The following is a 107220-nucleotide window of genomic DNA, read 5'->3' on the forward strand; positions in this document are numbered from 1 at the left end:
ATCAGTGCCTGCGACAGCGTCGGGGGCAAAGCCCCCCCCATCCCATGCCTCATTGAAGGCTCGCACTAACAGGGGGCCCACCAGATCCGCATACTGTTTATAAAATTCCACCGGGAACCCGTCCGGCCCCGGGGCCTTACCTGACTGCATTTGTCCAATCCCCCTGACTAGCTCCTCCAACTCTATCGGTGCCCCCAGCCCCTCTACCAGCTCCTCTTGAACCCTTGGGAAACATAGCCTGTTCATGAAGCTCTCCATCCCCTCTCTCCCCATCGGAGGTTCCGACCGGTACAGTTCCTCGTAGAAGTCCCTAAAGACCCCATTTACTTCTGTCCCCTTCTGCACTACATTCCCACCCCTATCCGTCACTCCACCAATTTCCCTAGCCGCATCCCGCCTACGGAGCTGATGCGCCAACATCCTGCTCGCCTTCTCCCCATACTCATATACCGCGCCCTGCGCCCTCCTCCACTGTGTCTCCGCCTTTCTGGTGGTCAACAAGTAAAATTTGGCCTGCAAACTATGCCGTTCCCCCAGCAACCCCTCCTCCGGTGCCTCCGCGTATCTCCTGTCCACATCCAGGAGCTCCCCCACCAGTCTCTCCCTCCTTTCCCTATGGGCCCGGATGGAGATCAGCTCCCCCCTGGATCACTGCTTTCAGAGCCTCCCAGACCAACCCCACCCGGACCTCCCCTGTGTCATTGGTATCAAGATACCCCTCAATACTTCTCCGGACCCTCCTACACACCTCCTCATCAGCCAGCATCCCCAGATCCAGGCACCAGAGCGGGCGCTGGTCCCGCGCCTCCCCCATCTCCAGAGCAACCCAGTGCGGAGCATGGTCTGAAATCGCTATGGCCGAATACTCGGCATCCTGCACCCTCGGGATCAATCCCCTGCTCAGGACGAAAAAGTCTATTCGTGAATAAACCCTATGGACATGGGAGAAAAAGGAATACTCCCGCGCTCTCGGTCTCCCAAACCTCCAGGGATCCACCCCTCCCATCTGGCCCATGAATCCCCTCAGTACTTTGGCCGCCGCCGGTCTCCTACCCGTCCTTGAACTGGACCGGTCCAGTTTGGGATCCAGCACTGTGTTAAAGTCTCCCCCCCATGATCAGGCCCCCTGCCTCCAGGTCCGGGATGCGGCCCAACAAGCGCCTCATGAAGCCGGCATCATCCCAATTCGGGGCATATACATTAACCAGCACGACCTTCTCTCCCTGCAGCCTAACCCTTCACCATAATATATCTGCCCTCCTTGTCCGACACCACCTCAGCCGCCTCGAACGCCACCCTCTTCCGCACCAGAATCGCCACCCCCCGGTTCTTCGCATCCAATCCTGAGTGAAAAACCTGCCCCACCCACCCCTTCCTCAGACGAACCTGGTCCGCCACCTTCAAGTGGGTCTCCTGGAGCATAGCCACGTCCGCCTTCAGCCCCTTCAGATGAGAAAATACCCTAGTTCTCTTAACCGGCCCATTCAGCCCCCTCACGTTCCAGGTAATCAGCCGGATCAGAGGGCAACCTGCCCCTCTCCCCCGCCGGCTAGCCATAGCTTATCGACTGCTCGCCCCAGGCCAGCTCACCCCGCCCGACCCGTTCCCCACGGCGATAACTCTACCCCCCCGGCCCACACCAGCTCCTTCCTGACCATTCCAGCAGCAACCCGGTATCCCCCCCCCACTCCCTCCCCCCCCCCAGGCTAGGACCCCTCCTAGCCGCGACGCACCCTCCATAGTACTTCCGTGAGTCAGCTGACTTCTGCTGACCCCGGCAGCTCCCGCCAAAACCTATCCCCTCCCGGCATGAGGTCATCCCCCTCTTGCCACACCTCCTTGGCACCGCTTCAGCGCGGGAAAGAAAACCAGTAGAGGCCACGCCCCCACCGCCAACTCCACCCCCCTGCCCCGCAGCGCGGGAAACCAGAGGAAAGCCCGCGCTTTCACACTGCCACACCCCACCCTTCTAACGCAGTTCCCCAAAATCCAGTTTCACCCCAACCCCCAGCCCCGTACAGAAGAGAACATATAAAACACATACCCCCAACGTTCCCCACATTCCCCACACCCATGCCCAACAGACAGACCCACCCGGAAACAGAGCAAAAAGAAAACCAGCATAAAAAAAACACTTGTCAAAGTTAAAGAACAGCAACAGCGAAAACAGCAACGGCCATAGTGTGTCCCCAGGCCCTAGTTCAAGTCCAGCTTCTCCGCCCGTACAAAGGCCCACGCCTCCTCCGGGGACTCGAAGTAACGGTGCCGGTCCTTATATGTCACCCACAGACGCGCAGGCTGCAGCATTCCAAATCTGACCTGCTTGGCATGCAGCACCGCCTTCGTCCGGTTGAACCCAGCCTGCCACTTAGCCACCTCCGCACTCCAGTCCTGGTAGATTCTCACTACCGAATTCTCCCACTTGCTGCTCCTCTCTTTCTTGGCCCAGTGCAGCACACACTCCCGGTCACTAAATCAATGGAACCGCACCAGCACCGCCCTCGGGGGCTCATTTGCCTTAGGCCTCCTGGCCAGCACTCTGTGAGCTCCCTCAAGCTCCAGGGGCAAATAGAAGGACCCCGCTCCCATCAATGAGCTCAACATCGTGGTCACATACGCCGGGAGATCCGACCCCTCCAGCCCCTCCGCCAAGCCCAGGATCCTCAAATTCTTTCGCCTCGTGCGAACGTCCAGCTCCTCCAAGCGGTCTTGCCACTTTTTGTGAAGTGCCTCGTGCAACTCCACTTTCCCCACGAGGACCTCCTCCTCCCGCTCAGCAACTCCCGAATGGACACCTCCTGGGCCGCCTGGGTCCCAAGCAGCTTGTTGGTCGTCGCATTCAGGGAGTCCAGCAGCTCAGCCTTCAGCTCCGCAAAACAGCGCAGAAGAGAGGCTTGCTGCTCCTGCGCCCACTTCCACCAGTCCTCGGGTGTTCCGCCGGCCGCCATTTTGTCCTTCTTCCCCCGCTTTTCTTGGGGAGCTGCTGCAGCTTTTTCCTTTGCCCCACTCCGGGTGAGCACCATAAATTATGGGGAATGCTCCTCTAGACACCTTCCCCCACCGGGATTCGTCGAAACAGCGCCGTTTGGGGCCCTCAAATCGGCCCAAAGGTCCTTAAATAGCGGGAGCTGCCGAATGTGCGGCTTAGCTCCGCATAGCCGCAACTGGAAGTCTCGTCTTTCGGCACTTGTGAAACTGGAGCACCCGGAGGAAACCCACGCAGACACGGGGAGAACGTGCAGACTCCGCACAGACAGTGATCCAAGCCGGGAATCGAACCCGGGTCCCTGGCGCTGCAAAGCCATAGTGCTAACCACTGTGCTACCGTGCCACCCCGATTAGGGTTGGGCAACAAACGCTGGCGTACTAGTAACACTTACATCCCATAAATGAATGATCGAATAAATAATCTTGAGCCTGGTAACACAATATCCAGCAGAGAGTCTTCCTAACACACACAGCTCTTAAAACATTAACTGGACTGAAAAGCTGAGCGCTAATGAATGAGACACCAGTTGGTTTCCCGGTTCTTGGGGAGGGGGCAGGGAGGGAGGATGTAGTTTCCCCTACCCATTATTCACAGTAGAATTGTAAGAGTTATGATCGCGCTATAACAAGCGCATAATAAAATCTTCGAGTCAGGTCCCCACACTTTTGAGAAGGTTGTTTATTCTGATAAATCAACAAGAGTAATCTGTGCCCTGTTAAATTGCAATGAAAGCTCTTAAAGGGAGTGGCAGTGGAGATAGGGAATCCATTGGTTATAATATTCCAAAATTCCCTGGATGTGGGAAAGGTTCCAATGCCCATAATCAAAAAGAGAGGGAGGCAGAAAGTAGGAAACTATAGACCAGTTATATTTTAACATCTGTCATTTGGAAATTGTCAGAATCCATTATGAACAGGAGATTTGGAAAGTCAAAGCGCAATCCATCAGAGCATGGTTTTATGAAAGGTAAATCGTGTTTGACCATTTTGCTGGTGTTCTTCAAAGATGTAACAAGCCAAGTGGATAATAGGGATCCAACTATTTACAATATATATTAATGACTTGGATGTAGGGATAGAAGGTACCACAGCCAAATTTGCAGATGACACTAAAATAGGTGGGATAGTAAGTTGAAATGAGGAAATAAAAAATTTACAAATGGATACAATTAGGTTAGGTGAGTGGGTTAGCAGGTAGCAGGTGGAGTTTAACGTGGATAAGTGAGGTTATCCATTTTGGTCAGAAAAATGGAAAGACAACCTATTATCTAAACGCAGAGAAACCTCAGAGTGCTTCGGTGCAGAGGGATCTGGGGTGACATTGTGCATGAAGTGCAGATAACTAGCGCACAGATTAACTAGCAGTAGGTAATAAGGAAGGCAAATGGAATTTTGGCCTTTATAGATAAAGGTATAAAAAGGTAGTGAAGTGTTGCTATAACTGTATAAGGCATTGGTGAGACCATACATAGAGAACAGTTTTGCTCGCCTTATTTGAGGAGGGATGTAGTGGCATTGGAGGCAGTTCTGAGGAAGTTCATTAGATTCCAAAGATGAGGGATTTGTCTTATGAAGAGAGATTGAGCAGTTTAGTCCGATACTCTCTCGAGTTATGAAGAATAAGGGGAGATGTAATTGAGGTATATAAGATGATAAAAAGCATTGACAAAGTAGATGTAGAGCGGATGCTCCTTCTTGTGGGGCAATCTAGAACGAGAGGTCAGTTTGAGGATAAGGGTTGGCAGATTTAAAACTGAGAGGAGAAATTACTTCTCTCCAAGGGTTATGAATCTGTGTAATTAACTACCCCAGAATGTGGTGGATGCTGGGATATTGAGTAAATTTAAGGAGACAGACAGATTTTTAATTGGTAATGGGTTGAAGGGTTATGGAGAATGAGTGAGAAAGTGGAGATGAGGCCGAGAGCAGATCAGCCATGATCATATTGAATGGTGGAGTGGGCTCGAGGGGCTGAATGGCCTACTGTTAGTGCTTGACACAACTCCACTGTTTAGACATCTTGGGTTCTTGTAGCCTATCTGTGGCATGAGAAAATATTCAGCTGGTCCTAACCACCAGTTGTCTAACCTCAATACTAAACATTTGTTAGTAAAGCAACAGGTTACTAAAAAAAAACAAACGGAAGAGAGTGCCGCAAAGCACATAAAAAGTGGAAATCCTTCATTAGAATTGAAAATTGGAGGGCAGTATGGGGCGCAGTGGTTAGCACTAGGACTGCGGTGCTGAGGACCTGGGTTCGAATCCCGGCCCTGGGTCACTGTCCGTGTGGAGTTTGCACATTCTCCCCGTGTCTGCGTGTGCTTCACCCCCACAACCCAAAGATGTGCTGGTTCGGTGGATTGGCCATGCTAAATTGCCCCTTAATTGGAAAAAAAAAATAATTGGGTACACTAAATTTATTTTAAAAAAGAATTGAAAATTGGGAGAAATAGAATGCTTTTATATGGCTAAACAAAATTAAGAGGTGAGCCATCAAGAACTACTTATGCTAATGTCAAAGAGAAACAAACAGTTAACAGGCCTGTGAACAGATTGCTTAAAAAAGTGTGAATTAGATATACAGACCCATTAAGTAGTGAAGGTATTTGGAAGAAAAGAGGGAAGTGGGGGCAGCACGGTGGCCTAGTGGTTAGCACAGCTGCCTCACGGCACTGAGGTCCCAGGTTCGATCCCGGCTCTGGGTCACTGTCCGTGTGGAGTTTGCACATTCTCCCCGTGTCTGCGTGGGTTTCACCCCCACAACCCAAAGATGTGCAGAGTAGGTAGATTGGCCACGCTAAATTGCCCCTTAATTGGAAAAAATAATTGGGTAATCTAAATTTATAAAAAGAAAAGAAAAGAGGGAAGTGAAAACAGTTCTGTAATGGATGGGGGGGGGGGGGGGGAACAGGCAGAAAAATTAAGGCTTGGGCAGCACAGTGGTTAGCACTGCTGCCTCACGACACCAAGGTCCCAGGTTTGATCCCGGCTCTGGGTCACTGTCATGTGGAGTTCGCACATTCTCCCCGTGTTTGCGTGGGTCTCACCCCCACAAGATGCACAGGATAGATGGATTGGCCACACTAAATTGCTCAATTGGAAAAAAAATTAGGTCCTCTAAATTTTTTTTTTTTTAAATGAAGGCAACAAGGTCTAAAATTATTAAAAAGTCTGTGCCAAAACCAAGAGCTGCAGAATATCCAGAAAAGAAGTGAAATCACATACTGAATTTTGCACTGAGCTTGGATGGAACCACGTAGAGCGAAGGACCATGACATCAAAGTGAGAACGGAAGGAGAAATTGCAGAAGGAACAGCTCAGTGAATCTGTATTTGGTATCACCAATACAACGGGGATTGCACAGTAAGCAGTGAATACAGTGAACAAAACTGGAGGAGAAAAATAGGTAAATTACTGTCTCAACCCAGGAGCAGTTGTTGGAGCCTGGACATTATTAATGGTAATAAGACGGATGCACTGTTTCCATGAACCATAAAAGGTGCAAAACACATACCTGAATCAATGTGCTCACAGCAGCAACATTCTCCAAAGGCATGCTGCTATTTTTTTGAATGTGTCCCGGTGGCTGAAGCAGAGATAACAACTTAAGATGGGGTTTCCCAGCAGCATGGTAGCGCAGTGGTTAGCACTGCTGCCTCACGGCACCGAGGTCCCGGGTTCGATCCCAGCCATGGGTCACTGTCCATATGGAGTTTGCACATTCTCCCCGTGTTTGCATGGGTTTCGACCCCACAAACCTAAGATGTGCAGGGTAGGTGGACTGGCCACGCTAAATTGCCCCTTAGTTGGAAAAAAATGAATTGGGTACTCTTTTTTTAAAAAAAAATAATTTAAGAGTACCCAATTCATTTTTTCCAATTAAGTTGTGCCATACTGCTGCCCATGAATTGGGTACTCTAAATTCATTTTTAAAAAAATATGGTGTGTCCCTGAAACAGGGATGCCAATCATCAAAAGGTACATCCGATTAATTTTTAATTTTGTCCATGCTGAAGTGCAAATATACAAAAGGGCTATTTACTGATGAGTGTCAAAACTGATACTCTCTAGTGGAAGAAAGCACGTATTGCAGTAAGCTGCAGATTTCAGCATTCAGTACACTGGAAGGTTACAGCACATTTGATGTCTTAAAAATGGAAATCTTCCTGATTTTGGGGGAGGAGGTTGATGATAGCAATCAAGAGAAACACCGACCTCCTGTTTTTAAACTAGCTAACCCAGGGACAGATGACTCAGCAAGCGCTACCAACTGAACTTGGAACTTCCAGGGAAAAGCAGAGATGATAAAACTTGAAATAAACACAGAACAGGTAGAGACAGGCAGCAAGTCAGTTAGCCATTGTTGAAGAAGAGACAGATTAGAATTAGTCAGGTCTCTGATCAGAACTGCTGCAGGTTTCTAGCATTTTGGGGGTGGATTTGGGAGTATGCAGCGCGACTACATGCGACTCCTGACACGTGTTCAGAGCGAAAGACAAATAGTTACAGAGTGAAAGACAAATAGTTACTGAGCTAATGTCAATTCTGAAGTCATCAATGGCACTGGAAGATAAAAGGTTTCAACACATGTTTATGACCAGGTATTGCTGTTCATTATCGTATTGCTGTTCATTATCAAACGATGTGCATTCCACTGAACATTGTATAACATATTTTTTATAATTTTAGAGTACCCAATTCATTTTTTCCAATTAAGGGGCAATTTAGTATGACCAATCCACCTAGCCTGCACATCTTTGGGTTGTGAGGGCTAAATCCACACAGACACGGGGCGAATGTGCAAACTCCACACGGACAGTGACCCAGAGCCGGGATCGAACCTGGGACTTCGGTGCCGTGAGGTAGCAGGGCTAACCACTGCGTCACCATGCTGCCCTAACATTCTATAGCACGAGGTAAAGTGGCCTGATAACGCAAGACAATTTAATAATTTAAACTCAAGTGTCTGAGACAGAGTGCATCAGGGAAACAAAAACAAAAAAACAATGTAATTTGGACCTTTTGACTTTTATTCAGTGTGATTTACATTTCAAAAGGGAAAATGATTACCAAATGGAAGCATTGATGTTTATTATTTAAAGGTCCAATTCAATCTTGTGCACAGCTCATGTAACTTTGAAGAAGCCTTTCTCCTATGCTGGAGATGAAAGATCCTACACCGTGTTTTATGAAGCCCGGCATGCTTCTTTTTGTTTAATGTTCCACTTGGTGCTCTCGGTGGAATTTAAATTTTCCCTAAACTCTACATCATCAGTTGTTGCTCCCTCAAGATCTTCTGCAGTCTTGGGTTTGCTTTCTTGAACGGGCGTGTCCATTTTCAGTTCAGATGCAATGCTTTCTGCTGCAACATGCATTTCCTCATCGAATAGATCCGCTGCAACTCTTTCAGCTTCCTCAATGAGTTGTGACATTGCTTTGTTTCCTTCAGGGAGTGTCAGCACGAGTCCGCCATCGATTAGCCCCCCCTGACACTGTTCATCATTCTTTTTTCCCTCAATCCCACCACCTGTTGATTCTACCCCTTCGTCCCCTTTTCTCCCATGCTGCTCTTGCTTTGCGAGTACATATACTTCATCTTGTTCTTTGATTTCATCTTCTCTTTCCCAGTCTGTCTCGCCCTTGCAACCATCAGCATTGTTCATTTTCGGCTCTCTGCCTGAGAAACTCTTCTGTCGTGTCACTATACTTTTAAACAGTTGCTCCAACAAGTCAAATGGCCCCCTTTCCTTCCCACCAGTTTCTTGTCCACTTTCAGTCCGTGTTTCCTCCCCTTCTAGGTGTGCATTCCCATCCATTACTGTTTTCTGCTCCCTCATGTCTAAATGCAGACATGTTTCATTCCTTTTTTTATTGTCCCTTTGAGATAGGTCTTCTCTTGGATTTACTTTTTCTTTGATATTCTCTCCCTCTCTTGTTCCGCTGTCCCCTCCTTCATTTACTTTATTCATAGATACTTGTAGCTGTGCATCCATCTTCACAAGACTTTCATCTTCCAACTCTTCCTTATCTCTTTGACTCTGAGCTTCAGCCACAAGTACCTCCTTTCCATGCTCTTCATCCTTGTCCAGCCACATGTCCTGTTTCAGGTTTCCAGAATCGCCATCTTTCACAAGGTTTGAAACGGTTTCCTTCACGCATTGAAACGGTTTGATGATCTCCTCTCCCTCTTGACCACTCTCCGCCCATTTAACCGGAGCGCTCTCAATTCCACCAACCAGTTCCTCTCCTCCACATTCGGTTTCTTCAGCCTCATTATCCATTTCCATGTTTTTGTCACTAATTTCTGAAGCTAACATTTCTCTATTCTTCTCTTTAGTTACCTCCCAACTGGACTCTCCAGTGGCCATTTTGTGGTCTTGTGTCAAACTCATTTTAAGATCCTCTGTCATGGTTCTCCAGGCTGCCAGAGGTTTCTCTCGGACTGTCCCCACGTTTCCACACATTTCCGTCATTATTTCTTTCTCCTCTTCAAGTCGCTTTCTTGCTTCCCTTTCCACTCGGTTACTCAAATATTCTTCAGTGGATACTTCCTCTCCTGTTCCAGGCTCATTTCTCTCACTTTTCTTTTCATTAATTTCCCATTTGTGTCCAGTTTCCGCTGAAGTAACGTCACTTACCTCCAACATTAGCTTGTTCTGTTCTTTCTCCTTGCAGTTGGTAGATTCTGTGTCTTTTTTTTCACTCCCCAATTCCAACTGTTCTAAAGCTTCACTTCCACAGCCTTCCATAACTGTATTTGATTGGTCTCTCTCGGTCACATAACGGTGAATGTGATTCACTTTTTCTCCAACCGTTATATCTTCATTATCCTCAATCAGACCAGTAGATCCGTCCACACATGTATCAATTGCACACTGTTGTGTGAATAGGTTCATCCTTCCCAATTGATAGATATCTCCAATGGAAGATGCAATTGTTTTCATTTTTAGCAGCCTGTTGGATTTGGTTTCAAAGCTGTTTGCTGAATGTTTCACCTCTGCATCTTGAAAGGTTGCTGAGCCCTGAAGTTTCTCCAGACTGCGCTTCTCCTCTTCGTCAGACTTCAACTTCATTATCTTGGCATCCCTATTCTCCTGATATTTGAAGTTGCTCTGAATATCTTCATCCATATTCTCAGTGGCAACTGTTTCAGTGTCCTAAGGAAAAACAACAAAATGAGTTAGCTTGCAACTGAAATTATAGGTGCAGCAGGGAAGGCCAATTGCACATATTTCACATTTGTTTCTGAATGGACAAGCAGTCACCAGTTTGGTTACTTGCCCCTATTTGGTAGCCAGGAGGCAGATGGTAAGAAGGGGCAAACCTAATGACTAGTAGTCCCACAGTCTGTGCTGTCCCTCAGAGGAATATCAAAGAGCACTATTCTCACAATAGAGGGCCATTGAACATTTGACATTCCCCCTTTGCAGTTTAGGTCATTGCAATACCCAACGACAGCTATGACAACATAGCTGCCAGACTGGGGCAGGTGGTGAGGGAACCAACAAGAGGAAAAAAAAAAACTTTCCCTCACCAATCTACCAGTTGCAGATGCATTGGTCCATGACAGCACAGATAGGAGTGACCAGCACAGTCCATGTGAAGATGAAGTCCAGACTTCACACTGAGCATACCGTTAATTGTGTTGTGTGGCCTGAGGAGGTGCTGGGTGAGTGGTGGAGGAAGAGAGAGTGTTAGGGGCATTGCCCTTGGCACCCAAAAGTTGCAAGAGCAATTTTTCCATTATTCAAATGCAATTTGCCCAAGGTCCTGGCTGTACGTACTGCAACTGAACTTTGCTTTACGAATCCTTACCTGGCCGTTCTCTCTCTCCTCTAACTGCCCCATCATGCAATTAATCTCCTGCTGCAATAAATGCTTGGCAACTTTCTCCGTCTCCAGTTCCTGTTCATGGAATTGAGAAAACAGCAATCACTCAACTGCTTTCACGTCAAGCAGATTCCATTTTGATTTAAAATGCACTGTTTTTGGACTCAAGGTGATGGTGCACATCAGGTGGCTCTCCTCCCAATCGGACCCAAAGTAGCAAATTTTCCAGGATTCTTGGTTCAAAAAGCCACCCAAAACTCCTAAAAACCCAAAAAGGCATTAGTAGCGAAGAAGCAGAAGAGAAGATGCCAGCAAGCAGTCGATCAAAGGGCCAGCGAGGAGGCCGAAGCGGCGGCAAGCGGCAGGAGCAATGAGCAGACAGACCAGTCGACACATGTGACGAGGCAGAGGCCCTGGTGAAACAAGACAGGAGATAACTGGCGACCCGAACAGAGGAACATGAACAGGCAGCGACGGTCCCACCACACCGGGGGGGGGGGGGGCGATAGCCGCCCTCCAGCGCACAATAGTCTGCCTGGGAAAGCAGGTGGAAGCCCAGGAGAGGACGATCCTGGACCTGGAAAAGTCGGCTACCTAGCAGAGTGATAGGATCCGAGACCGAGGTGAAGAGGTTGGTGACTGCCCAAGGGAACCTGAGGGGAAAGGCAGAGGACCAGGAAAACAGGTCCAGGCGACAGAACGTCTGTATTGTGGGTCTGCCAGAATGGGTGGAGAGAAAGGACCCAACGGCCTACACCGCCTAAATGCTGGGCAACTTGGTCGGGAGGAACAGCTTCCCAAACTCCCCAGAACTCGACAGGGCACACAAGTCGCTCTAGCCAAAACTCGTGGGAGCAGCCAAGAGTGATCATTGCAAAGCTGCACTGGTACCAGGAAAGATCCTGAGGTGGGCCTGACAGATAAAGTTGTGCTTGTGGGAAGGACACAGAATACGGGTTTATCAGGTGCTCTACAAGAGCGGGATGAGGTTTGGCATGTTGTTCCCAGCCAAACTCTGGGTAACTTATAAAGGGAAAGAACATTTTCGGCACCCCGGCGGTGGCCGAGGAGTTCGTAAAAACCAACAGTCTAGAGAAGGAACAGATGCAGCAACGGTGAGGGCAGGGGGGGAAAAGCGGTGGAAGAAGAGACGGAGACCAAGATCTGCTGTATGGACTTTGCTGCCTCGTTCTCCGACTAACGTAGGAGGACAGAGAGAGGGAAGTGAGGAAGGGAACGGAGATGAGCAGACAGAACAGAGACGGGGCGAGACCAGCCCAGGGAGGGGAGCCACCGTACCAGCAGGGAGGGGGGGCTAGCACGGGAAGACAAACTGTAAAGGGGGCTGCAGCACACCTCTCAGGGGAGAGGAAGGGGAGGGGGGGGGACCTCACAGAACAGAAAAAGGGCAGAAGGATAGGAAAGGGTTGGCAGCGAGACAAACACAGGCTTCAGCAGGTATGGAGCAGGTCGAGGAATCAAAGTGACGCCGCAAGTAGCCACTTTGGAGGGTGACGTCAGAGTGTAGGGGACGCACCCACATGGCGTACGCACAGTTGGCAGCCATGTTGGGTGCCCCCTGGGCAAAGGGAAACCCCGAAGCGCAGGGCCCCGACCTCATGGCGAGAACGGCAACCACAGCCATTTTGGATGGCCCCCCAACAAAGGGAAACCCCGGAATGCAGGTAAGTATGGTTGATCCCGCGTCATCAGATGGGGGGGCCCAGAAACCCCCCGCCAGGATAGTCACCCGGAACGCAAGAGGACTTAATGGCCCAGTGAAAAGATCCAGAGTCTTCACTCACCTGAGAAGCCTGAAGGCCGACATAGTCTACCGACAGGAGATGACAGCTAGTAAGGAAGGGCTGGGTGGGACAGACGTACCGTTCACGCTACGGGATGAGGGCTAGGGGAGTAGCCATACTGATGAAAATCGGTGCTTCCAGGAATTACGAGCGGAGTACTCCGCGACAGTCATCTGCGTCCACACTCCACACTCTGTGGATGCGAGGTTCGAGACAGGCTGTGCCCAGCACCCCACATCGAGGTTGTGCACAGACCTCCAGACTTAGGAACAGCTTCTTCCCCACAGCTACAAGATTCCTCAACGACTCTCCCTTGGACTGATCTGTTTCCTGTAAGAACACCATTCATAACGCCCTATGCTGCTCTTGCTTGGCGCCTTGTTCCTCACTGAAACCGATCACTGTTTGTCGATGTACCATTTGTCAATGTACTTTGTTGATTATTCTTTTTGTCTACTATGTACGTACTGTGTACGTTCCCTTGGCCGCAGGAAAATACTTTTCACTGTACTTCGGTACGTGACAACAAATCAAATCAAAATCCTAGCCGACAAGGCCATCTGCCAGAAAATATCGCAGGCCATAGGCGACTACATGACTAACAATCGAAACGGGGAAGTCTCATCTTTCACGCCCTGGGAGGCACTGAAGGCTGTGATCCAAGGGGAAATTGTAGCCTACAAGGCACGTAGAGATAGGGAAGAGAGGGAGGCCAGGCAACACCTGATCGACTCCATCTTTGAGGTAGACAGAAAGTACTCCAAGGCCCCGACCATAGAGCTGCTGGTGGAGAGGAAAAAGCTGCAAATGGACTTCAACCTTCTGTCCACCAGGAAAGCAGCGTACCAACTCCGCCAGACACGGGGGACCTTTTACGAACACGGAGACAAGGCTGGCCACCTGCTGGCTCACCAGCTGATAAAAGCAGGCAGCCACATGGGAAATGGGAAATAGTGCTATAAAAGGATGGCAGAGGCAGACTGGCAACAGAGCCAAAAGAAGTCAATCAAGCATTTGAGGCCTTCTACCGAGGTCTAGACACCTCCGAACTGCCCTAACGGGGATGAAACATTTCCTCGACGGACTGGAAATGCCAGTTGTGGGTGAGGTCAGACAGGGGGAGCTGGAAGCCCCAATAGACCTGGGAGAAATCATGGAGAGCATCAGCTCCATGCAGGCGGGGAAGGCACCAGGCCCCGACGGGTTCCCGACGGTTTTCTACCAAAAATTTGCACCAGTCCTGGCCCCACATCAAAGAGAAATGTTCGCAGACTCGTTGGCAAGGGGCACTTTGCCTTCTACGCTAGCACAGGCCACAATTGCATTGATACCCAAAAACAACGTCCCAACGGAATGTGGATCATATAGACCCATTTCGCTGCTGAACGTGGATGCAAAAATACTCGCAAAAGGTCCTGGCCAAAAGGCTGGAGAACACCATACCGGAGGTGGTCGCTGAAGACCAACCGGGCTTTGCCAAGGGTAGGCAACTCACTGCGAACATTAGACAGCTGATGAATGTAATAATGACCCCCTCCCCCACTGGGCGAGAACACCAGAGGTGATCGTTGTCCTGAACGCAGAAAAGGCCTTTGACAGAGTCGAATGGAACCACCGCCTCGAGGTACTGGAATGGTTTGGGCTAGGACCGGGATTCACCGCCTGGTCACCCAGGGCTCCTGTACACCGTTCCCAAGGCGAGTGTCCGAACTAACACCGCTAGCTCTGAGTACTTCCAGCTTCAGGCACAAGGCAGGGATGCCCACTGTCCCTGCTCCTGTTTGCGTTAGCAATCGAACCCCTGGCGATGGCCCTGCAGGGTATGAAAAACTGGAAGAGCATCCAGAGAGGAGACAAAGAGCACAGAGTTTCGCTCTATCCTGATGACGTGCTCCTGTACGTCTCAAAGCCACAGGAAGGACTGAAAGTTATCGTGCGGATCCTAAAAGAGTTCAGAACCTTCTCCGGTTACAAACTCAACGTGGGCAAAAGTAAGACATTCCCAGTGAACCCAAACAGGGGAGGGACAGAGCTGGAGGAGCTCCCGTTAAAAATAGCCCAAAACAAGATTCCGATACCTGGGGATCCAAATAGCCAGAGACTGGTTACAGATCCATAGACCACAAATGGAACCTGACCAACCTGGTGGAGGAAGTCAAAAAGAACCTTCAGGAGGTGTGGCTCACTCCCACTCTCCCTGGCAGGGAGAATGCAGACGATCAAAATGAACGTGCTGCCGAGGTTCCTCTTCCTGTTTAGGTGCATACCGATCTTCATCCCCAAGGCCTTCTTCCAGAACCTATATAGCTTAATTATGGTTTTTGTGTGTTGTGCATGCGTGTGCGCGCGCGCGGGGCAAGAATCTAAGAATCCCCAAATCAACACTGCAAAGGAGGACATTTAAGCACAAAGAGACAGTAGTTTACCCCAGGGCCCTGGAGACTACATGATTAGAGGACCTGATGACCACGATAGTAAGTAGGGGGGGCTCTGTGGGAAAATATACGGAGTTACTGGACAGAGCCCGAACACCACTGGACGAGACCAGACAAAAATGGGAGGACGAACTGGGGACAGAGGTAGGATGGAGACTCTGGAGCAAAGCACGGAGCAGGGTGAACTCCACCTCCTCCTGCACAAGGCTAAGCCTAATGCAGCTCAATGTGGTGCACAGAGCGCACCTGGCCAGAACCCAAATGAACAGGTTCTTCCCGGAGGTGGAGGATAAATGTGAACGGTGCCAGAGGGGCCCGGCCAACACACCCACATGTTCTGGGCTTGTCCCAAGGTTGCTGGGTTTCTGGACAGCCTTCTCCGAGGCAATGTCCAAGGTTGTGGGGGTGAGGGTGAAGCCATGCCCAATAGTGGCAATCTTCGGGGTATCGGAGCAGCAGGAGTTACACATGGGGAAGGGGGCGAAGGCCCTCGCTTTCGCTTCCCGAATCGCACGCCGGAGAATCCTGCTCGGCTGGCGATCGACAGCACCACCCACAGCTGCAGACTGGCTCGCTGACCTCTCGGAATTTCTCCACCTGGAGAAGATTAAGTATGCTATCCGAGGGTCGGAGGAAGGCTTCCTAACTGCATGGGGGCAATTTGTTGGCCTGTTCCAAAACCTGCTTGGAGACCAACAACAACCAGTAGAGGGAGAACTGGAAGGATTAGAGAGGGGAGAAACCCCCCCCCCCCCCCCCCCCCCCCCCAAAGACAAGGAGGAACGCCAGGGACACACAACCCGGAGGGGAAGGAGGCAGAGAGTCAGAGACAGGCAAAGAGGGACAACACCGGGGGGGGGGCTTACTCATCCACAAAAAAAAACCATGGCTGAAGCCGACAAAGAGAGAAGAGAAGAGAAGGAAGGGAGGGGGAAGGGGGAGCAAGGGGAAAGGGGAGCAAGGGGGAGCACCCCCCTCCCCCAGATCGATCAGGGAGGATAGCAAGAGGGGTGGGCGTAGGACACGCTGAACTAGACGGCAGCAACCTGTAAATAAAGTAACACAAGACAAAAGCCTTTTTTGTTACACTGTACAATAAATAAAACACAAACTTCAATGTACATAATGTCGAAAATGACAATAAAAAGATTTTATTTTTTTTTAAATGCACTGTTTTTCTGTACTCGGTTAAGTATAGAAGCCAGTTAAATACAGATGCCATTGCTTGGAAAGGAGAGGTTTAGTTTATTTTTTGCATCTAACACTTCAGGTCACATAGGGTAAAGGTCATTCTATATTGTCCCAATTATGGGCTTTAACACCCATCTTCTGCAGAGCACCTGTACACCTCCAGTGATATCTCCTATGTCATCCTGTGCCCAATCTTGGCAATGGATTGGACACAGTTTCTCGATGTGAAATAATAGCATAAAACACTGGGTCAGAATGCAAATAAATAAGTTAATTCATTAATGTTAAAAAGGACTCCAAGCTCAAATGGAGAACATTAACATGAAGCTGTACAGCGAGAGGGCAAGTTTATAGGAATTCTAGGTTAGGACTGGGGGCGTATAATAACTTTATTAATGAGCTGTGCAGAAAGGAGGGGATCCCATTCCAGGCCTTTAGCCATTACTGGTACCTTCTAAGTATTGTTATCGTCTTGAAGATAATTTGACTCGATAGAACTCCTTTAAATTGCAAATAAATTTGAAAAATAGTGGCACACTTAATTATACCCGGTGTAGTTGTGTGTTTTTTCTATGGAGTTCTGCCAGCTCCTCCTCTGTGCTCTCTAGCATGTCCCTCAGCCGCTCCACCTCATACACAAGTAAAGTCTTCTCCGTTTCCAAATGGTCAATCGAGTGAACTGCATCTATGTACTTCTCTTCAAGGTCTTCTAGGATGTCCTAAACAAGAGCCAATATGAAACAACTGTATTCCTTAGTGAGGTTTGTATACACAGAAAATAATGTTCAATGACCAGCTGCCCATATGTACAACATACTGGTATGACAGGTGCAGAATTATAATTTGTGACCGTTAACATGTAAAAACATACATCACTTAGCTCAATGGAGTTAAAAAGTCTCAACAGATTCTCACAGAGTAACTGATTCTGCAAGAGCAGTGGGCAATGCGGTAGCAGTGGTTAGCACAGTTGCTTCACAGCTCCAGGGTCCCAGGTTCGATTCCTGGCTGGGTCACTGTCTGTACAGAGTCTGCACGTTCTCCCAGTGTGTGCGTGGGTTTCCTCCGGGTGCTCCGGTTTCCTCCCACAGTCCAAAGATGTGCGGGTTAGGTGGATTGGTCATGCTAAATTGTCCTTAGTGTCCAAAAAGGTTAGGTGGGGTTACTGGGACAGAGTAGATACGTGGGCTTCAGTAGGGTGCTCCAGCCACCACCACAGCCCTTACACGCACCCAACATTGCATACAATCTTATATTAGAAACAGTACCGTGTTACCCAGCCCCACCGCCGCATTCCACCAAAGCTTAACTGTCCTTTAATTCGCGTCCAGCTTTTCTTGTTTGACGAACGACCACACCTCGTCCGGCGTCTCAAAACAGTGATGCCGTTCCTTGTACATGACCCATAGCCTCGCTGGGTGTAGCATCCCAAATTTCACGCCCTTGTTGAAGAGGGCGCCTTCACCCGGTTGAATCCAGCACGCCTCTTGGTCAGCTCCGCACCCAGGTCCTGGTAGATGCTTATCACGCTGTTCTCCCACCTGCTGCTCCGTTCTGTTTTTGCCTACCGCAAGACAAGTTCCTTGCCCGAGAAGCGATGAAATTTCACCACCATGACCCTCGGCAGTTCATCCGCCTTGGGCTTCCTTGCGAGGGCTCTGTGCGCCCCATCCCGCTCCAGGGGTCGAGGGAATATCCCCGTCCCCATCAGCGTCTCCAGCATCTTGGACACAAATGCTCCCGCATCCAACCCCTCCACACCTTCGGGGAGGCCCACAATTCTCAGGTTCTGTCTCCTGGACCCGTTTTCTAGGTCCTCCAGCCTCTCCTGCCACTTCTTGCGGAGGTCATCCTGCGCCTCCGCCTTAAGGGCCAATACAACAAACTTGTCCTCATGGTCGGATAGCTTTTTCTCCTTCTCCTTAATCGCTTTCTCTTGTGTTGCCTGAGTTGCGATCATTTGGTCTATTGATGACTTCAGAGTGTCCTTTTTAAGATCAGCAAAGCAGGTTCTAAGGAACTCCTGTTGCTCCTGTGCCCACTGCGCCCATGAACCCTGGTCTATACCGGCTGCCATGCCGTGCCTCGGCACCCACTCCGCACGCTTCCGTCTGTTGGGACTTAAACGCTTCAGCCGGCCACTCCTGGCCCAGCTATCCATACAACAGAGGGAATCCTTTTGGCCGTGTTCACTTCACTAATCTGCCCCAAAATGTCTGTGGAAACTCCTGAAAAAGGTCCGAGAGTCGGTTCCAGACGGGAGCTGCCGAATGCATGGCCTACTCCTCCATGGCCGCCACCGAAAGTCTCGTCACCACTTCTTCAATGGCCTTGGTGAGATCATTTCACAGTTGTTCCCTCTGCTTCTAGAATTCAGCTTTCATAAAGGCCCTCAGGCCTTTAAGCTCGCCCTTCCCCCGTCTGCCTGCTGGAAAAGGCTTTTGTCTTTGCTGCAGCTCCAGCCAAATCTTTCACTGTTTCTGCCGGGTCAGGTAACCAAGAAATATACCATTCCTGGGGGAAAGTACTCCTCCAACATTCACCTACGTCTTTTCATCAGAATTCCACCTCGTATTGATTAAAAAAGCTCTTTTCTGTAACCTTGGGCAGGAGCTGCCTTGTGCGTGACCACTTACTCCATAGTCCACACCGGAAGCTCACAGAATTAGAGTTGAATGTAAAGATTTGGTGTTGCTGGTGGGTATCAGAAATGTTCCGCATGAAATAGCACTGATCAAGGTTGAAGAATGTTCTTTCGGGGAGGGTGGGAAGAGAGAGAAGGTAAGGGGCTGGAGAGGGTAAAGGGCCTATTTTTGGAGGGTCGGTTTGCTGACTGGAAGGAGCTGAGGGAGAAAGCAGACGTTGGTGGGGTGGATATGTTTTTTTACTCAAAAGATATTTTACTCCGAACACATTCAACAAAATAACACAAGTCTACAGTTTGTACATTTTCCTCCTTTTAATCCCGTCTCCCCCGGCAACAAACAGCTCCTCGAATATAGCGAGGGACAGCCTCTCCCAAACCTCAAAACCTTCCTCTGACCCCACCTTAAGGCAAATCTGATTTTCTCCAACTTGAGGAATTTGTACAGATCCCCCCCAGCCATGCCACAACCCCCGGTGGCATAACTGACGTCCAATTCAAAAGTACCCACTGCCAGACAATCAAGGCGAAGGCCACAACATCGGCCCCCTTCCCCTCCAGCACCTCTCTGGCACATCCAACACCCAAAAGAGGTTTCACTTCAACCCCTACAATCCTCAACAGAGTGCCGAACACCAGGGCTGGATATGTCTAGGTACTTTCAGGTGCGCGACTGGGTCCAGCAAGCTTTTTTGACATTCCCAGGGGTGCTGCCATCCACCTTGCTGGAATGGATTCTGTCCTGTACGGGGTCAGAGGAGGGCATGGTATATAATTGTTGGTGTAGGGTCGGATCATGGGGGAAAAGAGCAGGTTTTGGGGGAAAGGAGGTGAAGGCTAGGTGGGAGCAGTGCTCAAGAAGGCCTGCGAACCATGCGCACATGTTCTGGTCCTGTCCCAAACTGGTGGGTTTCTGGGGTCTTTTTCTTTTATAAATTTAGAATGCTCAATTACGTTTTTTCCAATTAAGGGGCAATTTAGCATGGCCAATCCACCTACCCTGCACACATTTTGGGTTGTGGGGGTGAAACCCACGCAAACACGGGGAGAATGTGCAAACTCCACAGGGACAGTGACCCAGAGCCGGGATCGAACCCTGGTACTCGGCGCCATGAGGCAGCAGGGCTAACCACTGCATCACCGTACCACCCCTGGGGGTCTTTTTCAATAGCGATATTCGGGGTGTCAGACCAACCGGAATTGAGGACTGGGTTGATGGTGGATGCTGTGACCTTTGCCTCATTGTTGGCTCGGCGGCAGATCCTGCTGCGTTGGAGGCAGGTGACTTCTCCCAGTGCCGCAGCATGGCTGGGTGACTTGATGGGAGTTCTTGCACCTTGAGAAGGTCAGGTTTATGGTGAGGGCAGCAACTGACGGATTCTTTCGTAGGTGGCGACTGTTTATATTGCATTTCAACAATCTGCTTACTGTTAGCTGTTGGGGATGGGGTGGGGGGGTAATAATTGTTGGCAGGGTTTTTGTTTTAATATGTTTGGGTAGGTGGTCGATACATGTGTTATTGTTTGCGTGTTGTTTATGTGTTAAATGTTACAAATGTAATAAAAATATTTTCAAAAAGGTTGAAGAATGGAAGCTGCAATGACAGAATGTCCACCTGGAGTTTTCACACAAGTATCTTTAGGGGCCAAAGAGTATAATCTCCTTGGAGATTAGCCATGGTTAGTCAATCCTCTAAAATAAACAGGGTAGAATTGTAACAGCAGACATGTCCTTGGGAAGAATGGTGAGGTTAATGACCTTCCCGTATCAGCCTCCCCGAACAGGCGCCGGAATGTGGCGACTAGGGGCTTTTCACAGTAACTTCATTCAAGCCTACTTGTGACAATAAGCAATTTTCATTTTCATTTCATTTTCAAGTTTAATGTTTCCTTCATGTTTTATCGCTCAAGCCATGCATTAGAGCAATTACAAGCAACGGATCGTGCTCAATCTTCTTACAAAAACTGACATAGGAGTAAAATAGATTTGCATAGACAGCCTATAGCCAATGTGTAATTAAATGTCCACATCAGTGTTCCCATGTGATGCCGGAGGACTCCAATGACCTGCCACAGTAATTTCATTGCAGTGTTAATGCAAGCTTACTTGTGACACTAATACAGATTAAGATAGTTTGTACATAGGTTTTCCGGAATGTTAGCAATTGGAATTGATAAGATTATCAATTCCAAAGGGCTCATTCTGGGGTAGGTGGGACCTCTACAAACAGGATGGTCTTCACCTGAACCAGAGGGGTACCAATATCCTTGGGGGGGGGGGGGATTTGCTAGTGCTCTTCGGGGGGGGTTTAAAACTAATTCAGCAGGGGGATGGGAACCTAAATTGTAGTCCCAGTGTACAGGATGTTGAGAGTAGTGAGGTCAGGGATAGGGTTAAAAGTTCGAAAGAGGGCACCGGCAAGCAAGACGCTGGTTTGGAGTGTGTCTACTTCAACGCCAGGAGCATCCGGAATAAGGTGGGTAAGCTTGCAGCGTGGGTTGGTACCTGGGATAGAACATAGAACATAGAACAGTACAGCACAGAACAGGCCCTTCGGCCCTCGATGTTGTGCCGAGCAATGATCACCCTACTCAAACCCACGTATCTACCCTATACCCGTCACCCAACAATCCCCCCATTAACCTTACACTATGGGCAATTTCGCATGGCCAATCCACCTAACCCGCACATCTTTGGACTGTGGGAGGAAACCGGAGCACCCGGAGGAAACCCACGCACACACGGGGAGGACGTGCAGACTCCACACAGACAGTGACCCAGCCGGGAATCGAACCTGGGACCCTGGAGCTGTGAAGCATTTATGCTAACCACCATGCTACCGTGCTCTCGATGTTGTGGCGATTTCGGAGACATGTGTAGAGCAGGGACAGGAATGGTTGTTGCAGGTTCCAGGATTTGGATGTTTCTGTAAGAACAGAGAAGATGGTAAAAGAGGGGGGGGTGTGGCATTGTTAATCAAGGAAAGTATTACGGCGGTAGAAAGGACGTTTGAGGACTCGTCTACTGAGGTAGTATGGGCTGAGGTTAGGAACAGGACAGGAGAAGAGAGGTCACCCTGTTGGGAGTTGTCTATAGACCTCCGAATAGTTCCAGAGATGTAGAAGAAAGGATTGCAAAGATGATTCTTGACAGGAGCGAGAGTAACAGGGTAGTTGTTATGGGGGACTTTAACTTTCCAAATATTGACTGGAAATACTATAGTTCGAGTACTATAGATGGGTCAGTTTTTGTACAGTGTGTGCAGGAGGGTTTTCTGACACAGTATGTAGACAGGCCAACAAGGGGCGAGGCCACATTGGATTTGGTACTGGGTAATGAACCCGGCCAGGTGTTAGATTTAGATGTAGGTGAGCACTTTGGTGATAGTGATCACAACTCAGTTATGTTTACTTTAGCAATGTCTGCGTGGGTTTCGCCCCCACAACCCAAAAATGTGCAGAGTAGGTGGATTGACCACGCTAAATTGCCCCTTAATTGGAAAAAATAATTGGCTAATCTAAATTTATATTAAAAAAAAAGTTTACTTTAGCAATGGGCAGGGATAGGTATATACCACAAGGCAAGAATTATAGCTGGGGGAAAGGCAATTATGATGCTATTCGGCAAGATTTAGGATGTATAGGATGGGGAAGGAAACTGCAGGGGATGGGTACAATCGAAATGTGGAGCTTTTTCAAGGAACAGCTACTGCGTGTCCTTGATAAGTATGTACCTGTCAGGCAGGGAGGAAGTTGTCGAGCAAGGGAACCGTGGTTTACTAAGGAAGTTGAAGCACTTGTCAAGAGGAAGAAGAAGGCTTATGTTAGGATGAGACATCCTCATTTAGGCTCAGTTAGGGCACTTGAGAGTTACAAGTTAGCCAGGAAGGACCTAAAGGGAGAGTTAATAAGAGCGAGGAGAGGACACGAAAAGTCGTTGGCGGATAGGATCAAGGAAAACCCTAAGGCTTTCTATAGGTATATCAGGAACAAAAGAATGACTAGAGTAAGATTAGGGCCAATCAAGGATAGTAGTGGAAAGTTGTGTGTGGAATCAGAGGAGATAGGGGAAGCGTTAAATGGATATTTTTCGTCAGTGTTTACACCTGGAGAAAGACAATGTTGTCGAGGAGAACACTCAGGTTCAGTCGACCAGGCTAGATGGAATTGAGGTTCAAAAGGAGGAGGTGTTAGCAATTTTGGAAAATGTCAAAATAGATAAGTCCCCTGGGCCAGATGGGATTTATCCTAGGATTCTCTGGGAAGCCAGGGAGGAGATTGCAGAGCCTTTGTCCTTGATCTTTATGTCATCTTTGTCGACAGGAATAGTGCCGGAAGACTGGAGGATAGCAAATGTTGTCCCCTTGTTCCAAGAAGGGGAGTAGAGACAACCCTGGTAATTATAGACCTGTGAGCCTTACTTCGGTTGTGGGTAAAATGTTGGAAAAGGTTATAAGAGATATGGTTTATAATCATCTTGAAAAGAACAAGTTGATTAGCAATAGTCAACACGGTTTTGTGAAGGGTAGGTCATGCCTCACTAACCTTATTGAGTTTTTTTGAGAAGGTGACCAAACAGGTGGATCAGGGTAAAGCAGTTGATGTGGTGTATATGGATTTCAGTAAGGCGTTTGATAAGGTTCCCCACGGTAGGCTATTGCAGAAAATAAGGAAGTATGGGATTGAAGGTGATTTAGTGGTTTGGATCAGTAATTGGCTAGCTGAAAGAAGAGAGAGGGTGGTGGTTGATGGCAAATGTTCATCCTGGAGTTCAGTTACTAGTGGTGTACCGCAAGGATCTGTTTTGGGGCCACTGCTGTTTGTCATTTTTATAAATGACCTGGAAGAGGGTGTAGAAGGATGGGTTAGTAAATTTGCAGATGACACGAAGGTCGGTGGAGTTGTGGATAGTGCTGAAGGATGTTATAGGATTCAGAGGGACATAGATAAGCTGCAGAGCTGGGCTGAGAGGTGGCAGATGGAGTTTAATGCGGAAAAGTGTGAGGTGGCTCACTTTGGAAGGAGTAACAGGAATGCAGAGTACTGGGCTAATGGCAAGATTCTTGGTAGTGTAGATGAACAGAGATATCTCGGCATCCAGGTACATAAATCCCTGAAAGTTGCCACCCAGGTTAATAGGGCTGTTAAGAAGGCATATGGTGTGCTAGCCTTTATCAGCAGGGGGATTGAGTTTCGGAGCCACAAGGTCATGCTGCAGCTGTACATAACTCTGGTGCGGCCGCACCTGGAGTACTGCGTGCAGTTCTGGTCACCACATTATAGGAAGGATGTGGAAGCTTTGGAAAGGGTTCAGAGGAGATTTACTAGGATGTTGCCTGGTATGGAGGGAAGGTCTTATGAGGAAAGGCTCAGGGAATTGAGGTTGTTTTCGTTAGAGAGGAGAAGGCTGAGAGGTGACTTAATAGAGACATACAAGATAGTCAGAGGGTTAGATGGGGTGGACAGTGAGAGTCTTTTACCTCGGATGGTGATGACCAACACGAGGGGACAAAGCTTTAAATTGAGGGGTGATAGATATAGGACAGATGTCAGAGGCAGTTTCTTTACTCAGAGAGTAGTAGGGGTGTAGAACGCCCTGCCTGCAACAGTAGTAGGCTCGCCAACTTTAAGGGCATTTAAATGGTCACTGGATAGACATATGGATGAAAATGGAATAGTACAGGTCAGATAGGCTTCAGATGGTTTCACAGGTCGGTGCAACATCGAGGGCCGAAGGGCCCGTACTGCGCTGTAGTGTTCTATATTCTATAGTCTCGGTCAATGAATGCCAGGATACCGGACACTCTGTCAGCAAATTCCAAATAGGAATACTCCTACCTGATCAGCAGCTTGTTTTTCTAATAACTCGTCTACCTGTGAAATAAATACAGGCACAGAAACACATTATTGTATGTTCATTCAAGAGCACATATTATGCAACCAAGGCCTATTTCAAAGCAAGTCTATTCATTTGTTTTCAGGCATCCTCCCCTACCAATCACTTCAATGGATTCAACAACTTCTCCCTCCTTTTGTTCCAATCCACAAAATACGGTGGCAAGAAGGAAACAACATCGAAATAACAATCACCCTTTGCCGTATACTTGGGATTTCTACTGAAGTTATGTTGAAAGACAAGTATACAGTTTGTACATTTTCCCCCTTTTAATCCCGTCTCCCCCGGCAACAAACAGCTCCTCGAATATAGCGAGGGACAGCCTCTCCCAAACCTCAAAACCTTCCTCTGACCCCACCTTAAGGCAAATCTGATTTTCTCCAACTTGAGGAATTTGTACAGATCCCCCCCAGCCATGCCACAACCCCCGGTGGCATAACTGACGTCCAATTCAAAAGTACCCATTGCCAGACAATCAAGGCGAAGGCCACAACATCGGCCCCCTTCCCCTCCAGCACCTCTCTGGCACATCCAACACCCAAAAGAGGTTTCACTTCAACCCCTACAATCCTCAACAGAGTGCCGAACACCAGGGCTGGATATGTCTAGGTACTTTCAGGTGCGCGACTGGGTCCAGCAAGCTTTTTTGACATTCCCAGGGGTGCTGCCATCCACCTTGCTGGAATGGATTCTGTCCTGTACGGGGTCAGAGGAGGGCATGGTATATAATTGTTGGTGTAGGGTCGGATCATGGGGGAAAAGAGCAGGTTTTGGGGGAAAGGAGGTGAAGGCTAGGTGGGAGCAGTGCTCAAGAAGGCCTGCGAACCATGCGCACATGTTCTGGTCCTGTCCCAAACTGGTGGGTTTCTGGGGTCTTTTTCTTTTATAAATTTAGAATGCTCAATTACGTTTTTTCCAATTAAGGGGCAATTTAGCATGGCCAATCCACCTACCCTGCACACATTTTGGGTTGTGGGGGTGAAACCCACGCAGACACGGGGAGAATGTGCAAACTCCACAGAGACAGTGACCCAGAGCCGGGATCGAACCCTGGTACTCGGCGCCGTGAGGCAGCAGGGCTAACCACTGCATCACCGTACCACCCCTGGGGGTCTTTTTCAATAGCGATATTCGGGGTGTCAGACCAACCGGAATTGAGGACTGGGTTGATGGTGGATGCTGTGACCTTTGCCTCATTGTTGGCTCGGCGGCAGATCCTGCTGCGTTGGAGGCAGGTGACTTCTCCCAGTGCCGCAGCATGGCTGGGTGACTTATAGAATCATAGAACAGTACAGCACAGAACAGGCCCTTCGGCCCTCAATGTTGTGCCGAGCCATGATCACCCTACTCAAACCCACGTATCCACCCTATACCCGTAACCCAACAACCCCCCCTTAACCTTACATTTATTAGGACACTACGGGCAATTTAGCATGGCCAATCCACCTAACCCGCACATCTTTGGACTGTGGGAGGAAACCGGAGCACCTGGAGGAAACCCACGCACACAGGGGGAGAACGTGCAGACTCCACACAGACAGTGACCCAGCCGGGAATCGAACCTGGGACCCTGGAGCTGTGAAGCATTTATGCTAACCACCATGCTACCCTGCTGATGGGAACTTGATGGGAGTTCTTGCACCTTGAGGTGGTCAGGTTTATGGTGAGGGCAGCAACTGACGGATTCTTTCGTAGGTGGCGACTGTTTATATTGCATTTCAACAATCTGGTTACTGTTAGCTGTTGGGGGTGGGGTGGGGGGGGGGGGGGGGGGGTAATAATTGTTGGCAGGGTTTTTGTTTTAATATATTTGGGTAGGTGGTCGATACATGTGTTGTTTGCGTGTTGTTTATGTGTTAAATGTTACAAATGTAATAAAAATATTTTCAAAAAGGTTGAAGAATGGAAGCTGCAATGACAGAATGTCCACCTGGAGTTTTCACACAAGTATCTTTAGGGGCCAAAGAGTATAATTTCCTTGGAGATTAGCCATGGTTAGTCAATCCTCTAAAATAAACAGGGTAGAATTGTAACAGCAGACATGTCCTTGGGAAGAATGGTGAGGTTAATGACCTTCCCGTATCAGCCTCCCCGAACAGGCGCCGGAATGTGGCGACTAGGGGCTTTTCACAGTAACTTCATTCAAGCCTACTTGTGACAATAAGCAATTTTCATTTTCATTTCATTTTCAAGTTTAATGTTTCCTTCATGTTTTATCGCTCAAGCCATGCATTAGAGCAATTACAAGCAACGGATCGTGCTCAATCTTCTTACAAAAACTGACATAGGAGTAAAATAGATTTGCATAGACAGCCTATAGCCAATGTGTAATTAAATGTCCACATCAGTGTTCCCATGTGATGCCGGAGGACTCCAATGACTTGCCACAGTAATTTCATTGCAGTGTTAATGTAAGCTTACTTGTGACACTAATACAGATTAAGATAGTTTGTACATAGGTTTTCTGGAATGTTAGCAATTGGAATTGATAAGATTAGTCTCGGTCAATGAATCCCAGGATACCGGACAATCTGTCAGCAAATTCCAATTAGGAATACTCCTACCTGATCAGCAGCTTGTTTTCCTAATAACTCGTCTACCTGTGAAATAAATACAGGCACAGAAACACATTATTGTATGTTCATTCAAGAGCACATATTATGCAACCAAGGCCTATTTCAAAGCAAGTCTATTCATTTGTTTTCAGGCATCCTCCCCTACCAATCACTTCAATGGATTCAACAACTTCTCCCTGAAGTTTCCCTTTTGTTCCAATCCACAAAATACGGTGGCAAGAAGGAAACAACATCGAAATAACAATCACCCTTTGCCGTATACTTGGGATTTCTACTGAAGTTATGTTGAAAGATTGTGAGGTCCCTGCAGAAATTCTATTTTATTTGTAACTACCCAAGACAGGCGGCACGGTAGCACAGTGGTTAGCACCGTTGCTTCACAGCTCCAGGATCCCAGGCTCGATTCCTGGCTTGGGTCACTGTCTGCGCGGAATCTGCACGTTCTCCCAGTGTCTGCGTGGGTTTCCTCCGGGTGCTCCGGTTTCCTCCCACAAGTCACGAAAGACGTGCTATCGGGTGAATTGGACATTCTGAATTCTCTCTGTGTACCCGAACAGGCAACGGAATGTGGCGACTAGGGGCTTTTCACAGTCACCTCATTGCAGTAATGTAAGCCTACTTGTGACAATGAAGATTTTTAAAAACAGGTTCTGCTGCATCTTTTACAAAGCTATTTTGCCACAACAGCCCAATGACACAGAACAGCCAAATGCAGAACTGCTCCTGCAACTCGAGACAAAGCATGTTTGCAATCTTTGTTTGGCCACCAAGAGATGGTGTGGAGATGAAACTCTGCCAGAATCCACCTGGGCATCTCCCAGGAGCCTGTGACTTGTGATGAATGCAGGAAATTGATATATTATATTTCATATTTGTGGCATATTTGTTATTAAAAAAACCCTGGTTTAAAATACATTAAGGCAGCATGTCTACTTAAGCTATAATTAAAGAGTCATACAGATAAAGGGCTATTGGAGCATTGTTTATATTTTGGATGGTTCCCTGCAGTGTAGATAATTTATGCGGGAATGGTATCATAGAATTTACAGTGCAGAAGGAGGCCATTCAGCCCATCAAGTCTACACCAGCCCCTGGAAAGAGCACCCTACTGAAGCCCATACCTCCACCTATCCCCGTAACCCCACCTAATCTTTTTGGACACTAAGGGCAATTTAGCACGGCCAATCCACCTAACCTGCGCATCTTTCAGATTGTGGGAGGAAACCAGAGCACCCGGAGGCATGCAGAGACGGGGAGAACGTGCAGACTCTGCAATACAATGACCCAGTATTTAGTCCGAGCTAAGCAGATCATGGAACATCGTGGAACACAGACATAATTAATGGGAAGAGCCGGGTGTGTCTTTCTCCAAAACTGTAGTTTTGCAGTCGAAGATTTTAAGTTGAACAGCAGTTTGCCATACGATTTTAGAAATATATAAATTTAGAGTACCCAATTAACTTTTTCCAATCACATGGCAATTTAGCATGTCCAACTCCGTGTGGAGTTTGCACATTCTCCCAGTGTTTGTGTGAGTTTCGCCCCCACAACCTAAAGATGTGCAGGGTTGGTGGATTGGCCACGCTAAAATTGCCCCTTAATTGGAAAAAAAAATAATTGAGTACTCCAAAATTTTTTAAAAAGTAATTCAGCTCAAAATCAGAAATGATAAATGTGTAGAAATATTTGAAAAGTAACTAAAAGCAGGGCTATGGGGAAAGAGCAAGCGGAGTGGGACTAACTGGATCGCTCATCAAGAGCAAGCACAGATGTGATGGGCTGAATAGCCTCCTTTTGTGCTGTACCATTCTATGACTCCAAACAATTATCCCAATCTCTCAGCAGAGAAAATAAAGTTAGTAATCTCTTCTCTTTCAGCTGAATTTTAAAGCAGTTCTGGCAGACGGCTAGAAAGAGGACGGTCACAGAGGTACTAATGCTGCGACTGGCCATCCTTCCCTTGCATTCCTCATCTCACTGGCTGTATTCTCACCGCCGAGTCAGAAGGTTGTGGACACGAGCCCCCCTCCAGAGACTTCAAAGTATAATCCAGGCTGACACCTGTGCCAAACCAAGGGACTATCGAAGATACCATCTTTCGGAAGAGACATCAAACTGAGGCATTGTCTGTCTGCCTTCTCACAAATGTAAAATATATTGTTCGAAGAAGAGCAGGGGAGGTCTCCTTGGCCAATACCAATCCCTCAATCAGCATCACTTAATTATTGACTGCCTGTGCTTTCCTACATTATAACTGTCAATTGCAACACTTCAAAAAGGTACTTAGTCGACTGTAAAGCACTTTGCAATGTCCTGAATTTAAGAAAGACACTGTACAAATCTAACTTTTTTTTTTAAACTGAGTAATTAAGTACACCCACAGTTCACCACTTATGGACTGACCTGATTAACACTACACCCCTGTATGCTTCACCCGATGCCGGTGTCTATGTAGTTACATTGTGTACCTTGTGTTGCCTTATTATGTATTTTCTTTTATTTCCTTTCCATGTACTGAATGATCTGCTTGCAGAAAAATACTTTTCACCGTACCTCGGTACACGTGACAATAAACAAATCCAATCCAATCCTAAATTCCAATTTGAATACTGAAACTACAGTACTACATATTCACAGTTTTCTTGTACAGATGCAAATTGCAATTTAAAAAAATGCAAACTTTATGAAAACTGTTCTAGTTCACTGGATGACCATTTATTCAAGAAAATAATAGCCCAAACCAAGAAGCAGTTTAATTATTTTTTTCCACTCATATTTTCCAGCATTCTGATCTCGTCTGCTTGGCCTACATCCTCAGAACACATTTCACCAAATTTACTTAATTCCAATTCATCCGTTTCCTTTATTTATACTGCTGAAAAGAAAGACGTGCTGCCAAAATGTTTCAATTTGCGCTCATCTGAACAAACATAGAATTTACAGTGCAGAAGGAGGCCATTCGGTCCATCGAGTCTGCACTGACCCTTGGCAAGAGCACCCCACTTAAGCCCCACACCTCCACCCTCCCCGTAACCCAGTCTAACCTTTTTTTGGACACTAAGGACAATTTAGCATGGCCAATCCACCTAACCTGGACTTCTTTGGACTATGGGAGGAAACCGGAGCACCTGGAGGAAACCCACGAGCACACGGGGAGAACGTGTGGACCCCGCACAGTGACCCAAGCCGGGAATCGAACCTGGGACCCTGGCGCTGTGTAGCAACCGTGCTGAAATCAAACGACCACAGTAATTTACACTGCAGGAGGAAAGGGTGCTGATTTGTTCATAAGCCCACTCTGATTGGCTGAGGTGTTGCCATGGAGAAAGCAACAGAGAACTATAGGCTCCACAAGCTCTTGGGTAATTCAAAAATCCCGCAAAGGCATGTTCCTTTTGTTGAGTAGACTGGGACTGTACTCGTTGGAATTTAGAAGGATGAGGGAGGATCTTATAGAAACATATAAAATTATGAAGGGAATAGATAGGATAGATGCGGGCAGGTTGTTTCCACTGGTGGGTGAAAGCAGAATTAAGGGGCATAGCCTCAAAATAAGGGGAAGTAGATTTAGGACTGAGTTTAGGAGGAACTTCTTCACCCAAAGGATTGTGAATCTATGGAATTCCTTGCCCAGTGAAGCAGTAGAGTCTCCGTCTTTAAATGTTTTTAAGATAAAGATATATAGTTTTTTGAAGAATAAAGGGATTTAGGGTTATGGTGTTGAGGCCGGAAAGTGGAGCTGAGTCCACAATAGAACAGTCATGATCTCATTGAATGGTGGAGCAGGCTCGAGGGGCCAGGTGGCTTACTCCTGCTCCTAGTTCTTATGTTTGCAGAGAATGGGTCCTTCTGTAGGAATGCATGTCACCTCTAGCAAACGTAAATGAGCCACGTTACGAGTTTGACTGATTATCTTAAATTGGTTGTAAGTGTAGCTTTGAGCACTCAGGACTGTTCAGCAAGTGCTGCCCAATTGCGGAATCACATCTATTTAAACACATCTAGATGCTTGCAAAAACGGCAGGTCTGGCAGCATATGTGGAGAGCGAAACAAAGAGTTAACGTTTCAAGTCCAATATGACATCTTTGGAACTCTGTGTTTGGAACTTGAACTAGGATTGAATATGAAATGTTTACTTTGTTTCTCTCTGGGTGGCGTGGTGTTGTAGTGGTTAGCACTGCCACCTCAAGGTGCTGGGTTGGAATCCCGGCCCTGGGTCACTGTCCGTGTGGAGTTTGCACATTCTCCCCGTGTCTGTGTGGGTCTCACCCCCACAACCCAAAGATGCACACAATAGGGGGATTGGCCACGCTAAATTATTCCTTAATTGGAAGAAAAATGAATTGGCTACTCTACATTTTTTTCTAAAACTTGGTTTCTCTCTCCTGAGTTTTTCCAGAGTTTTCTGTTTTTATTTCAGATTTTCAGCATCTGCAGTATTTTGCTTTTATTTTAGTAGACGTTTTGTTTTTTGCAAGCACAGGCTGGTCAAGAACGGTCTGTACTCTTGCCTATTACATGCTGTTTGATTCGATCAGCAAGTTGCTGTGACTTACGGTCAATGCACCGGCACAAATTCATTCACGACATTGTTCAGTTGTGTGCTAATATTTAAAAGCTGGAGTTATACCCCTTCTTCATCTTGCCTTTGAACATCAATCTGTCTTCATAACGCAGAATAATAATAATAATAATGATCTTTATAAGTGTCGCAAGTAAGCTTACATTAACACTGCAATGAAGTTACGATGAAAATCTAGTCGCCACATTCCGGCACCTGTTCGGGTCACAGAGGGAGAATTCAGAATGTCCAATTCACCTAACAGCACATCTTTCGGGATTTGTGGGAGGAAACCGGAGCGCCTGGAGGAAACCCACGCAGACACGAGGGGACCGTGCAGACAGTGACCCAAGGCCGAAAATCGAATCTGGGACTGTGGCGTTGGGAAGCAACTGTGTTACAGTGTCACCGTAAAGCTACTTCAGCCCGGCATGGAATTTATCTTGGAATAGATAAATGTCAACTCATTATTAAATACATTACATACAACTGTTAACTATTGTGCTGGTTTCATTGCTGGAAGTTATTATTGGGCAGTGGGACACCCATCTACTTTTTGTGTCCAATGGTAGCATTGTGTTCGACTGTAAAAGTCAATACAAGTGCTAGCAAAGGACTGTTTCCACATCCTGCGTCTCAATCTAAAGATTTTTTTTTTTTCATGTGGTGGTTTTGTATCATTATTGTCCCTGTCGGGCAGCACGGTGGCACAGTGGTTAGCATTGCTGCCTACGGCGCTGAGGACCCGGGTTCGAATCCCGGCCCTGGGTCACTGTCCGTGTGGAGTTTGCACATTCTCCCCATGTCTGTGTGGGTTTCGCCCCCACAACCCAAAGATGTGCAGGTTAGGTGAATTGGCCACGCTAAATTGCCCCTTAATTGGAAAAAATAATTGGGTACTCTAAATTTTTTTAAAAATAAAAATTATTGTCATATGTACCCAACAAGAATTAGTTTTCATCACACCAGACATTTCTTTTGACAGAAACATCCTGTGCTGCTGAGGACAAAGACTTAAACATGTGCCCTGATCTTGTGCTTTACCTCCTGCTGCTGTCGCACCATTTTCTTCACACAGGCCTCTTTAGCCTCAGCAAATGAAGCTTTCCTGGCGTTGAACTTTGCATCTGCCTGGAGGAGAAACAGAAAAGGAGTGAACCAGATCATGAGCCTCAAGTCAACAAAATCAAGAGCAGCTAGATTTAAAGGAATTGGTCAATCTTGGTCTCCACACTAGCAACAACAAACCACCAGCTTATCAGCAAGAACTTCTGGACTACCCAAAATAAACACTTAAAACCAACACTTATTTATTTTGTCTGCATTTTCCTTCAGATTAGTTCTCATTTGGGTCAGCGGGCTGCATTTGCCAGCATATGTCCATGTCCAGTTCCATCAGATGAGTTTGCTGTTGGGTAAAATCAAGAGTTTCGTTTATTTTCTTCTGCCGATTGATGCTTTACTTCAACAAGGCGCGTAAGCAGCCCTACTGAGAACAGATGAAACACTTTTTAAAATTCATTTTCCCCACAACCCAAAAGATGTGCAGGGTAGGTGGATTGGCCACACTAAAATTGCCCCTTAATTGGAAAAGATAATTGGGTACTCTAAATTTATTTTAAAAAAGATTGAAACCATGGGTTGGTTATGAGTGGTCAGATCATGGCATTGACATCCTCACAATACACCACCCCACCCCCATCCTTCAGTTGTCGATATTTTATTAAACAAATTCACGTCTTTTGCTTGTGTAACCTCAACAGCACAATGTTACAAACGTTTGAGACTGCTAACCTTTATTTGCCTGGAGGACATGCAGATCATTTAATGCAGTTAAATAATCTCATCACGTCACATTTTTGTGGTGAAGCCAAGCGTAACTTGCAATATTATTGATGTTTTTTGAAACAGAAGGGTCAGGGGCAAAGTCCTTGAAACCATTTTTGCGCTTGCCAAACTTATTTTAAAAGTGACTCAATTCTTTTGTCCATTTCCTGATTGCTTAGGATCGGTCTGCACAAAACAACAAAGTACTTCAGCTCGATTTGGAATTATCTTTGAATTGATTAATGTCAAATGATTATTAAATTTTTTAGTTGGTAAAGTGGGGGCCGGAAAACGGGACACTTCCATTTCTTTGTTCCCAGTGTTATTCTCGTGTCTGACTGTAACCATGTCTATGCTAATACAGGAAGACAGCAAGGGGCTGTGTCAACACACTAACTCAACCCTAAATGTGTTTTAAAGAGACACAAAGCCTGGGAGAGGCTCGCTGGGTAAGTCAATTGGACCAGAAACTGCATCCTCTCATTAATCCTAGCAGTAAGAAGTCTTACAACACCAGGGTTAAAGTTCAACAGGTTTGTTTGGAATCACTAGCTTTCGGAGCGTAGCTCCTTCACTCACCTGATGAAGGAGCTACGCTCCAAAAGCTGGTGATTCAAACAAACCTGCTGAACTTTAACCCTGGTGTTGTCAGACTTCTGTGCCCACCCCAGTCCAACGTCGGCATCTCCACATCATAATCCTAGCAGAAGCAGGGAATATCAGTCACAATGACTACTAACTTGATTCATGCCATCACACAATGACATGGTGTGGGAGTTTGTCACTGTTAGTGGTGCCACCTTTCACATAAAACATCAAACCAATGCTCCACCCATCTGCTCCAAATGGATATAAAAGATCCCAAAACACTATTCAACAAGGACAAAACAGGGAGTTCTCCCAATGGCCAACATTCAATCCTTCGCCAATGATGCCTAAAAGATTAAGAGCACATTTATCTCCTTGCTGTGCATAAATTGGCTGTTGCGTTTGCCCATTTAACACTTGCCAAACTTCAAAAGTAATTCATTGCCTGTGAAGACGTGAAAAGCAAAACAGAAAAAATTCTTTCTGGTATACATTGGGAGGCAATGCATGGTGGTTTCGTATTGCACTAGTGATCCGGAGACCCAGGGTAGTGCTCTGTGGACCCAGGTTTAAATCCCATCAATTTGAATTCAATAAAAATTTGGAATCAAAAGTCCTTTTTTAAAATATGTTTGTTTATTTGGGCGGCACAGTGGGTTAGCACTGCTGCCTCACGGCGCTGAGGACCCAGGCTCGATCCCAGCCCTGGGTCACTGTCCGTGTCGAATTTGCACATTCTCCTCCTGTCTGTGTGGGTTTCACCCCCACAACCCAAAGATGGGCAGGATAGGTGGATTGGCCACGCTAAATTGCCCCTTAAATTGGAAAAAGAAATAATTGGGTACTCTAAATCAATTTTTAAAATATAACAAAATAAATTTTTTGAAAATGTTCTCATTATAACCAAAATAATATCAAACAATTAATTCAAATTACAATTACAAAGAATACAACAATCAAAAGCACAAATTAACTTAACCTCCCAACAATAAAATAAACCCCTGAATAACTGATGGTGGCCAACTCTTTAAAAAAGGAATCTTAGGTAGAACCCTTCCACCGACTCCCTAATGGTGTACCTGACCTTCACCAAATGTAAAATCAATACGATGTCACCCAACCAAGACGGGTTACTGGGCGGAGTGAGAGACCTCCACCCCAGCAGAACCCGTCTCTGGGCTATCAACGAGGTCAAGGCCTCCACCCCCCTCTGCAGCACCGACAAGTCCCATACCCTGGAAACGGCCTCCAGTGGACTTGGCTCCAGTGGAATTGAAAAGTCTACGACCACAAAACTACTGTCGATTGTTGTTAAAACCCATCTAGTTCATGAATGTCCTCCAGGGAAGGAAATCTGCCGTCCTTACTTGGTCTGACCTACATGTGACTCCAGACTCCGAAATGCCCAAGCAAGCCATTCAGTTCAAGGGCAATTCGGGATGGGCAACAAATTCTGGACTTACCACCAATGCCTTCATCCCATGAAAGAGTAAAAAAAAAGAACCCTTATCTGCAGTACTGCCTATCCTTCTTCCTGCCCAGCGGCACAAATGGGTGGTGGGTCTTCTTGGATGGGAGAAGAGCTGGTACTTCCACGACTATTTCTCACATAAAAGAAAGAAAAGACTTGCATTTATATAGTGCCTTTCACGACCTCAGGTAGTCCCAAAGCACTTTGGAAGTGTAATCAATACTGTAACATAGGAAGGATGATAGCGGGCGGCACGGTGGCACAGTGATTAGCATTGCTGCCTACGGCGCTGAGGACCCGGGTTCGAATCCCGGCCCTGGGTCACTGTCTGTGAGGAGTTTGCACATTCTCCCTGTGTCTGCGTGGGTTTCACCCCCACAACCCAAAGATGTGCAGGTTAGGTGGATTGACCACGTTAAATTGCCCCTTAATTGGAAAAAATGAATTGGATATTCTAAATTTAAAAAAAAAAAGGAAGGATGATAGCGAATTTGTGCACAGCAAGTTCAGATCACCTGTTTTTGCGACATTAACCGAGGGATAAATATTAGTCAGATAGACACCGGAGGGAACCCCCCTCGTCTTCAAATAGAGGTACAGGATCTTTGACATCCACCCGAGGGGGAAAATAGGGCCTCTCTGCTTCAATGTGTCATCTGAAAGACATCACCTCCGACAGTGCAGCATGACCTTGGTGCTACAATGGGCTGTCAGCCTAGATGCTGCGCTCAACTCACTGGTTAAGCCCATAAGGACATTCCAATGTCAGGGGTGGCTGTTAGATCTTTAACCTCTCCCAAATCACTGTCTTTCTTACAATCACTCTTTGCAACTCTCTGAAAGCCATTTTGCCCTTCAATGTCCCTCACCAAGAATAGGCTCGGTAGCACCACTACTGACCAAGCTGGCCGGGTCCTAAAGGACATAGTGGCGTGACTGGGACTGCAGCAGGTGGTGAGGGAACCAAGAAGAGGGAAAAACGTATTTGATCTTCACCAACCTGCCTGCCGCAGATGCATCTGCCCAGGGAGGGTTTCAGATTCCTGGATAATTGGGCTAATTCTGGGGTAGGTGGGACCTCTACAAACGTGATGGCCTACACCTGGACCAGAGGGGTACTAATATCCTCGGGGGGAGATTTGCTAATGCTCTTCGGGAGGGTTTAAACTAGTTCAGCAGGTGATAGGGAACCTGAATTGTAACTCCAGCACACAAGAAGCTGAGAGTAGCGAGGTCATGAGTAAGGTTTCAAAGTTGCAGGAGTATACCGGCAGGAAGGAAGGTGGTCTAAAGTGCATCTACTTCAATGCCAGGAGCATCCGGAATAAGGTGGGTGAACTTGCGGCATGGGTTAGTACCTGGGACTTCAATGTTGTGGCCATTTCGGAGGCATGGATAGAGCAGGGCGAGGAATGGTTGTTGCAGGTGCCGGGGTTTAGATATTTCAGCAAGTTCAGGGAAGGTGGTAAGAGAGGGGGAGGGGTGGCATTGTTAGTCAAGGACAGTATTACGGTGGCTGAGAGGACATTTGATGAGGACGCGAATACTGAGGTAGTATGGGCTGAGTTAAGAAACAGGAAAGGAGAGGTCACCCTGTTAAGGCTTTTCTATAGGCCTCTGAAAAGTTCCAGGGATATAGAGGAAAGGATTGCAAAGATGATTCTGGATAGGAGCGAAAATAACAGGGTAGTAGTTATGGGGGACTTTAACTTTCCAAATATTGACTGGAAACACTATAGTTCGAGTACTTTAGATGGATCCGTTTTTGTCCAATGTGTGCAGGAGGGTTTCCTGATGCAGTATGTAGAGAGGCCAACAAGAGGCGAGGCCGTATTGGATTTGGTACTGGGTAATGAACCAGGACAGGTGTTAGATTTGGAGGTAGGTGAGCATTTTGGTGATAGTGACCACAATTCAATTACGTTTACTTTAGCGATGGAAAGGGATAGGTATAAACCGCAGGGCAAGAATTATATCTGGGGGAAAGGCAATTATGATGCGATGAGGCAAGACTTAGGATGCATCGCCTGGAGAGGAAAACTGCAGGGGATGGACACAATAGAAATGTGGAGCATGTTCAAGGAACAGCTACTGCGTGTCCTTGATAAGTATGTACCTGTTAGGCAGGGAGGAAGTGGTCGAGTGAGGGAACCATGGGTTACTAAAGCAGTTGAATCACATGTCAAGAGGAAGAAGGAGGCTTATGTGAAGATGAGACGTGATGGTTCAGTTAGGTCGCTTGAGAGTTACAAGTTAGCTAGGAAGGCTCTAAAGAGAGAGCTAAGAAGAAGGGGCAGCATGGTAGCATGGTGGTTAGCATCAATGCTTCACAGCTCCAGGGTCCCAGGTTCGATTCCCGGCTGGGGCACTGTCTGTGCGGAGTCTGCACGTCCTCCCTGTGTGTGCGTGGGTTTCCTCCGGGTGCTCCGGTTTCCTCCCACAGTCCAAAGATGTGCAGGTTAGGTGGATTGACCAGGCTAAATTGCCCTTAGTGTCCTAAAAAATAATGTTAATGGGGGTTGTTGGGTTACTGGTATAGGGTGGATACGTGGGCTTGAGTAGGGTGATCATTGGTCGGCACAACATTGAGGGCCGAAGGGCCTGTTCTGTGCTGTACTGTTCTAATTCTAAAAAGAGCCAAGCGAGGACATGAGAAGTCTTTGGCAGGTAGGATCAAGGATAACCCTAAAGCTTTCTATACGTATGTCAGGAATAAAAGAATGACTAAGGTAAGAGTAGGGCCAGTCAAGGACAGTAGTGGGAAGTTGTGCGCAGAGTCCGAGGAGATAGGAGAGGTGCTAAATGAGTATTTTTCGTCAGTATTCACACAGGAAAAAGACAAAGTTGTCGAGGAGAATACTGAGATACAGGCTACTAGACTAGAAGGGCTTGAGGTTCATAAGGAGGAGGTGTTAGCGATTCTGGAAAGTGTGAAAATAGATAAGTCCCCTGGGCCGGATGGGATTTATCCTAGGATTCTCTGGGAAGCTAGGGAGGAGATTGCTGAGCCTTTGGCTTTGATATTTAAGTCATCTTTGTCTACAGGAATAGTGCCAGAGGACTGGAGGATAGCAAATGTTGTCCCCTTGTACAAGAAGGGGAGTAGAGATAACCCAGGTAACTATAGGCCAGTGAGCCTACTTCTGTTGTGGGAAAAGTCTTGGAAAGGTTTATAAGAGATAGGATGTATAATCATCTGGAAAGGAATAATTTGATTAGAGATAGTCAACATGGTTTTGTGAAAGGTAGGTCGTGCCTCACAAACCTCATTGAGTTCTTCGAGAAGGTGACCAAACAGGTGGATGAGGGTAAAGCAGTTGATGTATATGGATTTCAGTAAAGCGTTTGATAAGGTTCCCCACGGTAGGCTATTGCAGAAAATACAGAGGCATGGGATTCAGGGTGATTTAGCAGTTTGGATCAGAAATTGGTTAGCTGATAGAAGACAAAGAGTGGTGGTTGATGGGAAATGCTCTGACTGGTGTCCAGTTACTAGTGGTGTGCCACAAGGATCTGTTTTGGGGCCGTTGCTGTTTGTCATTTTTATAAATGACCTGGAGGAAGGCGTAGAAGGATGGGTGAGTAAATTTGCAGATGACACTAAAGTCGGTGGAGTTGTGGACAGTGCAGATGGATGTTACAAGTTACAGAGGGACATAGATAAGCTGCAGAGCTGGGCTTACAGGTGGCAAATGGAGTTTAATGCAGAAAAGTGTGAGGTGATTCATTTTGGAAGGAATAACAGAAAGGCAGGGTACTGGGTTAATGGTAAGATTCTTGGTAGTGTGGACGAGCAGAGAGATCTCGGTGTCCATGTCCATAGATCCCTGAAAGTTGCCACCCAGGTTGAGAGGGTTGTTAAGAAGGAGTACGGTGTGTTAGCTTTTATTGGTAGAGGAATTGAGTTTCGGAGCCATGAGGTCATGTTGCAGCTGTACAAAACTCTGGTGCGGCCGCATTTGGAGTATTGTGTGCAGTTCTGGTCGCCACATTATAGGAAGGATGTGGAAGCATTGGAAAGGGTACAGAGGAGATTTACAAGAATGTTGCCTGGTATGGAGGGAAGATCATATGAGGAAAGGCTGAAGGACTTGAGGCTGTTTTCGTTAGAGAGAAGAAGGTTAAGAGGTGACTTAATGGAGGCATACAAGATGATCAGAGGATTAGATAGGGTGGACAGTGAGAGCCTTTTTCCTCGGATGGTGATGGCTAGCATGAGGGGACATAGCTTTAAATTGAGGGGGGATAGATATAGGACAGATGTCAGAGGTAGGTTCTTTACTCAGAGAGTAGTAAGGGCGTGGAATGCCCTGCCTGCAACAGTAGTGGACTCGCCAACACTAAACGCATTCAAATGGTCATTGGATAGGCATATGGACGATAAGGGAATAGTGTAGAGGGACTTTAGAAGGGTTTCACAGGACGGAGCAACATCGAGGGCCGAAGGGCCTGTACTGCGCTGTAATGTTCTCTGACAGTATCGGGAGAGACCACCGCACAGTCCTTGTGGAGACAAATTCCCGTCTTCACATTGAGGATACCCTCCATCATGTTGTGTGGCACTACCACCGTGCGAAAGGAGATAGACTTCAAACAGATCTAGCAACTCAAGACTGGGCATCCATGAGGCACTGTGGGCCATCAGCAGCAGCAGAATTGTAGTCAGCCACAATCTGTAATCTCATGGCCTGGCATATCCCCCACTCTACCATTACTACCAAGCCAGGGGATCATCCCTGGTTCAATGAAGAGTGCGGGGGGGGGGAAGCCCAGGAGCAGCATCAGGCATACTAAAAAATGAGGTATCAACCTGGTGACGCTACAACACAGGACTATTTATGTACCAAACAGCATTAGAGTTAATGGATTCCACAATTAACGCATCAGATCTAAGCATTGCAGTCCTGCCACTTCCAACCGTGAATGGTGGTGGACAATTAAACAACTCACTAGAGGAGGAGGCTCCATATTATCCCCATCCTCAATGATGGAGGGGCCCAACACAAAATGCAAGGCTGTAGCATTCGCTGTGATCTTCCCCAACATCAGATGTCAGTCTTCAGCCAATATAATTGACTCCACGTGAAGTCCAAATGGTTAATGGCACTGGATACTGCAAAGGCTATGGGCCCTGATAATATTCCAGTAATAGTACTGAAAGTTTGTGCTCCAGAACTTGCCGCACCCCTAGCCAAGCTGTTCCAGTACAACTACAACACTGGCATCTATCCAGCAATGTGGAAAACTGCCCAGATATGTGCTGTACACAAAAAGCAGGACAGATCCAACCCAGCCAATTCCCGCCCTATCAGTCTACTCTCCATCATCGGCAAAAACTCAGCAATAACCTGCTCACGGATGCTCAGTTCCTGACTCACCTCCTGACCCCCAAAGCCTGTCCACCATTTGCAAAGCACAAGTCAGGAGCGTAATGGAATATTCCCCACTTGCCTGGATGAGTGCAGCTCCTACAACACTCAAGAAGTTCAACACCATCTAGGGCAAAGCAGCCCACCTGACTGATACCCTTTCCACAAACATTCACTCCCTCCACCACCAACGCACAGTGGCAGCCTGTGTACTATCTACAAGATGCACTGCAGGAACTCACCAAGGTTCCTTTGCCAGCACCTTCCAAATCCACCACCTTCACCATCTCGAAGGACATGAGCAGCAGATACAGGGGAACACCACCAACTCGAAGTTCCCCTCCAAGTCACTCACCACCCTGACTTGGAAATATATCGGCCGTTCCTTCACTGTCGCCGGGGCAACATCCTGGAACTGTCTCTCTAATATCAGAGTAGGTGGGTGTAACTACACCATATGGACTGCAGTGGTTCAAGAAGGCAGCTCACCACCACCTTCTCAAGGGCAATTAGGAATGTGCAACAAATGCTGGCCGAGCCAGCGACGCCCACATCCCACAAAAAATAGATTTTTAAAAAATGAACGAGTGGCAGGTGTTACAACACCCTGGGTTAATGCGCAGTCAATTCAAGCCCCTTGACCCGGAGTCACAACACTATTGAATTAACCAATAATTCTTCGGAAAATACCCAAAGCCTTGGTTCTTGGCTGCCCAATAATTACAGTCATCAGGTTTGTAAATTTAAACACAATTCATTTGCATTTATAACAAGAACTGTAATGAAATCTGCAGCAAATACAACTGGTTAACTTTTATCTCATTCCTAATCCCCGCACTCTATATACACACACACACATACAAGGCAGACAAACACAGAGGAGAGGGGTGTAGAAAAACGGTAATTAAAAGTAAACGACAAGAGTCTTTGTTTCAGATGGTTGTTTGTAGCACACTGTCCTTCAAACCAGGCTTTCAGGTCAAGATTGCTGTTTTCCAGTTAAATTATCCTTTGTAAGAAAACTTCTAACTTGAATTGAAGTGTCTATTTAATGAATAAGTTCTTGATGCTATGAATTCCATCTCCCCACTACTCCAGTTTCCACTGTAAATTCATTCAGGTCTCTTCAGTTTAGAGAGCGAGTGAAGAGAGAGAGAGAGCGAGAGAGACAAAGTCTCAGTTCTATTGTCCAAAGTTAGCAGAGGGTACTATGTTGTAATTTTTGAATTCCTTTCTTCCCCTGCTCGATTTAAAGGTATATGTCCATGGATAACGGCAAAATAATAAATAAAGGAAAAATAAGGGAATCAGCAGGAAGGGTCACACAGGAAGAATGGCTACTTGGCAAGGTATTAGGGAGTGACTGGTGCCCTGTAAAGTCAACAAGCCTCGAGGGGGAGGGGAACGTGGTATGGGAGCATTATTTTTCTATAACTACTCCATGCAATAATGTAGTTATTGGATTTTACAGCTCCTTCTGGATTAAAGATAGGCTCTTCTCAGAATCATAAACTGACAGTGCATAGATGGTGACCATTTGGCCCATCCAGTCTGCCAGCTCTTTTAAAAAAAAGCTATCCAATCAATCCCAATCCCCTGTCGTTCCTCTATACATCCCTAACCCATACATTTTACCCCCTTTAAGTATTTATCCAGTTCCCTTTTGAAAATTACTGAATCTGCTTCCACCACCCTTTCAAGCGGTGCATTCCAGATCATAATTTGCTCGATAAAAAATGTCTGTCTCACCTTTCTTTTGCTATGAATACCATATCCCACTACTCCGTTCAAATAAGTTTAAACTGAAGGGCTTCACAATTTGTTTTGACCACCAGTTTTCAGAAGAAGCCCTTGTTGCCTGAAGACTGACGCTGAACTCTTATGGTTCAAAAAAAACCGTATACTGTGGACAGATGGTTTACTCTCTCCCTCTCTCTCCCCCTCCCCCCCACACACACACAAATACCTCACACTTAAGAATGATTAAAAGGAGGCAAACCACAAATATACATCTTTATGTACAGAAATTCAATGGCAATATGAACAACACACACACACACACAACAGCATCCCAAGCTGCTTCTCAGAGGACCAGACAATTAAAGGAGCTGGCTGTAAATTAAAATTAATCTTTCTAACATCAAATACATTGTTTAATTATTAAAATAAAAAGGAGATAAAAGAATCCAGACTTGGTCACACCAGCTGAGGACAAAGGAAACTTCATCACTTCCAAGTTCCATCGTCAGCCCCAACTCTGTTCAAAAGCTCCAACGTGACAATGCACCTCCCAATTGGTGCCTTACTAATGAAACCGAGATGAGGTAATAAGTTTTGCATGAATATATTCCAGCTCATCTAGGTTAAGACAGGGATGACAAACTGTCTGGCTGACTTGAAATCTTGCTGAACTGGATTGTTGAGGTACCTGCACATGTTTGGAGGTGGGGGTGAACGTGAACAACCAGGGTTTAGGCTTTAAAGGTGTAATCATGTTGGGAGTTTTACAGCTAGATTCACTTTACATTATGTTCAGAGATGACCATACATTGCCTGGGGGAACTGTTTCACAGCAACTTGTTCTTCAGCTTTTAAAAAAAAAAATCCCCCTCCTTTCAATTCTCTCGATGAAATGTGGACTTCTGATATTCTTCCAAATATCCCAGCAGTCCTCTGGTTTCTCACCCAAGATGCTATTCTTCATGTTTGAACCTCGACTGTTGGATCTCAACATGCACTACTTAACTCGAGGCCTCCAGGTCAAGCACAATTCTATTTACACTCAACATCAACATGTTGTGCAGCACGGTAGCACAAGTGGATAGCACTGTGTCTTCATAGCGCCACGGTCCCAGGTTCGATTCCCCGTTGGGTCATAAACTGTGCGGAGTCTGTACGTTCTCCCCGTCTCTGCGCGGGTTTCCTCCAGGGTGCTCCGGTTTCCAAAGATGTGGATTGGTCATGATAAATTGCCTTTAGTGACCAAGGGTAGGAGGGGTTTTTGGGTTCTGGGGATAGGGTGGAAGTGAGGGCTTTAGTGGGTCAGTGCAGACTCGATGGGCCGAATGGCCTCCTTCTGCATTGTATGTTCTATGTAAGTCTATGTAAATGAATGGCAATCGAGCAGGAATCTTGCCTGAATTTACCTCACTTCCAACACAGGGACCATGTGTAGCAGCCGGACACGCCTGCCTAACTCAGCACAAAACCAAAACCAGGTCCTTTCTGATCTGCTTGACTCAATAAAACACTCAGGATGTATTTATGCATTGCACCATCATATAGAAATAGCGCTGGTGCCTATAGGCGGCCACTAACATCTTGGAGCTCTCTCGAGTCATTCTGATGTGGGGCGAATATACAGTCTCCTTTAATGAATTCCTTCCCTTTGACTTTATTTTCCTGCATTTTATTGCAAAGAAAACATATATGACTTTTAGTAACACCGAATAATCAAGGCATGTTCTTGAGAAGGAGAAACTGCAATCCAAATTCAATTTTGTGAATGCCCTTGACGAGTGGGAACCCTGAAAGAGTTACATTCACGCTTACAACTGTGAAAACTAAAAAACAACAGGATCTCACATCCCTTAAGCGTGGACATGTCAAAGCTTGCTGCCTGGCAATGACCAGTGTAATACACTGGTGCCAACACATCTAACAAAAATAAGAACAGCGCACCACTGAAAGTTGACGGATATAATTACATCTGGGCTGCCCCTGCACAAAGATACACATCAGTGTTTGGACCGCATATGTGTTTGGGGGAATTTCACTGCCCAGTATTATGATCCCAGACTAGACCCCAATACTTGATAGGATACTGGACCTAAACCGCAATTTTTAAGTTTATTTTAAGACTGTGCGGATAGAATGATTCGCTCCAGGAGTGACTGTATCAAAAGAATAGGGATTTGATATTTCTAAAATGAAACTTTATTATAAATACAATATTAACTTTTTAACTTCACACCCGAAAAAGGACAGCTTACAATTACCCCTCAACACAACTATACAATTTCCCATTAAACCAACAAGAAACATACAACTCTCAATCCAACTTAAACCAACTGGCATGCAGTAATACTAGCATTACAAAGCAGATTCTGGCTCTTGTTAGAACTCCTTCAGACTCTGCCTGAAAAACTTCAAATAGCTGCTGGTTGTTTCAGCCACTTCCTCATCTTCAGACAAGACTGATCTGCTTTAAAATACTATTACTCTTTTTTCCCTACCCTACTGGGAAAGAAAACTGCCTTTAATCGGTGGTCTAAGACACAAGGCTGCCAGATCAGACTTCATTTCCAAAAACCTCATCTCCAAAACAACTTTCTCTACAGCTTCTCAAAATGTTTCTCAATGGCTTCATCGCCCCAAGCTATAAAAATAAATAAATACATAAAAAATAAATCGCTCTGCAGGCCCTTTAACTCCCCAGGGACTTCCCAGGCAAACTACTAGACATCAGCCCAGATTGAAAAACACATTCCTTGGTCAATTTCACCTGCTTTTCCTCCAAGCAAAACAAAATCCTTTTAAAAACCACTGCAAACAAACACACTCTAACCCCAGGCTTTTAACCTTTAATCTGTACCAATATTCCTAATGTTTCAATCGTCACACCAAGAATGCAATAGCTTGTGTTAGAGAAGAATGTTCTGTAGAAGTACTGTACCTTGATACTCCAGCACACCAAAGCAATGATCTGTCACAACACTCAGAATTCTGATACTTCCTCTTCCATCCCTTTTTCTAATTCTATCAATATACACGCTCATTCTGTATTTCTCGGATCTGAAGTAGGGTACGAATTGGAAACGGCGCCCACCTATTCTTTCTAGAGATGCTAACTGACTTGCTTAGCTTTCAGTCTTTGCTGGTTTGGCTTTTGCAATAGGATAGGTATGTATTTGCATGTGCCATTCCCGACAATACAATGTTAGGAACTCACTGCACGCATCATTAGGGATAGGCACCAAATGAAGGCTAAGCACTGCTGCACAAGGAGGGAAGGAAAGGTCATGGGCCACATTAGTCATCAAAAGGCGTGCAAGACAGAGACTCTTATCAGCGTGTGCTGCAAATATTCAGCACCATAGTATTTATGGAACCCTACAGGAGCAAAGGATCATTAACTGTTGGTCTTTTGTAGTCGGTAACAAGAGGAACAGACACTCTTTTACCCCTGTCCTCATTATCCTGCTCTAGCTTTCAAAACTCAGGATATTGACTTGAAAATCCTTAGCTTATTCTCCAAATTCCTTCATTTTACCTCAAATGTTGTTTGCTTGCTTTGAGACTGCTGGGTTAAGATGAGCAGATCTGAGATTGCAGAGATAACTTAAACATCGCAGCACGGTAGCATAGTGGGTAGCACTGTTGCTTCACAGCTCCAGGGTCCCAGATTCGATTCCCCGCTTTCTCTCTGCACGTTCTCCCTGTGTCTGCGTGGGTTTCCATCGGGTGCTCCGGTTTCCTCCCACAGTCCAAAGATGTGCGGGTTAGATGGATTGGCCATTCTAAATTGTCCTTGGTGTCCAAAATTGCCCTTAGAGTTGGGTAGGTTGCGGTGGAGGGTGGAGGTGTGGGCTTAACTAGGGTACCGGCTCCAAGAGCCGGCGCAGACTCGATGGGCCGAATGGCCTCCTTCTGCACTGTAAATTCTATGATCGCATAACTGTCAAATGCTGTTCCAGAAATTAAGGCAGCTGTCCTGGATGTGCACTCACATTCCTTTAGCATATCAGGGGACGCCAAATCCCACTGATAACATTACCAACTTTGTCCATTTTCAAGGAGGCTCCTCTCTCCCCAGTTACAGGACAAAAAGCATCAAATCTACAAGAATGATTTAGGGACTTAGAAAAGAAATCGATCCCAGAGAAATCTATCCCAGAGAATTGAAACTTCTTCAATAAAATTCAACATGCACAGCACAAACGTTCTGGCACGTGGAGGAAGGTGGGATTGGCCATGTGGGGTCAAGGCCACGGTGGGATAGAAATAGTGCAACAACATTAAAAAGTATGACATGGCCATAATTGGGCCACTCCTCCTTCAAAATAGCCTGGGAATCATATACACTGCTAATTTATGGATTAAATTATGGTGCAGCAAATTAAATTAATTACATTTTAGTGCAGCATTAAGTACTGCATTATCAGAGGTGATGCCTTTTGGGTGAGATGCCCGACTGAAGCCCTAACTGCCCTCTCAGGTGGATTCTATGGTGTCATCTTGAAGAAGTCCTGGGCAATAAATTATCCTGGAATAAATATCCCTCAAACAACATCACAAGAACAGATGATCTGGTCACGTTAACATTGCCGAATGTATGGTAGCTAAATTTGCCGACGACATCAAGAGGGGTAGGAAATTAATTTGTCGCGAGTCTGAAAAAGGGATATGGGCAGGTTGACTGAGTGGGCAAAAATTTGGCAGATGAAGTAGAACATGGATGAATATGAACTTGTTCACTGGCAGGAAGACGAGAATAGCAAGCAGCATACTATTTAAATAGAGAAAGATAGCAGAAGTCTGCAGTAAAGATGGATCTGGGTGTCCTGGTACATGAATCACAAAACGTTAGTATGCTGGTACATCCAGTGATCAGGAAGGCAAATAGAATATTGGTATTTATTGCAAGGGGAATGGAATATAAAAGTAGGGAAGTTTTAGTGCAGCTGTACAGGGCCTTGGTGAGACCACATCTGGAATACTGTATACAGTTTTGGTCTCATTTGCAAAAGGACTGCTTTAGAAGCAGTTCAGAAAAGGTTTATTACACTCATACCTGGGATGAAGAGGATGTCATCAAAAAGGTTGGATAGCGGGCAGCATGTGGCGCAGTGGTTAGCACTGGGACTACGGCGCTGAGTACCCGGGTTTGAATCCTGGCCCTGGGTCACTGTCCGTGTGGAGTTTGCACATTCTCCCCGTGTCTGCGTGGGTTTCACCCCCATAACCCAAAGATGTGCAAATTAGGTGGATTGGCCATGCTAAAATTGCTCCTTATTGACAAAATAATAATTGGGTACTCTAAATTTTTTTTTAAATGTTGGAAAGAGGGCAGCAAGGTGGCAGTGGTTAGCGCTGCTGCCTCACGGCACCAAGGTCTCGGGTTCGATCCCGGCTCTGGGTCACTGTCCGTGTGGAGTTTGCACATTCTCCCAGTGTCTGCGTGGGTCTCACCCACACAACCCAAAGATGTGCAGGGTAGGTGGATTGGTCACACTAAAGTGCCCCTTAATTGGAAAAAGAAAAAAAGACAGATGAGGAGAAACATTTTAACTCAAAAAGGGTAATTGGGTAGAGTAGGAGGGAAAATATGGCGGGTAGTACCGGTGGGAGGGGAGCGGGCTTGTGCAATACGGTACGATGGAAGTATTGAAAGTACGTGGATGTTTGCACATTTTTGCCTTTTTTGCTTCCTTTCTGATGATGTCTGTAACTGTTTATAAAGCCAAAAACTACCTCAATAAAATTGTTTATTAAAAAAAAAGGGTAATTGGGATGTGGAATTCTCTTTCCAGGAAAGCAGGGGAGGCAGGGCCATCATATTTATTCAAGGCAAAGTTAGATAGATTTTTGTTAAGCAAGGAAGTCAAGGGTTATGGGCAGATGTGGCTGGCAACCAGATTAGCCATGATCTAATTAATTGTACAGCAGTCTCAAAGGGCCAAATGGCCTGCTTCTATGCTGTTTATGGGATCTTGCTGTACTCCGATTGGCTGTTGTCTTTCTTACATTACAACAGTGACTACGCTTCATAAGCACAGATGTGCTTTGAGGCTTCCTGTGATCATTAAAGACTGCATATATGTGCTAGTCTTCATTTCTTGCAGCTCCCATGTAGACAATACAGACCGTCCCCATGTTTCTCAGTTTAGGGCCTTCCGGTGGCAGCTATGAGGGAGTAAGTCGCACATTTGGTGGCTCTCGCTCCGGTCAGACTTTGAGACCTTTTCCCCCCGACGTTTTTGAACTTTTGAGCGCTGGAGTGAAAAACAATAGCACTCTAGATCTGAATCCATACAGGGTTGTATGGACTTAAGGAGCAGAAGGGAGCGAAAACAGGCGTGAAGGGGTTGAACAAAGGTGGTGTGGAAGCTCAAGTGGGAGGAAAGATGGCTGATGAACGGACCACGGAAAGGACGGTCCAGGCAGCACTGGACAACATGCTGCAGGTCATGAAAGAGAGCTTCACAGCACTGAAGCGGGATAATTTGGAACCGCTCCAGAAAGCGGTGGAGCGACTTGACCAGAGGCTGGATGCTCAGGATAAGAAGGTCCAGGCACTGGAGAAGACAGTGGAAGAGCAGGCAGATTTCCAAACGGTAGCTGACGTGGAAATTAGCAAATTGAAGGAGCAGCAATGTTTCTCAGTTTAGAGGGGATTGTGGGGGTGGAGCAGGTAGATTACAATCATCTGACTCATCCATGTGACAGCCGTGGGGATACTCCGACAGTTTCAGTGTCAAATACTGCCTGCTGAGGCAAAGCAATGACAGAGCTTGGAAATTCAAGTAAGCTGAAGGACCTTCCAGTCCTGTAAAGTGGAGGAATGAAAGCAGCATCTGTATTTACATTTCAGTCAGTAAACGTTCCTGGTTTATCTCTCTGCAGCTTGTTACAACCCTTCCCAACCCCACAGACTTACTTCTCATCTGTACCACTTTATTCCTTTCTGGTACTGATGATCCATGCCCCCTTACAATTATTCTATGACTACACTACATTCTACACACTCATACCTTTTAGCGTACATGGTAGCGTAAACACAGTGTGTTGTAGAAATAAACAAACATTCCAGGGTAGCTTGGTCTATGGATGACCATGGGAATTTATTCCTGAAAATGGTGTTCAGTGTACACTTTGTTTAAAGATTAACTCGCTGTTCTGGATGGGTAACAAGCGAACAAAGGTGTTTTATTCATGAAAAGTCAAACACTTAACCCTAGGCAACTGCAGGGGATTCAGCAATCAGGAAGGCCAGCTCCACCCATGTTAGGTTGTCCAGTCAGAAAGACCCAAAGAGGCTGGCATAGATACCCGGTGCAATGCGAGAAGTATGAAAACTCCTTTGCCCTTGGCCTCTCGAACCGCCACAGGTCTGCCTCCCCCATACACTCCATAAACCCCAACAACTCCATCGCCGTAGACGAAACCTTCAGGGACCTAGGGCATGACCAGTCCAACCTTGGATCCAGAACCGGATTAAAATCTCCCCCACAATCAGCCAGTGCATGTCCAGGTCTGGAACCCACCTCAAGAAATCCACATCAACCCAATTTGGGACATAAACTTTTATTAAAACCACAGGCATCCTCTTCAACCTCCTGCTAATAGAACATAGAACATAGAACAGTACAGCACAGAACAGGCCCTTCGGCCCTCGATGTTGTGCCGAGCCATGATCACCCTACTCAAACCCACGTATCGACCCTATACCCGTAACCCAACAACCCCCCCTGTCACAACTAACAACACAACTAACTGTCACAAACCTACCCCATGGATTGATCATAATACTGCCGACCTCACCCTCTTGTTGACCAGCAGCACCCATCCCCCTCTTGTTGACCTGCACCGCCCGCCCCACCTCCCCCTCATATCCAGCCCCAAGTGGGACTTCTCAACCGTGTCTGGTCCCCCAGCTTGAGATGGGTCTCCTGAAGAAACACAACATTCGCCTTCAAACTCCTTAGATGTGCAAAACACGCGTCCTTTTGACTGGGCCATTTAAACCCTATGCATTCTACGTTATCAACCGGGTCGGAGGGCTCCTCGTTTACCCCTCCACGTTCCCCCCACCCCCCCGATCAGCTATAACCCCTCTTTAGCCAGCTCCCCCAGATGCACGCCTCGCTCACCCTCGAATTCAAAAATTCCACAAGTTGCTCAGTAGACCGGGCGGCATGGTGGCGCAGTGGTTAGCACTGTTGCATCATGCCGCTGAGGACCCGGATTCGATCCCGGCCCCGGGTCACTGTTCATGTGGAGTTTGCACATTCTCCCCATGTCTGCGTGGGTTTCACCCCACAATGCCACACTAAATTGCCCTTTAATGGGGGGGGGGGGGGGGGGGAGAAACAATTGGGTACTCTTTAAAAAAAATGCTTTAAGTCAACACTTAATACCAAGATTAATAACATTTGACGGATCTGATATCTCTGCTCTTGAAAGACATAGCTAACTGTATTGCTCAGGAAATTAAGTGAATTGGATGGAGCTCAACAGAGGTTTGGGAAATGAATAAAGGCCTTTGGGTGTGGCAATGGCTGAATGAAACTACTAAGGAAGTCATTTTAGACCCAGAGTTCTGTTTAAGCATCATGCTTCTTGAAATCATTTCTACCTACATGTCCAGGAGCCTGATCACGACTTGTGGTATCTATCATGAGACATGGAAGCGGGTTACTTTCTACTGATTGGCCTGGGGGCGACCTCATCTGGTACAGCTCGATTGCAGCAAACATAATTGAATGAAGAGATTCGTTACAAGAAACATTTATGGCTTTTAAAAAAACACCGTGACTTTTCAAAAAAAAATCTAATGCGTCACTCATTGTAACTGTGCAATCACAATACTTAAATGCGTCAGTCATTGTAATTATTTAATCACAATGCCTAAAACCAGCGTCTCTCACCTCCTTAATCATCATCATCATCATCATGTTTTCATCTTCGGACGCTTCTCTGGACAGGATTCTTCTCCGTGAATTGACCGGGGTCCCCATCACTCCGCCTTTTCAATCCAAGCCTCTCGTTGCCGCAGTTCGCAAATAACTTGGCACACACAAAAAAAAAGAAAAAAAGTTGCTCAAAACGCCAGAACTTCTGGACAAACCTTCTCTCCCGATCCTTCAGCAACAAGATTTACTTGGCGCAAGAGTGCTACCAGCTCTGTTGCTTCATTCTTTGCAGCCTCCGGACCGACCAGCCTGTTTGAATAACGAAAACGTTGACTTTAAAAGGCTCCTCCAGTCACTTGCTCAGCTCAAGGTATTTCTGGATTGTAGCAATATCATCAGTCCCGCCTTCAGCGCAGGAGGCTTTTGGGTCCAAGCGCCGGGACGCCTACCTTATACCTACGTGGGGTGGGGGAGGCCAACTCGCATTGTGCCGGCATTTATTTACTTTTAAACTAAAAATATTGTTCAGATCAGATAATTGATTGTCCAGAAATGTTCATGGAGAAAGCAGGATGCAAAGCCGATTGCAAACCAGTAGTGTTGCCCTCCCTCCACCCCCAAACATTAGACAAGCAGAACAAGTTACCGCGTTTTTCCTCCACCAAAAGACATGCGAGTCTTGACTGGCCTATTCAGAGTTTGGCAAAAGGCAGTCCAATAGAAATCCGGTAATTAAAAAGTAAAATAAAGATTGGACTTTTAAAAAACATGAATTCACACCCCAGAGAATATCCAGTTGTCAAAAAAACAAAATGTGATTATCTGAACAGTCATGCAGCCCATTCCATTTTCTGTTTATCCTGGATAATCTGCACTTCAACTGTTTACCAACCTTGGCTCCACATCCCTTGATTTAGAAAAGAATCTCTCAGCTTTGAAAGCCCCCAATGACTCCCAGCATTTCACAGGAACAGAATTCCAGATCTCTCCAACCTTTTGTACAAGAACATGCTTCCTGGTTTCCCGAATGCACTAGCTTTAATTTTCAAGATTATTTTCCCCTCATTCTGGAGTTTTCTCACAAAGGTGGAAATAGGTTTATTGCAGATAAACTATCCAATCATTTTAAACACCTCAATCAGGTGACTACTACTCAATCCTTTATTCTTAAGGGAAGAGGAGCCAAGTTTATGCAATATTTTGTTCTTGAGGTTGGTGCCTCAAATCTGAGTGCATTTCTCCAGACAGGGTCCAAACAGAGCTTTGTACAGGTGAAGCATAACTATCCTTTTGTATTTCAGGCGCCTTAAGATAATGACCAACATTATCATGCTTGAAATCAAGAAATCATGCATGACAAATTTATTGGAATTCTTTGAAGATGTAACTAGTAGAGTTGACCAGGGAGACCCAGTGGATGTGGTTTATTTAGACTTTCAGAAGGCTTTCGATAAGGTCTTACATAGCAGATTACTATGTACAGTTAAAGAGCATGGGATTGAGTATAGTGTCCTGAGATGGATAGAAAGCTGGTTAGCAGACAGGAAGCAAAAAGTTGGAATAAATGTGTTTTTTTCCAATTGGCAGGCAGTGACTTGTGGGGTACTGCAGGGACCTGTGCTAGGACCCCAACTATTCACATTACATATTAATGATTTTGGTCGAGGGAACTAAATGTAGTATTTCCAAATTTGTAGATGGCACAAAGATGGGGGTGGGTGAACTGTAAGGATCAGTTTTGGAACCGTAATTGTTTACAATGTACAGAGATGATCTGGAGTTGGGGACCAAGTGTAATGTGTAGATCAAATCAGGGCAGAATCTACTCAGTTAATGGTAGGGAGTTGGGGAGAGTTACAGAACAACGAGATCTAGGGATACAGGTTCATAGCTCCTTGAAGGTGGAGTTGCAGGTGGACAGGGTGGTGAAGAAGGCATTCAGCATGCTAGGTTTTATTGGTCAGAATATTGAATACAGGAGTTGGAACGTCTTGTTGAAGTTGTACAAGACATTAGTAAGACCACACATGGAATAATGTGTTCAGTTCTGGTCACCCTATTTTAGGAAGATATTGTTAAACTAGAAAGAGAGCAGAAGAGATTTACTAGGTTGCTACCAGGACTTGATGGTCTGAGTTATATGGAGAGGCTGGATAGACTGGGACTTTTTCCCTGGAGCGAAGAGGCTTAGGGGTGATCTTATAGAGGCCTATAAAATAATGAGGGGCATAGATAAGGTAGATGGTCAACATCTTTTCCCAAAGGTAGAGGAGTCTACAACTAGAGGGCATAGGTTTAAGGTGAGAAAAGAGAGATACAAAAGAGACCAGAGGGGAAATTTCTTCACACCTGGGTGGTGAGTGGCTGGAACGGGCTGCCAGAGGCAGTGGTAGAGCCAGGTACAATTTTTTCCTTTAAAAATTAGTTAGTTACATGGGCAGGGTGGGTATCGAGGAAAATGGGCCAAATGCGGGCAAGTGGGACGAGCTTAGTGATAGAAACTGGGCGGCATGGGCAAGCTGGGCCGAAGGGCCTGTTTCCATGCTGTAAACATCTATGACTCTATGTGTCAAAGTTCGCAGATGACACTAAGATGAGTGGTAGAGCAAAGTGTGCAGAGGACACTGAAAATCTTCAGAGGGCTATAGATAGTTTGAGTGAGCAAGGGTCTGGCAGATGGAGTACAATGTTGGTAAATGTGAGGTCATCCATTTTGGTAGGAATAACAGCAAAATGGACTATTATTTAAATGGTAAAAAATTGCAGCATGCTGCTGTGCAGAGGGACCTGGATGTACTTGTGTACGAATCGCAAAAAGTTGGTTTGCAGGTGCAGCAGGTAATTAAAAAGGCAAATGGAATTTTGTTCTTCATTGCTAGAAGGATGGAGTTTAAAACCAGGGGGTTTATGTAGCAGCTGTATAGGGTGCTGGTGAGGCCACACCTGGAGTACTGTGTACAGTTTTGGTCTCCTTACTTGAGAAAGGATGTAGTGGCACTGGAGGGGGTGCAGAGAAGATTCACTAGGCTGATTCTGCAGTTGAGAGGATTGGCTTATGAGGAGAGATGGAGTAGACTGGGACTATACTCATTGGTCTTAGAGAAACGTATAAAATTACGAAGAGAATAGTTAAGATAAAAGCAGGAGGTTGTTTCCACAGGCAGGCAAAACTAGAACTAGGGGGCATGGCCTCAAAATAAGGGGAAGCAGATTTAGGACTGAGATGAGGAGGAACTTCTTCACCCAAGGGGTCATGAATCTGTGGAATTCCCTGTCCAGTGAAGCAGTTGAAGCTACCTCGTTGAATGTTTTTAAGGCAACGATAGATTTTTGAACAGTAAAGGAATTGGTGAGCAGACAGGTAAGTGGAGCGGAGTACACAAAAAGATCAGCCATAATCTTATTTTAATATAAATTTAGAGTACCCAATTCATTTTTTCCAATTAAGGGCCGATTTAGCGTGGCCAATCCACCTACCCTGCACATCTTTGAGTTGTGGGGGTGAAACCCACGGAAACACGGGGAGAATGTGCAAACTCCACACGGACAGTGACCCAGAGCCGGGATCGAACCTGGGACCTCGCCGCTGTGAGGCTGCAGTGCTAACCAACGTGCTGCCCCTTAGCCATGATCTCATTGAATGGCAGAGCAGGCTCAAAAGGCCAGATGGCCTACTCCTGCTCCTAGCTCTTATGTTCTTTTTGTAGGATGCAGAGATGCTTCAGTGGAATTTGGACAGGCTGAATGAGTGGGCACATGCATGGCAGATGCATTATAACGTGGATAAATGTGAGGCTATCCACTTTGGTAGCAAAAATAGGAAGGCAGATTATTATTTCAAAATTGTAAATTTATTTATTTTTGACTCCCTACCAACTAAAATATATTGGCAAAATGGGGAGGCATTTGAAAGCTGGAGTTCAATACTGGCAAGTGTAGGGTCATCTACTATAAAAGATGAATTGGAGTATTTCTGAAATGGTGAGAAATGCGTGATTAAGGTTGCAGAGTGGTTAGCACTGCTGCCTCACGGCACCGAGGATCCGCGTTCGATCCCAGTAAATTGAGACAGGTGGATACTCAATGAGTCCTTGGTGTGCTCGTGCGTCAGTCGCTGAAAGTAAACACGCAGATACAGGAGGCAGTAAAGAAGGTAAATGGTATGTTGGCCTTCACAGTGAGAGGTTTTGAGTGTAGAAATAGAGATGTTTCACTATAATTGTACAGGGTATTGGTGAGGCCACACCTGGAGTATTGTGGGCAGTTTTGGTGTCCTTATCTGAGGAAGGTTGTTCTTGCTATGGAGGGAGTGCAGCGAAGGTTTACCAGGCTGATTCCTGGGATGGCGGGACTGTCATATGAGGAGAGACTAAATCAGTTCGGATTATATTCACTGGAGTTTAGAAAAGTGAGAGGGGATCTCATAAACTTACAAAATTCTAGCAGGATTAGACAGGGTCGATTCAGAAAGAATGTTCCGGATTGTGGGGGAGTCCACAACTAGGGGTCATAGTTTGCGGACAAGGGATAAACCTTTTTTTAATATAAATTTAGAGTATCCAATTCTTTTTTCCCCCCCCAATTAAGGGGCAATTTAACGTGGCCAATCCACCTACCATGCACATCTTTTTGGATTGTGGGGGTGAGACCCACTCAGACACGTGGAGAAACTCTACACGGCCAGTGACCCAGGGCTGGGATCGAACGCGGATCCTCGGTGCCGTGAGGCAGCAATGCTAACCACTGTGCCATCTTAATCACGCATTTCTCACCATTTCAGAAATACTCCAATTCATCTTTTATAGTAGATGACCCTACACTTGCCAGTATTGAACTCCAGCTTTCAAATGCCTCCATATTTTGCAAATATATTTTAGTTGGTAGGGAGTCAAAAAGAAATAGAGTCTACATCCAAAATATTTGGGGGTGGGGAAACCGATTTTCTACACACCCCATGGCGTGTTTCCCGGCTGCCTGCCAGCAACGGGATGTTCTGATCGCGCCACTGTCAATGGGATTTTCCATTTAATCTACCCCTGCTGCTGGAAAACCTGTGGTGGGGATTTGCCATCAGCGGGAGAAGGTCCTGCTGACGAGAATGGCCAAAAAATGCTACCCCCTCCGTTATCCTTTGTAGATACAGTACTTACTTTCAACTTAAAGCTGGAAATGCACAGCTGATGTGTATTACATTAAGTATTACCAATGTAATACAAGTTCACTGATATTTGGAAAAAAAGAGATTTCTCCTCTTGGGTCATCTGAACCCTGTATGGTTTTCCGGTAGGTAATCTACCCCCAAACCTCAGCTAACCCACTCCAGTTGTTATTCTTATAATAAAAAGCACACAAGAACAGTCTCCAATAACACCATTGAATTTTCCATTCACTTCAAAACTTGGTTCTAATGTTTCCTCATTTCCATCTGTGGGTCTGAAAGAGTAGGCAAGACGCTAATAGTTGTACGTTACTATGGTTCTACAAGCAAACAGAACTGGACTGGACATAGACTGGCTACAAGAACTTGGTTGTACGTGGTGATCCTTTGCAATAATAATTCAGCTCTGTGCAGCACATCATTGCAATTACCTCATGACACCACTTGGGGGCGGGGCAGTCACCAACATCCTTGGTCCATTTTGCAACAATTTATAATAATCTTTAGTGTCGCAAGTAGGCTTACATTAACACTGCAATCAAGTTACTGTGACAAGCCCCTGGTCACCACACTCCAGCGCCTGTTCGGGTACACAGAGTGAGAATTCAGAATGTCCAATTCACCCAACAAGCATGTCTTTCGGGACTTGTGGGAGGAAACCGGAGCACCCGGAGGAAACCCACGCAGACACTGGGAGAACGTGCAGACTCCGCACAGACAGTGACCCAAGCCGGGAATTGAACCCGGGTCCCTGGCGCTGTGAAGCAACAGTGTTAAACACTGTGCTACCATGTCGCCCCAAGGTCTTTGAGCACAGGCACCAGGTCACCCAAAAAACATGCATGTTTTGCATGCAGAAAGTGTTTGAGCAGTGGTTTCTTGTATCATAAATACTTAGTATTGCGCAAGACAAGATCTTCACGAAGTCAGTCCCAATTCCAAGTCCTAAAACCAAATTCTAACAGAATTCATCAGCAATTGAGCATTCTTTTCCTTCCTTCCATTCTCTTCCCTCCACCCACCCCCACCCCATGGTAAATTTCTCCACCTTATTAAATTCTTTGCTCCAAAATCAACTCTGTTCACAAACCAGAGTGCGGAATTATATCTTCAGTTACAGATACTAACTACACCAAGCAAGCAAAGAATAACCTTTTGTCAGAATGCGTTAGGATTCTTGCTGGAAAGTACACTTTGGCAGGTGAAGACATGAGCAGGTTGATGTACAGGATGTGTATCAGAACTCAATGTCACATTGGCATTTGCTTAAACTAGATTCTAGGGTACTATCGTCCATTGGGTAGCTCCCAGTTTACACCAGTCAATCCTTAGTTTAGTCAAGCAGCTGGAGGGCCACAAGGCAGTGGGCAACACGGTAGTTAGCATAAATGCTTCACAGCTCCAGGGTCCCAGGTTCGATTCCCGGCTGGGTCACTGTCTGTGCGGAGTCTGTACGTCCTCCCCGTGTGTGCGTGGGTTTCCTCCGGGTGCTCCGGTTTCCTCCCACAGTCCAAAGATGTGCGGGTTAGGTGGATTGGCTATGCTAAATTGCCCTTAATGTCCTAAAAAAATAAGGTAATTTTTTTTTGGGGGGGGGGGGGGGGTTGTTGGGTTACTGGCATAGGGTGGACGTTGGCTTGAGTAAGGTGATCATTGCTCGGCACAACATGAAGGGCCTGTTCTGTGCTGTACTGTTCTATGTAAAGCGGGGCTGGTGGGGTGCAGGGGATGGCTCTAGAGGTGATCGACCCAACTCCATGTGCCTCGAGGAACCATTAGAACATTGAAGTGCATGAGGCTATTCGGCCCATCGATTCTGCACTGACCCACTTAAGCCCTCATTTCCATCCTATCCCTGGAACCCAATAACCCCTCCTACCCTTTTTTGGTCACGAAGGGCAATTTATCATGGCCAATCCACCTAACCTGCACGTCTTTGGGCTGTGGGAGGAAACCGGAGCACCCAGAAGAAACCCATACAGACCCCGGGGGGGGGGGGGGAAGAGAAGAGACCCGCAGACTCCACACCGACAGTGACCCAGCAGGGAATGGGAGGAAACCGGAGCACCCGGCAGAAACAGGGAGAACGTGCAGAATCCGCACAGTAACCCAGCGGGGAATCGAACCTGGGACCCTGACGCTGTCAAGCCACAGTGCTATCCACTGTGCTACCGCACTGCCCATTAAGCTGCAGAGTTCATAGAAGGTTTGGATAAGTTACAAACATTTCATGGAGTTTAAGCTGGAGGAAGGTCCTGTTCATCTAACTCCACTTCAGATAGGCACGAGATGCTGGCAACCACTATTCTGGTGTAGGAAGCAAAGTAGAGCCAACATTTCTTCAGTATACACCTGAAAAGCTAACCGTGTGGTTTTAGCTAAGGTTGCAATTGCAGAGGATGGAAATAATTATGACTCCAAACTAGACACAATGGCTGGGATACTGGACTGAAACCCCAACATTTGTTTGCTCCAAGGGCGATTGCATGAAGAAACAGGGCTTGGGTTATTTTTAAAAACAAACTTTATTCTAACTACAACATTAAACTTTGTAACTTTACATCAAAAAGAACAGGTTTAATTTATACCTTGACACTAAATTTCCCATTAAACAAGAAACACCTCACTGTCAGTTAGTATTGCTGCCTCATGGTGCTGAAGTTTGATCCTGGCACACTGTCAGTGTGGAATTTGCACATTCTCCCAGTGTTTGCTTGGGTCTCACCCCCCACAACCCAAAGATGTGCAGGCTAGGCCATTGCCCCTTAATTGGAAAAAAATAAATTGGGCACTTTCCTCAAAGTGTCTGCCTTCCTTGGCTCCACCCAGTGGGCATTCAGTCCTACTCTAGTCTCCTTCCCAATTCTTTTTCTGGCACATTAATGACTGTGCAGGTACATTTTCCAGATCACTGGGGAACTGGAAAAAAATTTGCCTCCCAATTTTCACTTGTCTCACCTTCATATGGTCCAGCTCTTACTTTCCTTACTGGACTTCAGTCTATTTGAAAACGGAGTCCTATTCATAATAAGCCAGACTTAGTTGCCGTAGCTATACTTCCTCAAACTCTATCACAAGTGCTCAAGATGTAACCTCCCAGATTTCATCCAATACTCCCCTCCCTCCTAGCCTCTGTCATTGACACGATCACTAAACACCTCGGGACTATCTCCTCCATGCCTCCCTTCCCTATGCAATAGGAGCTTATAAACATCTTTTATTCTCCACTCTCCATCCCAAGGTCCCAAAAACAAAGGGAAGCTACTTGTACATTTGTCCTGGCAGATAGGGAAGCATGTTGGGGACACCTTGGCTCCATCAGCAAAGCATGACAGAGCTTCTGGTTGTCATCATTTTTCAGTATAGTGCTCTCATGCCCATTTCTAATCAGTGGCTGCAACAGTATCCCAGTGAAGGCATACAGCCTTCTGGAACTTCATGACCCACTGTTGTTTTGCCAGAGCTGCCCACATTTTTATTCCCTCGACAAACGTGTCCCATTACTTGCCCCTTCTGCACCCGGCGAGACCCTGACCTTCAGTAATGGCACGGGGCGAGGGAAGAAAATCACATCCACCCTCCTGTTACTGTGAAAAGCCCCTTAGTCACCACATTCTGCCACCTGTTGGGGAGAGGCCAGTGTGGGAATTGAACCCACGCTGCTGGCCTCGTTCTGCATTACAAGCTAGAACAAGGCCAGCAGCACGGATTCAATTCCCATACCGGCCTCCTCAAGCTCAATGGGAAACCTTACTGTTTCTTTCCCTCTCCAGCTGCTGCCAGACCTGCTGCATATTTTCAGCACAAGTTGTCAAATGACAGTTATGAAGAGCAAACATTTGAGACAATGCTTTGGTAATATCAGTTAGAACCTATAGACAGCAAACAGATCACACTGTAGGCAAGGGGAGGAGCATTATTGGAGAATGAGAGAGAAATGAGCAAGTCACTAGGTTGCAACATGAAAACTAAAATTTTGCTCCTGCATTCACAGGGACATAGGATTTTCCTGAATGATAAGACATTCAGCTGTGCAAGCAAGCTGGCTCCACAGGAAGAAAGTGATCTGCAATTTGGACAATGACCTTTGTTAGGATGGCAGTATCTGGCAACAATTACACAGGAAAAAGCACCACATGGACAGTTTCAGCAAGTACTGCAAGTTGAACTATGCGCCACCCAAAGATCAGTATGGGGAGAAAAATTGCAAGGATGAAAACCTCAAGGTCAGAGGTGGTATCCTAGTCATCAGCCCCTGTCATCCATGGTTTGCAGCCTGGGAGAATTTTGGCTGCTGCATTTGTCTGCAAAGGTATATCTGTATTACACTTTAACCTCCACCTTGTATCCAGGTCCACCCTGTATACATAACAAGTGTAACTGGAGTAATGGAACTCATGCAGAACTAGAGTCAGACAAATAAAAATTGCAAGGGGTAGGAGATATACAAATGAATTGCAAAAATAAATGAGATGAGGGGCAAAACTTCTGGATTTGTCCTGCAACCACAGCAAAATCTGTTGGCAAAAACAGCCGATTGCCTATGGAGCCTGGATGTTATTTGGATTAGCAGCCAAATCAAACAATTATGCATGAAAGATAGCCACTTGTTGTAATAAAAAGCCACAAGGATGTACAAAGTGAAAGCCTCAAGTTTAATGCATAATCCAGTTGTTTTGAACATTGTGGCAGAGTTCTCTCATTTGCTCAGATGAACTAGCAAGGTTACCATTCAAGTGCAGTCATAATCCACAAGGCCATCTGTTTAATATACTGAGTTACATAAATACATGTGAATCAGAATTAATTCCATTACCATGATTTAGTTGCAACATTCTTTAATAAAGCTTGGTATAATTACAAAAGAATACAAGTGAATTTTAGAAGGGATTGTTGCATCTATTCGCAAGTCACAAGCTGTTTCTTGGCACAGAGATCCTGCAGAGAATTATTTTAAAAATCTAGTGTCCAGTACAGTCCTGTTCACTTTTTTTGGTGAAGATTGATTAGCATGTGCATCTGTGCCATGCACTTAAAGATCAGATGATCCACTCCCAAGTCAGTATCAATCACTACATCTGGAATACAATCCAGAAATGATTCCCCCATTTCCAAGACAAGCTACTCAATCTAGGAACTGGAATGTGCTGAAAGACGACTTGGCAGAAAGTGAACTAAGGTACAAGTTTTTGAAAGGAGCAATTACTAACTAAATATGAAAATTCATGATTTTGAAGTCAGACACCATCAGGAGTCAGACAAAAGGAAGACCTAATTCTAAGAAAGATCAGACTTCTATTCTGTGCACAATTCATACATATACATAGATAACTAGACACCAGAAAAGTAAAGTTACAAGAATGAGTAAAGTGCATCAGAAAAACATTAAATAATTCCAATGCAAGGCCGGACCATTTATCCATGCTCCCAACAGTGGAGGTTTCAAGGTGCAAAAATTTTAAAACACATTCTAACAACTCCCAATCCATGGACAATTATCAAAAAAAATTTGCAAATCAGTCCATGGGACATTAAAAGTATCTGAAAATTGAAGTACTGTGCAGTGGCCCATACTGCAGACTTGTGGTATCACTGCCTTGAGCTGCTCAAATTTGCTTTCAATTTTTTAGCAAAAGATCACACTCAACTATAAAAGTCTAAGGATTGAGCACTTGTGAATTACTCATTCAGTAAATCTGACCATTGATTTTCTAAGGGATGCCTGGCTTTCATATACTGGGCATCAGTCACCTGCAAGAGGAGAACCTTTCTCCAAGGTGATCCAGATTCAGGGACTGGTTGCAATTCTACTGGACCGACAATACATTCCTAGTGGGGTGAAGAGGACAATTTCTTGTGCAAAGTGTAAAATTACTGTAATGCCTAAAAGTCAACATCTTCAGTATACAACAGGGGGAAACCAAGAGTTTAAATTTGGAATGGTTGGATTCCTGCAAGCGAGGGCAGAAGCATCAAAGTATTTTTCTAGAAAGAAAAATTAAGTGGTCATATCCTGCTACCACAGAATAGTTTAGTAGTGCTTCCAGTCACTACTTCTGGATTGAAGCCAACATAGGAGTAATGACTTTCACCGTCACATCAGTTTCAACTGGGGGGGGGGGGGGGGGGGGGGGAAAGTATAATAGCTAATAACTCCCTTCCAAACAAAGGTGGCGAGAGATTGTAGCATGCATCCAAGTCATGGTTCAACTGACAATGTATTCAAATATCAATACTGCCATCAGCCTCAAAAAAAAAGGGTATTAAGTAGAGGCAAGTGCTCCATAGATGTCAGTTCAGTCATATGTACACAGCCTCGCTGTAGGAACCTGAACAAATTGTTAAGTGGGTTGAATTGTTCAGGACATGTAGTGGTTAGTCATTTACAGTATAAAACATGCTCATTAATCCTCTTCTACCTAACCTCCTCCACAAAGTTCACAGCTAGCTTATTTACTGCACACTTTGGAATACACCCGGAAAGAGCAAAAGCATACTCCTGTCACCCAATATCATTTGAAACTGCATACACCATTAAGGCAGAATTCCCCATCTGTGCATTTAGCTTCAGTGTACCATTACCCTTTTCTCCCACTTGCAAGCCTGCATATCCCACCAAGCTCCAAAAGCAAAACATTGCTACGAGGCCCCAAGCTAAACCCAATTTGTTACAAACAATAAGTGTAATTAGTGATTGATAGATAACTGAAATTACTGCCTCGGCAACTAGTTGAATTGTAGCAGCTAAAACCACACCACTGTTTAGTACAGGGCCCTTAGAAAGGACCAATTCCTACAAGTTACCAAACCACAAATATGCTGGCTAAGGTTAACAATGCAAATACTGATACTTTCTGTGCAGTTTCAAAATATAGGCCAAACATTCACAAGTTTGAAGATATAATTTACATTCAGCACAAGCAGCAAAGTTGCAGTTTTTTTTTTTTTTTTTTTTTTTTTTTTTTTTAATTTAGATTACCCAATTATTTTTTCCAATTAAGGGGCAATTTAGCGTGGCCAATCCACCTACTCTGCACATTTTTGGGTTGTGGGGGTGAAACCCACGCAAACACGGGGAGAATGTGCAAACTCCACACGGACAGTGACCCAGAGCCGGGATCGAACCTGGGACCTCAGCGCCGTGAGGCGGTTGTGCTAACCACTAGGCCGCAAAGTTGCAGTTTAAGAACAATCTAATCAAATTCCAAATTATCTACATGTTTTGTTTAAAAAAAGCTTTTGAGTAACTGGTTTGTAGGAGACAGACAAGTGCATTTACATAGCAAGAACATTTTAAAAAGGATGAAAAAAGGGATTAGGTTGATATTTGCATCTCTAGTACAAAATAAAGATGGGTGCAAGAAGTCCCAAATCCATTCTGCAGGTACTTTATACAGAGGCATTGCAAAAGGCATGGGTGCAGAGATTCCATTTCAACTCATTGAATGTGCAGTTGTCAACTGGAGCAAGCTCCCTTCATTGTCTGCTTAGTTGCTACAACATTGGCTCTTGTTCTGCTGAGATGGTTCATGGAGATCCACACCTTTATTTCGCCCTGTTGTTCCGCTGGCATTCTGAAGTTCACTCTTTGGCAACTTCTTGGCTGGAAGATAAAGATACGTGTAATGGTGCTCCAAGTGATAAAGGAGGTTTATCAGCCTTTTGAAAGCAGTTTAAAATCCATTTGAGAACCGCTTTCAAAATGAATTTTAAAAAGTGGTGGTATGCCAAGGGTGAACGTGAAAGATTCGAATTAGAATGAGAGATGTTCTAACTATGCTAGTTAAGAACTTCAAATTATCACTCAATGTATCAAAGTGACTAAACACATTTAACTCATGGTTTGATCACAAAACCACAGTCCTAAACCTCAAAAGATGTCAATGCGTTTGATCTTTTTGCCAGAGCTGTTTTGTCAAGTGTGTAACCAAATGTTATCCTAAACCCTAGTCAGTCAAATCTCCAAGTCCTGAGCCTTAATTGAGCTGCTGAAACCACCTTAGAAGCCAGGAGCTTGATTTGCGCAATGCTATTTTCACTTCTAGAAGCACAAGATTTAATAAAAGCAAGTGTAAAGTAGGATATATTTTAAATATGACTGCCAACTGCTGCTAGCAGCCAAGGGGGCTTACAATTTCAAAGTTTGCGTTTATGTAGCGCATCTTATTGCAACTGCCTCACATCACAACCAAGTAATTTTAGTGCAGTCATGCAGCCAAATGCAGCAGCTAATTTGCGCTCAAGGTACCACCAACAGAGAGACAACTGACCAGACATTTTTGCTAGCATTGGCACAAACTCATTCTTTATACACCACAGGAACTTGGATCCCATCTACCTGTCAAGTAGGCAGCTGTCCCCATTTGACAGAATAAACAATGCAACAGTGCCTTTAGTACAGTACTGCATTGGAACCATTGATTGCCACAAAAAGGACTTTCAGCTCTATGCACCCAAGACATTTTTTCAGCAGGTCAAGTTCTGTACTACCAAGGGCAGCACGGTGGCACAATGGGTAGCATTGCTACCTCAAAGCTGAGGTCCCAGGTTTGATCCCAGCACTGGTTCACTGTTCAGACACATTCTCCTTGCATTTGCGTGGGTTTTGCCCCACAACCCAAAGATGTGCAGGGTAGGTGGATTTGCCATGCTAAATTGCTCCCATGAATTGGGTACTTTATAAAAAGATATTTTAAAAACATTCTGTACTACCAAACAACTATCAGCACACGTGTACAGAGGTGCTGAATGGGTACACACCACAACTCACTCAGGTGACCAATGGTGTGTGTGTCAAGCTATTGTACAAGGGCCACCATGAATTAAAGTAGTGTGGCTCATTCCCAACTTCAATAGAAGGCAAGGTATGGCACAGTTGAAACCCAAGTTCCTTCCCATTATTCATTAAAGGGTTTTGTATTACATTCTAGTGTGTGCCCAGCCTAAGTTACCCTTTTTAGTTAGCCCTGATCAGATGGGAGGTCACCAGTAATGCAAATAGAAGTGATCACAAATATTAATTACAACACAGCTGTCACTTTAAAATGTTTCATGTCACATTACATTCACCCCCCCACCTCGATACATTTGTGGCCTGGGCTTGCAAAATCCTATCAACTGTCCTGCCTCGAGACAATTCACACTTCATTATCCCTCTCAGTTGCTCTGTCTGAACTTGTAGACTTAATTACCTGCAAAGAACTGCATTCAAAGTATGGTATTGCATCTTTGAATCTGCCTATATTTTTTTTTTTTTTTCTTTTTATAAATTTAGATTAGCCAATTATTTTTTCCAATTAAGGGGCAATTTAGCGTGGCCAATCCACCTACTCTGCACATTTTTGGGATGTGGGGGCGAAACCCACGCAGACACGGGGAGAACGTGCAAACGCCACACGGACAGTGACCCAGAGCCAGGATCGAACCTGGGACCTCAGCGCCGTGAGGCGGTTGTGCTAACCACTAGGCCACCGTGCTGCCCCTGAATCTGCCTATATACAAGTTTCTGGAACCTACCTCATCATTCAGAGAAGGAGTAGTGCTCTGAAAACTAGTGATTTGAAACAAACCTGTTGGACTTTAACTTGGTGTTGTAAGAAAATCTAGACAAGCAGTATCCAGAGGTTGGGCATGTCAGGCAAACTATAAACATGGACTACTTGGATGTTTGTCCAAGGCATTTCAGGTTCCCACTGCAAACATAAATTTTACCTGGGACCATACCAATTTAAAAGAGTTATGCCAGTAACAAAATGAAGTCCACCTAGTTGTTGGTTATAATCTGTTAACAGTAGTAGTTATCCTATTTAACAATGGCTTAACTCATTGATCTGGTATGTGGACTAAGAGGCGTAACAATGGCTTAACTCATTGATCTGGTATGTGGACTCAGAGACTTGCTCGATCCAAATTGCTAATCTTTCACATCTTACCTATTGCCAAAAATAAGTCATTAACATTCATTGCCGTCTTTGCTGATGTCTCCATGAACAACAAACTGTTATCATCTGCATATGCTTGTGCTTCCTGTTGAAAAATAAAGTGGCAATTAAGGCAAAGGTGAATGAGAATCTGAAATTATTTCATATCACAGAAAAGTTAATGAAATTAGTAAAGCAGTCGATGACAATTCAGTCCTTCACATGCCATTCAATCAGATCTTTTCATCACGCATCTCTTCCTGGTCTCAAATCCACCTCCCCACCTGCTGTCCATGTCCCTTTAACCCAGTTATTTGCAAAAATATATCCATCTCCCTCTTAAACCGTTCAATGACTCAGATTCCACCAGACTATGGGGCAGCGGGTACGTAGTTCCTCATCTCAGTTCGAAATCTACCTCAAACTTTATCCATGACCTAGTCACTAAAATTTCCCACAAGGGAAAACATTGGCCTACATTTACTTCATCAACCCCTTTAGTATTTTATACACTTGATCAGATCCCCTCATCCTTCTAAACTCCAGCAAGTACAAGCCCAAAGACAGTTTAATCTTCATGTCAACCCATGATCCCTGGAATCAAATCAGGTAACCTCCTCCAAAGCCACCACATTCTTCCTCAAATAAGGAGACAATACTCCAGATGTGGTCGCACCAACACCTACACAATTGCAATACTAGTCTACCCTCCAGTTCTTGAATAAATGGCAACATTCCATTTGCCTTTAATTACATGCTGTACCTGCATACTGACTGCCCCAGATACATTTGAATCAGCCTTCCTTCTATTTAAATAATAAATTGGTGCTTTTTTCAGTCAAAATGGATCTACATTAAATTGATTTTAGCCCAATCTCCTAGCCTGTCAGTTTGTAAAATCTCCTTCACTGCCTGCTTTCCCACCCATTTTAGTTTTAAAAAGGTGTGGAGTCTATCTTCCCACAGGAAGAGGGGGGGGGGGGGGGGGGGGGGTGAACAGATTCATATTTACTAGAAACTGTCCAAAACCTTCATTCAAAGAGGAGAAAGATCAGTTTAATTCCATTGCTGTGCACTTTGCAATTGCTGCAGTAGTGATTTGGCTACTCCCATAGATAAAGCTGCAGCTGTTAGAATCCAAAAACAGAAAATACTGGACAATCTTGATTTTTATTAAATTCATTCAGGGATGCCCACGTCACTGGCTGGGCCAGCATTTACTGCTGATCTCCAATTGCCCTTGAACAGAGTGGCTTGCTAGGCTAGTTCACAGGGCAGTTAAGAGTCAACCACATTTGCTGTGTCTCTGGAGTCACATGCAGGCAAGACCAGGTAAGGACAGCAGATTCTTCCCTACAAAAGCACATTGATGATCATGGTTTAATTTTTTATTTGCAGATTATCTGAACAGGTTTTAATTGAAATTTACAGGTTGTGTAAAACTCATTTGCATTAGCATAATTCCTTTATAAATGGCACCACAAGCATTCAGATTAAACAGCTTTTAAGAACCTTGAAGGAATACACTTTACTGTGAAGGAATTACTCTTGTAGTTGTTTTGTTTCCTGGTTACATTTGTGTCTGTATGGTGAGAGCTTTAATTGCATGCAAAACCTAGGTTTTTGTACGAATAGGTACAGACAATCCCAAAATGTGCCTGGTGGAGCAGATTAAACTAGTTTAATACAACTTGTGATAACTGCATTTCAGTGATGACCATGGTTTCATGATTATTAGAATCAGGTTTTTCTGCTGTTGTGGGATTTGAACCTACAGTCTCCGAGATTACTAGCCCAGTGAGAATGCCACTACAATCACCTCCCCTTCTGTCCACAGATGCCGTCAGACCTGCTGAGATGGTCCAGTGTTGTTTGTGGCTACTCCCATGTTTAATCTAAAAAGCCAAATAATCACCAATGTGCATATTTTGTGCACCAACATTGCAACCCCCTGCCCCTCCCAAACCAACTGAAACCTACCTCATATTCCACCATCCTTTTATTAGCCAGATCAGCTTTATTTCCCGACAGTGCTATAACTATATTGGGACTTGCTTGTCGCTGCAACTCTTTCACCCAGGTCTTTGCTCTTGCGAATGTTTCCTGGAAACAGCGTAGAGAATATAAAGTTAAATCAGTATCAAGTTCAGCTGCATCATTGAGGTATTACTAGGGACTAGGGTGGAATCACCACTAGGTTACTTCCAGCAGGTGCTTAAAATATTTATAGTGAAGATTACAGTTTGTATGCATTTCAAAAGAAAACCACTTCCACTTGGGTCGCAGTGGTTAGCAGGTTCAATTCTTGCTTTGGCTGACTCCCAGTCCCAAGGGTGTGCCAGTGTCCATGTCTGTGTGGGTTTCCTCTAGGTGCTCTGGTTTCCTCCTGTGCAGAGCGAGAGCCAGACAGACATTGCTGACTGGGCCAAATGGCCTCCTTCTGCACTGTAGAAAATTCTATGGCTGTATGATGGGAATATCCACAAGCACTTCTCTTGGCTAGTTCCCTTCCATACCCAATTGAGAAACTTACTGGGCTGTTCTCAAACATTTTAGAATATGGTACAATAGGGTTTAAAGGAGGTGTTTTCATGCCATCTCCTTTCAAAGTTCTTGGTATTCACTACCTCCCTTCCCTCCACACACAACTGCTTTTACTTCAGCTCTAGTTGGAGATCTGAACATGCTACATGATTATAGGTTAGAGAAACTGACTCCCTTTAACAAAGCCTGAAAAATACATGATAGCAGCACCAACATTAAACAAATATAATGGACATTTTTGCTGTGCATTATAGCAAGAAAATATCCAAGTGATCAGTAATTCTAACCTGATTGGTGATGTCATAAACCACAATGGCAGCTTGAGCACCTCTGTAGTACATGGGAGCTAGACTGTGATATCGCTCCTGTCCAGCAGTGTCCCAGATCTCAAACTTCACTGTTGTGTCATCCAAGCAGACAGATTGTGTGAGAAATGCAGCTATTTAAAAAAAAAGTTTAAGATTTTTGATTTGAAGCCAACTGGCCAGTGTTTTACATTAAAGGCTTGCAACAAGTTACAGGAATCAAGCAAGGTTAAGATTACTTGGGACGTTAAGCAGGCAACTGAAATAGACCAAATTATGGAGTGTAAAAGATAAAACACGATGAAAAGGTAAAAAGATAAAACTCTTCCTCCCCTAATCATAATTGTGCTATGAATCAGGATCCTACTTATCTTTGGACATCTAAATTGCAAACAGATCTATAATAATTTGAGAAAACACCATTCATTAAAATATTGCAGTATTAACACTGCAAATGGGCAGCACAGTGGTTAGCACTGCTGCCTCAGTTCCAGGGTCTCAGCTGTCTGCGTGGTTTTTCTCCCACAGTCCAAAGATGCGCAGGTTAGGTGGATCGGACATTCTAAATTGCCCATGTCCCCAAAAGGTTGGGTTACTGAGATAGGGTGGAAGCCTAGGTTTAAATAGGGTACTTTTTCCCAAGGGCCGATGCAGACTTGATGGGCCAAATGGCCTCCTTCTGCACTGCAGATTCTATGAAGTAAAGTGGCCAGAGACACAAACCAGGTGATGCCACCCACCAATTAAACCAATCGCCACCCACCAATCAAAATTATTTGACATGATCTTTCAGGAATCTCATCCATTCCCTCCCTCAGTGGATTATATTCACAATGACACCCCTCCCTCCGTGGATTATATTCACAATGACCTTGCCTCAACCTCATCCTACCAAACTGTTAGCACTGGGAACAAGGCAACTCGGAAGAGTTGTTCACACCTCATCTGTCAACTTGGTTGCAAGACGTTTTTGGGTATATTTGGTCACAAGCTTTATAAATCAGGGAGCTGGTGGCTAGTTGAATTGTCACTGGAGACCCAGTATATTGCTTTGTGGACCCAGGAGAGAATCCCACCATGAATGGTGAGAAGTGAAAAATCTAAATCTAGAATTAAAAGCCTAAATGACAACCATGAAACCATAATAAAAACCCATTGAGCTCACTAGTGCCCTTAGGGAATTACATTCAACTCCACTCTTTAAATACCTTTCAGTTTGAGGACAAAAAATGCTGTCCCAGCCAGCAACACCTACATCCCCACAAGTGAATTGAAAGCAAACCTAGGTGACCCATGATGCCCCAAAAGAGAATGATAGGAAATGCAAATAATGTAGTTTGTTGCACAGATCAACAATTACATGAGATTATAGGCTTCACCACACTCCAAAATATATCCAGCAAAGGGTTGGTAAAACAGCAGAACAGTTGATGGTGAGCAACAGCTAATAGCCCCTTACCATCCCATCTCCAGTTAACATACCCAGTTCATTTTCATTGCATAAAGTTTAAAAACAAACTTCTAATGGTTAAGGAAGAGGCTTAGTTACCCTTGAATAGCAAATATGTACTTGGAAGATCTGTTTTTTTTTGTTAAAAAGCTTTGCATTATATATCAAAGGCAGACAGTGACTACATGTTGGCATTCAGTGTAATCATCCATGGCTACATCTCAAGAGGACTTACCACCAATTGTGCTTTCCTGGTATTCGTGGAATTGTCCTTTAACAAAACGTAGCACAAGACTGGATTTTCCCACAGCCGACTCCCCTAACAATACAAGTTTAAACTGGCAGATTTTGCTGGCCTGGGATTGACCATTTGGCCTGGATGCTCCTCTGCTGGCCATGACTGTCACAATAGGATTCTATTAACACAAACAAGTTAGCCTACCAATTCCAGAGGCTAGGCACCACTGTGGAACCAAGATTGCCTTGGAACCATACAACCTGCAAGAGGAAAGAAAAAAACAAAACTGATTAACATTTTATAATAACCCAGAGTAATGCCACTCCGGGTTCCCATCACAGCAGATGGGGGAAAAATGTGAATTCAATAAAATCTGGAATTTAGAGTGCAAATGACCATGGAACCAACTGGTGATGGTTGTAAAACCCTATCAGTTCACTTTATGCCAATAAGCAAACAATGGAATGGCTGGAAGGCTCATCTGAAGTAAACACAGCTAGACACCCCTGGAATGAGGTTGTGTTGACTTCAAGTTTGGGTAAAGAATCAGAAAACTGCTGTTTAGCAAATTCTAAGATTAAACTGGCTTCTTGAGAATTTTATCAAAAAGTCCTGTTATGGAGATTGCCATTGATTGTCAAGTGAATTACATTTGATTTGGGCTCTCTCCCTAGAGATGAAAAGTGGCGCAATAACTGAATCAATGCCCTACAGGGTGACAATTCAAAAGGTTCTCATTGGGACAAGGTTGTGAAATGCATAATTAATTCTAACAGTCATCCCCAGTCTAACACAAAAATATCAACTCAAATTTAGGCTGCAAATTAGAAATAGAGAAAGGAACAAGAGTGCAAGCTTCACCTGGCTTATTACACACTTAAGGATCAATTCTAACAGGAGACTCAATTCCAACTTGAAAGCACCTGAAAACCAATGCAGTCAGCAAGACAGGTGCAGCAGAAAGAACCTTCCTCATTCCATGTCTCATGACTTTTGGGTTTTCATTCAGCAAGCTCCAATTACGATCTAAACCAGTCTAGTAAGGGTAATCTTACTGACACTGTACTCAAACAGCTTGTGCCACAACACTTTTTGTATGCCCAACCAGCTATCACTCAATGCTGCTATCCTGTGTTAAGCAGGAAGTCATTTAAATTAGCATGTGACAATTTTACAAAAGCAAGCTTACTTTTGTAACTCAGCATTTCTATTTCTGATAGGCTAATGAATATCAGCACCAACTCCTTACAACTGACAGATAGTTGGCTGCTGTCAAGCACTACAAAAACTGGCTCAGACATTGAAAAACACTAGGAACTACAATCACCATGCAAGCTTTATTCTTCCTTTAAGTGTTACTTCAATTTGAAAGTTTCTCATGAACCACAATTTAAAGGTAATATCCCACATTTAACCAGCTTTGGGTCATTAACAACTGTTATTACTGGAGGGAACTAAAATTCACTAGTGAAAGTAATCAAACTATTTACAATGCAATAAGCTTTCCTATATCATAGGAGTATACACAGGTCACAATTAGTCTGCAACAGGGTTCAAAGTTCAGCTTCACATACCAGGAAATACTTTTTGCCAAGCTTTAAACTGGGACAGCATGGGGCATCTTTCATGGGCTATTCCACTGTCAGATTTTAAAGTTTACATTCAATACATCTCAGCTTGATACTAAAATGTGAAGATTACAAAGACACCAACCAGTCCAAACCTGCACATGTACAAAAGATCCAGCAACAAAGGGTACAAAAGAGATTTTCCTGGACTATAAAGAGCTTTGAATTGGACCGAAGAATCTTGAAGGTAGACAACAATTCTGGTGTGTCTGAAACCTCCTAGGACCAGAATTTCAAATCGAAAAATGAGATCGAATCTCAATCCGATGGGTAGGGGACAAAGCAGGATTAGGCTAAAGCAGGATTAGGCTATCAAGTTTGATGATCAGCCATGATCATAAAACTAATGGCAGCAGGCTTGAATGGCCTCCTCCTGCTGCTATTTTCCATGTTTCATGTAATGTGGCCAGTCTCATTCCAATTCCCAGTGTCAAAACTGGGGTTGGTTTAGCACAGTGGGCTAAACAGCTGGCTTGTAATACAGAACAATGCCAGCAGCACAGGTTCAATTCCCATACCGGCCTCCCCAAACAGGCACCAAAGTGTGGCGACTAGGGGCTTCTCACAGTAACTTCATTGATACTTTGCCACCCCAAGGGAGAATTGTCACAAATTGCTCTAGTACCAAGAGGCATCATGGAGGAACCGTTTCAGGTTGACTTTCCCTGTCATTTAGCCTGACACAGGCCAAAAGCCCAATCTGATCTTTTAGCATAATTCTTAACTCAGACTTCTGGTTCGTCTCTATGGTAACCAGACCTTCCAACATCTTATAACCAGAACTGGATAGCAAGTGCAAGAGAACCAGGGCTTCGGACTTGCCAGTCTAGTTGACCATTCGATTGATGATAGTTGATCAAATAACAAGCAAGCAAGCATGCTGGTCTGCATTAAAATCAAGTACCCATCTGAAATTTTATAAATTGAGTACCCAATTATTTTTTCAAATGGCAATTTAGCATGGGTTGTCTTTGGGTTGTGTGGGCAAGACCTACACAGACAGGGAGAACATGCAAACTCCACACAGAATGAGACCGGGGCCAGGATTGAGCCCAGGTCCTGGGGCAGCAGTGCTAACCATTGCACCACCTCTCTACAAATTAGTTTTAAATTCATTTGTATCAGAACTGCATCATCTGAATCTACCATATTTGCCATTCCCTGGGTTAAATTGTAATTCAAACCATTAGATTTTTACTAAACCTATGCTTATAGAATCAAGATGTCTTGTGGCACATCCTTGCCTCCAAGCCAGAAGCTCCAGGTTAAGAGTCTCATCTTGGGCCTCAATGGCCAAAGAAGGCACGTGTCAACCTACAAATCCTTCTAAACATACCAATTGCATTAATGGCAGGACCACACTTTGGGCGAAAAGAAAAAACACCACTCTTTCATCACACCATGATGATTTGTTTTCCCCCCATACCACATCAACATCCAATCAGCACCCAAGTGGAGTAAACACAGTCAAACTGAGGTAACACAGGAAGTCCCAAAAGTACTTGTTGCCAATTATGTTCTAATAATTACTACATTTGAAATGCAAAATGGCCAAAGATCTGTTTTAGGGATGTTGGCCAACAGATGAATCACAAAGGCACTTAAGAATAAGACTAAGCCAATTAAAGGGAATTAGCATTAAAAAACAGACAATTCAGCAATATTGACACCTACTCCTTAGCTTAGAGAAACTTGTAGCTTAGTTTAGATAAACTTGTTAGCTTCCCAACAAAATTAATAGGAACTTCTTTGAAACACAACAAACCACTAGCATGTATCCAGTTTTTAAGTGTGAAATAAAGCAATAATGCTGCCACACAGTGCTGAAAATATTCTGTAGCAGCATCTTCCAATTCACAAGAGTAACCATTTCCCACTTCTCACAGATGCTGCTAGACCCACGATAGAACCCCTGTTCTACTTTGTCCTCAACCCCAACTCAAGGTTGAAAAGAGTCCACTGAAATTAAAAGTACCACACCTACAGCACATAAAAGAAAATAGTTCAATTTGCATCATTTATTGAAACCTTCTTGGGCAGTCAGATTGATTTCTACACAAGACAGGCAGTTAATAGCACTGCTACCTCACAGTGCCAAGGTCCCAGGTTCGATCCCAGCTCTGGGTCACTGTCCGTGTGGAGTTTGCACATTCTCTCCATGTCTGTGTGGGTTTTGCCCCCCCAGAACCTAAAGATGTGCAGGTTAAGTGGATTGGTCACACTAAATTGCCCTTTAAATTGTCACAAGTAGGCTTCAAATGAAGTTACTGTGAAAAGCCCCTAGTCACCACATTACGGCACCTATTACAGGAATCGAAACGTGCTGCTGGCTTGCCTTGGTCTGCTTTCAAAGCCAGCGATTAGCCCTGTGAGCTAAACAGCCCCATAGAACATAGTGCAGAAGGAGGCCATTCAGCCCATCGAGTTTGCACCAACCCACTTAAGCCCTCACTTCCACCCTATCCCCGTAACCCTCCTAACCTTTTTGGTCACCAAGGGCAATTTATCATGGCCAGCCCACCTAACCTGCACATCTTTGGACTGTGGGAGGAAACCAGAGCACCCGGAGGAAACCCACACAGACACAGGGAGAACATGCAGACTCCACACAGACTGTGACCCAGCAGGGAATCGAACCTGGGACCCTGTGAAACCACAGTGCTATCCACTTGTGCCATCCTCTAAATAAGGGTACTCTAAATTTTAAAAAAGACAGACACTTAAAGTGACACTTCTAGCTTTGTCACACAAAAAGGTAATAATGAATGTTTTGTTACACACGATAAATAAATCTCCCCTCCCTCCTCCCCCCAAACTTCAATAGCCATAGATGTTGTCCAGGATACCCCTTTAAATCCCAACACAAGGAAAGGCCCAAGGACCAGGCTTGGAGACTCCAAAATAACTTCCAACCCAACCCTCCTGCAAATCAGCAGACACCGACTTACAATGTTAGCCTCGTGATTTTAAAAAGAAAATAAATAGATATGGGGCTGGGGGGATTAATCCAGTTTCTGGAAATAAAATAAACATTTAAAACACTGAATTGTCCGCCCAGTCTCCACACCCACAACCGGCAAAAGGTATTTTCTTTCTCCACAAAACAGACCCATCAACTCGGGAACATTTGGGCTGAATCCGAGCCCACATTCGATGAGGAACGAGTCACTCGGAAATAAATCTGACTAAAACTGATTATTATTTTCTACCTTCACGACGTCTTCAACTTCGCAGGGTGGGTGGTTTTTTTTTTATAGTGTCGCAACAACTGAGACTGGGCCAAGTCTGGACCACAGGCGTCCGCGCGAGCTGAGTGACAGCACCCCGGCTCAATAAAAAGCGGGCATTTATTATTGACAGCTCTCTCCGCCAATGACAGCGGAGAAAGGCGGGCGCAGCCGTGCATGCGCTGTGATTGACAGGCGGGCTGGACCAATCGTCAAAGGGGCGGGTGGGCGTTCGACGTTCACCAATCTGAGAAGGTATTGATTGTGAAGGCGGGACATCCGATAACAAGGTCCGTCTAGTTGCCTCTTGACATCATGTCAACCTGATCAGGAGATCAGAAAACTGAGGCCAGACAGAGTTTTTTTAAAAATAATTTTAGATTACCCAATTTTTTTTTCCAATTAAGGGGCAATTTAGCGTGGTCAATCCACCTACCCTGCACATTTTTGGGTTGTGGGGGCGAAACCCAGGCAGACATGGGGAGAATGTGCAAACCACACGGACAGTGACCCAGAGCCGGGATCGAACTTGGGACCTCGGCACAGTGAGGCAGTTGTGCTAACCACTAGGCCACCATGCTGCCCCGGCCAGACAGAGTTAACTTGTACAATTGGAAAATATAAGAATTGCATTTTTGGCATGGTGCAATTAATATAGCAAAATAATTCATATGTCATATCACATTTCTCAGGAATAAATGCAATTCTACTCATGTTGCTACGACAGTTATGGGTGGCACGGTGGTTAGCATTCCTGCCTCACAGCGCCAGGGACCCGAGTTCCATGTGAAGTCTGCACATTCTCTCCGTGTCTGCATGGGTTTCCTCCGGGTGCTCCAATTTCCTCCTATAGTCCAAAGATGTGCAGGTTAGGTCGCATGGTTATGGGCAGCATGGTAGCATAGTGGTTAGCACTGTGGCTTCACAGCTCCAGGGTCCCAGGTTTGATTCCCGGTTTGGGTCATTGTCTGTGTGGAGTCTGCACGTTCTCCCCATGTCTGTGTGGGTTTCCTCAGGGTGCTCCGGTTTCCTCCCACAAGAACCAAAAGATGCACTTGTTAGGCGAATTGAACATTCTGGTTTCTCCCTCTGTGTACCCGAACAGGCGCCGGAATGTGGCAACTAGGGGCTTTTCACAGTAACTTCATTACAGTGTAATGGGTCACTGTAAGCCTACTTGTGACAATAATAAAGATTATTATTTTTAAAAGTGCCCCTTAGTGTCTAAAGGTTAGGTGATTTTTGATTTGATTTATTATTGTTACATGTATTAGTATACAGTGAAAAGTATTGTTTCTTGCATACTGTACAAACAATGCATACCGCACATAAGGAAGGAGAGACTGCAGAATATAATGTTACAGTTACAGCAAGATGTAGAGAAAAGATCAACTTAATACGAGGTAGGTCCATTCAAAAGTCTGATGGCAGTAGGGAAGAAGCTGTTCTTGAGTCGGTTGGTACGTGACCTCAAACTTTGGTATCTTTTTCCTGACAGAAGGAGGTGGAAGAGAGTATGTCCGGGGTGCGTGGGGTCCTTAATTATGCTGGCTGCCTTTCCGAGGCAGCGGGAATTATAGATAGAGTCAATGGAGGTTACGGGATAGGGTGGGGGTGTGGGCCTGGGTAGAGTGCTTTTTCAGAGGGTCGGTGCAGACCCGGTGGGCTGAATGGCCTCCTTCTGCACTGTCGGAATTCCATGGATTCAGTTATAAAAATAAATTTTCTCCTCTTTGGGGGTACAGAGATCCACAGGCACCACCCAAACTCACATAAGAAAGAACTTGAATTTATATAATATAAAATAAAAACAGAAAACACTGGAAAAACATAGCAGGTCTGGCAGCATCTGTGGAGAGAGAAACAGAGTTTGTTTTAATAAATTTAGAGTACCCAATCCATTTTTTCCAATTAAGGGGCAATTTAGCATGGCCAATCCACCTACCCTGCACATATTTTGGGTTGTGGGGGTGAAACCCACGCAGACAGGGGCTGGTTTAGCTCACTGAGCTAAATCGCTGGCTTTTAAAGCAGACCAAGCAGGCCAGCAGCACGGTTCAATTCCCGTACCAGCCTCCCCGGACAGGCACCGGAATGTGGCGACTAGGGGCTTTTCACAGTAACTTCATTGAAGCCTACTCGTGACAATAAGCGATTTTCATTTCATTTCATTTTCATTTCAATGTGCAAACTCCACACAGACAGTGACCCAGAGCCAGGATCAAACCTGGGACCTTGGTGCCGTGAGGCCACAGGGCTAACCCACTGTGCCACCGTGCTGCCCGAGAGAAACAGAGTTAACATTTCGAGTCCATATGACTCTTCTTCAGAACTTTATTTGAACTTATATAATGTTGTTCACTGCATCAGGAAAGCCTGAAATGCTGAGCAGCATTAGGAACATTCTTGAATTGTAGGAATTGTTTTGATGTCAGAAATCAATTTGTACACAGTAGGTTCCAAAACATGGGACTGGACATCACTGGCAGCAGTAATTTACCATCCCTAATTGCCCCTTAAGAAGCAAGGGCAGCACGGTGGCCTAGTGGTTAGCACAACCGCCTCACGGCGCTGAGGTCCCAGGTTCGATCCCGGCTCTGGGTCACTGTCCGTGTGGAGTTTGCACATTCTCCCCGTGTCTGCGTGGGTTTCGCCCCCACAACCCAAAAATGTGCAGAGTAGGTGGGTTGGCCACGCTAAATTGCCCCTTAATAGAAAAAAATAATTGGGTAATCTAAATTTATAAAAAAAAAAAAAAAAAAGAAGCTGGTGGTGAGCTGCCTTCTTGCTGTGGTGTAGGTACACCCACTGTGCTGTTAGGGAGAGAGTTCCAGAATTTTGGCTCAGTGACAGTGAAGGAATGGCTGATTTATTTCCAAAGTCAGCATGGTGAGTGACTTGGAGGGAAACTCAATAGATGTGATAATGCTTCCATGAGGGGCTGGTTTAGCACAGTGGGCTAAACAGCTGGCTTGTAATGCAGAACAAGGCAGCAGCACGGTTCGATTCCCGTACCAGCCCCCCCCGAACAGGTCCCGGAATGTGGCGACTCGGGGCTTTTCACAGTAACTTCATTGAAGCCTACTTGCTTTTTAAAAAATAATTTTTATTCAAGTTTTCACAAATTTTTACCAACAAGAGAAAGAAATAAGAACAGTAACCCCCCCCCATACACAAATAATAAATTAACAGAGATAGTTAACATGAAAGGGGCCTCACGGTAGCATGGTGGTTAGCATCAATGCTTCACAGCTCCAGGGTCCCAGGTTCGATTCCCGGCTGGGTCACTGTCTGTGCGGAGTCTGCACGTCCTCCCCGTGTGTGCGTGGGTTTCCTCCGGGTGCTCCGGTTTCCTCCCACAGTCCAAAGATGTGCGGGTTAGGTGGATTGGCCATGCTAAATTGCCCGTAGTGTAAGGTTAATGGGGGGATTGTTGGGTTACGTGGGTTTAAGTAGGGTGATCATTGCTCGGCACAACATCGAGGGCCGAAGGGCCTGTTCTGTGCTGTACTGTTCTATGTTCTATGAAAGCAAATATACATGCCCAATAAAGAAAAACAAACGAACCCTCACCCGCCCACCCAACCCAAACCCCCCCCCAACCACCCCCCCCCACACACACACATCAGTCTTGTCTGGGAGCTGCAAACGTCAATCCACAGACAAACCTGCACCTGCCTGCTTTCTTAGCATTGTCCAATTTTCCCTTCATTCTCTGCAAGTGTCCATTTTGTAATCGGGACGTGGCCACCCCAGGTGGCTACAAACAGTAGTGGACTCGCCGACATTAAGGGCATTTAAGTCGTCATTGGATAAACATATGGATGTTAAGGGAATAGCGTAGATGGGCTTGAGAGTGGTTTCACAGGTCGGCGCAACATCGAGGGCCGAAGGGCCTGTACTGAGCTGTAATGTTCTAAGTTCTATGTTCTAATGTTGTTCTGGGTGAGGATCTCATCTCCGTGGTGCAAATCTTTGGAGCTCACTTTGAGGAATTGCAAGGTATCCTTGGGAGAATGGTGGAGATGCAGGAGAGAATCCTGGTATCCGGTAGTGCACTTTACCTGGTAAGGGCCCTCCTTTCATTGCGATCCTACTGCACGGTGTGTCGTCCATCCTGAAGGGTTTGCGAGGTAGGGGCCGGACAAGGAGTGTCTGTGAGCCCAGTCCCTGGCGAGAAGTGGGAGTCAAGTTCCCGATTGAGTTTGAAAATTGGCTGCCAGGCTTTAGTAATCTTGATCAGGAGGCTGGGCATGTCAGGTTCAACGGAGCATAAAGTCTTCAAGGCCTGGGGTCGGTTGGGCCCAGACCACTGGCCCTATATTATCTTATTCTCGATGCTCATCATGAGGGGTTGGAGGTGCCCAATCATGTCAAGTCATCTCCCCTCCGGCTGGGGCCTAGGATGTGGGTGGCATGAGTGGCAGCATGGTGGAAGTGAAGATGCTTCGTTTGTTGGTATCCTTGACGGATCCTGAATCGTGTTCGATGATCCTGTCAAGCCTTTTCGAGCAACAAAGACCACGTTATTATCCTGCAATGCTTCAATAATCCTGGACATTACTCCCTTGTAAATGTTGTGTTTTAAAAAATAAATTGAGTACCCAATTATTTTTCTTCCCAATTGAGGGGCAATTTAGCGTGGCCAATCCACCTAACCTGCACATCTTTGGGTTGTGGGGGCAAAACCCACGCAAACACAGGGAGAATGTGCAAACTCCACACGGACAGTGACCCAGGGCCGGGATTGAACCTGGGACCTCAGCGGCGTGAGGCTGCAGTGCTAACCACTGCACCACCGTGCTGCCCATGCCATTGTGGTGTTGATTATTTATTGCTGTCATTTCTCCTGCTGTGAGCATGAGGCTGGCTGTCGCCTGTTATCCTGTTCGATCTAAAACCATATTGAATCAATTATGTGAAATGTGGTCTGTGCAGTTTTACTCCTTTCTGCTATTATTTGGTATAATCCTCGTGGTTGTGGGAAGCCCCCCACCTTCCCCAGTTAGAGCTAACCGTATCGGATTTTTATTTTTGTTACTTTAAAATTACCATGCCTTCGATAGTGCAGGTAGATTATGTATCCAGGGGAGGACTGAGTTTCTTCTGATGTTTCCTTCAGGTTGGAGTGTGTTCCTTGATGGCTCTTTGTCTTTCGAGCCATTAGAATAGGAGATTTGAATTGAGCGGTGGCGCAAGCCGAAGTGGATTTGGTCAATCCTTGACTGATTTGTTGGAGAGAGAGAGACTGTTTCTCTGCCTCTGGATTGTTAGAGCCCTTCCCTCACGTGGGGTAGGTTTAACAGAGGAGTTAGGTGTCCTCCTCCATGTGGACTTATGGTGGTTTCCTGAGTGTTCTCCTCATTGCGTTGGGTTTTCCATGTGGAAGCAGTGCTGGTGTCTCTTTTGAAGCAACGCTGTCGTTTCCTACTTGCGGTGGATACAGAGCTGTTACAGAGGAGTCTGGAAAAGTGAGTCAAAATAAATGGTTTATTACCAAAGTAAAGTTTATACAAGTCGCAGTCCCAGTCCCAACTGAGACTACTCTGCAGCTGGGCTCCTGCCTGCGTCAGCTTTTAATGTCCTGAGTTAACTATCCCGCTGACGTACCTCCACTCCTCAGCGAGGGAGCGCGTACGCACGAGGCGATTAATCGGGTCGTCCCCGTGTGTCTCATGGGTGTTATAACAGGGGCAGTGGCTAATATTTCTAGGTCAGGGCAGCACGGTGGCCGAGCGGTTAGCACTGCTGCCTCACGGCGCCGAGGTCCCAGGTTCGATCCCGGCTCTGGGTCACTGTCCGTGTGGAGTTTGCACATTCTCCCCGTGTTTGCGTGGGTCTCGCCCCCACAACCCAAAGATGTGCAGGGTAGGTGGATTGGCCACGCTAAATTGCCCCTTAATTGGAAAAATAATTGGGTAATCTAATTTTTAAAAAAAATATATATATATATATATATTTCTAGGTCAGCTCAGGCGTTCTTTCCATTTTTTTATAAACTTAGAGTACCCAATTCATTTTTTCCAATTAAGGGGCAATTTAGCATGGCCTTGCACATCTTTGGGTTGTGGGGGCGAAACTCACGCAGACACGGACAGTGATCCAGAATCGAACCTGTGACCTCCGCACCTTGAGGCAGCAGTGCTAACCCACTGCGCCACTGTGCTGCCCTGCGTTCTTTCCTTAGGGGTTTTTCTTTCTCTCTTCATCTAGGTGAGCCATGTTCTGTTACTAATCCTGGTCTGGTCCAGTGGTCTACAGGAGGTTCCCCTTATTGTACTGGGTGGGTGGGTGGGAGGGGTGGTGCAATTATTGCTTGTCTTGACAATTCTTCTTCTCTTTGGTGATGGGGTCCCCCCTGGCTGGAGCGGGGGTAATTTTTTTTGTGGGTAAATGGAGGTGGCACACTGGCCTGGGTGTTGGTTGGTGAGGTGCAGGACGGGTTGGGGTGTAAGTTTTGGGGTGTGCTGGCTGAGTATTGATTCCTGCATGTCAGGGTGTGCTGTAGTAGGTATCCTGTCACCCCCAGGAGCTTGGAATTTCCCTTCTCAAAGGCACTTACAAGAGCCATCTTGAGATTTGCTTCTTCTATGCACAGGGGTCTATGGTTGAGCCGAGACCTGTATTTTAGTTAATATCCTATTTCCCCCACTAATGGACGAGACGCTTTCTTCCTCAAATGAACAGCTTATTCTCTTTCTCATTAATGCACCAGCGGATTCCGGGCTCATGGTGCAGTCCTGATCCTTTGTTATCCTGTGATCCACTCCTGGTAGGTCTAGTTCTCCCTCCTTTTGGTTTTCTTGGGAGGTGTTAACGGCACTGATCCTAATCCGCCCTCTCTGTGTAAATATATGGAATGATGTTGATTCTGTGCTGGGCCTAAGGCTGGGGTTATGTTGCATTGTGTGATATATACGCAACACTCTTGAAATGAAAATCGCTTATTGTCACAAGTAGGCTTCAAATGAAGTTACTGTGAAAAGCCCCTAGTTGCCACATTCCGGCACCTGTTCGGAGAGGCTGGTACGGGAATTGAACCGTGCTGCTGGCCTGCGTTGGTCTGCTTTAAAAGCCAGCTCTTTAACCCTGTGTTAAACCAGCCCCTCTTTTAGGAGTTGGAGACTGTGGTGCATCATTGGTGCCTCTGGCATCGCTGGGTTTGAGGGAAATATAGAGTGGTGGGCGCCCAAGGCAGGAAAAATGTATCTTTAACTTTCGTAGCAATTACAAACAGCCGCTGTGTGGAAGGGTGTGCACCATTTTACCATGTTTTCATGGCCTTACCCTGTTTCTCCCTTGTACTTCGGGTGGCACAGTGCTTAGCACTGCTGCTGCGCAGCACCAGGGGCCCGGGTTCGATTCCAACCCCAATTTAGTTCGATTAAGTGGATTAGCCATGCTACATTGCCCCTTAGTGCCCAAAGGTTAATTGGGTTGCAGGGTTACGGGGATTGGGCCAAGGGAGGGTACTCTTTCAGAGGGTTGCCGCACGCTCGATTCTATGATTCTACTCTGTTTGGGCTTATAGATGCTCATGATTGCATCAATCTTGCTGTTCTCCTGTCTCCCTCTATTCATGTATGCTGAGTCCTTTGTTTTTGCTTGTTGTGCTATATCCTTCTTCAGGTTGTTGCAGTTTGTTAAAATGTAAAATCTTAATAAGCATACTTTAAAAATAAATAGCTACGGATAAAATTAAAAGAGACCTTTTAAAAGAGGCCTTGACATCTTAGTTAACGCAATGCTTTACATGACCAACCAACATATAGCCAATAAAATGCTGAGTTAAAACAAAAAATACATTTAGCATACCCAATTCATTTTTTTCCAATTAAGGGGCAATTTAGCGTGGCCAATCCACCTACCCTGCACATCTTTGGGTTGTGGGAGCGAAACCCACGCAGACAGGGGGAGAATGTGCAAACGCCACACGGACAGTGACCCAGAGCCGGGATCGAACCTGGGACCTCAGCGCCGTGAGGTAGCAGTGCTAACCACTGCGCCACCGTGCTGTCCAAAATGCTCAATTAGATTGGTGAAACAGGAAGATGGAAATCAGACGAGACTATGTTAAACTGTACATTGCATTGGTCAGACCACATCGTGAATATTGTGACAAGTTCAGGTGGCTGAGTAATGGGGTCGACTTCTCGGCATTGGAGGCAGTGCAGACGAGAATTGGAGATGGTCATTGCCTGGCGCATACGTGGCGCAAATGTTTCTTGCCACTTATCAGATCAAGCCTGAATGTTGCCCAGGTCTTGCTGCATACGAGCAGTTGTGAGTGGAACTGAACACTGTGCAATTGTCAGTAAACATCCTCACTTCTGACCTGCGGATGGTGGGAAGATTGATGAAGCAGCTGAAGATGGCTGGGCCTAGGGCTCGGCCCTGAGGAACCCCTGCACAAATATCCTGGGGACCATAAAATCCACGTTGATGATAGTTGTTGAGGGAGTGATGGTGACAATTCCAAGGAAATTCCCTCCTCCTCCAGTCGTGGCATGGCAACGTTTATATAAGGATAGATGGGGGAATACATTTTAAATTTCATCCAAGGGCAACACGGTAGCATTGCGGATAGCACAATTGTTTCACAGCTCCAGGGTCCCAGGTTCGATTCCGGCTTGGGTCACTGTCTGTGCGGAGTCTGCACATCCTCCCCGTGTGTGCGTGGGTTTCCTCCGGGTGCTCCGGTTTCCTCCCACAGTCCAAAGATGTGCAGGTTAGGTGGATTGGCCATGATAAATTGCCCTTAGTGTCCAAAATTGCCCTTAGTGTTGGGTGGGGTTACTGGGTTATGGGGATAGGGTGGAGGTGTCGACCTTGGGTAGGGTGCTCTTTCCAAGAGCCGGTGCAGACTCGATGGGCCCAGTGGCCTCCTTCTGCACCATAAATTCCATGAATAAAGGGGCAGCACGGTAGCATGGTGGTTAGCATAAATGCTTCACAGCTCCATGGTCCCAGGTTCGATTCCCGGCTGGGTCACTGTCTGTGTGGAGTCTGCACGTCCTCCCCGTGTGTGCGTGGGTTTCCTCCGGGTGCTCCGGTTTCCTCCCACAGTCCAAAGATGTGCGGGTTAGGTGGATTGGCCATGCTAAATTGCCCGTAGTGTAAGGTTAATGGGGGGATTGTTGGGTTACGGGTATAGGGTGGATACGTGGGTTTGAGTAGGGTGATCATTGCTCGGCACAACATCGAGGGCCGAAGGGCCTGTTCTGTGCTGTACTGTTCTATGTTCTATATGTTCTATGTTCTAAAATACTGCACCTTCAACAGTGCGGCACTCCCTCAGTACTGCCTCTGTAGTGGGGAAGCGTGCTGCAACCACTCATCTTAGTGTCATCTGTAAACCTGGACACATTGCCCTTGGTCCCCAACTCCAAATCATCGATGTAAATTATGAACAATTGTGGGCCCAACACTGATCCCTGAGGGACACCACTAGCTACTGATTGCCAACCAGAGAAACACCCATTAATCCCACTCTTTGCTTTCTATTAATTAACCAATCCTCTATCCATGCTACTACTTTACCCTTAATGCCATGCATCTTTATCTTATGCAGCAACCTTCTGTGTGGCACCTTGTCAAAGGCTTTCTGGAAATCCAGATATAACACATCCATTGGCTCCCCATTATCTACCGCTCTGGTAATGTCCTCAAAAAATTCCACTAAATTAGTTAGGCACGACCTGCCCTTTATGAACCCATGCTGCGTCTGCCCAATGGGACAATTTCCATCCAGATGCCTCGCTATTTCTTCTTTGATGATAGATTCCAGCATCTGCCCTACTACCGAAGTTAAGCTCACTGGCCTATAATTACCCGCTTTCTGCCTACCTCCTTTTTTAAACAGTGGTGTCACGTTTGCTAATTTCCAATCCGCCGGGACTACCCCAGAGTCTAGTGAATTTTGGTAAATTATCACTAGTGCATTTGTAATTTCCCTAGCCATCTCTTTTAGCACTCTGGGATGCATTCCATCAGGGCCAGGATCTTGTCTACCTTTAGCCCCATTAGCTTGCCCATCACTACCTCCTCAGTGATTTTTTTTTTTTTTTTTTTTAAATTTAGATTACCCAATTATTTTTTCCAATTAAGGGGCAATTTAGCGTGGCCAATCCACCTACCCTGCACATTTTTGGGTTGTGGGGGTGAAACCCACGCAGACACGGGGAGAATGTGCAAACTCCACACGGACAGTGACCCAGAGCCGGGATCGAACCTGGGACCTCAGCGCTGTGAGGCGGTTGTGCTAACCACTAGGCCACCGTGCTGCCCTACCTCCTCAGTGATAACAATCATCTCAAGGTCCTCACCTGTCATATCCTCATTTCTATCAGTCACTGGCATGTTATTTATGTCTTCCACTGTGGAGACCGACCCAAAAAACCTGTTCAGTTCCTCAGCCATTTCCTCATTTCCCATTATTAAATCTCCCTTCTCATCCTCTAAAGGACTAATATTTACCTTAGCCACTCTTTTTTGTTTTACATATTTGTAGAAACTTTTACTATCTGTTTTTATGTTCTGAGCAAGTTTACTCTCATAATCTATCTTACTCTTCTTTATAGCTTTTTTAGCAGCTTTCTGTTGCCCCCTAAAGATTTCCCAGTCCTCCAATCTCCCACTAATCTTTGCCACTTTGTATGCTTTTTCCTTCAATTATTTCCTTAGATATCCACAGTCGATTTTCCCTCTTTCTACCGTCCTTTTTGTTGGTATAAACCTTTGCTGAGCACTGTGAAAAATCGCTTGGAAGGTTCTCCACTGTTGCTCAACAGTTTCACCATAAAGTCTTTGCTCCCAGCCTACCTTAGCTAGTTCTTCTCTCATCCCATTGTAATCTCCTTTGTTTAAGCACAAAACACTAGTGTTTGATTTTACCTTCTCACCCTCCATCTGTATTTTAAATTCCACCATATTGTGATCGCTCCTTCCGAGAGGATCCCTAACTATGAGATCATTAATCAATCCTGTCTCATTACACAGGACCAGATCTAGGACCGCTTGTTCCCTCGTAGGTTCCATTACAAACTGTTCTGGGAAACTATCGCAGATACATTCTATAAACTCCTCCTCAAGGCTGCCTTGACTGACCTGGTTGAACCAATCGACATGTAGATTAAAATCCCCCATGATAACTGCTGTACCATTTCTACATGCATCAGTTATTTCTTTGTTTATTGCCTGCCCCAACATAATGTTACTATTTGGTGGCCTATAGACTACTCCTATCAGTGACTTCTTCGCCTTACTATTCCTGATTTCCACCCAAATGGATTCAACCTTATCCTCCATAGCACCGATGTCATCCCTCACTATTGCCCGGATGTCATCCTTAAATAACAGAGCAACACCACCTCCCTTACCATCCACTCTGTCCTTCCGAATAGTTTGATACCCTCGGATATTTAACTCCCAGTCGTGACCATCCTTTAACCATGTTTCAGTAATGGCCACTAAATTATAGTCATTCACGATGATTTGCGCCATCAACTCATTTACCTTATTCCGAATACTACGAGCATTCAGGTAAAGTACATTTATGTTGGCTTTTATACCTTTGTTTTGAATCTTAACACCTCGATCAGTTATCTCTCCTAAGTTACATTTCCTCTTAATTTTTCTCCTATTTTTCCTTGTCGTTGACCCCATATCTTCATTTAACAACCTGCCACATCGCTTACCATTTATGTTTTTACTTCCAGTTTTATTCCTTTTAGTATTACTGGGCCTATTCACTGAGCTTCCCTCAGTCACTGTACCTTGTACTGTTGCCCTTTTTGATTTTTGACTATGGCTTCTCTGCCTTACGCTTTCCCCCTTACTGCCTTTTGTTTCTGTTACTGTTTTACTACCTTCCGACTTCCTGCATCGGTTCCCATCCCCCTGCCACATTAGTTTAAACCCTCCCCATGTGGATTTCAAAACAAAGGGCGGAATTATATGGGGCCCGTCATGGTAGGGGTGGGGCTGGATAACGTGGCGAGCTGTTCCAGATACCATTCACTTGCACTGGGCGTTAATATTCCACCTAAAATGTCATTTTTAAAAATAAATTTAGAGTACCCAATTCCTTTTTTCCAATTAAGGTGCAATTTAGCATGGCCAATCCACCTACCCGGCACATCTTTGGGTTGTGGGGGTGAAACCCACGCAGACACGGGGAGAATGTGCAAACTCCACACGGACAGTGACCCAGAGTCGGGATCGAACCTGGGACCTCAGCGCCGTGAGGCAGCAGGGCTGCCCCCAAAATGTCATTTTTTGAGTCTGATGATATGGAACCATTGGTTGTTCAATATTATGAAGTCTTTTGATCGTCAGCCAAACAAATCTCAGAATGTGTCTGGGTGTTGCATGAGGATAGATTAAGTGATGTCACCATTTTTGAATCTGGGCTGCCACGAGAGTCAGAGATACAAAGGACTGCAGGCTGACAAAAGTTAGAAATGCAGGTCCATTTCGGCTGCAACCAGGTCTTCCTTCAGAGTGAATTGAGAATTGGTGACGCTCATCGAAGCTTGTACTTAAGAGCTGGGTTTTCCCCAGTGGGAGATCCTTGTGGACAGGGAGAGGATCCAGAGGGGAAGAGTGGAAACCAGTGTTTGTACTGAACTATTGCATCCCAATAAAACAAAGAACAAAGAACAAAGAAAATTACAGCACAGGAACAGGCCCTTCGGCCCTCCCAGCCTGCGCCGATCCAGATCCTTTATCTAAATCTGTCGCCTATTTTCCAAGGATCTACTTCCCTCTGTTCCCCGCCCGTTCATATATCTGTCCAGATGCATCTTAAATGATGCTATCGTGCCCGCCTCTACCACCTCCGCTGGCAAAGCGTTCCAGGCACCCACCACCCTCTGCGTAAAAAACTTTCCACGCACATCTCCCTTAAACTTTCCCCCTCTCACCTTGAAATCGTCACCCCTTGTAATTGACACTCCCACTCTTGGAAAAAGCTTGTTGCTGTCCACCCTGTCCATAACTCTCATAATTTTGTAGACCTCAATCAGGTCCCCCCTCAACCTCCGTCTTTCCAACGAAAACAATCCTAATCTACTCAACCTTTCTTCATAGCTAGCACCCTCCATACCAGGCAACATCCTGGTGAACCTCCTCTGCACCCTCTCTCAAGCATCCACATCCTTCTGGTAATTTGGCGACCAGAACTGCACGCAGTATTCCAAATGTGGCCTATTCAGAGTCCTATACAACTGTAACATGACCTGCCGACTCTTGTACTCAATACCCCGTCCGATGAAGGCAAGCATGCTGAATGCCTTCTTGACCACTCTATCGACCTGCGTTGCCACCTTCAGGGTACAATGGACCTGAACTCCCAGATCTCTCTGTACACCAATTTTCCCCAGGACACTTCCATTGACCAGATAGTCCGCTCTTGAATTGGATCTTCCAAAATGCATCACCTCGCATTTGCCTGGGTTAAACTCCATCTGCCATTTCTCTGCCCAACTCTCCAATCTATCTATATTTTGCTGTATTCTCTGACAGTCCCCCTCGTTATCTGCAACTCCACCAATCTTAGTATCATCAGCAAACTTGCTAATCAGACCACCTATACCTTCGTCCAGATCATTTATGTATGTCACAAACAACAGTGGTCTGAGCACGGATCCCTGTGGAACACCACTAGTCAGCCTTCTCCATTTTGAGACACTCCCTTCCACTACTACTCTCTGTCTCCTGTTGCCCAGCCAGTTCTTTAACCATCTAGCTAGTACACCCTGAACCTCATACGACTTCACGTTTTCCATCAACCTGCCATGGGAAACTTTATCAAAACATTTGTGAATCATCCAGATGTCTTAGAGGCATAGAGTTTAACAGCATGGAAAGAGGCCCTTCCACCCATTGTGTCTGTGCAGGCCATCAAGCACCTATCTGTGACCACATGAATGCATTTGTGTGTGGACATTTGAAAGATCCCACAGAGGTGTCCAGTGGAGCCTGGAAGGAAGTCAGAGCAGCCGTTACTTTCACAGACGCAACAATGGATGCCGTTCCAATCCTCGTGCCGCCAATTCAGGGAGAATGTGGTAAATGTGAGGAAACTGATCCCTGGACATGTGGAGCCGTTGCTGACACTGGTTCTTGCTCATCTGCAGATAAGAGGGGGGGCGATTCTCCGAGCTCCGCGCCGGGCCGGAGAATCGCTGCAACCGCGCCACGACGCCCCGATGTCGGCGCGCGATTCTCTGAGGTGCGGAGAATCGGCGCCATTTGCCCCGGCGCGTTTGGCACGGCGCTGGCCGCGGGCAGCTGGAATCGGTGCGGCCGCCGATTCTCCGGTCCGGATGGGCCGAGCGGCCGCGCAGATACGACAGAGTCCCGCCGGCGCTGTTCACCCCTGGTCGCTGCTGGCGCGAAGGGTCAGGGGGTGGCCTCTGGGGCAAGGAAAAGCGATCCTTCACTGGGGGGGCCTCCGATGGGGTCTGGCCCGCGATCAGGGCGCCGGCCTCTCCCCCACCGGGCCTACTTTCTGGCGCGGCCGGCCCCTGAACACCGACGCCATGTTGAGTTGGGGCCGGCGCGCAGGAGGCCCTGCACATGCGCAGGTTGGCGCGGCCCAACTGCGCATGCACGTGAACTGCTCCAGCGCTGTGCTGGCCACCTGTGGGGGACAGAATCGGTCGTCGCCGTGCCCGTTTCGCGCCATCGTGAAATGCGCAAACACCTGGGCTCCATTTTGGAGAATCACCCCCGAGATGGGAGTTCTGCAGACTATGGGTCTTGCGAGCCACCTGCACAACCCTCATCCTCTGGAGGAGGCCCTGCCGTCCCTTGGTCTTGAGGGAATTGCTCCTCCCTTTCGCGAACCAGCCACCTCCGTTGCAATCTTCTCCTTTTCTCCTGTCTGTAAGTGATGATGCAGGCAGCAATAAATCTAGGCTCAATCTTCTTGATGGTCCTCTCTCAGCAGTATCAATGAGAAACAGACAAGTGTCGGCATTATTCTCCAAAGATCCTCTTTCTGTCAATGACTGTCTGTAAATGTGGGTTCAAGGGCTTTGTTCCTGTGTGGGAAAGTACTCACTCCTGAAATGATGATCAGTGAAATGTGTGTATCACATTGCCCGCCCCCCCCTCCCCCTCCCCCTCCCCCTCCCCGCCCCCCCCCCTCCCCGCCCTTTCCTCCCCTCCCCGCCCCCCCTCCCCCTCCCCTCCCCCCTACCCCCTCCCTCCCCCCCTCCCCCTCCCTCCCCCCCTCCCCCTCCCCCTCCCTCCCCCCCTCCCCCTCCCCCCCTCCCCCTCCCTCCCCCTCCCCCCCCTCCCCCTCCTCCCCCTCCCCCTCCACCCCAACCCCAACATGATCAACTGATGGCATTGCTTTGGCAGGGCGTTTGGAGGTGTTGCTTTCAATCCAGGCGCTCTGCGATCCTCATGGACTTTTGTTCCAATACAACACTCTTTGGAATAAACATAAACATCAGGGCAAATGTTTGAGGGGCCCTGACGCTCCTCCTCTGTGACCCGTCTGGTGCTAATTTCTAACAGGCGTCTGAAGCCCAATTGCTCTGTAGTATATTATTACTCCGGGGAATCTCCAGTCTGCAAGCCAGGGGTTCAAACAAGATCAATCAGCACCACTTTGCCGGATCAGTCTCACATGCAGGGCCGGCCCAAGGTACCGGCAACTCGGGCAGTCGCCCGGGGCGCCATGTGCTAGGGGGCGCCAGAGACTCGGGTCCCGCGCTTGCGCAGTTGGGTCGGTGCCAACCAGCGCATGCGCGGTGGCCGCCCTCCTCCAGGGCGGCCCCTTCCGACCCCCCCTCCGTCCGCCCCCCCTCCGTCCGCCACCCACCCCCCCCTTCCCCCCCCCCCCCCCTTAGGGCGCCGAAGTTCAGCTTGCCCGGGGCGCCAGCAACCCTAGGGCCGGCGCTGCTCACGTGAATAGGCAATGATCGCCTCATTGTCCAGATTCCCAGCACTGTCATTGAAAGACGCCGAACATGTTGCAGATTTGCCTCTCCTCATTTGGAAATTGTGGTGAATGTTTTCACCATAATCTAAGTTGTCTGTATAGTAGTGTGGCCTATGGCCAGGGAATGGTAATATGATCTCCTTCCATGTATTGTACTGGAACCCTGGTGGGCTCCGCGTCTGGCTCTGCCCCCCCCCCCCCCCCCCCGGACGGTATATAGACCGGCCGCCTGGGGGCGCCGCTCAGTTGCCAGCGATCTCAGGCAGACAAGTTCTTGGATGATAAAGCCTATGTTCACTCGCTCTCATCGTCGTGTAGTGAATTGATGGTACATCAGAAATTGACAGCTCAGTCGGGTGTCCCCTTTAATTGCCCCTCCCCCCCCATGCAAACACCCATCCTCCAATCTACCCGCACTGCCCTCACCAGCAGTGATTCTCAGTAATTTTGTACTGTACCATCGCTGCGGATTGGAAGATGATGTTGCAGAACTCTCGCTGCCAGACCAGCTTAGATCCAAAGTGTGTGAGTATGGAAACCCCTCCCATTGTCCTGAAGAGTTTAATACTGAATGTTCAGGTTTCTCTCCCTCACAGACCTCTCAATCTTCCCCCTGTATTCCTTGACCACATTGTGGGTGTGGTGCACATCAATTTAACATTTAGTGGATGTGCCAATGCCCCGTTTTTGACCTCAACCCCTATTTGAAGGCCACTTACACATGTTAAACATATACGCACCCCACACCCTGGGGTACTCTCACAATGCCTTTTCCTCATCTGTAGACTGGTGTGAAAAATGTTTTTTTTAATAAACATTTAGGGCAGCAGGGTAGTTAGCATAAATGCTTCACAGCTCCAGGGTCCCAGGTTCGATTCCCGGCTGGGTCACTGTCTGTGTGGAGTCTGCACGTCCTCCCCGTGTGTGCGTGGGTTTCCTCCGGGTGCTCCGGTTTCCTCCCACAGTCCAAAGATGTGCGGGTTAGGTGGATTGGCCATGCTAAATTGCCCGTAGTGTCCTAATAAAGTAAGGTTAAGGGGGGTGTGTTGGGTTACGGGTATAGGGTGGATACGTGCGTTTGAGTAGGGTGATCATTGCTCGGCACAACATCGAGGGCCGAAGGGCCTGTTCTGTGCTGTACTGTTCTATGTTCTATTTCATGAGGTATTTATGGTTTTATAACAACAGAATAAACAATGTACATGAAAATATAAACATAGTGCAAAAGCCGTCTTCCTCCCTCACAGATCCCACCTTTACTAACACCCTACTCTAAACTAAACTTCGACGCCCCCCTCCCCTTACCAAAGAATTCGACGAACGGCTGCCACCTCTGGACGAACCCTGACAGTGACCCTCTCAAGGCGAACTTAATTTTCTCCAAACAGAGAAAGCTAGCCATGTCCGATAGCCAGGTCTCCGACTTTGGGGGTTTTGAGTCCCTCCAAGCTAATCGTATCCGCCTCCGGGCTACCAGGGAAGCAAAGGCCAGAACGTCTGTCTCTTTCTCCTCCTGGATTCCCGGATCTTCCGACACACCGAAAATCGCCACCTCTGGACTCAGCGCCACCCTTGGTTTCAACACCTTGGACATGACGTCCGTAAGCCCCTGCCAGAGTCCCCTAAGCTTCGGGCATGCCCAGAACATGTGGACATGGTTCACTGGTCCTCCCGCACACCTTGCACGCCTGTCTTCAACCCCAAAGAACCTGCTCATCCGGGCCACTGTCATGTGAGCCCGATGAACGACCTTGAATTGTATCAGGCTGAGCCTGGCACATGATGTGGATGCATTGACTCTACTCAACGCATCCGCCCAGAGCACGTCCTCTATCTCTCCTCCTAACTCCTCTTCCCACTTGCGCTTCAGCTCCTTAGTCTTCGTGTCCTCTGACCCCATGAGTTCCTTGTAAATGTCAGAGACCCTCCCTTCTCCCACCCACCCTCTGGAAACTACCCTGTCCTGTATCCCCCTTGGTGGTAGGAGCGGGAAGGTTGAGACCTGCCTACGTAGGAAATCCCGCGCCTGCAGGTACCTAAACTAATTTCCTCTCGTCAATCCAAAATTCTGGTGTGAAATATGTTGGTGAAATTTTCTGCAACCCCCCGCCCCTATGCTGTTGGGATCGTTAAAAGACTTTTGGCTGGGATGCCAAATCTCCCACAGCAGCTCCAGAAAACCCCAGACTTTCTTTCTTCAAAATCCAAAGAATCCCAACAGAAGGAGGCCATTCGACCCATTGAGTCTGCACCGACCCTGCACTACCTAGGCAACCCTCGCCATCCCTATAACTCCATGCCTTGATCATGGCCAATCCACCTAACCTGCACATCTTTGCACTTAAATGAAGTTTACACAGACGAGGCTGTGGCCATTCAATGGATAGCATAGTCTCTATGTCATAGAGGCCATTATGGAAACCATGCTCATTGTTGAAACATCTTTTGGGGCAGCACGGTAGCATGGTGGTTAGCATAAATGCTTCACAGCTCCAGGGTCCCAGGTTCGATTCCCGGCTGGGTCACTGTCTGTGCGGAGTCTGCACGTCCTCCCCGTGTGTGCGTGGGTTTCCTCCGGGTGCTCCGGTTTCCTCCCACAGTCCAAAGATGTGCGGGTTAGGTGGATTGGCCATGCCAAATTGTCTGTAGTGTCCTAATAAAAAAGTAAGGTTAGGGGGGGGGTTGTTGGGTTACGGGTATAGGGTGGATACGTGGGTTTGAGTAGGGTGATCATGGCTCGGCACAACACTGAGGGCCAAAGGGCCTGTTCTGTTCTGTACTGTTCTATGTTCTATCTTTTCTTTTATCATAGTTTTCACATTTTTTGTTTCAAAACTACTTTACATATTCTGAAGACCCTTTAGTATACCGTTGAAAATTTTTTTTTAGTGTACCCAATTCATTTTTTCCAATTAAGTGCCAATTTAGCGTGGCCAATCCACCTACCCTGCACATCTTTGGGTTGTGGGGGCGAAACCCACACAGACAGAGGGAGAATGTGCAAACTCCACACGGACAGTGACCCAGAGCCGGGATCGAACCTGGGACCTCGGCGCCCTGAGGCTGGAGGGCGAACCCACTGCGCCACTGTGCTGCCCACCCTTGTTGTTCAGGAGCTGAGCTCACCAATAACTGGCTCATTTTCAAAATCTCAGAATACCACGGTTGAGCCTGTATAAAAAGAAATAATGGCCGCAATTCTCCGGAAAGATTTTGAAATGCTGCAGCGAGCGGGAATTGCCGCGAGCTTCCCGCCGCTCGGCCCAACGAGGCCGGCAACGCTATTCAACGTTAATTGGTCCACTTCACGAGGCCTCACGGGCTTCTCGCCGCAAATGAAGGCTCACCAGCTGATTCGCCGGCACCGTGCTCGCCAGCCGCCCGCTAACTAGGTCGAGCAGCATTTGGCTGGCAACAATGGCACCGAAGAGACCGGCCCCAAGATTCGGGGACGTTGACGTGGGGAGGCCTCTAGACGCAGTGGAGGCCAAGAGGGATGTCCTGTTCCCCCTAGGGTCTCGGAGAGTCAGCCACAAGGAAGCCCTTGCTGCCTGGGATGAGGTGCCAGCCCTCGCTGCCTGGGATGAGGTGCCAGCCCTTGCTGCCTGGGATGAGGTGCCAGCCCTTGCTGCCTGGGATGAGGTGCCAGCCCTCGCTGCCTGGGATGAGGTGCCAGCCCTTGCTGCCTGGGATGAGGTGCCAGCCCTTACTGCCTGGGATGAGGTGCCAGCCCTCGCTGCCTGGGATGAGGTGCCAGCCCTTGCTGCCTGGGATGAGGTGCCAGCCCTCGCTGCCTGGGATGAGGTGCCAGCCCTCGCTGCCTGGGATGAGGTGCCAGCCCTCGCTGCCTGGGATGAGGTGCCAGCCCTCGCTGCCTGGGATGAGGTGCCAGCCCTTGCTGCCTGGGATGAGGTGCCAGCCCTTGCTGCCTGGGATGAGGTGCCAGCCCTTGCTGCCTGGGATGAGGTGCCAGCCCTTGCTGCCTGGGATGAGGTGCCAGCCCTTGCTGCCTGGGATGAGGTGCCAGCCCTTGCTGCCTGGGATGAGGTGCCAGCCCTTGCTGCCTGGGATGAGGTGCCGGCAGCTGTGAGCTTGGGGAGTGTGACCAGGAGGACTGGCCTCCGGTGCTGGAAGGTCAATGACCGACACCAGCAGCACGTGTGAGTAGACACCAATGTTTCCACCGCCCCACCCCAACGAGACCATTCCACCCCCAACTGTCCATATGACTTCCAACCCCTCCCTCCACCCCCTCCCCCTTCAGCCTCCACCCCCTCCCCCTTCAGCCTCCACCCCAACCCTTCCTCCACCCCCTCCCCCTTCAGCCTCCACCCCAACCCTTCCTCCACCCCCTCCCCCTTCAGCAATCCCTCCACCCCCTCCCTTTCAGCAATCCCTCCACCCCCTCCCCCTCCTTCAGCACTCTCTGCACCCCCTCCCCCTTCAGCAATCCCTCCACCCCTTCTCCACCCCCTCCCCCTTCAGCCCACTTTCCACCCCAACCCTCCACCCCCCACCCCCTCCACCTTCAGCCTCCACCCCAACCATCCCTCCACCCCCTCCCCTTCAGCCTCCACCCCAACCATCCCTCCACCCCCTCCCCTTCAGCACTCTCTCCACCCCAACCACCCCTCCACCCCCTCTCCTTCAGCACTCTCTGCACCCCCTCCCCCTCCTTCAGCACTCTCTGCACCCCCTCCCCCTCCTTCAGCACTCTCTGCACCCCCTCCCCCTCCTTCAGCACTCTCTGCACCCCCTCCCCCACTCTCTGCACCCCCTCCCGCACTCTCTGCACCCCCTCCCCCTCCCGCACTCTCTCCACCCCCTGCCCCTCCAGCACTCCCTCCACCCCCTCCCCCTCCAGCACTCCCTCCACCCCCTCCCCCTCCCGCACTCCCTCCACCCCCTCCCCCTCCCGCACTCTCTCCACCCCCTCCAGCACTCCCTCCACCCCCTCCCCCTCCCGCACTCTCTCCACCCCCTCCCCCTCCCGCACTCTCTCCACCCCCTCCCCCTCCCGCACTCTCTCCACCCCCTCCCCCTCCAGCACTCTCTCCACCCCCTCCCCCTCCCGCACTCTCTCCACCCCCTCCCCCTCTCTCTGCACCCCCTCCCCCTTCAGCACTCCCTCCACCCCTCCCCTCCCAACACTCCCTCCACCCCTCCCCTCCCAACACTCCCTCCACCCCTCCCCCTTCAGCACTCCCTCCACCCCTCCCCCTTCAGCACTCCCTCCCCCTTCAGCACTCCCTCCCCCTTCAGCACTCCCTCCACCCCTCCCCCTTCAGCACTCCCTCCACCCCTCCCCCTTCAGCACTCCCTCCACCCCTCCCCCTCCACCCCTCCCCCTTCAGCACTCCCTCCACCCCTCCCCCTACCCCTCCCCCTTCAGCACTCCCTCCACCCCAACCCTCCCTTCACACAACCTCCCTCCACCCCAACCCTCCCTTCACACCACCTCCCTCCACCCCTCCCCCTTCAGCACTCCCTCCCCCTTCAGCACTCCCTCCCCCTTCAGCACTCCCTCCACCCCTCCCCCCTCAGCACTCCCTCCACCCCTCCCCCTTCAGCACTCCCTCCACCCCTCCCCCTCCACCCCTCCCCCTTCAGCACTCCCTCCACCCCTCCCCCTACCCCTCCCCCTTCAGCACTCCCTCCACCCCAACCCTCCCTTCACACAACCTCCCTCCACCCCAACCCTCCCTTCACACCACCTCCCTCCACCCCTCCCCCTTCAGCAGTCCCTCCACCCCAACCCTCCCTTCACACCACCTCCCCCCCCCCCCACCCCCCACAACTGTGGGCCACATGTGTGGCTAACAATGCCCTCTCGGTGCCTGTAGGAAAAGCTCACCCACAGTCGCCGTGAGAGGGCCCAGACTGGTGGAGGGGTGCTGGACATCAGAATCCTGATGTGCCCTGGAGGTGTGGCCAAGGTTAGGGCTGTCACCAACACGGAGGCTGGCGGATGCTGCAGAGGTGAGGAACCACTGGGCTCCACCCGGAGGAACTGCCAAACCTGAATTATTGCCTGACTGACTGACCCATTCCCCCCCCCCCCCCACCCCCACTGACCGACCCATTCCCCCCCCCCACCCACTGACCACATGTCCATTCTCCCACAGGTTCTCCAGCCGACGGCGCCGGCCCATCCCGGGCAGCACCCTCTCCAGCTTCCCAGGAGAACACCTCGGAAGAGAGCTCTGAGAATGAAACTGTTATAGTCAGGAGTTTGGGGCACAATCTGGTGAGCACCACACTTCTGCTAATGTCCATTAGGCAGAGGAAGGAACCCCCAGGCGAGACAGCAATCGGAGGTCTGCTGGATCCCAGGACCCAGCTGGATCCCAGCATGATGCCGAGTCTGTGGAAGAAGTCATCCCGGAGCTGATGGAGACGATAGGATGCGGACGGAGGGAGGTGTCCGCATCACTTCAGCAGGTCCATAGCCGCTTGGAGGAGTCCCAGAGGCTACAGGTGCAGGAGATGGTGCCAGCGTTGCGTGGCACTGAGGCCAACACTGCTGGGGTTGCGACCGCAGTGGACAGCCTGGTGCACAAGGTCGGCACCATTGGTGAAGGTGATGCACAGTCGGTAACGGCCATGGCCGAGGGTCTCGGCAGAATGTCCGACTGGGGGAAGTCCCCCAGTACCAGGCTGACCTTGATGAGATTCTGCAGGACATGTCCCGCTCTCAGATGGGAATGGCCGAGGCACTGCGGAGCTTGTCCCAGTCGCAGGTGGGCATTGCCGAGGTGCTGCAGAGCACGGCCCAGTCACTGAGGAGCATCGGCAAGGGCGTCAACACGATGGGGTGTCACCAGGGCTGGTAGAGCCAGATGATGCAGGGGCAGCCAGGGCTCGAATCAGCTGCCCTTCTGTCCCAATGTGAACCCCATGCCCGAAGGGCACTGAGCAGGAGGGGGCGCTTGGTTCCAGCCTGGACCCGTCCCATGGAGTGGCGATGTTGGCCACCAGCTCCCCTGAGTTCCACCCCTCTGATGAGGCCGCGTCTCGCAGTCAGCACAGGGCGACACGGCTGTGAATGTGCTGCCGACAAGTGAGCCAGGGCCCTCCAGCCCCAAGGGGATGCCCACCAGGGGCCACGGGACAAGGTAAGCAGCAGGCTGCCTCCACCTCGGATGTGCATCCTGGGGAAACACCTAGACGTAGTGGTAGAGCTAGGAGGGCCAACCACATCAAGGATCACGGAGGCCACTGGATGAGGGGGTTGGAGGAGGGGCAGCGCCATCGGGAGAGTGGGGAATTGTAAAACACAATAAACATCTTTGTGCACAACTGGTATGATGGCTGTCACTTTCTACTGCAATAAAGGCCCATCTCCCCAGGCACCACCCCCCCCCAATGACACTCACCCACCCTCTGACCTTGAACCTGTCTCTGGAGCTGTGACTCATCCCCTGGATATTCGGTTGTTGGCTGTTGCGTGTGTAGTGTTGCCTCCCGCAGTGTTCAAGCACAGTGTCCAGGCATCAAGATGTGACTGGGATGCTCGGCAATGACTCTCACATGCTACATGGCCCGCTCACCCATGGGAATCCACTTGGGATGTGTGAAGTGCTCACAACCACGATTGCCAATTCCCTATTAGCGACAGCGTTCAGCCGCGCGCAACCAGAGGCTTCAGCAGTCGGTGGGGGTTATGGGCGATTGTTGGGGCCAGCACGGTGGCCTAGTGGTTAGCACAACCGCCTCACGGCGCTGAGGTCCCAGGTTCGATCCCGGCCCTGGGTCACTGTCCGTGTGGAGTTTGCACGTTCTCCCAGTGTCTGCGTGGGTTTCGCCCCCACAACCCAAAAATGTGCAGAGTAGGTGGATTGGCCACGCTAAATTGCCCCTTAATTGGAAAAGATAATTGGGTCATCTAAATTTAAAAAAAAATAAATTAAAAAATGGGTGATTGTTGGGACAGAAGGGCAGGGACAAGGGTTACATAAGAACTAGGAGCAGGAGTCGGCCATCTGGCCCCTCGAGCCTGCTCCGCATTCAATGAGATCATGGCTGATCTTTTGTGGATTCAGCTCCACTTTCCGGCCCGAACACCATAACCCTTAATCCCTTTATTCTTCAAAAAACTATCTATCTTTACCTTAAAAACATGTAATGAAGGAGCCTCAACTGCTTCACTGGGCAAGGAATTCCATCGATTCACAACCCTTTGGGTGAAGAAGTTCCTCCTAAACTCAGTCCTAAATCTACTTCCCCTTATTTTGAGGCTATGCCCCCTAGTTCTGCTGTCACCCGCCAGTGGAAACAACCTGCCCGCATCTATTCCCTTCACTGCTGGTTCCTCCGGTATGGGTACACACGATCCAGGGGTTGCCGTGGCAGTGCCATGTGCAGTTGCCCGCCTCCCCTATGGTCTCCCACCCCCAGCCAGGGTTCCTCCACCCCCCACCGAGTACTGGGTGGCAATCCCAGCACCCCAGGCTCTTTGCCTGTGAACAAAGATGGCTACTCACTTCCACGGCTCCCCACAGAGGGCCTTCCGCCAGTTTCACGTTTTTCAAAAGGAGTACTAATCGGCACCAGCGTGTCCAGCTGTGGAGGCCATTGGATGTGGGGTGGCTTTCGTTAATTGTATGGAATTGGGGCTTAATGGGTTATAGTTAGTGTCTTGCTATGCTACAGCGAGATTGTGATTTCACGCACTGGAGCGCACCGGTTGCATCGCAAACTGTTTGCCGCCTGACATGGTTCTCATTTTTGGCCTCTACCACTATTCACCAGCCTTGTTTTGTTTGAGCGTAACAAGGCTGGAGAATTGCACCCAATGAGCCTGGAAATGACTTGCACGCACTGGACTGGCACCATCTAGTGGCCAGAAATGACAAGTGCAAGAAATAAAACCAAAAGATGTTCTCCGAATATTTTGCAACTATCTGTCTCTCATCAAAGACTCTATAATCTCTCACCTTTGATGAATCTCACGGAGGATTTGGAGGTGTCTCATTGAAAGTGTTTGCTCGGGACTTCCGGTGGCGCCCTCGAGGAGGCAGGTCGCAGGTCGGATCGCTCCCGCCCGAGATGGGCAAACGGACCTTTGTCTACGGACTTTTTAGGGACCTGGCAGCCTGAATCGGTGGAGGAGACGACAGGGAAGAGGCTTTCTTCCCGGGGTATGGGCAGCTGGACCAGAAGCGGTCGAGTGGAGCGGGAAGGATCGAAGCGGGAGCAGCGGGGAACCCAGGCCGGGCGGCCAAGCATGGCGGACGGCGGGGACCGGGGAGCGGAGGCTCACTGGCCAAGGGAGGAGCAGATGGAGTTCTTCAAGAACTGCTTCGCCGAGCTGAGGAGGGACACGCTGGACCCGATGAGAGCGGTGATGGACCGAATGGTCGAGACACAGGCGGCCCAAGGGAAGGCGCTCAGGGAGGTCGAGGCGAAGCTCTCCAGTCAGGAGGGAACGGTAACGGAGCTGGAGCACGAGGTGGAGGAGCTGAACGCCCGTCAGAGGAGGATGCAGGAGCAGCTTGAAGAGCTGGGGAACAGAGCCAGGAGGCAGAATTTAAGAATCGTTGGCCTCCCCGAGGGCTGCGAGGGGTCGGATGTGGGCGCATACGTGACGGGTATGCTTGAGGCGCTGATGGGACCGGAGGCCTTCCCTCAACCCCTGGAGTTGGATGGGGCACATAGAGCCCCCGCAAGGAAGCCCAGGATGGGCGACCGACCGAGGGCCTTGGTGGTCTGCTTTCACCGGCTTGCTGACAGGGAACGTGTGCTGCGATGGGCCAAGGCGGAGAGGAGCAGCAGATGGGAGAACTGCGAGGTGCACATTTACCAGGACTTGGGAACGGAGCTGGCCAAGAGGCGTGCAGGATTCATCAAGGTAAAGGCAGCCCTCTACAAAAAGGAGGTGAGGTTTGGAATGCTATATCCTGCAAAGCTTTGGGTTACGTTTGAGGAACTCCACTACTACTTTGAGACACCAGAACAGGTTTGGACCTTTATTAAAGACAAGAAGCTGGACTTGAACTAATGGGCACTGAGTTCTTTCAGTGCTGTACAGTGGCGGCGGCCTGTTAACTTAAAGTTGCTCTGATTAGGACTTTTACTAAGAAAAAGAAGCTGGACTGGAACTAAAGGACTCGGGGCTTTCAGACATTTTGTGTGGCGGCGGTTTGTTAAACTATCCTGTACTGTAATGTTTTATCTAAGATTGTTTTCAGCCTGGACAGAGAGCGGGGCTGGAGGGCGCACTGTTTAGGGTCCTTTGGGGGGATCGCAATGGGGGGGAGGGGGGGGCCTGTGCGTGGTACCTTCTGGTGCGAGATCGGGGCCTCTGATGGGGGGATGGGCTAGGGGCTAGTCACGGGACTTGAAAGGGCTCGGTGGGATACAATTAGGTTAATGGGTCCCTGGTGGGTGGGGGGAGGGCCTGAGCGCTGGGACGGGAGACAGGTAGGCGCCAAGGGCAGGGGTCAGTGTGACTAGCGTAGGTCAGGGGGCACCAGGGAGATCGGAGGGGGGGCGGGGTGGGCTAGGGCCAAGCGCAGGGCTGACCTGGCAGGCCAGGCCTGGGGGAGTAGGGGAGACCAGGCCGGGGGGGGGGGGCGGGGAGGGAGAAGAGGGTTAGGGCCACGTTAGCTTAGTGTAGTTGAACACGTGTGGCATGGGTAAACAGAGCTGGCAGGGAAAGTGCCGTATGGAAGGATTTTTGGTTTCAACATTTATTAACATGTTTATTCTTTCCCACTGTTCGTTTTCACTATGTTAAGGCTCTTTGCACAGGGCCATTTTTCGCTTTGTAACTGTTACAAATTTGTGTTAAATAAAAAACTTCAAAAAAAAAAGAAAGTGTTTGCTCGTCTTCTATGCGTCTTTGTTGTCCCCTCCTTGGCAAACACTAGTCGATCCTCCAGGGGGCAGGCGTTTTTGAACAGTGAGACAAAAATCACATGAACCATTACATGCACACTAGTGCAATGTCCTGGCAATTAACTTACCTATGTTCTCATCGGTATCCCAGCTTGACGTTTATGATCTTCAGCCAGTATTGTATTTTTTAAGAAAAGGGTGCACTGTGGTTGCCATTTGTCCGAGCACAATAATCCCCGTTAATACAAGTGAACCAGCAATGAGGGCAGCGTGTGGCCCAGTGGTTAGCACTGGGGCTGCAGTGCTGAGGACCCGGGTTCGAATCCTGGCTCTGGGTCACTGTCCGTGTGCAGTTTGCACGTTCTCCCCGTGTCTGCGTGAGTTTCGCCCCCACAACCCAAAGGTGTGCAGGGCAGGTAGATTGGCCACGCTAAATTGCCCCTTAATTGGAAAAAAAAACCAAATTGGATACTTGTCTGGTACACTGCACTGGATTTAGACATCTGGAACATCATGGTGACATGGTCAACCCAAAGATGTGCAAAGGTAGGTGGATTGTCCACGCTAAATTGCCCCTTAATTGGAGAAAAAATAATTGGGTACTCTAAATTTATAAAAAAAAGTGAACCAGCAATGGATATTTAAAATAGATTCAAGCATAGGGTGGGGTCGGTGCAGACTCGATGGGCCGAATGGCCTCCTTCTGCACTGTATGTTCTATGTTCATAATCCTGAAAGCAGATTATCTGATTATCACATTGTTGTTTGTGGGATCCTGCTGTGCGCAAATTGGCTGTCGCATTTCCCACATTACAACCGGTGACTTCACATCAAAAAGTACTGCAAAGCAATTTGGTCCCGTGATCGTGAAAAGCAGGATATAAATGCAAGTATTTTTAATTTAGCGCAGTGCAGAGTTGAGGGGTGCAAGTCCTGACGTATTGGTACCAATCTAAACATAGAACATACAGTGCAGGAGGCCATTCAGCCCATCAAATCTGCACCGACCCACTTAAGCCCTCACTTCCACCCTATTCCCGCAACCCAGTAACCCCATCTAACCTTTTTGGTCACTAAGGGCAATTTATCATGGCCAATCCACCTAACCTGCACATCTTTGGACTGTGGGAGGAAACCGGAGCACCCGGAGGAAACCCACGTAGACACGGGGAGAACGTGCAGACTCCGCACAGACAGTGACCCAGCCGGGAATCGAACCTGGGGCCCTATGAAGCCACAGTGCTAACCACTATGCTGCTACCGTGCTGCCCTTATCGAGCACAACTCAATACCAAATCTCAGGGCCTCTATCTTTAAAATCGGCGATACCAAGGTTGATGCTTCTTATGGTGACAAGGTTTTGAGATCTGTGACATTCCAATTGTGAGGTGCGTGATTGATGGCAAGAATGGAGAACATGGATCCTGCGTGATTGGTGCAAAGAGTTGCCAACCCTCCAGGGTAGACCTGGAGTCCCCAGCAATCGAAGATCAATCTCCAGGACACTGGTGTGTGACCCGGGAGGAAGATTGAGACATTAAAAAGATAGTTTTTTTGGTCATTTATTTTATTTTATTTTTATTTATTTTTTTTAAACGGGTGAGGGGGGGAGGCGGTTTAGCTGACAGTCAATACGTCTTTATGCTTTCCAGGTGAAACCTCCAGGAATAAATGTACTCAGTTGGCAACCCTATTTGTGCATTGGATTTCACAAAAGCATAATGCTTTTTACATTAAATCATTATTTAAAGTAATATACCAATATTATCCATAATATAACTAGGGGCTTTTCACAGTAACTTCATTGAAGCCTACTTGTGACAATAAGCGATTATTATTATCCATAAATTCAGAAAGATAATGAACCCATCAAAGTCTGTCTGCACGAGACACAAATGTCTATGGGATGGAGGGCTCATTTAATAATAATCTTGTCACAGGTAGGCCTACACTTAAAAAAAAATTACATTAACACTGCAATGAAGTTACTGTGAAAGGCCCCTAGTCGCCACATTCCGGCGCCTGTTCGGGTACACAGAGGGAGAATTCAGAATGTCCAATTCGCCTAACAGCACGTCTTTCGGGACTTGTGGGAGGAAACCGGAGCACCCCGAGGAAACCCACACAGACACGGGGAGAACGTGCAGACTCCGGAGAGACAGTGACCCAGCGGGGAATCGAACCTGGGACCCTGGCGCTGTGAAGCAACAGCGCTAACCACTGTCCTATTATGCCGCCCACATCCATCCGATACAGACATGATGGGCTGAATGACTTCCTTCTGTATTCTACTATTCTAGATTTCCAATTACTCGGTAATAGGGTGGAAGTGAGGGCTTAAGTGGGTTGGTGCAGACTCGATGGGCCGAATGGCCTCCTTCTGCACTCTGTGTTCTATGAAGAATCATATTCAACTTAAAACATTAATCCCGTCTCCCTCTGTACAGTAGAACAGTACAGCACAGAACAGGCCCTTCGGCCCTCGCTGTTGTGCCGAGCAATGATCACCCTACTCAAACCCACGTATCCATCCTATACCCGTAACCCAACAATCCCCCCATTAACCTTACTTTTTAGGACACTACAGGCAATTTAGCATGGCCAATCTACCTAACCCGCACATCTTTGGACTGTGGGAGGAAACCGGAGCACCCGGAGGAAACCCACGCACACACGGGGAGGACGTGCACACTCCGCACAGACAGTGACCCAGCCGGGAATCGAACCTGGGACCCTGGATCTGTGAAGCATTTATGCTAACCACCATGCTACCGTGCTGCCCCACGGTACAGTTGCTGCCAAAGTTGCTGAGTATTTTTAACACTGTCTTTATTCCCATCCAGGATTACATTGGGGTCCATTTAAGACTAGGGAATAAAATAAACTTTCAGTGAAACTAAATGATATTATTTCTGGTGTTTATAAAACACTTGTGACTGGAGGGCACTGCAGAGAGGGCTCACGGTCATTCCAGCATTTTCAGCTTTCAATTTAATGAAAGATGAACAATTCTGATGAAATTACAAGACCTTTATTCCGGTAATTGCAAATTACAATATATTAAAAATGATATATATTGGTAACGAACGAGCCTGCATTGCTTAAGACATGTCTCCTGGCAGTTTAGCTGAAGTGACATGCCTCATGACATTTCCAAATTGTAGTGCCCGATTATCAATGGACATTGGAGGCCAAATTACAAACTTGACAAGAAGTATCACGGACAGAAGCACGAGTAAGGGGGACCAAACCCAGTGCTCTCGTTAGCTCACACAAGAAATGCAGACACCAGATTCCTTCTCCCAACTATCTTTGTGGATCCAACTTCAAATTTTTCAGCACACAGACAATTCAGTCAACAAAATATTTTTTTAATTTTCTACATAACAAGTAAAAAATGGGCAAATGCAAATCCCACGAATACTAACCCCCCCCCCCCCCCCCCCCCCCCCCCTCACTAAACAGAGCTCACCCCCAGACTCAAAATTTGATGACTATGTCAAAACCAAAGTCAAGCCTATTATTTTGGGATGGGTTAGTGCCTTGGATCAAGGCACTAATCAATAGCTCGGGGAGACTTTCTAACGGAACAGGAGATGTAGTCCACTGAATCAGCAACAGCTTTTTCTAGCCCAGGATGCCAAGGCCAATTGGAGCACCAGCACTATCGAACTCAATGCAGACTGAGGATTGAATCAGGGACGTTCCGCCTCCACGTTGCTCTGTTTCACACCAAGATGGATACATTTACCATCCAAGTCACTGAAAGGGCCCCCAAAGTCTCAACCACTTTGCACATTTCGGCCAATGGATCTCATTCTGTTTTTCCCTCAGGTCTGTAGACAGAAAGGAAGGAGGTCTGGGATGAGCAGTTAGTGCTGCTACAGCCCACACATTGCCCAAGCGATTGACATTGTGATAGTACACGACTCATCATTTACCACAATTCCTGCTGTTTTGAAACATCTAGTGCATTTTGAATGTATCACAAGGTGGTGCCATGGTGATTTAAGCCAAGTGGCATTAGTTTTTTCATCAGGTTACCCGATGACCTGCTGGATTTGATTTGCTGAGGGAGAATTCTACTCTCTTGTTTTGTTGACCATTTGGCCCACATTATCCAGTCCATGAGCTACTTGAA

At 47.1% G+C, this 107220-nt stretch overlaps 2 protein-coding genes across 10 annotated transcripts; both read right to left on the minus strand.

Annotated features, from left to right (window-relative positions):
- Positions 1-7997: 7997 nt before the first annotated feature.
- Positions 7998-52238, minus strand: LOC119958111 (leucine-rich repeat flightless-interacting protein 1-like). 7 transcript variants are annotated; one of them, XM_038786346.1, is made up of 8 exons: positions 52082-52238; positions 51831-51969; positions 32971-33057; positions 27353-27388; positions 24731-24766; positions 16798-16968; positions 10804-10893; positions 7998-10145 (listed from the first exon to the last, which is right to left on the minus strand). In XM_038786346.1, the coding sequence occupies exons 2-8, from the start codon at positions 51918-51920 to the stop codon at positions 8175-8177; spliced, it is 2481 nt and encodes an 826-aa protein (XP_038642274.1). In that variant the 5' UTR covers positions 51921-51969; positions 52082-52238; the 3' UTR covers positions 7998-8174. The 7 variants fall into 7 exon arrangements, with proteins under 7 accessions (XP_038642274.1, XP_038642273.1, XP_038642268.1 ...); XM_038786345.1 differs by having other exon boundaries at positions 52064-52238; XM_038786340.1 differs by lacking the exons at positions 51831-51969; positions 52082-52238 and adding an exon at positions 51543-51715.
- An 11907-nt stretch (positions 52239-64145) lies between these two features.
- LOC119958112 (ras-related protein Rab-5B) lies at positions 64146-76379 on the minus strand. 3 transcript variants are annotated; one of them, XM_038786347.1, is made up of 6 exons: positions 76268-76379; positions 71428-71690; positions 69725-69876; positions 68874-68996; positions 66906-66999; positions 64146-64576 (listed from the first exon to the last, which is right to left on the minus strand). In XM_038786347.1, exons 2-6 carry the CDS (start codon positions 71588-71590, stop codon positions 64461-64463), a joined length of 648 nt encoding a protein of 215 aa, XP_038642275.1. In that variant the 5' UTR covers positions 71591-71690; positions 76268-76379; the 3' UTR covers positions 64146-64460. The 3 variants fall into 3 exon arrangements, with proteins under 3 accessions (XP_038642275.1, XP_038642276.1, XP_038642278.1); XM_038786348.1 differs by having other exon boundaries at positions 76168-76279; XM_038786350.1 differs by lacking the exon at positions 76268-76379 and adding an exon at positions 76007-76024.
- Positions 76380-107220: the final 30841 nt, after the last annotated feature.

This window comes from Scyliorhinus canicula, chromosome 28, assembly GCF_902713615.1.
Source record: "Scyliorhinus canicula chromosome 28, sScyCan1.1, whole genome shotgun sequence".
Classification (NCBI taxonomy): Eukaryota; Metazoa; Chordata; class Chondrichthyes; order Carcharhiniformes; family Scyliorhinidae; genus Scyliorhinus; species Scyliorhinus canicula.

Excerpts from the sequence above, each read along its gene's own strand:
- LOC119958112 (XM_038786347.1), bottom strand. The coding sequence starts at position 71,590 with ATGGCCAGCAGAGGAGCATCCAGGCCAAATGGTCAATCCCAGGCCAGC. Across the intron at positions 69,877-71,427 it reads CCAGGAAAGCACAATTGGTG|CTGCATTTCTCACACAATCT; the intron begins GTAAGTCCTCTT and ends TTTTTTAAATAG. Across the intron at positions 68,997-69,724 it reads TTTATGACATCACCAATCAG|GAAACATTCGCAAGAGCAAA; the intron begins GTTAGAATTACT and ends CGCTGTTTCCAG.
- LOC119958111 (XM_038786340.1), bottom strand. The coding sequence starts at position 51,659 with ATGTTTGCTGCAATCGAGCTGTACCAGATGAGGTCGCCCCCAGGCCAA. Across the intron at positions 33,058-51,542 it reads GTGATCAGGCTCCTGGACAT|GCAGATGCAAAGTTCAACGC; the intron begins GTAGGTAGAAAT and ends TTTCTCCTCCAG. Across the intron at positions 16,969-24,730 it reads AAAAACAAGCTGCTGATCAG|GACATCCTAGAAGACCTTGA; the intron begins GTAGGAGTATTC and ends GCTCTTGTTTAG.